Source organism: Tympanuchus pallidicinctus, unplaced genomic scaffold (assembly GCF_026119805.1).
Source record: "Tympanuchus pallidicinctus isolate F22 unplaced genomic scaffold, pur_lepc_1.0 scaffold11, whole genome shotgun sequence".
Taxonomy (NCBI): Eukaryota; Metazoa; Chordata; class Aves; order Galliformes; family Phasianidae; genus Tympanuchus; species Tympanuchus pallidicinctus.
This window is the reverse complement of record NW_026294627.1, coordinates 22,280,690-22,414,451: the sequence shown is the minus strand read 5'-3', so window position 1 is coordinate 22,414,451 and position 133,762 is coordinate 22,280,690. Positions and strand designations below refer to the sequence as shown.

The 133,762-nt window shown below is 42.9% G+C and overlaps 2 protein-coding genes and 1 long non-coding RNA gene across 16 annotated transcripts; all 3 read right to left on the bottom strand.

Moving 5' to 3' along the window:
• Positions 1-14,352: 14,352 nt before the first annotated feature.
• UFM1 (ubiquitin fold modifier 1) lies at positions 14,353-25,444 on the bottom strand. Of its 2 annotated transcripts, XM_052671350.1 has the most exons (6): positions 25,385-25,444; positions 25,238-25,294; positions 24,956-25,013; positions 20,017-20,056; positions 19,576-19,608; positions 14,353-15,678 (listed from the first exon to the last, which is right to left on the bottom strand). In XM_052671350.1, coding segments are annotated over exons 1-6 (258 nt in total). In that variant the 5' UTR covers positions 25,387-25,444; the 3' UTR covers positions 14,353-15,610. The 2 variants fall into 2 exon arrangements, with proteins under 2 accessions (XP_052527310.1, XP_052527311.1); XM_052671351.1 differs by lacking the exons at positions 25,238-25,294; positions 25,385-25,444 and adding an exon at positions 25,114-25,231.
• Positions 25,445-45,376: 19,932 nt separating this feature from the next.
• On the bottom strand, positions 45,377-92,339 carry LOC128074959 (uncharacterized). Its single transcript, XM_052671339.1, has 2 exons — positions 89,489-92,339; positions 45,377-45,665 (listed from the first exon to the last, which is right to left on the bottom strand). Exons 1-2 carry the CDS (start codon positions 92,266-92,268, stop codon positions 45,392-45,394), a joined length of 3,054 nt encoding a protein of 1,017 aa, XP_052527299.1. The 5' UTR covers positions 92,269-92,339; the 3' UTR covers positions 45,377-45,391.
• Positions 54,040-68,549, bottom strand: LOC128074964 (uncharacterized). 13 transcript variants are annotated; one of them, XR_008203549.1, is made up of 3 exons: positions 64,100-64,130; positions 61,946-62,015; positions 54,040-54,075 (listed from the first exon to the last, which is right to left on the bottom strand). It is a non-coding gene; the product is annotated as an uncharacterized LOC128074964 (long non-coding RNA). The 13 variants fall into 13 exon arrangements; XR_008203548.1 differs by lacking the exon at positions 54,040-54,075 and adding an exon at positions 54,655-54,690; XR_008203547.1 differs by lacking the exon at positions 54,040-54,075 and adding an exon at positions 56,493-56,528.
• Positions 92,340-133,762: the final 41,423 nt, after the last annotated feature.

Below are 133,762 nucleotides of genomic sequence, written 5' to 3'. Positions count from 1 at the left end.
TACAGAATCACAGAATATACCAAGCTAGTTATTTCATTAAGGAGTGTTATCAGGACTTCTGAAGACCCTTTGACCATTGTTACTGTTCTGGCACATTTTGCAATCCTCAGTAATCAAAAATGTAAAAATAATCATGCATAATTGAAGAAGACAAATCAAATGGATGTTTTTTAAACAGGAAAGACTTGTAAACACTTAAAGCACTGAGTTAATAAAACATCTGACCAGCATAATGAATGTTTTTCTTTGTGGATTCGTAATTAATTACAATACTTCTGCACTAAATAGATTTCCACGAGGAAACTGATTAATATTTACAATGAAAAAATATAGCATATCAATTTTAGAATTACTGTAGTGCTATAGTGGAAACACTAAAAGTGTGTTGATTTAATAGCTTAAATTACAACCTACAACCAAACCAAAGAGTTATGTCAAGCCAATAGAATTCTACTGTAGTATAAACTAATTCACATCTGCAAACATTTTCAGAACTTTGTAATACTTGACAAGTTTCACTGTGTTCAGTAGACTCTGTGCTGACTTTGTCAGCGAGCAGCCAGTGTCATCTCCCTTGGGATGGGGAAGGACTGCGGCCAGGCCAGGATATAAATGCATCTCGGCAGGACCCAATGGCAGGCAGGGCAGGACCATGGGCAGCAGAGGCCAGACCTGCTTGCAGAGTCTCTGGCACAAGGCCTGATGGGCCCAGGGGCAAATGTGGAAGCCCAGAGTGGCTGGTACCCCCAAAGAAGACTGGGACAATAAGGCCTGGCAGTGGTCAAGGCCCTAGCAGATCTTCTGGTGCAAGGAATCCTTCATCACAAATGAGATTCCATTTTATTATGTCTCATAGGAGTAACTTTATAGAATCACAGAGTTGTTAATATTGGAACAAAACTCTAAGATAATCTAGTGCAACATAAGTGCATCCCCACCATGCACACTAACCATGGCTCTCAGTGCCACAACTGCCCTTTTCTTGAACAAGTGCAGGTGTCTCCACCACCTCCCTGTGCAGATTGTTTCAATGCCTCACCACTCTTTCAGAAAATATTTTTTTTCTAATGTCCAACACGAACCTCCACTAGTACCATGAGGCCATTCTCTCTCATCCTATCACTGTTACCTGGAAGGATGACCTCCTCCACACCACAGTCTCCTTTCAGGCAGTTGTAGAGAGTGATAAAATCTCCCCCAAGCCTCCTCTTCTCCAGACTGAACAATCCCAGTTCCCTCAGCTGCTCCTCATAATACTTGTGTTCTTCACAGATTCTTTGCCCTTCTCTGGACGTGCAACTGGCCCCAGTGTCTTTCTTGTAATGGGGGGCTCAAAGCTGTACATAGTACTCAAAGGGAGGCCTCACCAGTGCTGAGAACAGAGGGACAATCACCTCCCTGCTCCTGCTGAGTTGTAAAGTTTTACAGGATAGGAACTGGCCTTCAAAAGCAGTAATGAAGGAATTAGTTCCCCAAAGATTCTCCAGCATTTAAGATACAAAGCAGGTACTTCTGCATCTGCCCCAGGAAGTGGCATCACTTCATTGATGATACAAGATGGCAAGAGCACTTTAGGGCACTTTAAGAACCAGAATGAGGTTTTTAAGTTTAATTCCTGAAAGTTTATTTTCAAAAGATACATTTAATCTGGAAGTTTTTTAGGCAGCCTATATACACACTGAATGTTTTGTCTGCATTATTACCATCAAAATGTAATGTTTGAAGTTAATATAGTAAATTCAAGTAGGAAATGCCAGAAGAGACTGTGTATGCAACCTCTTTGCTTCTGCTTGCACATTTTATAAGATAGCTCTTAAAGGAAATCACAGAATCACAGAATTGTAGGGGTTGGAAGGGACCTCCAGAGATCATCGAGTCCAACCCCCATTAATAAAATTAAACCATTTTCTTTATATCTGTCTGCTCTGTTCACTGCATGGCTGAAGAATTCAGATTACTGGAAGCCATCTTCAAACTGAGATGGAAATTAAGTTAGAAACATACTCTATCCCAGTTACAGGAAAACATTTCACTAATAAGCCATTACAGCAGTAGCATATAATGGACAGGACTGAGTACGGATATGATAGGCTCCTTCTGAGCTTTAAGCAATTATGTTGGTTTGAGCATTTACTCGGAAACTTTGGAAAGTATCAGTTTCCCTTCTTAATGCCCTACTCCAAAATGCAGTGGGCAAAGACCTCCAGAGTCAGCATGCTCAGTCCTCTCTTTGTATAGGCAACTACATATCATCATCTTCAAAAATTACCTATATTTAACTTGCAGAACCACTTTATTGTTACTTCTTTCAGAGATATGGTGGATGGAATCCATTGTAGCCATGTATTTCTAGTTAAATATTATGTTCCTTTAAATGATGACTAGGAAATTGTGAACTTGGAGTAGGGAAAACTTGCAACTTCCTGGAAGACCTTCTGCTTGGGAAAAAGGAGATGCTCTGGGATGGGACAGGCAAGAGCTGGGAGGCTGCAGAGAGGAACAGGAAGATGCCAGCCAGCCCCAGAAGGGAGTAAAAAACTTCCTGGAGTTTTCTGCAACTTGCTCCAGTTAGTGTCATTATATTTTCAACATTTCGAAAGTAAACTATTTTAGCTTATGGCTTTTGAGTTTAAAGATTTCTCTGACTTACCTGGGAAGCTCCCAGTATAAGAAGATGTAGGAAAATCTATCTCAGAGCCCTAAGTATTTAAGTTGTCCTCTAAATTCTAACCTACATTTACTGATGGAAATTTTCTATCCGTTCTTGCAGCAACACTGAGTGTTAGCTTAAAAAGCTCTTCTCCTCCTTAGCATTTGTCTCTTTGACGTATTTATGAAGAGAAATTATATCCACTCTTTCATTTTGCAAGGATGAGCAAACCCAGCTATTAACATTTCCTTTCATAAAATAAGCTATCAATTTCCCTTATCATTTTAATAGCCGTCTTTACGTTCTTCCCATTAAGATTCATCTCCTACCATTGCAAAAACCTGCAATTCCATGGGAGTGTTCTCAGAGGAGGTCTTACCAGTGTCCTGTATTGATTACAAACTGCCGGATGTTACATTCTGGATGAGGTTTCTTTTCTCGTATTATAGTCCATGATGGAGTTGTTTCATGATGGAATGCTAAATTCATGTTTTTCTCTGTAACATTTTACCTTTCCTTCAATGCATGCCTTGCACAGGAAAGGGGAGTTTAAAATCTACCCTGGGGGCAGACTCTGAGCCTTTCATCAGACTGTATCCTGAGGCATCCTTTTTATTGGTCCCAAGTGACTCAGTAAGTCTCTTGCACTCAAGTCCTTCACATCCAAATGCAGGCATTCGAACAAGAAATACACCATTTTTTGATCTGTACATTTTTGTTCAGCACATTGCAAAGTTGTAACTACGTTTTTGTTTGAGAGGAATGGGTGGAGTCAGAAAAAATGTAGTTTTGTCCAAAAAGATTGAGATTTACATTTTCCAAAGTGGACGTATTTGTATCTGAACCAGTCATTCAGACCCACTCTGTTGACAACGGAGAGGAATAATTCCCATTCATCACTCCTGTTTCTTAAACCACTGCCATTCTGGATGATGTTCCAACACATCTCCATTTCTCTGTTTCTTGTCTGGAGTCCACTACACACCTGGGTAAGATTAGTCTGTTTAGGGCAATACCTTAGAAGGGAAGGACAGTAGGGAGGAATCATTGCCTGTATGAATATAACCTGATTAATCTGACAATAAAGTTTGATATTGCTCTCCTGTTCTACCACATAACAGGCATAAAAGACGAGGCCTTGGCCAAGTAATGATGCTGTCCTGTTACCCGCAGTTGCTGGCTGTAAGCTCTCTCCAGTTTTAAGGGATCTCTTTTCCATATTTAGTGCTTCTGCCAGTAAAGGTCCATAGTGAGCCCCATGCTTTTAACAGCCTCAGGAATTAACTTTTGTAAACAGGAACTCAGATAGAAATCAAATTTCCCATCCAGCTGTTACTAATAATAACATTCTGTATCAGAAAGTTTTGCCTGATCCTTACATATACACATTTTGTAATTTTTGCTATGTCTGTTCTGCTGAGAACTGTCATTTTATATAGTGCCAAACTGTAAAATTTATGTTTTTGAGAGACAAATGAAGCAGTAGAGGTATACTGATTTTGTAGCCATTTAAGGCATTTGCCTTCACAGAAAGTTACAGTATGAAGCATTCGTTTCAACTCTCACCTGCCCTCTGCTACATGAAAAACTGTACTCAGAAAGCAGGCTAAATAAATCAATACAGTTTGATTAATTAAATACTTTTGTCTTTTTTCTTTCTTTCCTTAGGAATGCAGTGAATGCTCTTTTATCTTCTTCTGGAGTCATAGATCTGTATAAATAAATCCTAATATTGCTCAACTACTTTCTAACTTACAATAACACACCATACCTTTCATGGACAAGTACAGACACAGCAGTTTCAAAGCCTTTCATTCAGTGAGTTGGTGAGATTTTTAGAAAAAAGATCTTTCCTTTTCATCCATCTGGGACTTTCTTTACGACGAGAAACAAGACTGCTACCAAACGTTACCTTAAAAATGCAAGAGCCAACAGGAGCTGCTCATTGAGGACTTAGAAACTATTACCACAGTCTTTTTAATTAATATACTTATTGCACTAGAAAGTCAATTTATATTGGCTTTGTAAATCTACCATTCTATTTGCTAGAATAGAATCTATCCTGCTATCATTGCATGCCTTATGTGACTGTATCTCTTGCTGTAACATGTTCCTAGGACTTCCACCACTGGCAATAGACATTGCAACAAAAATATTCTATGCCCCACTTCTGAAACAAAAGGTGTCTGGCTGTAGATGTGTTCAGTTCTTGAAGGGAAACAATACCAAAAAAGAACAGAGGAAATCTTCCAGGTTTACCACAGAGAGCTCTTGTACCACATTTCCCTCATTCCTGGGGTAGCATGTATTCTCCTAGAGGTTGGGAGAATTTTACAGAATTTGCAATGCTTTTCTGTGTGATGTGCAGAAGAGATTGCTGGAGATGGAGGAAGAGAGGTGGAAAAGATCCCATTTTAACATCTCTCTTTCTCTCCTCATCCCACTGAAGATTTATGTATCAGAAAAGGGGCAGGTATCCTGTGAGTGGTAGATGGAAAGCAACTATAACTGAAGAAATTTGTGTATTAATTAAATTTCTTGTAAAGTGACTCAAAATATTAAGTTAGCATTTCTTAGTGGCATAGAGCTTAATTGCTAAGGAATTTCTTACAATGGATCAGGCATTTTAAATATGAGCTAATCAGCCACAAAACAAGAAGTGAACACTTTCACAGTTGCTTTCCAAAGTTCACTAATAACAAAAGTTCTGCCATTCAAAAGACTATGCAGCTTCACAAAGTGTTTTGTTTAACCACAATGGGAGTAACAAGATCAAATCAATCCCATGGCTCACGTGGAATCAGTTGGAAATATTGATGTGAACTCTCTCCATTGGAGAAAGCAGTTTTGTCTACCTCCCAAGTGAAGCACCTCAGATTTTGAGAAGAACTTTCATACAGCTTTCATTAACAGAAAAAAACCAACCAACCAACCAACCAAACAAACAAACAAAACAGAACAAAAAACAAAACAAACAAACAAACAAAAAACCCCAACATGTTATTTAATAGAATAAAGATTACTATTTAGCTGAACTAATTTTCCACAATTTTTAGTCTCTTGCAGCAGTTTGGATAATTTAAAAATGCCTGAAAATGTTTCTCACTCTCTATTTGTTGTGTTTCTCATCAGTCTGCATAAGAGCTGCTGTAGTTAGTGAGGAAGTAATAGAGTATGATACGTAGCACTATTTCTTAAGAAATTATCCAAAACCAAATCAATAAGCAATAAAAGAGACCAAAAAGTTGAAAACAAAGAACCAAAGAAAACTATGGAGGAGAATAAGGCAAAGAAAGCATTTTGGGGCATTCTTAAATTTATTCAGTAGTCAAAAGCAGATTCAAGAATTCACATGAGCACTGGTCAAAATAGACTACTATTCTTTTCTCTCAGCTACCTGCAGTATTCTTAGTCTGTACCATAAAAATGCCTCATCCAAAGCTTACCTAGCTCAGAACTTAGCTGAATTGCTGCATAAATCTTTTTTTTTTTTTTTTAAATAAACTACACTCCAGTACTCATGTGAAAAGAATGAGTATTCCAGACCTATGTTGTACAATAAGCAGCAGATAATCAGTAATTGGAAACAGAAGGATTCTCAAGAAAGCAAGCAGTAACCATCCTGGAAAGGGATGGAAAACTCCCTTTGAGTTAAGCTGTTTGGCAATGTTCTCGGGGAAGCTCTTCTGCCTCGAACTACTTTCCTACTTCAAACAGATGCCTCTCAACACATGGTTTTTTTTGAGTAAAACAAACAGTGCTAATGAAGCAGTGAGGAGAATATAAACATAATCAAGGATTAAAGGAAAAGTTAAAAGCTAATTTCATGATTGAACTGTCCAGACTAATATATTATGCTTCCAGAATACTGAAGCTTGTTTTGTTTTCTGCAGAAACAGGCACCTACAGTTATTGGTCCCAAATGATGTTCCCAATATCTGCTTTGGAAAAGAGGAAGACAAAGCAAGCTTAATTTTCTAGAATTAAAATGGAATCTGGGGGAAAGAAAATAAAAATAAACTACATTATTATAAATGCAGTAAAACTCTGGAACAGAAAACCTCATAAGATTGCAGCAGTTTTTTTATAGGTGCTTTGAAAGAAGAGCATGCTTTCAAGAAGCACCTTCTAATACAGTTGGACTTATTCATGCCTTATTAAACTACTGTAAGGCAAATAGTTAAACTAGATCAGTTATATTGTCACTGGGGAACTACCTAGCTTAGTACAGCCAGCAGACCACAACCCCTTACTGCTTTTCCATATACGGAGAGATGAAGCAGCTACATGTGGGTCAAGGGCTATCAAACGAAATTTCAGGGACTTGGGACAATGGCTAATTGAACTCACAGATCATCTTTTCTTCTCTGCCTCCTATATTGGGAAAGGACACAGAAAAAAGACAAAGGATCTTAGTTTTAAATACCTGGCTTTGTGGCTGGTGACACCATCAGAACTTTGTTTTTTTTGGTGACTAATTAGCCTACATAGTATGGGGTTTGTGGGCACCGGATGGGGTTTGCCTTTCTCAAAGGAGGAGAAGGATCCTTGGGGAAAGCTGGCGGGGCTCACTGGAGAGGCTTTAAACAAGGTGCGAAGGAGGACAGAGAGGATAGTGAGCCTTCCCATGAAAAGGTGTGGGAAGGCATAACTAAATTACAGGGAAAGGGTGCTGGCAGGGACCTTGAAGGACCCACTGCCTGTAGAAGTGCTGGTAACACTGCAGCACATACAAAATTCTATGATGGTGATGTAGTGACTACTGGGGCAACAGGAAAAGGCAATGGGGAAAATAAAGGGAAATACTGGAAAGGAATTAAGGAGTTATCCTTTAAGTAAATTACAAGACCAGCTTGCTGGCAGAAGTGCCTTTACACCAATGCATACAGCTTGGGAAATGAACAGGAAGAGCTGTGCTACTAGAAAACTAGAACATAGTTGTCATCACCAAAACTTGGTGAGATGATTCCCATGACTGGAGTGTGGCTATTGGCAGCTACAAGCTGTTCAGAAGGGCCAAGTGAGGAAGGAGGAGAAGAGGTGCTGCTATCTACATCAGGAAAGGAACAGAATGTAAGAGCTGTCCCTAAAGAACAGTCATGAGTAAGTCAAAAGTCTATGAGTGACAGAGACTGAGCAGCAAAATGAGCTTTGTGATCGGTCTACTATAGGACACCAGATCAAGCAGAGCATGTCAGTGAGGCTTTCTACCTCCAGCTACAGGAAGTGTTGTGATCGCAAGCACTCATCCTTCTGGGGGACTTCAACCACCTGGACATCTGGTGGAAAAGTGTCATGGTGATCTGCAGGCAATCCAAGCTCCTGGAATGCATTGAGGATAATTCCCACAAAAAAATGATGTATGGAATGGAACACCTCTTCTATGGGGACAGGCTGAGAGCGCTGCAGCTCTTCAGCCTAGCTGCAAGGTGACCCGAGAGCAGCCTTTCAGTATCTAAATGGGAGCTGCAGAAAAGAAGGAGACAGATTCTTTGTCAGGGTCTGCAGTGACAGAACAAGGGGAAAAGGTTTCAACCTCAAAAAGGGTAGATTTCGGTTAGATAGAAGGAAAAAATCTTTTTCAGTCAGGGTGGTGAGGCACTGGAACAGTTTGCCCAGAGATGTGATTGATCCCTGTTCATTGCAGGGGAGTGGGACTAGATAGTATAGGTCTCTTCCAACTCCAAGGATTTTGTGATTCTATATTCTGCCTTTTTCACTGCTTAGAACCCTCAGAGTTTTCCAGAACATTTAGATACCTCTGGAAATCCTACATATGCTGATTGCATGTAATTCATGTAAGCCTGTTGACAACGAAAATACTTTAAGAATTATTGTATAAAGAAGTCATGATTCATTGTACTTGCAGTCTTTTGTGTTAAACTGAATAAGATATTACTGACAGTTTTTTAAACCAAAAATTAAGAAGAATTAGTGCATCTTAGTTGTAGGTCTTCCCCATCTAGTTGATAACAATGTTTCATTTTTAATAGTAAAAGTTCACAGGAGCTTAAGAAGACGATCATACATATTATTGAAACCATAACTACTGATTTTAGAGCTCACAGCTGTGCTGTTCTTGGGCAGAATCAATGCTGCAATCACCACTATTGGATAATGGAGGTAATTATTTGTCTTCATATAGCTTTTAGATTAAAATACAATGTGGAACTTTTAAAATGCGTTATTTTTCTCACCTGTAACAGGAAAGGATTTTTAACATTAATTGTTAAGAACAAGCAAGCAGGCATATGCTTTGAATTTACCAGCATGCAGTGTCAACTCATCTTCAGATAAAGGCTGTCAAGAGTTCTGAATTTATTAATGTCATTTCCACTAACAAACATTGAGTTAAGACTTCTTGACAAACATCTTGATTTTGTGTTGAACGCTGGCAAGTATTACAGCCTTTCTGTGTCATTCTAATTTGAGGTCATCACAGCAGCAATATAATAAAGCTTTTTCAAGGTGATCTCACAGTTTAAACTGAAAATAAAATTTGCATTTAAGGCACAGTATGAAACAACGAAGGCGTATTTTGCTTTGATAGCTGCACATTCAGTGTGAAGTGGTAGAGATATGTATTTTCTTCTCATTTTATTTCAGAAACCTAAAAATAACCAATAACTTTAACTCTTTTAAGACCAGTGTCCAAAGCATTTTGTATATTTGCTATGTTTTCTTGAAGGTTTCTCAGTGTAAATTGCATTATTTCAATAGTTTAGATATGAAATAATTTACATTAATTCCAAAAGACATGATGCCTCTTATGGAAGTATCACTGATACCAGTCAGACTGTGTTAAATGGTCACAACTGAAAGAATTAAAGGAATTTTTTTTTTTCAGATATGCCCGGAGACCAATTGCCTCTTTGGTTTGTGCTTGGAAGTGTTTGAAAGCAGAGTAAACAAATAACCACAGGGCAGTTGTCACCAATCAAAGTTTGTAGGGAACTGCAGCAAAGAAATGGGACGTCAAGCCACATCAGTTCCTGAGTGCTCTCAATGCCTGAGTGCTCTCATTTTTAAGATCCTTTACAAGTTTTGCTGTTGCTGTTGCTTTTATTTCAAACCCCACTAACATCTTTTGTGACTGAATTTTTTCTGTCATTAAGTTCGTCTGGTGTGTCAGTAGTACAGAAGAAATTTGAAAGTCACTGGGCAATTCACAAAAATATGTGGCTAAAATTGGTTCCTTCTGTCATTTGCGGACACTGGCCAATAAACCTTCAAGAATTCCTGACCCTTACTGATGGAAACAAATGGATGACCTCTATTCTAATTTTCTCTGGCTGTGAGGTTACAAACAAAAATGAGATGTGCAAACTTCAGACCATTCAGGCCCATTGTTCCTGGGCTTGAGTCCACTTGGCACTGACTGTCGTGCAAAAACTCTCTGGAACAGGTCTGAATAGGTCTGTTTTGGAGACAGATGGGGCTGTCCGAAACAGAACCAAGAAGCGAGAATAATCACCACCTGAGCTTACTCTGACCCACTCTTATTCACTGCTACAGATACATTCACTGAGAACTGTATTTAGTCAAGAAATGAGAATTAAATGAATCTGACATAAATAATTGGACCATTTTGTCACCCATAATGGATATTACAGACTACTGTACAGTTGGAAACACACGCTGTGCACTTGTTCATGTGCTAATGATCTGCTCTGCATGGGTGGTGCTTACTGACATTGAGTGCTTGTACAATCTTTCACTTTTCATGTTGGGGGTGAGGACTCCTAGCTGCTGTTTTTGTTAGCAGGTATTGTTTGTATCCTACTCAAGAGCCCAGAGGAATGGAAGAGAACTCTGTTACGAGTTAATGGGTCTCTACTGCTAAATCGTTACTGCTAACTCAAAATGTCAATGTAAAGCAGAATTGAGATGCTAATTTCTCAAGCAACATGGATCCTCTGACAGCATTTTATTACAGTAATGGTATTTACAGTCCCTCCCCTGCCTGAGTAAAAAAATTGTGATTTAGAAAGTTACAGCAGTAAATATTATCTGATCAGCTACATCAAATGCTGTTTTCAATACAAACATTAAAAATGCAGTTTACAAGATCTCTAATATTAATGTCATAATGATTACAAATTCCTTTATATCAGACTCCAAATTATTCAACTGCTACAGCTTCTACGCAACAGTAGAAGACAGTACGATTTTGGCTAATACCTCTGATAAAACCTTTTGCTTGTTCCAGCAGGAGGTCAAGGACTGTAATCCTCTACAAGTATTCTGAGAAAACACAGGTGTGAGGAGACTAAAAAGGGTTCAAGTAGGAAGAACTGTGGCTGTATCTTACCTTATCTGGGCAAGTATCTAAGGTAAAGTAAGATGTACCTCTTTTTCTACCAACAAAATGCTGGGAAAAGTAATAAGGAAAGAACTGTCCAGGGAGTCGCTTAGGCTGGAAAGACCAACTGGAGTTTATCTGGTTCTAAGCCCTGCTTAGAGATACGTCAGCCTCGAAGTTTCATCAGTTGCTCAGAGCCCTGTCTGATCACGTTCTGAGCATCAGCAAAGAAGGAGGCTCCATAATCTAACTTGGCAACCAGTTCATGTTTGCTCAGAGACAAGTCCTGAATATTTTTTAATGTCCAGACCAACCCAGACTTATTTGTCATCAAGTCTCAAGAACAGTGAAAGCAACTGCAGACACACCTTCCCATTCCCACAACAAAAAGATTAGTTTCAAGTCTGCAGCAGTGATTGACTATAGGACAAATCTGACCTACGTTCAGAATTTAAGAGTGATTTTTTTTTATTTTTATTTTTTCCTCCAGGGAAAGGAAGCCTCTGAAGTTGGTGCACTTCTCACAGACACCATCTGGTACTTCCTAATCAATGAAAGACACTGACAGCTCCCAGTCACAGGCTCAGGACTTTCTTCACAGTAATAAGCAGAAACACATGCACCTGCTCTTTGCGTTAGCAGCTTCTTTTATGCATCCCAAATTCTTTAAAATCTGCTTTTCAGGAACATTTAACCTTCTCAGGGAGATAAGGGAAAACAACTATATGCTCTGAAAAATGAGCAGAATCTTTTGTTTTCTTCTTCAGTAGAGGTTTTCTTCTTTGTTTGTAGACAACTGATTTTAATCTGAGAAAGCTTTCCATAAAGAACAAGTCTCTCATGCTCCCATCATGGGTGCTGAGCCTACTGTAAAAACAGAAAAGATGCATTCAACTAATAATATCACATAAAGAGCATGTTTGTGTCATGCAGTAATTTCAGTTTTGAACAAATCCCTGGGAGCTTTGTGTCATTCGCTAAACATCCCAATCAAACAACAGTAGCTGAGTAGCACAATGCTACACTACACAGTTTTGAAAGGAGGGGAAAGAGCCTGCTGGGGATGTATTCACAAAGGTTAACATTAGCCCATACAGGGCAACATCTATACTTAGTAAAGAGAGAAAGTCTCCTCCAGAGGGCAATTCAGAAGTGAAGATTCATTTAGCTACTCTGAATGTCCCTCCAGAGGAATTCCACTTTCCATTAATTTCAGAAACAGCCTGCAGAGATTAGCCTCAAAAAGATCATACTGGCCTCTGTGTATACTACCACAAATCTACCTTCCATCAGCAGGAACAGGGGCTGAGATGTATAGTTAGCTACACCGTATTTAAATCTGAATGCTATGTATCACATATTAAATGAATTTCACTCAGGGTTCTGCCAGCATTGCTGAAATGCTGTCTCCACTGTGCTACTTGGGAAACCACAGGATTCAGTTTTTTCCACTGCCCTATTCAAGTGCTCCATTTGATGACTACCTGCATGCTAGCATACAAAGGACTGCTGTACTCTCACCATCTTCAGGATCCACTTAACATGCTGCAGCACAGTTCTTTCTCTCGCTCTAACTGCACACTGTACCACTGGAGCAGCAATGGGAAGCGGGTTTTCACCATCAACCTAGAGACAAAAATTCTCAAGTTTTGAGACCTGCTGCCTAAGATTTTAGTGGTTATTAGCAACAAGAGTGGAAAAGTCTTTCAATCTTAAATATGAAAAAAGGCTACATTTTGTGGTTTAATCGGGCACACAGCTAAAGACCACAGAGCCATGAGCTTACTCCCCTATCAGGGGCTAAGGTAAGGACAGTTTAATAAAAAAGGGGTGGGGGGAAAAGGAAAGAAAAACTACCTTAACAAAAAGAATGAACATATCAAGTGATGAACAACGCAATTGTTCACCACCAGCTGACTGATGCTCAGCCAGTCTCCAAAGAATGGCAGCCACCCTGGACAACTACTCCCCCAGCTTTATGGTTGAGCATGATGCCCTATGGTATGAAATATCCACTTTAGGTCAGCTGTCCTGGTTCCATCCCCTCCCAGCTTCTTGTGCACTCTTAGCCCCTTGCTGGCAGGGCAGTGTGAGAAGCTGAAACATTCTTGGCTCTGTGCAAGCGGTGCTCAGCAACAGCTAAAAACATCGCATGTTACCAATGTTATCCTCATCCTAAATCCAAAGAAAAAAGCATTACATGAGCCTCTATGAAGAAAATTAACACAGCAAAAATGAAGACTTGAGTATACAAGGAAAAGAACATAACTGACAGAAATAATGTGAAGACTATTTCCTAATTCTTTCAGTTTTTCTACATTACACTAGGTCACTGCACTTCCCTTCCTCAAAAATGTCCTTAAAATACTGTCAAACTTGAGAAAAAAAAAAAAAAAAAAGTCCACAATATCTTATAAACCAAAACAATCATTACAGCTCTTTTAAGGTCTCACCAAGACTTTCCACATCATCATTCTAGGATTTAGCCCTATCTTTTCAGGGTATCTGCAAAGTAAAACAGCCATTCTTTCACAATACAAGGGAAAAAAAAAAAAAAAAACCCACAAACAAACCCTTTGAATTGCCTTCATGCCTTCAGCAAAGGAGCAACAAAGTTTGACAAAGTAAGGGAAGTTAGGGATTTTTCTCAAAATCTTCTGAAGACTGCCTCAGCCCAGGAAATCTGCTTCTAAATTTACAATTTTTCCTGTACAACATATCCAACCTGACTTAGACATAACAATATGTACTTGCAAACATAACATCAACTTGCAAATGTCTGCTGAGACCATTTTACTACTAACACCAAATAGAAAAGCTACATTCAAATTTCAGAGACCATATTTACACAAAGGTGTCATGAACAGAGAAAGTATTACAAAGATAAGTCATTCTTCCAAATGGACAAATCATTTGCATATTACACAAACTATGCTGCAACACAGCACCTCAAACAAATACTTCACATTGTGCTATTAACACAGTAAAAGTGTAGTAAAAGCTTATTATAAGTAGTAAGCAATCATCTGAAATCACTTTTAACTAGCCTAAGGCACCTTAGTTTCAAAATGCCTTTGAAAAGGCCCTGATGACCTTCTGAAAACTATATTGCATCTTGAGACATGAAAGAAAGCTTCCTATTTTTTTTATTCTTTTACAGGTACTCCATCAACAGATCTGCAGAGAAAGTTAAAAGCCATTGACGTAGCCCTTTCTAATCATCTTGTAGCATTACATTAATAGAAGCTATACACAGTACCTTCAAGTCAGTGTTGGACAGAATTCTGCATATTAAGAATCTTCTGGCTTCAAATTAATCTCACAGTATCTTAATTACAAAGGTCAAAGGGTGGCATTTTTAATTACTGTCAAAATTGAACTGAGAAAATGAGAAAGGAACTTTTTTTTTTTTCATATTGTTTATTAAAACAAAGGAAAAAGTAGAATTTCACAATCCATCTTAGAGGTGGAAAATTTTAAGTCAAATATCACTTTCAGAACGTTTTTTTCTACATACTGAATTCATATCCACTCATTAGGGCATTCTTGTGCACTATTTGAAACCGAATCTGAACACCCTTCTGGAGAATTTTTGCACAGTGAAGTTATATTTGTGATGATGCTCATTAAACCAAGCACTGCTCTGCCCACTGTTTTATTTCCTGTAAACTCAGTAAGAAACACAAAATGCAACAGGGTAAGACTTGGCCAAACAGATTAAATCACAAAGTAGTACAACCAGTTCAAGAAAAGCAGCAATTACTCTAAATAAAATGCACGATTGATAATTTACCTCAGGCAACTGATAAAGAAAAAGCATATTACCTGAACACAAACATTTTGATGAACTATGATTCTCTTGTAATATGCAGAAACAAAACTTTTACAAAGAACCATTATTTATAGAAAAAGGAATGACATATTTGACCAGTACTTATACATTCCCAAATTTTGCCAGGCCTTCCATGGCATTTTGAGATTATGTCTCACAAATTCTCTGAAATTGCATTTGCTTTGAAACTTCATTTGATGTTTTGTGAAGTTAACATATAGGTACCTCTGCATTCTCTGCTATCGAAAATGTTTTCAACAATTAAATATTACAATTACTTTGGAACATTTGGCATTTACTTACTTATTTCAATTATAAATCACTTAACTTTTCAATTCTATTTGGGCTAAATACTCAAATTGTGGTAAAACTTCTTTCAACATGGAATTTTATCAAAAGAAAAAAGAAAGAATGAATAAAGCTAAACCTTCCAACACTCAGTAGAACAGTTTCTCTGGAACAAGATCATGAAGTTCCCCCTTCCACAAACTAAGTTTGACAATATGTAATATTTTAAATAATTACTTATTGTGGTTGAGTTTACTCTTGCATTTTCAGTAATAAACATCTTTAGAGACATCCATCTTTTATTCAATAGGATCACCCCATTGAAAAATATCAGTAAAGAAATAACCAGTGCATTATTTATTATGCTTTAACAAGAAAATGAGACTGTATCTGTGTGACAAAAAAAGACTGGATCTTGGCAAGTCATATAGGGTAGCTTCGAAAAGGCCAATTCTTTAGTCACAATGCAGAGTCCCAAAATAAAAAGAGACCTTAGCTACATGCCAATGTCACTTATTCCAGAAGATTTCAGTAGACATTAAGAGCTTCCAACTCGATCTCTGGGAATAATCCGTAGATCTGAACCGTGCTTTAGAAATACATTTCCTAAACAAACAAACAAGAGAACATTACCAAACAAAATAAGTTTCCTAAGCAAGCATACACATTTAAAGAACAATAATGCCCTTAGATCAGTGTTCAACATCTTTGTAACAATTTCTCTATACGCTACAAAACCATTTTTTGTACTTCCAAAGAATTTAATCTTATCCTTCCTACAGTGCCTCTCTAAAGAGCTCTTGCTTTTAAGTAATAATACCAGACTCAAAGTCATATAAGACTTGCAAGTTGCTTTTTTATGTTTTAAATTTCATATTGGTCCTTTGTGAAGCAGACTGTATGCAGTTCTACAATATCGAGTTTTAATCACATCTACGTGTTCCTATTCATCTCTGTGTTGACTTGTAAAAAGAGTGTAATTCCCTTTCCTTGTAAAGCACTCCATTTCATGGATGTAGAATGAGTGCACTACCAACAAAGATTAAGATACTTAACATTTGTTCATTAACAACATACTGGAAAACTTTCCTTTTTTTAAACTTAATGAATCTACCACATAGATCAGGATTTAAACTGTTCTACCTGTTCAATGTAATAACAGAAACTCCATTCTAAAGAATGGATTATCAAATGTTAAAAAATACTGAAGAAATACATTACAATCACAAAATCATAGGATTTCCTCAGTTGGAAGGGAAAGACAAGGATTGAATACAACTCCTGACTCCACAAAGGACCATCTAAATTTCAAACTCTCTTTCTGAGAGTGCCATTCAAATGCTCCTTAAAATCCAGCAGCTTGGGGCTGTGACTTCCCTCAGGAAGTGATTTTTATGTTGCAATCGTAGTCATAAAACTAAAATTTCACAGCTCATGCAGGCAGTAATTCAACCCATTTCTTAATCTGCTTCTATCATTAGTATCATAGTGGGTTTTATTAAAGTTACAGCATACCATTACCTAAACTTCTGAGGATTTCAAACTGAAATCAGTACAGAAATCAAATGTTAAGCCCAGCTTCTTCAGCTTTCATTTCCCTTGCCATGTGAAATCATGCAGGAAGAATTAAAGCCGCACTTGAGGAGTGCTTTTGTCAGGAAGTCAAAGAAAAAATAGAACAGGACAAAACCTCTAAAATCCCAAGGAACACTAAGATTTTATTCCCAAATCATCTTAACTGGAGAAGTTTTTAAACACTACTGGTTCAACCCATCAGAACTTAATAATATGTAAAAAGGAAAAAAATGTAAGGTTTGCCATATCAAGTTGCTTCTAAAGCATCAATAAGGCTGAATTAAGGCTATAACTGAGTTACTTAGGTTTACTTGTAAACTCAGAAGGGATTTTGTTTTGAATTCTTGATTTGGTGGCTCTTTTTCCAGTCCTTCTTTCAGTTGAAAGCAATGCCACACAACACTGTCATGGCAAATGGCATTTATCTTCTTTGTTAAAGAAATATATAAACCCCTGTGCCTAATCTTACATTTGTAGACAAAATCAAGATCATGAAATATTTTCAATCTAGATGTCTTTAATTTACCTGAACCTTGACTATGAAATGCTGTTATATTATTGCTGAGTAATTGCTCAACATTTATCAAAATTTAGGAGAGTTAATGCAAAGCAACTGGAGATCTGAAATTGATGTGAATAGCTGCAGGCTTGATGAACTGTCATGTGAACATTTTCATTTTCAGGAATAAAGTAGCCCTTAATCCATTTACTTTGCAGGATTAAGCTACATAATACAAAATGCAAGTATACCTCTGAGGAAGAACAGTGTAAATATATCTTATCTTCAACAACTGACTTTACTGTTTCACCTAAATGTTCTTAAGTGGCCGTATGAAAAACTGTCCTCACAGGCTGATGATGATCCAGTAGCTAAACTATATTGTTAGCTGTATCATCTATCTTCATTGTACTTGGTCATATGATGTGTCGGGACTGGTGCTATCTAACATCTTTGTAGGCAACGTGAACAGTGCGACTGAGTGCACTCTCAGCAAGTTTGCAGATGATGCCAAGCTGAGTGGTGGCAGCTGACATGCTAGAGGGAAGGGATGCCACACAGAAGGACCTGGACAGGCTTGAAAGGTGGGCCCCATGCCAACCTCATGAAGTTCCACAAGGCCAAGTGCAAGGTGCTGCACTCGTGTCGGGGCAATCCCAAGTGCAGATACAGGTTGGCTAGAGAATGGCTTGAGAGCAGCCCTGAGAAGAAGGATTTGGGGATGTTGACTGATGAAAGATTCAACATAAGCCAGCAACGTGTGCTTGCAGCCCAGAAGGCCAACTGTGTTCTAGGTCGCATCAAGAGAAATGTGATCAGCAGGTCGAGGGAGGTGATTCTGCTCCTCTACTCTGCTTCCATGAGACCCCACCTGGAGTTTTATGTATGGTTCTGGAGCCTCCAACACAAGAGGGACATGGAGCTGTTGGATTAGGTCCAGAGAGGGGACACAAAGATGATCAGAGGGCTGAAGTACTTTCCCCGTGAGGACAGGATGAGAGTGCTGAGGCCCTTCAGCCTGGAGAAGGCACCAGGGAGACTTGTAACAGCCTTCCAGTACCTGAAGGGGACCTACAGGAAAGCTGGGAAGGGACTTTTTATAAGGGCAGGTAGCAACAGGATAAGGGAACATGGTGTTAAACTGGAATGAGACAGATTTGGACTAGATATTAGGAGAAAATTCTTTACTGTGAGGGTAGTGAGAGGCTGGAACAGGTTGCCCAATGAGGCTGTGAATGCCTCCTCCCTGGAAACATTCAAGGTCAGGCTCAATGGGGCTTTAACTGACCTGGTCTAGAGAGAGATGCCCCTACCTGTAGCAGGGGGGTTGGAACTAAATGATCTTAGCAGTCCCTTCCAGCCCAAACCATTCTGTAATTCTATGGTTCTATGCCTCTATGTTCACGATGAGGACAGCAACAGCTGAGGCGTCTGCCAGAGGCAGCACACTGGCCAAAAAACAAGGATATCCTAAGGCAAGCGCAAGGTTGACAAAAACCTCATGTGGTGTAGAAAACCAAGTGCTCTCTTGATTTTCACTTACAAATGCTGTTGACAGAACTGCAGATATCAAAAGTGGATTGCTGTACTTCTGTGATTCCTTCTACAATTCCAAAAAAATAACGTCAAGCAATTGAGCTTCTAACTGTTGCTTACTGTGAGATGCTCTGCAAGATTTTTTACTTTATACTATTTATCTTAAGAGGGCTAGGTATGCTAATTATATGAATGAGAAAGCGGTATCTAGAAAGCCAAAAAAATGGAACACCCAAAAACCTAGAAGCAAACTGTGCTACTTTTGGCAACACGCAGCAGACAGAGGACGTAAATGAATAAGATCTGGCAAAAAGATCTGGCAAAAACCAGAGAAGCAGCAAGGAACTCTTCACTAACTGTTCATCATGTTTGCAAGCAGGAATAAAATTAGATTCACAGTTTGCACCAGGTGGAATCACCTGGAATTCCTTGAGGGGAACAAGAGGACTATCTGCAAGACCACCCTTTTTGAGAATGTACTTTACAAAGCACCTACAGTTCCTGCTCTAAAACAGAGTGTTACTCTTCTAAACAGATCTTATCAGAATGGCTTCTGAAATACCAAATACTACTGGAGTAGGCACAGTGGTGAAAAAAATACAGCTATCATCTGGTATTTTAGAAATTAGTAATTGCTCTTTTAGACTGCACTAAATAGCTAAGTCCTAAAGATCATCAGTACCTTACGCTTCCACAGTCCTACTGAACAACAGTTCTGTGGATTTAATCTTTCACTCAGAACACTGACTGTAGTTTCAACTACTGGACAACTGTTCTCCCATTTAAGAAATCAAAACTTGATGTATAACAACCAACCTGGAGTGCTATGTGTTAACTTAAAATAACTGAGTTGTTTTTTTTAGAACTACTGGGCTCCATAAATAATAACTTACCTGCTGTCTGTGCAGGGTTTATTCCTATTCCATCTAGGAAGAAATTAAAGCAGAAAAAGAGACAGACAGGACAGTGAAATGGACTTCACAGTTTATTACATTGAACTTACTGCCCAAAAATATAAAACATCAAACAATACATACTTATCACACCAGCCCTTCAAATAGCTATTTCCAATAATCAACATCAGTCACATCAAAGAAACTAACAAGAAATCTACAGCATAGGAAATCCAAACTATGTGTTAGGAGAAAACCACTCCAGTGAATAATAATGGCTTCATACCTTCATCCCATTCGTAAATAATCAGAAAAATGCTACTATATTATTAAATATTACTAAGTTCAGTTTGCACACTGTAGAGTCTGTGATAGAAAAGACGCTTCTGTGTCTACCAATATCCCTCAACTGAAACTACAGTATAAAAGCTACACACTTACCGTTTGTGATAATGGCACTTGTTGCTGCAGGAACTTTGAACTACAGGAAATGAGTACAACAAAACAATGCAAAAGACATAGTTAAAGTAGAAAACATGGATAATACTCAAAGCAATCATTATTTTAGCTTACTCAAGTAGAAAGAATCAAGAGAAAATATTCCCCTGAGATTTAGAGATACAGCAAAACTAAAATCTACACTTAAAGTTGATTAGACATCTCAATACAGAGTAAGAAATTTGCAGTACTAAAATAACTACATCCATTATTCACTGGATAAAATATAAAAGAAATATTAGTTCTAATTATACTAAACTTAAAAAAAAAAAAGAACCAAAAAAATAAACCACCTTAAAAAAGGGGTGGCCAGAAGGAAGAGGGAGGTGATTGACTCCCTCTACTCAGCTCTTGTGAGGCCCCATCTGGAGTACTGCATCCAGGCCTAGGGCCCCCAGTACAGGAAGGATGTGGAAGTTTTGGAGTGGATCCAGAGGAGGGCCACTAAGATGATCAGAGGGCTGGAGCACCTCTCCTATGAGGAAAGGTTGAGGGACCTGGGATTGTTTAGCTTGGAGAAGAGAAGGCTCCAGGGAGACATCACTGCAGCCTTCCAATGTTTACAAGGCTGGACAGTGACAGGACAAGGAGGAATGGTCTTAAATTAAGACAGGGGAGGTTTAGGTTAGATATTAGGAGGAAGTTTTTCACCCAGAGGGTGGTGACGCAATGGAACAGGTTGCCCAAGGAGGTTGTGGATGCCCCATCCCTTGAGGCATTCAAGGCCAGGCTGGATGTGGCTCTGGGCAGCCTGGTCTGGTGGTTGGTGACCCTGCACATAGCAGGGGGTTGAAACTGGATGAGCATTGTGGTCCTTTTCAACCAAGGCCATTCTATGATTCTGTGATTCTATGAAACACATGGAAATGAACTTCGACGAACACATTACGTCATGCCAAATACTGTGAACAAACAATACTTTTCTAAATAAAAAACAATTGACCAAGAATACATATGCTCAAATTTTCCAGAATAAAAATGGTCAACAATCTTAAACATAAAACACACGCACATATTTGTGGGCACACTAACTTCATACTGGTGTGGTCAACAGAAAGAAACACTTACAGGACCAGAACAAGAGCCAATATGAAAACATTATATAGTAGGAAAAAATAGAAGGTTGCATCTGAAATGCATGGAATTTGCACTGAGAGAATATTTTTACCATACAAGTCAACTCTGTGAGTAATGTACCATCAGGTACATTATCACTATTTGAACTTCCCATTGCTGTGACTGAAGATGGTATTTGAAACCCAAATCAACTTTAGTCAATCTTGGTTAATTTTGACCTATTTCCTAGCTTTCTTCTTGGCTCCATTTTGATCTCCAACTGCACTGCTGCAAGAAGAGTTCACTCGAGGATTTGCTTATAAAAGGAGGCACTAAGAGCACTGTATCTGATCCAGCTCTGTCAGAATTCTGACACCAGCCTAAGCAGGCTTTGTACCCTCAATCAGCACCATATGCCCCCACGATACCCGTCCCCACATCCATCCATCATATGTGGTCAATTCCACTATACAAAAATCCACACACAGATGGGGCTGCATCAGACATAGGCTGCATATTATTTCAGAATAACTGAACTTCCGGACAACACAAAAAATAATTATTTCTTAGGACTTATTTTCATGACTATAGGAAGTCACAAAGGACCCAAAGAAATATCCTGTACTGCATAATGTGGTTGGATCACACAGGACGGAAGGGGTAGGCAGTGTGGGTGCACATCAATGAGTGCCACTTGGATGGCTTGAGGACCACAGGTTGCTCCTTTGCCACATTTTACTTAGCTCTATGATCAATCCCTAAGACTGGTGTCCAGGTAATCAGCAACTATCACTTGCTCCTCAGAAAGCACTTCTCTTATGCAAGAAAAAGCACAACTATGAATGCTAATACTACATGCTTTTCTGGTAGAATTAGAGAGCTCTCATTTGCTGAGCAAGTCACTTCAGCTGAACCTTTCAGTGGCATTCATTAATTGTACTTTCCTCATTTTCTAATTGCTCAAATCAAAATTCTGAGGTTCAACTTGCAAGAACTCCACACATTAACAGCAACAGCTAGAACTCATGAATACCATGCTTAAATACAGCACTTAATTATTGGTATACCGAAAAATTGCCTTTCATCTCCAGACACACAAAAGTAGCATTTTTTTATTATTATTAATTTTAAACTTACAATCTCTTAGCTTTGTAACTATTGCAGGTCATTACCTACTCATCTTGCAATGTAACATTAAAAAAGTAACTTTTGCAAAAGACAAATCATATACCAGAGTCACTATGGAAAGGCCATGAGGAAAGTAATAATTTGTCTTCAAAGTCAGGTTTGAGAAATGAGTTCAAAAATTGGGAGCTACATATTTAACACTAACAATGTAAAAGTAATATGTCATCTCATAATAGCTAAGTATTACACATAGTTGCTCTCTCCCTCCTCCTCCTCAGCAGGAAAAAGGGGAGAAAATGAGATGGCAGAAAAAAAAAAACCAAACACTTGCAGGTTTGAGACAGGAGCAGCTTAATGAAAAGACTTCTGAGAAACAGAAGGAGAAAAAAGCTACCCTCCAATTCCCAACAGCAAGTAATGCTTAGTCACTTCTCAGGAAGCAGGGCCTTAGTACGTGTATATGCATGCGCAGTGGTTGCTTGCTTTCTTTATTAATTTTTTCCTTGTCTTTCTTCCTTCAAGTTTCATTGCTGAGTGTGACATCATACAGTACAAAATACTGGGCCATACTCAGCACGTTAAAATCATCACAATATAGAAAAGGAAACTTGTACAGGAAGTTGGTACACTATAATTCAGTATTGAATTTTAATATTTTGTTTGACTTAAAAACAAAACTCCTTCCTTTGTTTGATAAGCTTGTGTTCCCATGTTGAAAATATACAAGCTTTCCATAATACAAAGGCAAATTAATGCTCAAGTAGCAAAGAAATTCTCTGTTCATCAAATAAATCCCAGCTTTCCTTGAAACCCAAGTAGGATATCCTGCATCAAATACACACTTAACAAATCAACTTGTTTGCTTTAAAAACCTTACAAACTGATAACTTGCTGTGAAACAACTACTCAGCTCATACATCATCTTATGCCAGCTTAAACTTCTTGCAGATATTAGTGGTAAAGATGAAGCCAACACAGCCAACAAACTAAACTCACTAACTGATAAAGCAAAGAAACTTCAAAAGACGCAAGTTAATTACCCAGTCTGAAGAATTCAGCATGCAGCTCCATTACACCCTCAACTCTGCATGTATGAGCTGCAATGAATCTATGATAAAGAACAGAGTGAACAGGACAATTCCTTCTGGAAATGAACAGTGGAAACAACACATCAGACTTTGCTGGACTTATCAGTCTAGGCCTCTGTGTGTGGGTTTTGTAGGCACAGCTGCATTCATTCAGATTTTTAAAAAAGGAAGAAAAACAGTTTAAAAAAAAAAAGCCATTACAGTAAGCGTATTTTCAAGTATTTATTATTATGTCTATTATTGCGTTCAAGTAATGTCACACTAAATAATCAACCCCTTTTACTCCCACATCAGCTGTGTCTCTGATATGAACTTCTGTCACACTGTGGTATAAATATAATATTAGAAAAGTTAAGGATACACTTTCCATTATCATTCCTAATTATTTATTAGAATATCAATGCTTTAACAAATAGATCTTAAAGTAGTCTAAGACTCCCCCAGATTTTAGAAAAAATCAGAAGGGGGACTGCAGGAACAGAGACAGTGTCAGCTAAATCTGCTGACTAGACCACAAAAAGCCAATTGGCTTTGGAATGCTGTTTCAAATGAATGTATCTTAACCTTTTGTAGACCCAATCTGAAATAAATAGCATGCACCTCCTCTAATAACTCACACAGATAATTTAGGCACCTATTTCCGGATTTTGGATTCCATGTGAAAGACCAAACACACAAAAGCTAAGAACACAAGTGTCACTTGTGTCTGCTTTTGAATCTAGCCCATATGTGTACCATCAGTACCATCTACAATCAGAAATGAGATGTATTCCAAAATCAAAGACTACTGGAAACAAGCATGAGAAGTGTTACTAATTTCTTCAAAAAAGCTAAAGAGTATCCTGAATATTCTATATCAGTAATTGAAAATATTAAATAGGCAACAGAAGTAATTTGTAATCATGTTTATTACCATTTATTTTTATATTATTGGCATAAAAGTGCAATAGCGAAAAAAACGAGGTCTTATACTTGCTACTGATGCGCAAATTAGAATCCTAGAATCATAGAACCACTGACTCCTTAGAGTTAGAAGGGACCCCTGAAGGCCACCTAGTCCAACTCCCTTGCAGTGAACAGGGACACCACAGCTAGATCAGGTTGCCCAAGGCCTGATCCAGCCTCACCTTGAAAGTTTCCAGGGACAGGGCATCCACCACATCTCTGGGCAAACTGTTCCACTGCCTCACCACCCTCACTGTAGAGTTTTTTTTTCCTTCAATCTAACGTACATCTACCCTCTTTGAGCTTGAAGCCATTTGCCCTTGTTCTGTCACCACAGACCCTGATAAAGAATCTGTCTTCTTTCCTGTAGCTCTAGATACTGGAAGGCTGCTCTCAGGTCATGTTGGAACCTTCTCTTCTCCATGCTGAACAGCCCCAGTTCTCTCAGCCTGTTCCCATACAAAACCTGTAAGAACTGCTGAGTTACAGAATCCAGAAGTTTTGACAGATCTACTGACATCAGTGAAGCCAGGGCTCATGAGTATCTAGCAATAGGATTTTTTTTTTTTTTGGCATGTTGGATTCAGTGTTGTATTTTACAACCAGCAACCTTTTGTTTTCAGGCCCAGTCACAAAATTAAGAGCAGTCACATCTTTCTACTTACTTCCTCAGCAGCAAACTTCAAGACAGCTGTGAAAGGTGTACTTTCGGGCACGCTTAGCCTGAAAAGAGAGTTTAAACGTTGGGTGCGTGACTGCTAACATAAAACAATATCAAGCGACTTTACGAGCAGCAACCCTCCTGCCAAAGACGTGTACGTACAGGATGAGGTAGAACAGAGACACACATGCCATTCATCTTCCACGATAAAATAAAAGCAAAAGAATGCCAAGGGAACCCCGCAGGGCTCAAGGCCCCACCTCACGCAGTACAACCCCGCACTCACACTTTGTAGGGCAGCCGCGGGTCGGAGGTGAGCGTGACTTTAAAGGTGACCTTCGACCTGGGAAGAGCGAGAAGAAAGCGGGGGGTTAGAGGCGGTGTGAGGACCCGACGTGGAGCAGCAGGGCCAGGATCGCACCCGCTCACTCACATACTGCAGCCGCCACCGCCACCGCCGCCCGCCGACACGTCAGCCTCCCGGCGGCCCTCGCCACTTCTCCCGCTCGCAGGGCTGCCCGCGGCGCGCCTGATGGAAAGCTACAAGTACAAAAACGCCCTGCGGGCCGCTGAGGGACAGCGAGTGGGGCGCTCGGTCTCTGTGCTTCGCCGACCCCGAGAAGGGAGGAGTTGAGGGTGGGTGAGGGGAATTGCGGAGGGGTGCGGGGATTTCTAGCGAGGCGGCAGCGGCGGCCGTTCTGTAGCGTGGGTTGGTCTCTGACGCTGGCAGCGCGGCGTTGCACCGGGCGGGACGTGAGGGGAAGGCGGGCGGGGTTGGAGGTAGGTGCTGCGCCGTTTGTATAAATGCGGGTGTGTGGGCGCGTACTCAGAATCCTTCACGTTTTCCTGAGAGTCGTAGAATCGTAAAGGTTAGAAGAGACCTCTGAGATCACCTGGTCCAAGTGTAAGCACGTCACCGCCGTGCCCACTAACCCGGCTGTCGCTGCCACGTCTGTGCAGTTCCTGAACGCCTCCACGGTCTGCGGCCCATCCATAGGCAGCCTGTGCCATGCCTCACCAGCCTTACTGTAAAAAGTTTTTTTCTTATGCCCAATCTAAAACTAATTTGAAACCATATCCCCTTGACTTAGCAGACCCTGCTAAAAGGTTTGCTCCCTTTCTTCTTACAGCCGCTTTTTAGATACTGAAATGCTATTCTGTGATCTCCACGGAGCCCTCTCTAGGCTGAACAGCCCCGGCCCACTCAGCCTGTCCTCGTAGGAGAGGTGTTCCATCCCTTGCATCATTTCTGTGACCCTTCTCTGGACACATTCCAACTGGTCCACATCTCTGCTATCCAGAGGACTCATATCGGGATGCAGTACTCCAGGAGAGGTCTCACCAGTGCAGAGCAGAGGGGCAGGATCACCTCCCTCACTGCTGACTGCACTTCTTTTGATGCAGCCCAGGATACGGTTGGCTGGCACATTGCTGGCTCACGTCCAGCTTTCCATCCACCAGTAGCCCAGGTCCTTTTAGGCAGGGTTATGTCCTGTGTTCAGGATTTTGTTAAAGCTTGTACAGCTGGCCTCAGCCCCATTGATTGAGCCTGTCAAGATCCCTCTGCAGGGTTTTCCTACCCCCAGGTAGTTCAACACTTTCTCCAAACTTGGTGTCATCTGCAAACTTACTTAGAGTGCACTAAATTTTCTCATCCAGATCATCAATAAAGCACAGTCCGAGGTCATCATTACCACACACTTGTATGCCAGACTTGTCAAGGCAAAACACTTTGTTGTGTTCAGAATGGGGTCTCATTAGGATCAAGGTAAGAGAAAAGCTGTGCAAAGAAGGAGTCAGTGTGTTGGCATCACTAATCTCTTACCTGTGGACTGGCTCAGTCCTCAGCTAAGAAAATTCATCTTTTCACAGTTGCACTGCTTCTGAAAACAAGCAAGCAAATAAATAAAAGCTTATGCAATGACATTAATATTTCTCTGTGTTTCATGCATTTAACTTTATGTTACTGTATCTGTCTTCCACAACAATGTCACACTTGTGGCTTTTGCTTATTTTCTCATCTGTTAATGATCATTTTGCTTTTCATTGCCCTGTTTCTAAGAAATCACACCATAAGTTGGAGATAATCAAGTCTACTTTGAGCATGTAACCTTTTGTGTAGGAAAGTGTCATCCTGTATTTTTTCCAGCCCTCTTCAGATTCAGGTCATTATTATCTTATGATGTCGTGGTTTCAATTTATACAACTGTGCCATCTGCCGCTTTCATTAATGCATCACTGTTTCCCATACCAAGGTCATTAATACAGATGTGAAATGAGAGAACCATTCATCTAGAATTTCATTTCTTGCCTTTCCACTGTAAGGACTTTCCTTCTGGTGAAAGAAATACACCCAAATCTTCATGCTGTTGACTGCTTTTAGTGCCCACATTTATTTGGTTGATTTGAGTACACATGTACCATATGTCATTACTTATGACCTGATAAAGAGTCAGTTCAGGAAAGTGATTAGGAAAATGAGTGAATGAATGAATGAATAAATAAATAAAATTTAGGCAAATTTCATCTGGTTTTCTTTCTGAATCAGCACAAAGAAGGATGTGAGGAAGCACACCTGGTTTGTAGTGTTATTGTGTTCCACCTTAAGCCAGGTTTAGATGCTATGGAGGTGTATCCTGTGCAGGAGTGCTTGTAGGTAATTTCAGAGTCAGTGTCTTTAAAAGTAGTATCAGAAATCCAAATGCTTTTATAAAAACAAGACCTCTTTGGTGCTGGAAATTTGTAATTGTATGGGGGAAATTTGTACTTTGCTACCTAAACCTTATTAGAAATATATCAGGATTGGTTGTTTTTTTTTTTTTTCTGAGAATTTACAATGAATAAAGAAAGCATGTATGTGACTTTTTCAGCTAGGAGAATTAATGAACCTTGATGTCCTATCTGAAACTAGCCAAGGATGGGTTGCAGGTGGCCATTTCAGTAATGGGCTTATATACACAAGAATATTCTCCTCAACTCAAGAAAAAGAAATCCATTCCCAATGAAGTCCTCCCTCCTTTACTACATGACTGAAACAAGAAAAGAAGCTGGAATTTTTTGTTCAATTTATTTTCCCTACAGCACTGATTTAGTGTGTGCCTAAAGCCATGTATTTTGTGATTGCAGTGAGGTATAGCTTTTGTTTTTGCAGCTGTGTAGACTGCAACAATTTGAATAATTAAAACCATTGGGGTTTTGACAATTTGCGATCACGTTACTATAATAGAATGCATTTAAGACAGGAAAATGTGAAAAAAGCCCCCCAAAATGACAAAATATATGTCCCTCTGAATACTGAGATGAGGCTGAGGTGAATTAAAATGTCTTTATATGGCACTTTAGATAAATCCTTCTAGTTGATAACAGCGTTGCAAGAGAGATAAGTAGTGCAGTGCAGAGAACTGTTCATCTCACATGCCTGCAAGGGGCAGATAGTCACCTGGCTGGGCCTCCGTTAGTGGTGTGAAAGTGGCACTGAGGAGAACAATAAAAAGGAATTGGAATTTAAATGAACAGAAATTTACCTTACCAGGATCTGTTGACCAATATTTAACTGCCGGAGCAAGATAGTGTTTCTTGTCCTATCAGAGGGTAAAATTATCATAGAAGGGGCAACTATTGAAATGTACAGAGCATGTAAAATTATAAGGAAGTGGAGAGAGGTGTCCATTTCTCAAGAAGTTACATCCTATACCACGGTTGTTTATTATATACTTGTAGTCTGAATCCAACTTCCTTATGAACATTTTTTGAGTTGCCATAATTAATTACCATGATTATTTTACTAATTATTTTACTTATTTATATATTTCTGAAAAAAAAAAAAATACTCTTTGATAGTATTTGCTACTTACTTTCAGTGGAGTTAAGGACACTGTAGAGTAAATATGCCAGAAAGCCTTTTTTTGAAGAAATGGTATTTAGCTTCCTTTTTCCTTCTGCTTCCCATTTTGTCTTATTACAGTCCCTGTTGGCTACAATATATTGGTAGGTATTCAGTTAGAGCAGCTTTGAGGCACAGAACTTGGGTTCATAATTTCCTGCTCATCTTGCAAACAAATAAATGTGGCCACAGCTCAGAGTTTGACCATAAAAATTAAGCTGCCTTGTTTGTGTTTTTGGAAAGACATCTCCCTTTTTTCTGCTGTGTCTTAAAATCTTTTATCTTTCATGTGTATTTATAAGATTTATGAGGTGCACCTGCCATGTGAAGAACATCAGTTTCTGTGCTACAAAACAAGTGTCTGTGAATAGGAAGATTACCACAAAACCTACTATTGTAAGGACTCTATGGAAATATCAAATCTGAAGTTTTAAAAAGTGTAATAAAACCTCTCACATGCAAAATATGCTTTTTGCTTTGTCAGTCCCTGACTGGGTAAGGCACTTAGTGTTTCCAAGAATCTTTGCTTAAAAAGCAGTGGATTAAGCCTTTAAGTAGGTACAGACAATTAAATCTTGGCACTCAGAAAAATTTCCTTCCATGCCCCAATCTTTTTCTCCCCACTTCTACCTCAGTCTTTGTTCTTGGCCTCCTGCCTGCCTGGTGCTCTTTGCTCATGCTTTGTTGCTTGCTGGAGCCTCCTGTGAAGCAATGCAAAGCAGCAGAAGTCATAAATGTGTCCCTGTGGGCTCAGAACATTGAATCATCTCAGACAGAGATCTGAGCTGACACAGCAGAGGAGGAAGAGAGATCTGTCTTTGTCTTTTGTCACAGGGAAGCTTGGGATAACAATTCCCCTTGATAACTGTTTCCTATAACCAGAGCTCTGGGCTGGGATCCCGCTCTGCTTCCCTTTGTTCTGCCCTTCCCAGTACGTTGATACACATCCTCAGCTGTGTGTTCCTATACTGGCAGGGAAACCAGCTTTCTTTCTCAGGTAGATTCTGGTTACAATATGAGTTAGCATGCTTACAAAAATCTGAACCAGCAGAGGTGACTCTCTGACATTGCTGCCACTTCTGAAATGCACCACCTGCTGCCAACTGTGCTTACATCCCCTCTTTGGTCTCCATGAAATTCGGCAAGATTCAGTTAGTGTCAGTGGGTGCAATTTTTTATTTTATTTCTTTTTGCATGGAGGAATTCAGTTCCACACCTTTTCTTCATGCGCACTTCCATGTCAATTGCCATTTTGTCAGATCACCCCTCTGCTGCCATCTGTCAGACAACAACAAAATGTGATGTAGTATTGCTGGAAAGGCTGAACCTCTACTGCCATACCACCAACATTCATCTCTGATGACCTTGGCCAACATAATGAAATAGAGGCATAATTTCTGGAGAAGCCTTCATGTAAATGTACTTATTTCTTATTTTCCAGAATTCATTTGAAATCGCTTCGACTTCGAAAAATTTCTCAACCAAGTAATTTTTTAAGCTTCTTGTCTTAAAAACAATTTAATTCTTGCATCTTTTGTTATGATGAGAATAGCTTTTTTTTTTTTTAAGCAATATCAGTGCTTATGTGAAATTTGTATACTTTGTGTTATTATATGCAAAGAACATTTTTAAAGTATTTTCCATACGATTTGCATGCATGATAATGTTTTTAAATGGAAAGTAAAAAACAAAATTATTTCTTTTAATTGGAGGAGGTGTAACAATCTAATTCATCGGATCTGGAGGGCTCCTGGCTATCCAGTGAGAGACAGATGTTGGGAGAAAATAAATTTAAAGACAGAGTGTCCAATTCTATAGTTTTAAACTTTTTCTGCATTTATGAAGTATGGTACCTTTTTGCTTTCATAGGCAGTAAACACAGGTAGCTTTGAGTTTTATAGAATATTTTATTAACCATGCTTTGTTGCATTGTGAAAGGGATGTTTTGTTTTGTTTTTTTATCAGCATGTCACCAGTTAAGGAGAAATACCTGCTGCAAGCAGTAGATTCTGGCTCTGAGCATGCTGCTCTGAGATGACCCATTATTTATTTTCATCTAATTATGCAGAGTCTTCTTTTCCTTGCTTTCACCATTAGAGTGTGCATTTTTATAGCCTATTTATACTATCATTATATACTGCAGTGGGTTAGCTTGCTACTGGAGATAAAATCACCTTGTTTATACAATGATTCAGAAAATCGGACAATATATGCTGATGTATTGCAAGCTCCTGTAATGAAAAATACAAAGGCTTAAATTTGAACAATTGTTGTATCCTTTTCTTCTAGAGAAGGTTAATAACAATTCTGACAGAGGTGCTTTTCTGATACCAGTGAGGGTAGTTTTGGTGTGTTCTGTTTCACACCTTAAGAAGATTGTGTTGTATGTGCAGAATGAAACTGTAAGTCCATGAAAATTCATGCTTTGTGTGCAGCCATCACAAAAATAAACAAACAAACAAACATCAAGAGTCCTGATTCAGCTACTACTGCAGTGTAATTGGTCATAAAACAACTAGCCTATTAGATTTATTTTATTTTGGTTTTAAACTAGGGGTACATGTTTTTATTCCAAATAGATTGGATTATTCTAGTGATTTCACAGATAGCATTTAACTAAAAAAGTGAACAGATTCTTGCTTAAGAAAGAAGAGATAAAGCAAGGAATAAAGCCAAGCTACATTTCCATTTTTGAATGTAAGGGCTGGCAAGGAGAAAGACACTATTTAAGAGGAAATTAATTTCAGGCCTGGGAAGTTGTGATTCCGACAGGCTTAGTACTAGATGTCAACTGTGATATCCCTCACAGTTCTCTAAACAAGGTCATCTTGTGTATATTTTCTTTATTCAGTCATTTATTATGTTGATAGTTCTCGTATTTTTCCTTCTCTACTTTTTGTTCTCTTTGATGGCAAGCCCAGAAAAGAGTTTATATAGCCTGCAGATATTCCTGTGAGAGGACAGCATACACTGGCATGGAAGAGAGGTTACGCAGATCACTAGTTCACTGTTTGAAGGGATTAGAAGAGGAATTCACCACAATGGGAGAAGGTGCTGCATCTCTGTGGGAATGAAGGAGAAGTGAAAACCACATTGTGTTTGTGAAGTCTGGGCTTTTAAATTGCTGAAGCTTTCTTTAGCAAAAAGATAAACATGGCCTTTAATTTTCTTCATTTAGAACAGGCCTTTCTAACCTGCTCTGGTTCAGGACACCAGACTTCAAATAGTCATTGTTTATCAGGCTTTGACTTCTAATGTCTTTGGGTAGCATGCCAAGAATTTCTCTGCGTGTAGCATAGCTTTCCTGTGGTCTTCTTAATAGATCAGATATTTAGCAGGAGTGTTCTGACCTGGGAAATATGCCTCCTCATTCAGTGCTTATTGTAGCACAACGCTGAAGATTTGTCTGAATATTTAAGATGCTTTTGTGTTGGATGTAGTGAGAATCTTCTTGTTTCTGGACCATTAGCCATGGAGCAAAATTAATTCTAGTAAGTACAAAATTATATTGGCACAATGAATTTTTAAGCTTTAAAGTGTAATGCTGTTAGAAGTAATTAAAAAACAATCACAGAACAGAAAATGACCCTTTAATAGCAGATGAGGTCTTGACCTGTATTGTGCCAGGCAAGTTTCTCAGCAATGTGTGATTCCTACTTTGTTCACTTTCAATGCAGTCTTTTACATAGCTTATGAGCTTGTTAAGATTTTGTTGAGGCATTTTTAAAACATTACTGTTTAGCAAGACATCAGAAAATTTGTGAATACTTTAAGGCCAATTTTAATTACAAATCCAGAACTACGAGCAGAAGGGACAGGGCTCAGCTGATCACAACTTGGTGCCAACTTTGTGCCTATCCTTAAACTACTTCTTTTAGACTCTCCTCATATTCAAAACAAAGAAGTACTTCTAGTAAATTACCCCAATCAGCCTGGAATAGATATCTGAAAAGATGAGCTGTTCCCTGAAGGTGCCTATTTCTTTCAAGTTGACTACAGGGAGAGACAAGTTCACTGACATCTTTTTCTATAAAAGCACAGTTTGAGAGGTGAATCCCACCCTGTAGTCATGTTCCTATGCTATTCTTAAAGCTCATATTTGAGAGTCCCTAATCCACTGTTCCTCTGATATAAATTTAGGCCAGCTAATGTTGAACTCAAGTCAATTTTCTATGGTTCTCTCTTTAGAAAATTAGGAGACACAGGTGACTTTGCATTATAACCCACCTGATGTGCAAATTACTCTTTCAAGTCACTGTGATTTTTGTAAATCCAAAGATGAATTATTCCTAGGACATTCTCTTAATACAGTATTTTTGAAGTCAAAATAATACACAGCATAACAGTTGATACCGATCTTTAATCCTTTTGTTTTTCCTTCAACTAACAATCATGCTATACAAGAATGTGAAATCAAATGAAGATGAATAAGAAGACAAAAGTGGAAATAAGTTTTCAAAGTTAAATATAGTAATTCCTATGCAAGAACAAACTAAGAATAACGCTTTGCATTTCAGAAGCAACATCATTTGAGGCCACTATGGTGTCTTCATGGAAGAGCACATCTTCCATCTATTAAAAAAAAGTGCATAATTAAAATCTTAATGTTTTGCTGCTATGAAAAGGGAAATAAACTGAAACTATTGTTGCATTAAAACACTGATTCAGTTTTGTGTGCTGCCTTCTATCCAGCAGTCCATATCACATGCACTGAGATGATTTGTCTCACCCTGTGGAGTCAGGTTGGGCTATGATACCTCTAACTTCAACAGATAATTCTCTTTTTCTGAAATCTCCATATAAGCATTTCCCTTCAGCAGTTGCTTTGGGAACGCTCCCAAAGAGAAATCAGGATACAGATTATGCAAAACAATGCAGTAAATGCTAGCATAAGGCTGAATAAAATAAATTAAATGGAAAAAAAAAAAAAGAAGACAAAAGAAAAAATGAATAAATTCATTGGAAAGAAGATTTCAGTACACTGATTCAAAAGAAATGAGCTATATAATGAAGTCATGATAGGAAAAAGAAACTGAAGGAAGTTGAAAAAGAATAGAAAAAAGTCATGCATGTCACATGTGTGCTTTTGAAGCAAAGGAACTGGAATGGTAAACCACTAGGATAATTAATGAAGTAACCAGATAATTAAAATCATTTACAGTTGGAGGAGGAGATGGGAAGTATGTGATAACACCAAGGATATTGGTAACTTGCAAAGTCTACCCAAGGCTGAATTTTTTTGTAATTACAGCCTGGCCAAACAAACAAACAAAAAAAAAAAAACCCACCATCTTCTGGCATCACTCATGTGGTTTGTTTGTTTGTTTGTTTGTTTTTCCCCTTCCACTTCAACATGGAATTGAAGGGTTTTTTTATATTTTATAGTTTCACCACTAAGTACGTTTTCTCACTGCTTTCTAATTTCTCTTACTGATCCCTATATGCTGTCACTTTGTATATTTTTTCCTCTAGTATTTCTCAATTGTGTTGTTTGCATTTCAGAAATTACCAGTTCTTTCCCAGGTCTCACCTTCCATTTGTTCTTCCTTGATTTGTATAAGCCAAGAGCTACCTGCTGCAAGATTCTTTTGTAGCCTTACATTGATAATCTATTAAATTAAAATTTTTCAAATGTTTTCTGTTACAGAAAATACGCTCTTGGGTCTGGTATGTGTTCCCATGCATAGGAATAAGTGATGCAATTTCAGTCAGTGTATCCCAAATTAATCACTTGTATGGAAGAACAAATGTAACTGTTGCATAAAAGGAAGATTGGTGTCTGTTATTCGTAAAATACAACATTAAATATATTGTAAAAATAGAGGATTTGCCAACAGAGGTGACCTCATTTAAAATGCAAGAACACCAGATGGAAAATACATTACATAATAAAATATGTATTAGCCAGTTTTCTTATTTTTGTGTGATTCAAAATGGAGCATGTTTCTTTTTTGGAAACTTAGAAACTGAGCTGGTAATACAGCATTTACTATGACAGAATGACCAAGCTTAATACACAAGTTGTAGCGTAGAAGAATAACAGGTAAAGACTTCTCCTCAGCCCCAAAAATACATTAATTAATTAATAATAATAAAGTGATTAAACTGATTTTTTGGAGTTGATGATTCTACCAGATCTGTAACATAGCCTGAAAGCCCATCATTTTCAATAAACACGTTGTGGGAAAGCACCTGTACAGAAGCAGTTTTTGTCTGTACTAGGAAATAATTCTACTCGAAGGTCCTATAACATGTAATTCTTAGGTTATGGGACAGACAAAATGAGAAAGCCTTCTGAGGAAAGCTATGTTTCCAACATAGCAGATTATTTTTTCAGGGATTCAGGAAATGCTTTTTTCTAAAAAAAAATATTTTTAGTTTTAGTTAGAAATGCTCATCTTGAAAGGGAGAATGTCAGAGATGTATTAGCTTAATTTTTTGAACAGAATTTGCAGGTAGTAAGTAAAGCCTACACTGTATTCTATAGACTAAAATTAGCCAAAAAAAAAAAAAAAAAAAAAAAAAAAAAAAGTAAGATCAGATAAGAGTATATTTGCTCTGGATTGCCTGTTTTGTCTTGTGCTGTATTAAAGTATTCACTATATTAAAACATGAGGTAGAATACATAATTTTGGGTAAGGCTTCTATTGACTTCTTATGGACAGAACACTGTAGAAATGGATGTTCCGATGTAGAAGTTCCCCCATCTGTGTTTTTTTTCAGGGGCTTGTCACCTAGTACAAAACTGTCCTGCTTGCTATTGATGTGTTAACGGACTAAAGCAGCCTTTTTCCCTTCAGAGAGACTCATATTAACTCCATTTCAAGGCCCATGAAAGTCTGTTTTATGGTGTTCTATCAGCACTGTGGAAGTGAATTTTCTGAGACATCCAATTGACTTCTTGACTCACTTATTCTATTGAAGTAACTTGTATGACTTTTAGCATATCAGTGTTGTAGAAAAAGTAATCTTTCAATTTTCTGGCATGCTGAAGATTTCTGTATTGTTAACTGTGTCACTCTTTCCAGAATTCCTGAACAGTTCAGGCTGGAAGGCTGCAGACTTTACAACTTTTCAGAGAAACTTGTGCAAGTATTTAACCATCATTGCAGTAAAAAAAAAATAATCATTTTTCTTACATTTCAGTTGAATGCCTTATATTTAAACTTGTGCCCATTGCCTTGTGTTCTGAAACTGCAATGAGAAGACCTTGGCTCAGAAGAGCCTGGCTCTGTACTCTTTACTCTGCCCATCAAATATTTATGCACATTGATAAGATCTGCCCTGAGCCTTCTCTTCACCAACTTGAACAGTCCATCTCTCTCAGCTTCCTGTCAAACAGTGGAAGCTTCAATCTCTAGATCATCATTGCAGCCCTTCATAGTACTTGCAGCATGTCCAGCTCTGTCTTGTACAGGGAGTCCAGAACAGGACCCAGCACTCTAGCTGTGTCTCACCTTTGCTAAGTAGAGAGTAAGAATCTCCTCCCTAGTCTTAATGGCTATACTTTGCCTAATGAAGCCCAGGATATTGTTGACCTTCTTTGCCAGAGGGGGGATGCTGATAATTCATGTTCAACGTGCTATCCACCAGGTCCTCATGTCCTTTTCTGTGAAATTACAAGCCTGTACTGGTGCATGAATTAACAGAATTTTCTGACAGAAGTGGGTTTGACCCGTTTCTGTGAATGTTCCTTCTATTAGAGATCCCAAAACTGCTAGAATACTCTGGACTTGGTCTCAGGTGCCAAACAGGGAGAAATAACCTCCCTTTATCTGTTGGTCTCTTTCTAATGCAACCCAGTAATGTATTTGGCATTCACTGCTCAGTTCATCCACCAGGCTGTCACTCTCCAGTCAGTTACTGGTATGTGTTATTCCATTCCAGGTGCAGGACTTTGCATGTGTCTTTGTTGAATCTATTCAGGTTGCAGTCAGCCTAGTATCCATCCGCTTGATGTCCCTCTGAATAGCAGCCCTGCCCTTGAGCTTACTGCACTTGCTACTATCCACAGGCTTCCTTATAGTGCATTCTGCCTCATTATGCAGGTTGTTAATAATGATATTTTCCCTAGTGCTGACCTCAAAGGGAATCATTGGCCACAATCCTCTAAGCATAGCAGTACAGTTAATTTTAGAGGATTATCCTTTCAGTAAAATGTTAGAAGATAATAGGGATTAGATTCCTGAACTTTCTGAAGCCAAGGGGATTTTTGCTACTTACTTCCCTTGATACAAAATTGTACTCATGGTATTTATGACTATAAAATCTGAACATAATCTGCATATGAATCAAATATAGGGTTTTCTTTGAAACTTGTTCTAGTGTTTGAGAGAGAAAAAGTAATGAATCAGAAGTGGCAGAAAGAAAACAACTGAAAAGTTACGGTGATCACAATTTCTTCTATAAACCTCATTAGATTGTATTAAAATGTAATTTGACCTTCATGAAATTTCATTTTCACTTTTTGATTGCAGCTGCAGATTTTTTTTTTTTTTTAATTCTTTTAATTGGTTCACAGCTATTCTGTTCATGTGACTCCACACATACAAATTCAGTGCGTAGCATCCTGGCTTGGCCAAGGATGTGTCTATTGCATGTAGTGAGTAAGAAGCTGACCAAAAGAGATTACATCCCTAAAATTGAAATTTCTCCTGGAAGTGGCTTAGAAGTTACAAATGTTTTGGCTAGACACAATCAGAAGTCTACAAAGGCATCACCATTTGGATGACATAATTACTGGCACACATTAAAGAATATAAACACATCTAAACACCAGAATGTTTGTTCTGAGAAACAGTAAGAGAGAAAATACAGCATTTTAGGCCAGGTTTTAAATGTGAGTCTACAGCTGTCTCACTGAAGGTGCAGAAAGTGCAGTTGGTACTGTCCAGCAGATGGGATAGGTTTTGGCCCATTAAAATAGGAAGTCAAATGAGATGTGAATGTTTTCACTGTCTTGGTATAATGAAGATCAGTGGGATAGACAGTGGAAAATCAAGCAAATTGGTGGAAAACCTCATTAAGGAAGATACAGTTTTCTCTCTGGCCTATAATGAGAGTTGTCAGAGCCAAAGACAGTTGAATGAGGAAAAAGTTCATTTAGTTAATATTTAGGCTTGATGCTGTGAAGCATTCACAAAAGGAAAGAAAAAAGTAATGTTCTGAATTATAGTAAACTATAAGACATTGACCAAACAATATGACTTCTACAAACATTTAAAAAAAAGGGAAGGATTGGTTTTGAACCATATGTAAAAGTGAATTCAGCTAAAAAGACATAGAAATTATTACGTTTCAGTAAGTAGACTCTTCCACCAGTTTGTTTAACAGAAACTGAGAATAAACACATCCTACTTTAAACAGTTGCAAATTGCTTAGCTTGCAAGAGTTAATCTTGCTGCTCACAACTGTTCAATTAGGATTTGCTTTTTTTATAACTTCAGTTCTGCAACACAACACATTTGAAACCAATTTGTTAGCATTTGCTCCACTGGATTAACAAGTCTTACTTTACTCCATGTTAATGATGGACTAATCAATGCAGGAAACGTCCCAAGACAATAAAATCCAACCACAATGATGTGACTTTTTCATCACTTTTTCTTCACAAAGTGACAGCTCCTGCTTTGTTACCTCATGTAGAGGAACTTGGCAAGGAGAGTGAGGTGAAGGACTCAAGCGTCTTTTTACCGTGGATCAATATTTAATGTGCCATCTTCATGCTATCTCTCCATACAAAGAGCATGAAAACCACTGAAATATCTGATTTTCCCATGCTGTTCTTTGTTCGTGTAATAGGGTTGTAGCAGAACATTGATATTCAGGTAGGACAGGATTCAGTTTCCTAGAATTGTTTTGCCTAGTGCCATTAAAAAACTCATTGCTGATCTAAGCCAACTACATGGGGCTAGACCACATGGCACACATTAGAGAAGTCTGCATCTTTCTTGCTTCTCAGGATACCCAGAATATCCAGCTGCAGCTCAAATGGCCCTAACAGCCAACATGATGCGTCCAAATAGTGCATCTAGTGTCTGGACTTGCCTAGACTCTGGCACAGTACCTGGATCTTTGAAGAGTACAATAGCTTGGCCTCCAAAATTTAAGTGGTCACACTCTATGACTGAGTCCCACTCTGGTTGCCTGGATTCCTGTTATGGTCAACAAAGAGAAGACAACTCTTCTGTGCACTATTTGAAATCTTTACCTTAAAATAAGTTTAATCCTCACAGTGTTTGTTTCTTATTACTCGCTACAGAGCTATCCTACAGGAAGGTATCTGTATACACCATACCATTTGTGTTCAGTGGATCAGCAACGCAGCTTAGCAATTCAGGCTAGTTTTGACATAGAAATGTTTTTTTGTTGAATTCTCCTTGCTCCATCATAATAATAGAATTCCAATATAATTAGTAAAAGAGAATATGTCACAACCTACCCGCATGTTTTATAGATTAAAAAGCATTCCAAATATTTATATTTAAAGGCTTTCTATTATTAACTACAGCACCTTTATTATGTCTTCTTATATTGTCTTTCCAATTCCTATCTCTCCAATCATATTATACTATGGGTATTACTGATATGGTACGGCAAAATATAGTAAACAGTGATTGTGTTTCAATAAAACAGTCCTTCCTTCTAGATAAAGAGAACTGAATAAAAAATAAAAAGAATGGGAATTGAAAATTGAAATACCCTTTCTCAAGCAGCAGACATTAAGATCTTCACTGTTAAATTTCTGCATCCATTTAACTGATTGTAATTTGCCTGCATTTAATTTTTATCTTTTATCATTTTAATCTTTAATTATTGAAGATTTACTTTTGTAATGTAGAACAAAATGAGAGGAATTATGTTCCCATTTTTTCTTTTCCTTATGTGGCAATGTTAAAAACCCATATGTAATTAAGACTATATTTTCTATTAGGATTTATAAGTCTGTTCATATGCAAGTAGATTTTGATATAATTTTATACATTTTAGTAATCTTCCTCTGAAACAGAAACTTTTCTTTCTTTTTCTTACTAAGATTTTATATTCTCCATCTAGAAAGCCTAATTGAGGTTATTTTGTTTTATTAACTCCATTTTCTATGAAGCCAAATTATATTAATCAATCTTCGAGTATTCTCAGTATGTGGAAAACTTTTTAAAATAGGTAAACACCCTGTGATATGAAATTTGTTCACCAGTTTTGAGTTTGCAACTTCTCAGTAGTCGGAGGAGCAGAACACAGGTGTAAAGCATAACAACTGAAGGTAAAAAAGCCACATAAAGACATGCATCTGACTCTATAAGAATGGAGAACAAATGAGAATGAAGACAAAGTAACATTTGGGCCTAATTCGTTATCATACTACAAACTACCAGTGCTAAAGACTGTACGTGCTTGAACACTCAGAGCAGTCACATCAGCTAGCTGTTGCATAAGAACTTTGTGGCAGAATTCTACTTGAATGCTGTGGGCTTTGCTTCTTTTTTTTCCTTAAAATTTCTAATGGAAAACAGTATCTTGCTGAATGAAACAGACTTACGGTACATAATGTCCTATATCTGCTATGGGAATTGTTATGGCACATCCTGGACTTTCTGAGTGGAAGGTGATGCATTGCAATTATTGATGGAGAAAACAAGCAAAAACCTCATTTGCTGAGTATTTTAGAAAACAAACAAAAACCTCATTTGCTGAGTATTTTAGAAATGTAATCAAGCTTTTCCTTCTAAGATAGAGTTTTGAACTGCTCTGCTTCTACCTTTTTGTTCTGTAGATGTAGCTGGGAAAGTAGTCTCCAACTTTCTGGGCCTTGTTTCACTGGCTTATTTCCCAAGGACTCACTGACCTTGGCGAGAATGATAAGATTTTTCTTTAACTGCAAAGGAATGGAACCATTGGATTGTTGGAGCCACACAGAACGTTTATTTTATTCTTGACATCTAAATTATCTAGTAAACTAACACTAAAATTCAAATTCTTTCTACGATGAGAGATTGAAAGTCATACATGTAAAATACTCAAATTTTCTCAGACAGAAAATAACTGCTATACTGGGAGGGGGCAAGGTGAGAAATCAGTGCCTTAAAGGTAATGCAACTGGAAGTGTTGGGGTACAGTTTTCAGTGTATTTCACCAGGGAAGATAGGTTGAACATAGATGGAAAACAGGCTGTTTTTGACTATGAATCTTGTGAGTGGATGCTAGAAATGAGGAAACCAAAGAGGACATTTGGACCATGGACAAATGTAAAAACCTTTCCAGCTTTCCATTCACCAGAAAGCTGGACATGAGCCAGCAATGTGCCCTCGCAAACCAGAATACCAACTGTATCCTGAGCTGCATCAATGAGTTAGGAAGGTGATCCTGCCCCTCTACTCTGTGCTGGTGAGACCTCACCTGGAGTACTGCATCCAGATATGGAGTCCTCATTAGAGAAGATGTGGACCTATTGGAGTGCATTTAGAAAAGAGCCACAAGAATGATCCAAGGGATAGAATCTCCCCTATAAGGACAAGCTGAGCAAGCTGGGGCTGTTCAGCCTGGAGATGGCTCTGGAGAGATCAGAGAACGATGTTGCAGTGTCTAAATGGAGGCTATAAGAGGAAAGAGGACAAAGCTCTTGTGAGCCGCATCTAGAGTACTGTGTCCAGACTGGGGCCCCCAGTACAGGAAGGACATGGAGCTCTTGGAGCAGGTCCAGAGGAGGGCTTTAAGATGATCAGAAGGCTGGAGCACCTCTCCTATGAGGAAAGGTTGAGGGAACTGGGATTGTTTAGCTGGGAGAAGAGAAGGCTCCGGGGAGACCTCATTGTGGCCATCCAACACGTGAAGGGAGCATATAAACAAGAGGGGGGAAAGACTGTTTACAAGGGTGGATAGTGATAGGGCAAGGGGGAATGGTTTTAAACTGAGATGGGGGAAGGGGGAAAGGTTAGGTTAAATATTAGGAGGAAGTTTTTCACTCAGAGGGTGGTGACAGACTGGAACAGGTTGCCCAAGGAGGTTGTGGATGCCCCATCCCTCGAGGCATTCAAGGCCAGGCTGGATGTGGCTCTGGACAGCCTGGTCTGGTGGCTGGTGATCCTGCACATAGCAGGGAGTTGAAACTGGATGATCATTGTGGTCCTTTTCAACCCAGGCCATTCTATGGTTCTACGATTTTATGATTGTATGAAACTTTTTAGCAGGGTCTGCTATTTAATCAAGAGGAAACACTTTCAAACTAAAAGAGGAGAGATTTAGATTGGATATATGTATTTTTTACAGTAAAGGTGGTGGGGTGCTGAAACAGGTAGCCCAGAGAGGTGGTGGATGCCCCATCACTGGAGACATTCAAGATCAATCTGTACAGGGCTCTGAGCAGCCTGATCAGCTGTAGATGTCTGTGTTCACTGCAGAGAAGTTGGGCTACTTGGCTTTGAAGGTCCCTTTCAATTCAAGTAATTCTATGATTCTATGATGATTCTGTGACTAATTTTTTTACCCAAGCTACTTTTCTTTAATTTTAAACTAAGAGAAAAACATTATGAGTATTCATAGAAGCAGTTAGAAAACAAGAGCTTTTTCCTCAACCTTGTATTCTTGCTTCTTTTACTGGTGTGTGACATCTCTGCCTTGTCTGTCTGATGTTTTCTCATTAAGGTTTCTCATAGTTGTGGGCTTCTTCATTCATGTCCAGCTACTTGGCCTTTGAGAAATCTGGAAACATCTCGTAATCTTTCTTTGCACATAGAAGGTTAAATAGCAGTATTCTTATTTTCATGGCCAATCATCGATAAAGAAAATGTCAAGACAGAACAAGCTATGGCATTTTGGTATAAAAAAGAATCAATAATTCTTTTTAGTGATATTTCCCTGAGCTGGGGAATGCTAACATGGAATGAAAGTAGGTAGAGAAGGGAAACTGTAGTATAACAAATCCACAGGAGGGATTTAGTTTTATTAAAATTCATGTGTAATTTTATAACTGTGGTTGTTCTAAGGAAAGACATCTACGGAATGAAATTGACACAACCACCATACCTGCTGAGAATCAGAATTTGAGCAGCACCAGATAAGTACTCACAGTCAAGGGACTGAGAGATTGGCAATCCTGATTGTGCAGGTTGTGTTTGGTCTTTATTTATTTATTTTAAATGGCAGAGAAATTTGAAGTGCCTTTGGATTCAACTTCTTAGTCCAGCCTGACATATAAAGCCAGTGTTTGCCATGCACCTGTCTTTCTCCTGAGTGGGACTGTATGACGTGATGACCTACTGTATCCATTGCAGTGATATCTGATGTTCTGCATTCTCTGGGTACCTGTTCAGCGGCAGTGCAAAGTGTGTTCAGATAATTAAGCATATCTCTATTGAACTTCTTAAAGTTGAAGTTGTGAAGCTCTGATGAGGGCCTCCAGGTGCTCTTGCAATGTATTAAAAGCAAGAAAAGGCAGGCTTCCAGCTTCTCTTTATATTAACCTGTTTAAACATAGCTAGTTCCAAGGAAAATTCTGTGCTGTGCAGTAAATCATTCTCTGCATAGCCTTTAAAAATAAACAAATAGGAATATCTACAATTGCAAATTGCAGAGACTGCTTGCTCAGTTTTTATTTCTTCATTCCCACTGGTAATGCTGAATTTGTTAGGATAAATGAAAAACCTCGCTTTTTTTGTGGTGGTTTATTTTTCCAAATTCTTTGCATAAATCAATTATCATTTCTTTCAAACCCATTTCTTTCAAACTTGTGTGACAGTATATAAATGCATATTTATTCAGCTGACTGAAATGAATTCCTGTTTTCCTATTGAAGCATTTGTTGAAATGTAAGTGAAGATAATTCAGAGGCCATTCAAGCTAGAAATGTTATTTGTTCATCATCTGAGCTGCAATCAACAGGGCTAGAAGCAGGGAACAAAGGTGATAAATTATGAAAATGAAATTAAAATAGCGTTATTAACATTGGTAATGCCACATCTGAAACTACATGTAAGATGCTATACTGTGAATCTAATTGGGCTGTACAGTACAGAATCTCTGGTTTTGGTAGTTATTTATGAATGTAAAAGGTCAAACTTGTTACAAATCAGATATTTACAAGCAAATTAAATATGTACCAAATGATTGATTATAGCACAGATTATTATTTTGTTGCATTGTGGAGAATGTACATAAACACAGGCTCTTGCAATGCCGTGAAACAGTAATTTGTGTAACAACCATTGTCTCTTGGTTATTTCATTTTCACACATTATTTTACATTAAAAGTCACCTTCCTGAAAAAACTAAGCATTAAAGATGTGTTATACAAGATCACACTGTTTCCTGCACTTCATTCACAACCTTTCTTGTTTCTTTTTCATTTTTATGTAGGAGTAATAAAGATGCTGAGAAATAGAATGTATTTGCAGTTTAATTTATGCAATTAAATTCAGAAATGGAGATTGTAAATCAATTTTACTTATCCCTTGAACAATTCTCATATATATATCACTGGATGTAACAAGTTAAAAGATTTTATATTTGTTATTGTTTTTTTCCTAACATTATTTCTTACATCAAAGCCGTTCCTTCCAATTTTTTTACTCATTCATTTGATGATTCTTCCAGTGAAACTCCAATTTCAAATCTTCTACTATTACAGAATAAAAGTCACAACAAATACTTTTCCATTTGGTGTATCTACCAGAGCTCTCTTCAGCCGGCGCGCTAACTTGGCCTGCCCGCTAGCCTCCGTCGCCACACTAACTTACCTGTACGCTAGCCTCCACCAGCGCGCTATCTTCACCTGCGTGCTAACCTCCGCTGGAGCGCTAACTTGGCCTGCCCGCTATCTTCCACGGCACGCTAACTTAGCCTGCCCGCTAACCTCCGCCGGTGCGCTAACTTAGCCTGCCCGCTAACCTCCGCCGGTGCGCTAACTTACCTACCTGCTACCCTCCACCGGCGCGCTAACTTGGCCTGCCCGCTAACCTCCGCCGGTGTCATGGAGTTGACTAGATCAATCTATGTCCGTGACAGGGGCAACAGGCCTCTGCCCTCCCCCCCACCCCAGTCCCACAAAAAATGGGAAGGAAGGAAGGGAGGAAAAGAGCAGCGGCAACAATCTATGGAGGAAAACTTATTTTACTATAATATCGGAATACAAGATAACACAATATATACAATTTAATTGAAATTGAGATTAATAAATCAGATAAGATGAGAGAGAGAGTTCCCGGGACCGATGCAAACCTGAAAAGCTTGGAACGGCTAGGAAAGCACCTCCAGCACCCACTGCAAGGCAGCAAGAGAACACGCCCCCCCACCCGGAAGGGCCAGATCCTGTGACTTCTGTAATGTACAGGGATAGGTACCTGGAATTGGGGCAGTGACACTTGAATGCCCCGTACACTACATAATGTTTTGATGTGGAATACTGAAATGAGAAAAAAACAAAAACAAAAACAAAAACATAGAACCATGACATTCCACCCCTTATTCTACATTGTTACATCATTCTTAAAATATATATATACAAACAAACAGAAAATGATTAAAATGCATTACTCACACATGGCTATATATATATACATAGACTTACTGACTGCACTCCCCCGGCATCAAGTTTCCTTGTGGTATACATTGGACATCCCCATTCTTCAGCATTACCCACCAAGTCGATCCTGGTCCCTGGGCAAAAACTGTACCATGGAGAGGTTTGCCCTTTCCAGAAGCTGGAAGAACCCAAACTGCCTTTCCTAACATGTTCTTTACATGTACAACAGGGACTTTATCTCCCTCTACGGTATGTAGGGAACTGGATTGGTTAGGACCATCACAACTGATAGATCCTCTGGTATTGACTAACCAGGTGGCTTCTGCCAAATGCTTCTCCCAGTGCTTAAATGTTCCGCCACCCAGTGCTTTTAGCATCGTTTTTAGCAATCCATTGTATCGTTCAATTTTACCAGAGGCTGGTGCATGATAGGGAATATGGTAAATCCACTCAATGCCATGATCTTTGGCCCAAGTATTTACAAGGGAATTTTTGAAATGAGTCCCATTATCTGACTCAATTCTTTCTGGGGTGCCATGTCGCCACAGGACTTGTTTCTCGAGACCCAGTATGGTGTTTCAGGCGGTAGCATGGGGTACTGCATATGTTTCGAGCCACCCAGTGATTGCCTCCACCATAGTAAGCACATAATGCTTACCATTGCGAGATCGTGGCAAGGTGATATAATCAACCCACCATGCCTCCCCATATTTGTACTTTTGCCATCACCCTTCCTCCCAGAGAGGTTTCATCCTCTTGGCTTGTTTGATGATGGCACATGTTTCACAGTTATGAATAACCTGTGCAATGGCATCCATAGTTAAGTCCACCCCTCGGTCTCTAGCCCATCTGTATGTTGCATCTCTCCCTTGATGACCTGAGGTCTCATGGGCTCACCGAGCTAGGAATAGTTCACCCTCGTTCTGCCAGTCCAGGTCTATTTGGGCCACCTCAATTCTGGCAGCTCGGTCTACCTGATGGTTATTTTGCTGTTCTTCAGTAGCTCGACTCTTGGGCACATGAGCATCTACATCGCGCACCTTTACAACTATAGTCTTTGTTCGGGCAGCAATGTCTTTCCACAGTTCAGCAGCCCAAATAGGTTTACCCCTTCTTTGCCAGTTATTTTGCTCCCACTGCTGTAACCACCCCCATAAGGCATTCGCTACCATCCATGAGTCAGTGTAAAGATAGAGCATTGGCCACCTCTCCCGTTCAGCAACATCTAAGGCCAGTTGGACAGCCTTTACCTCTGCAAATTGGCTTGATTCGCCTTTCCCTTCAGTGGCCTCTGCAACTTGTCGTGTGGGGCTGCACACAGCAGATTTCCATCTGCGATGCTTTCCTACAATACGACACAATCCATCTGTGAACAGGGCATATTTCTTTTCATTCTCTGGTAGTTCATTGTATGGTGGGGCCTCTTTAGCACGTGAGAAGGAAGGTTCATCGTCTTTAATTAGGTGGGCTCGCATCATCTCCTTCATCTTCTTCATCTCCTTCATTAGACTCTCTTGATTATCTGATCTTCATCAAGCATCTCTGATACTGCTATAGGTTTGTCACGGTTAATCAGTTGAGACATTTGCTGCCGCATTTCATTCAGTTGGTCCGTCACTTTTGAGATAGCGGCTACAGCAGCATGAATGGGGGATAGCAACTGTTGATAGTTTTGGAGTGTAAGAATTAATTCATAAATTTAGAGTGTTCTCTGTTGTTCGTTGTATCTGTCACACGCTGACAGTGTAGCGGCATATTTGTCTGGTGCTGTTGTCATGAGTTTCTGCCATATCTCAGGTGTCGTCCTCACTTTTTCAGGGTCGTGGTCTTGGCATGGATGGTTAGGAACAAAGTTAGGGTCATACAACATTTCTGCCACGCCTATTTCCCTCAAATACTGGATACCCTTTTCAACTGTATCCCGTTTTTAAATCGCAATCTTCAAACCGTTTTTGAAGGGATACTTTTCCTTCACGGCTATTAACACTCGTTCCCAAAGGCTGGTAGCCTCATCCGAACATCGACTAATTCCTCTATCAATAGCTGGATCTCTGGCAATGGCACCTAGTTGGCGAGCTTCATTACTATCCAGAGATAAGCTATGGGCCCCACTGTCCCAGCAAACCAACCAGGAAACAAGAGTTTCATTCGGGTGCCGTGTAAACTCCTTTCTTGAACCTTGGATTTCAGTCATCTTTAGAGGCCGGCGAGTAGTAATAGAGATTTCCTCTTCATCACTCTCTTCTGCATGTCTCTTAGTTTTCCCTTTTGCCTTTCGCGATGGTGGTGGTTCTGAGGAGGGCCCCTCGCCTGGATCTTCCTCCATCTCCTCCTCCTCTTCTCTTTTTCGTTCAAGACGCAAAGACACTCGTTTCCATTTCTTGCCCTCCACAGGAGCAACTGGTATTGTTACTGGTGTCTCCTGTGATTGATTAGATTTGACTTGGGGATTTTCCCCTTTGGCTTGAACCTCAGCTCGGAAACTCTCTCTCTCCAGAATGGTATTATATAGGGCACGGTAAGCACAAGCCAAACCCCAAATAAGTTGTACCTCCTTAGGTTTATGTAAGCCACATAGTCCCTGACTCAAATACTGGCTTAGTTTCTCAGGATCCCACAGGTGTTCAAGACTAAAATCCCATGACACTGAGGGTCCCCATGCTTCTAAGACCTTTCCTAAACCTCTCCATATTCCCTGCCAGTCATCATTCTCTAGTTTTGCAGCAGACTCCTTCCCCTTATTACGAATGAATTGGAATACATTCAGGAGAATTGATGACACGAACAACAACAACAACATGACTATTAATTCAGGATTCAAAAAACGTTTGACAAACTGCGAAGAAAACCCGGAGACTGGTCTGAACATCGTGTTGTTTATAAAATTAGCTATTCCATTTGGGATGTAGATGTTTGTGAAATTAGCCATTCCTTCTGGGATGTAGTTGTTTGTGAAATTAGCCATTCCTTCTGGGATATAAATGTCAAAATTCAAATCATACCACATTGCAAATAGGTAAAACATAGGTGTCTCCATCAGTGCCCTCAGGTAGTTATATATGAATGCAATTCCACAACACATAACTGTGAGATGGATTATTGGCCAGTAGGTTGTGAGTAACACCATTGCTTTTAATCCTTTACCCAGCACCCCCAGGATAACTAGTGGGTTCATTGCTGGTGCTTGCTAAAAAGGGGTTAATGATTGAAGCTAACAAGAGGAGGGGAAAAAAAAAGAAAAAAAAGGCAATACCCGGACTAAGTAGTGCTCAAAGTTTACAGATATCCCAGAACACTGGCAGTACACCTAATCTTTCAAGGTCAGGTTTTCCAGCAGAGAAACTTGAACTACTGATAATGCTCCCTAACGAAGCTCTCTAAGAGCAATGAGAAAAAGAGATTTGTTCTAAAAACTAAAAAGCAGAGAGCCCCATGTTGGGCGCCAAAAATCTTGTCACGGAGTAGACTAGATCAATCTATGTCCGTGACAGGGGCAACAGGCCTCTGCCCTCCCCCCCACCCCAGTCCCACAAAAAATGGGAAGGAAGGAAGGGAGGAAAAGAGCAGTGGCAACAATCTATGGAGGAAAAATTATTTTACTATAATACTGGCGAGCTAACTTGGCCTGCCCACTAAACTCCTGGAATACAAGATAACACAATATATACAATTTAATTGAAATTGAGATTAAAAAATCAGACAAGATGAGAGAGAGAGAGAGTTCCCGGGACCGATTCAAACCTGAAAAGCTTGGAACGGCTAGGAAAGCACCCTCCAGCACCCACTGCAAGGCAGCAAGAGAATGCCCCCCCACACCCGGAAGGGTTAGATCCCGTGACTTCTGTAATGAACAGGGATAGGTACCTGGGATTGGGGCAGTGACTAATACCCCGTACACTACATGATGTTTTGATGTGGAATACTGAAATAAGAAAAAAACAAAAACAAAAACAAAAACAAAAACATAGGACCATGACAGCTGGCGCGCTAACTTGCCCTGCCCACCAGCCTCAACCGGTGCGCTGACTTGGCCTGCCTGCTAACCTCCGCCAGCGCGCTAACTTGGCCTACCCGCTAGCCTTCGCCGGCATGCTAACTTACCTACCCGCTAGCCTCCGCCGGCACGCTAACTTGGCCTGTCCGCTAAACTCCACCGGCGCGCTAACTTAACTACCTGCTAGCCTCCTCCGGCGCGCTAGCTTATCTGTATGCTAGCCTCCACGGGCGCGCTAACTTGGCCTGCCCACTAACCTTCACCGGCGCGCTAACTTGGCCTGCCTGCTAACCTCCGCCGGCTCGCTAACTTGCTTTGCCCACTATCTTTCACCGGCGCGCTAACTTAGCCTGCCCGCTAGCCTCCACTGGCGCGCTAACTTGGCCTGTCCGCTAAACTCCACCGGCGCACTACGTTGGCCTGCTCACTAACCTCTGCTGGCGCACTAACTTGGCCGACCCGCTAGCCTTCGCCGGCACACTAACTTACCTACCCGCTAGCCTCCACTGACACTTAATAATTAAAGCCACATCCTACAATACTAGTAAAGTTATAGACAGAGAGATTAGAGATTAGAGTGATTGCTGATAGCTCTAGTGGCACTATCTATGCCCAATATATACCAACATTGTCTCAGGTACCTGTTCGAGTGTACCTCAAGAATAACAAATATTTGTTCAATATCAAGGCAGATGTCTCAAGCCTTGAGAGCATTGCTCTCACAAACCAGCCGTATGGAATTGCTTGTTCTCCAGGCCTCAATCTGGCCACCTGTCCATGAAGGGAACCCATTCTGATGCCCACAATGTATACTGCACTGGCTTAAGCACCACGCACATCAGATTTGTTACATGCAGAAAGAGAAGGCCTAATGCTGTCAGGACTTCTAATGCATTTAAAGCGAGGAGTGATTTCAATTCCCATTTCTCTGCACAATCTATCAGGTGTGTGATGCCTTTCGGATCAAGGGGTACACTTTCCGGGCCTCTGTTATCATTCTCTACTATCAGGAAGATCTCTAGTGCTCTTCCTTCCTTTACCAGGCTAGATCTAAACTTGCCACAATCTGTTAGTGCATCTCTCTTAACTCCCAAATGCAAATTCACCTCTCTCCTTTCGCTACCCTTTTCAGTCACAGCTGGAAGCTGCAGGCTCCGCACTGCTCCCACTGTGCCCATCTCCCTTTGATCATGCACTGACTGTTGTAGAGGCTTCTGATTGGTTGCATGCGCACTCAATCTTGTAAAAGGATGTGTGGGTTGAGTCAATGGGTCTGAACACTGTGGCAAAGAGTGGGTCCGGAGACTATCGTTATTTCTTTCTCCGTCAGGTGCAACCTGAGCAGAGGGCACCGGCCGGATGCCACCTACACCTTCGGGTGCAGTCAGGGTGGACAGTGCTGGCCGGACACTATCATCCCAGCGCCTGTAACTTACATCGCTTCCCTTTCTCTCTGCTGTTTTTTCTTCTACCACCTCCTTAACTTTTGACCAATCCGTACCCGAGCCTTGCCCACAGTCCCCACCCCCCTGGGTGTTACTGCATTCCACCTCCTGAGAGGAGACAGCAAGTGTCCCATTCCAGCTCACTTCTCCCCCTGCCCCCTTGGGTAGTGTTAGATTATACAGAGACAGTGGTTGTTGTGGATACAGCAGAGGGGTTTCAATGACCTTGCATTCCTGCACTTTAGCTGTTTTGCAAGATAAAAGCGCAGACAGTTGAACACCTTCTTCTACTTGTTTATGCGAAGCTGAAGCCAAGGGGGGAGTGAAGGGGGATGCCAAAGGTGCGGAAGGTGGGGACGAGATGTTAGTCGCTATAGCTGAGGGCATATTTACGGTGTTCTCTTCCTCAGGGGACCTGCAAGAAAGTACGCTCCCCGCACAAGTAAGCATGATCCTGCCCAAGGGGCGCTCTCCCATTCCCATGGTTAACGCCACTGTGGGCGAGGGGCTCACTGAGGTATGGGGCCCCGACCTTGGGTAGGCAGTTGCATTGTCTGGCCCATTTGGTGTTCCAGGGGAGGGGCCCTGGGCCTACGGCACCATCCCATCCTTGTTTCCCTGTGGCACTATGACAAACTTCCAACATTGGCGTACAGTGTGGCCTAGTTTCCCACAGGCCTGACAGATCTGGCCTGGCGCCGCTTCTCCCTTCTGCCTCTCAGGGCCTCGGCATTGGGCTCTGAAGTGACCAAACTGTCCACACTTAAAACACGGTCCCCCACTCTGATCCTCTCTCATGGCCCTTGCCACTACTAACGCTGCTGCTAATCCCTCATTGGTGAGGTGCGTTGTTCTCCGTTTCTCTAGTACATACCTAATGATATCTCCTGGAGTATTGAGGTCATCGGGAGCGGCTCAAATAAAATTCTTAACATTTTTGTGTGATTTCTGTTTAAGACAATCCATGATTACTGCATTATGGGCAATCTTTGGCAGATCTGAGCCTTCTACTGCCAGAATTAATCGATTGGCAAAATCCGAGAATGACTCAAATGGACCCTGGGCCAGGAGCAGAAGGTTCAGCTGTCCTTGAGAACCTTCTGAAGGCTGTCAGAGCTGCTTCTGTGGCTGCCATCAGCTCTCCTGGGCGAAGACGTCTGAACTGGCCTTCAGGGGACCCTATCATCCTTTCCCCATACCCTAACAACTGTGTCAGATTGGTTACCTCTCCCAGTTCCCAACCATTTGCTGGGTGTTGTGGGTCACGTGCCATGAGCTGTGCCAACCGCTCTTCCTTTCACAACATTTACTGAGCTGGCTCAAGTATAACCTGCATGAGGCTCTCCATATCGTACGCTAACCTCCACCAGCGCGCTAACTTGCCCTGCATGATAGCCTCCACCGGCGCGCTAACATGGCCTGCCCACTAACCTCCACCGGGGCGCTAACTTGGCCTGCACTCTAACCTCTGCCGGAGCGCTAACATGCCCTGCCATCTAGCGTCAGCCGGCGCTCTAACTTGACCTTCCCGCTAGCCTCCACCGGCGTGCTAAATTCATCGGCCCGCTAACATCCTCCCTTGGCGCGCCAACTTGCCCTGCCATCTAGCGTCAGCCGGCGCTCTAACTTGACCTGTCCGCTATCCTCCACTGGCGCGCTAACATAACCTTCCCGCTAGCCTCCACCAGCGAGCTACCCTGCCCTGTCTGCTATCCTCTGCTGGTGCGCTAACTAACCTGCCTACTATCCTCCACCGGCACGCTGTCTTAGCCTGCCAGATCACCTACACGGGCTCGCTAATTTTACCTGCCCACTAACCGCCACCAGCGCGCCAACTCTGCCTGCCCGCTAACCTCCACCGGCGCGCTAACGTACCCTGCCCACTAACCGCGTCCGGCGCGCTAACTACACCTGCCCGCTAACCTCCACCGGCGCGCTAAGTTCCTGTGCCCGCTAACCTCATCTGGCGCGCTAACTTCACCTGCATGCTATTCTGCACCGGCGCACTAACTTGACCTGCCCACTAGCCTCCTCCGGCGCACTAACTTCACCTGCACGCTATCCTCCACCGGCTTGCTAACTTCACCTGTCCGATATCCTCCACCAGCGCTAACTTCACCTGCCCACTAACCTCGTCTGGCGCGCTAACTTCACCTGCCCGCTATCCTCCACCGGCGCGCTAACTTCACCTGACCTCCATCCTCCACCGGCCCACTAACTACACTTGCCCGCTATCCTCTACCGGTGCGCTAAGTTGACCTGCCCACGTACCTCCTCCGTCGCGCTAACTTCACCTACCTGCTCTCCTCCACTGGCGTGCCAAATTAGCCTGCCCGCTAACCTGCTCCGGCGCGCTAACTTCACCTGCCCGCTATCCTCTACCGGTGCGCTAGCTTCACCTGCCCCCTATCCTCTAACCGCGCGCTAAATTCATCTGCCTGCAAACCTCGTCCAACGCGCTAACTTCACCTGCCCACTATCCTCCACCGGCGCGCTAACTTCACCTGCTCTCAATCCTCCACCGGCGCGCTAACTTCACCTGCCCGCTATCCTCTACTGGTGCGATAACTTGACCTGCCCACTATCATCCTCCGTCACGCTAACTTCACCTGACGGCTATCCTCTACCGGCGCGCTAACTTGACCTGCCCGTTTACCTCCTCCGGCACGCTAACTTACCCTGCCCACTAGCCTCCACAGGCGCGCTAACTTCACCTGACCGCTCTTCCCTACCGGCGCGCTAATATGACCTGCACACTTACCTCCTCCGGTACGCTAACTTACCGTGCACGGTAGCCTCCACAGGCACGCTTGACTTCACCTGCACGCTATGCGCCACCGGCGCGCTATCTTCACCTGCCTGCTAACCTCCAACAGCGCGCTAAATTCCTCTGCCCGCTAACCTCGCCTGGCGACTACCTTCACCTACCTGCTATCCTCTACCGGTGCACTAACTTGACCAGCCCACTTACCTCCACCCGCGCGCTAACGTACCCTGCCCGCTAACCTCCACCGGCGTGCTAAATTCATCTGCCCGCAAACCTCGTCCAACGCGCTAACTTCACCTGACCGCTATCCTCCACCGGCGCGCTAACTAACCCTGACTGCTAGCCTCCACAGGCGCGCTAACTTCACCTGTCCTATATCCTCCACCGGCGCGCTAACTTCACCTGCCTGCTATCCTCCACCGGCGCGCTAACTAACCCTGTCTGCTAGCCTCCACAGGCGCGCTAACTTCACCTGTCCTGTATCCTCCACCGGCGCGCTAACTTAGCCTGCTTGCTAACCTCCACGATCGCTCTTAGTTGTCCGCTAACCTCTTCCAGAATGCTAACTTGGCCACCTCTCTACCCTCTGCCAGCGCGCTACCTTCACCTGCAGGCTGTCCTCCACCGGCGCTCTAACTTAGCCTGCCTGCTATCCTTTACCGGCAGGCTAACTTCCCTGCCCACTTAGCTCCTGCAGCGCACTTACCCTGCCCGCTAGCCTCCACAGGCACGCTAACTTCACCTGTCCGCTGTCCTCCACCGGTGCGCTAAGTTAGCCTGCTTGCTAAACTCCACCGCCGCGCCTAGTTGCCCGCTAACATCTTCCAGAATGCTAACTTGGCCAGCTCTCTACCCTCTGTCTGGGTGAAAGCTTCACCTGCCCGCTATCCTCCAACAGCACGCTAACTTAGGCTGCCCTCTAACCTCCACCGGCGCGCTAACTTCGCCTGCTAGCTATCCTCCACCGGCGCGCTAACTTCACCTGTCCTCTATCCTCCACCGGCGCGCTAACTTCACCTGCCTGCTATCCTCCACCGGCGCGCTAACTAACCCTGACTGCTAGCCTCCACAGGCGCGCTAACTTCACCTGTCCTGTATCCTCCACCGGCGCGCTAACTTAGCCTGCTTGCTAACCTCCACGATCGCTCTTAGTTGTCCGCTAACCTCTTCCAGAATGCTAACTTGGCCACCTCTCTACCCTCTGCCAGCGCGCTACCTTCACCTGCAGGCTGTCCTCCACCGGCGCTCTAACTTAGCCTGCCTGCTATCCTCTACTGGCGGGCTAACTTCCCTGCCCACTTAGCTCCTGCAGCGCACTTACCCTGCCCGCTAGCCTCCACAGGCACGCTAACTTCACCTGTCCGCTGTCCTCCACCGGTGCGCTAAGTTAGCCTGCTTGCTAAACTCCACCGCCGCGCCTAGTTGCCCGCTAACATCTTCCAGAATGCTAACTTGGCCAGCTCTCTACCCTCTGTCTGGGTGAAAGCTTCACCTGCCCGCTATCCTCCAACAGCACGCTAACTTAGGCTGCCCTCTAACCTCCACCGGCGCGCTAACTTCGCCTGCTAGCTATCCTCCACCGGCGCGCTAACTTCACCTGTCCTCTATCCTCCACCGGCGCGCTAACTTCACCTGCCCGCTATCTTCCACCGGCGCGCTAACTTCACCTGCCCGCTATCCTCTACCGGCGCGCTAACTTGACCTGCCCACTTACCTCCTCCGTCACGCTAACTTACCCTGCACGGTAGCCTCCACAGGCACGTTTGACTTCACCTGCACGCTATCCTCCACAGGCACGCTTACTTAGCCTGCCAGATCACCTCCACAGGCTCGCTAATTTTACCTGCCCGCTAACCTCCACCAGCGCGTTAACGGACCCTGCCCACAAACCTCGTCCGGCGCGTTTACTTCACCTGCCCGCTAACCTCCACCGGCGCGCTAAGTTCCTATGCCCGCTAACCTCGTCCGGCGCGCTAACTTCACCTGCCCGCTATCCTCCACCGGAGCGCTAACTTCTGCCCGCTCACCTCCACCGGCGCGCTAAATTCCTCTGCCCGCTACCCTCGCCTGGCGCGCTACCTTCACCTACCCGCTATCCTCTACCGGCGCACTAACTTGACCTGCCCACTTACCTCCACCGGCGCGCTAACTTACCGTGCACGGTAGCCTCCACAGGCACGCTTGACTTCACCTGCACGCTATGCGCCACCGGCGCGCTATCTTCACCTGCCTGCTAACCTCCAACAGCGCGCTAAATTCCTCTGCCCGCTAACCTCGCCTGGCGACTACCTTCACCTACCTGCTATCCTCTACCGGCGCACTAACTTGACCAGCCCACTTACCTCCACCCGCGCGCTAACGTACCCTGCCGGCTAACCTCCACCGGCGCGCTAAATTCATCTGCCCGCAAACCTCGTCCAACGCGCTAACTTCACCTGACCGCTATCCTCCACCGACGCGTTCACTTCGCCTGCCTGCTATCCTCCTCCGGCGCGCTAACTTCACCTGCCCGCTATCCTCCACCGGCGCGCTAACTTCACCTGCCCTCCATCCTCCACCGGCGCGCTAACTTCACCTGCCCTCCATCCTCCACCGGCGCGCTAACTTCTACTGCCCGCTATCCTTCTCCGGCGCGCTAACTTCACCTGCCCGCTATCCTCCACCAGCGTGCTAACATCACCTACCTGCAATCCTCCACCGGCGCGCTAACTTCACCTGCTCGCTAACCTCCACCGGCTCGCTAACTTCACCTGCCCGCTTAACTCCACTGGCGCGCTAAATTCATCTGCCCGCAAACCTCGTCCAACGCGCTAACTGCAGATGACAGCTATCCTCCACCGGCGCGCTAACTTCACCTGCCTGCTATCCTCCACCGGCGCGCTAACTAACCCTGACTGCTAGCCTCCACAGGCGCGCTAACTTCACCTGTCCTGTATCCTCCACCGGCGCGCTAACTTAGCCTGCTTGCTAATCTCCACGATCGCTCTTAGTTGTCCGCTAACCTCTTCCAGAATGCAAACTTGGCCAGCTCTCTACCCTCTGCCAGCGCGCTACCTTCACCTGATGGCTGTCCTCCACCGGCGCGCTAACTTAGCCTGCCTGCTATCCTCTACCGGCGCGCTAACTTCCCTGCCCACTTACCTCCTGCAGCTCGCTTACCCTGCCCGCTAGCCTCCACAGGCGCGCTAACTTCACCTGTCCGCTGTCCTCCACCAGCGCGCTAACTTAGCCTGCTTGCTAAACTCCACAGGCGCGCCTAGTTGCCCGCTAACCTCTTCCAGAATGCTCACTTGGCCAGCTCTCTCCCCTCTGTCTGCACGCTATCTTCACCTGCCCGCTATCCTCCACCAGCGCGCCAACTTCACCAGCCAGCTAACCTCCACCAGCGCGCTAACGTACCCTGCCCACTAACCTCGTCCGGCGCGCTAAATTCACCTGTCCGCTGTCCTCCACCCGCGCGCTAACGTACCCTGCCCACTAACCTCGTCCGACGCGCTAACTTCACCTGCCCGCTATCCTCCACCGGAGCGCTAACTTCTGCCCGCTCACCTCCACCGGCCCGCTAAATTCCTCTGCCCACTAACCTCGCCTGGCGCGCTACCTTCACCTACCCGCTATCCTCTACCGGCGCACTAACTTGACCTGCCCACTTACCTCCACCGGCGCGCTAACTTGACCTGACCGTTATCCTCTACCGGCGCGCTAATATGACCTGCACACTTACCTCCTCCGGCACGCTAACTTACCGTGCACGGTAGCCTCCACAGGCACGCTTGACTTCACCTGCACGCTATGCGCCACCGGCGCGCTATCTTCACCTGCCTGCTAACCTCCAACAGCGCGCTAAATTCCTCTGCCCGCTAACCTCGCCTGGCGACTACCTTCACCTACCTGCTATCCTCTACCGGCGCACTAACTTGACCAGCCCACTTACCTCCACTCGCGCGCTAACGTACCCTGCCCGCTAACCTCCACCGGCGCGCTAAATTCATCTGCCCGCAAACCTCGTCCAACGCACTAACTTCACCTGACCGCTATCCTCCACCGACACGTTCACTTCGCCTGCCTGCTATCCTTCTCCGGCGCGCTAACTTCACCTGCCCGCTATCCTCCACCGGCGCGCTAACTTCACCTACCCTCCATCCTCCACCGGCGCGCTAACTTCACCTGCCCTCCATCCTCCACCGGCGCGCTAACTTCTACTGCCCGCTATCCTTCTCCGGCGCGCTAACTTCACCTGCCCGCTATCCTCCACCAGCGTGCTAACATCATCTACCTGCAATCCTCCACCGGCGCGCTAACTTCACCTGCTTGCTAACCTCCACCGGCTCGCTAACTTCACCTGCCCGCTTAACTCCACTGGCGCGCTAAATTCATCTGCCCGCAAACCTCGTCCAACGCGCTAACTTCAGATGACAGCTATCCTCCACCAGCGCGCTAACTTCAACTGCCTGCTATCCTCCACCGGCGCGCTAACTAACCCTGACTGCTAGCCTCCACAGGCGCGCTAACTTCACCTGTCCTCTATCCTCCACCGGCGTGCTAACTTACCCTGCTTGCTAATCTCCACGATCGCTCTTAGTTGTCCGCTAACCTCTTCCAGAATGCTAACTTGGCCACCTCTCTACCCTCTGCCAGCGCGCTACCTTCACCTGCAGGCTGTCCTCCACCGGCGCGCTAACTTAGCCTGCCTGCTATCCTTTACCGGCGGGCTAACTTCCCTGCCCACTTAGCTCCTGCAGCGCGCTTACCCTGCCCGCTAGCCTCCACAGGCACGCTAACTTCACCTGTCCGCTGTCCTCCACCGGTGCGCTAAGTTAGCCTGCTTGCTAAACTCCACCGCCGCGCCTAGTTGCCCGCTAACATCTTCCAGAATGCTAACTTGGCCAGCTCTCTACCCTCTGTCTGGGTGAAAGCTTCACCTGCCCGCTATCCTCCAACAGCACGCTAACTTAGGCTGCCCTCTAACCTCCACTGGCGCGCTAACTTCGCCTGCTAGCTATCCTCCACCTACGCGCTAACTTCACCTGCCCGCTATCCTCCACCGGCGCGCTAACTTCACCTGCTCTCCATCTTCCACCGGCGCGCTAACTTCACCTGCCCGCTATCCTCTACCGGCGCGCTAACTTGACCTGCCCACTTACCTCCTCCGGCACGCTAACTTACCCTGCACGGTAGCCTCCACAGGCACGTTTGACTTCACCTGCACGCTATCCTCCACAGGCACGCTTACTTAGCCTGCCAGATCACCTCCACAGGCTCGCTAATTTTACCTGCCCGCTAACCTCCACCGGCGCGCTAACGGACCCTGCCCACTAACCTCGTCTGGCGCGCTAACTTCACCTGCCCGCTATCCTCCACAGGCGCGCTAACTTGACCTGCCCACTTACCTCATCCGTAGCGCTAACTTCACCTGACCGCTATCCTCTACCGGTGGGCTAATATGACCTGCACACTTACCTCCTCCAGCACGCTAACTTACCCTGCACGCTAGCCTCCACAGTCGAGCTTGAGTTCACCAGTCCGCTATCCTCCACCGGCGCGCTAACTTAGCCTGCTTGCTAACCTACACCGTCGCGCTTAGTTGTCCGCTAACCTCTTCCAGAATGCAAACTTGGCCAGCTCTCTACCCTCTGCCAGCGCGCTACCTTCACCTGCAGGCTGTCCTCCACCGGCGCGCTAACTTAGCCTGCATGCTATCCTCTACCGGCGCGCTAACTTCCCTGCCCACTTACCTCCTGCAGCTCGCTTACCCTGCCCGCTAGCCTCCACAGGCGCGCTAACTTCACCTGTCCGCTGTCCTCCACCAGCACGCTAACTTAGCCTGCTTGCTAAACTCCACAGGCGCGCCTAGTTGCCCGCTAACCTCTTCCAGAATGCTCACTTGGCCAGCTCTCTACCCTCTGTCTGCGCGCTATCTTCACCTGCCCGATATCCACCACCAGCGCGCCAACTTCACCAGCCAGCTAACCTCCACCAGCGCGCTAACGTACCCTGCCCACTAACCTCGTCCGGCGCGCTAAATTCACCTGTCCGCTGTCCTCCACCCGCGCGCTAACGTACCCTGCCCACTAACCTCGTCCGACGCGCTAACTTCACCTGCCCGCTATCCTCCACCGGAGCGCTAACTTCTGCCCGCTCACCTCCACCGGGGCGCTAAATTCCTCTGCCCGCTAACCTCGCCTGGCGCGCTACCTTCACCTACCCGCTATCCTCTACCGGCGCACTAACTTGACCTGCCCCCTTACCTCCACCGGCGCGCTAACTTGACCTGACCGTTATCCTCTACCGGCGCGCTAATATGACCTGCACACTTAACTCCTCTGGCACGCTAACTTACCGTGCACGGTAGCCTCCACAGGCACGCTTGACTTCACCTGCACGCTATGCGCCACCGGCGCGCTATCTTCACCTGCCTGCTAACCTCCAACAGCGCGCTAAATTCCTCTGCCCGCTAACCTCGCCTGGCGACTACCTTCACCTACCTGCTATCCTCTACCGGCGCACTAACTTGACCAGCCCACTTACCTCCACCCGCGTGCTAACGTACCCTGCCGGCTAACCTCCACCGGCGCGCTAAATTCATCTGCCCGCAAACCTCGTCCAACGCGCTAACTTCACCTGACCGCTATCCTCCACCGGCGCGCTAACTTCACCTGCCCTCCTTCCTCCACCGGCACGCTAACTTCACCTGCCCTCCATCCTCCACCGGCGCGCTAACTTCTACTGCCCGCTATCCTTCTCCGGCGCGCTAACTTCACCTGCCCGCTATCCTCCACCAGCGTGCTAACATCACCTACCTGCAATCCTCCACCGGCGCGCTAACTTCACCTGCTCGCTAACCTCCACCGGCTCGCTAACTTCACCTGCCCGCTTAACTCCACCGGCGCGCTAAATTCATCTGCCCGCAAACCTCGTCCAACGCGCTAACTTCAGATGACAGCTATCCTCCACCGGCGCGCTAACTTCACCTGCCTGCTATCCTCCACCGGCGCGCTAACTAACCCTGACTGCTAGCCTCCACAGGCGCGCTAACTTCACCTGTCCTCTATCCTCCACCGGCGCGCTAACTTAGCCTGCTTGCTAACCTCCACGATCGCTCTTAGTTGTCCGCTAACCTCTTCCAGAATGCTAACTTGGCCACCTCTCTACCCTCTGCCAGCGCGCTACCTTCACCTGCAGGCTGTCCTCCACGGGCGCGCTAACTTAGCCTGCCTGCTATCCTCTACCGGCGGGCTAACTTCCCTGCCCACTTAGCTCCTGCAGCGCGCTTACCCTGCCCGCTAGCCTCCACAGGCACGCTAACTTCACCTGTCCGCTGTCCTCCACCGGTGCGCTAAGTTAGCCTGCTTGCTAAACTCCACCGCCGCGCCTAGTTGCCTGCTAACATCTTCCAGAATGCTAACTTGGCCAGCTCTCTACCCTCTGTCTGGGTGAAAGCTTCACCTGCCCGCTATCCTCCAACAGCACGCTAACTTAGGCTGCCCGCTAATCTCCACCAGCGCGCTAACTTCGCCTGCTAGCTATCCTCCATCGGCGCGCAATCTTCACCTGCCCGCTGTCCTCCACCAGCGCGCCAACTCTGCCTGCCCGCTAACCTCCACCGGCGCGCTAACGTACCCTGCTCACAAACCTCGTCCGGCGCGCTAACTTCACCTGCCCGCTATCCTCTACCGGCGCACTAACTTGACCTGCCCACTTACCTCATCCGTAGCGCTAACTTCACCTCACCGCTATCCTCTACCGGTGCGCTAATATGACCTGCACACTTACCTCAACCAGCATGCTAACTTACCCTGTACGCTAGCCTCCACAGTCGTGCTTGAGTTCACCAGTCCGCTATCCTCCACCGGCGCGCTAACTTAGCCTGCTTGCTAACATACACCGTCGCGCTTAGTTGTCCGCTAACCTCTTCCAGAATGCAAACTTGGCCAGCTCTCTACCCTCTGCCAGCGCGCTACCTTCACCTGATGGCTGTCCTCCACCGGCGCGCTAACTTAGCCTGCCTGCTATCCTCTACCGGCGCGCTAACTTCCCTGCCCACTTACCTCCTGCAGCTCGCTTACCCTGCCCGCTAGCCTCCACAGGCGCGCTAACTTCAACTCTCCGCTGTCCTCCACTGGCGCGCTAACTTAGCCTGCTTGCTAAACTCCACCGGTGCGCCTATTTGCCCGCTAACCTCTTCCAGAATGCTCACTTGGCCAGCTCTCTCCCCTCTGTCTGCACGCTATCTTCACCTGCCCGCTATCCTCCACCAGCGCGCCAACTTCACCAGCCAGCTAACCTCCACCAGCGCGCTAACGTGCCCTGCCCACTAACCTCGTCCGGCGCGCTAAATTCACCTGTCCGCTGTCCTCCACCCGCGCGCTAACGTACCCTGCGAACTAACCGCTTCCGGCGCGCTAACTTCACCTGCCCGCTATCCTCCACCGGAGCGCTAACTTCTCCTGCCCGCTCACCTCCACAGGCGCGCTAAATTCCTCTGCCCGCTAACCTCGCCTGGCGCGCTACCTTCACCTACCCGCTATCCTCTACCGGCGCACTAACTTGACCTGCCCACTTACCTCCACCCGCGCGTTAACGTACCCTGCCCGCTAGCCTCCACAGGCACGCTAACTTCACCTGAACGCTATCCTCCAACAGCGCACCAACTTCACCTGCCCGCTAACCACCACCGGCGCGCTAACTTCACCTGCACGCTATTCTCCACCGGAGCGCTAACTTCACCTGCACGCTATTCTCCACCGGAGCGCTAACTTCTCCTGCCCGCTAACCTCCACCGGCGTGCTAAATTCCTCTGCGCGCTAACCTCGACAGGCGCGCTACCTTCACCACCCTGCTATCCTCTACCGGCGAACTAACTTGACCTGCCCACTTACCTCCACCGGCGCTAACGTACCCTGCCCGCTAACCTCCACCGGCGCACTAAATTCATCTGCCCGCAAACCTCGACCAATGCGCTAACTTCACCTGCCAGCTGTTCTCCAAAGGCGCGCTAACTTAGCCTGCCCGCTATCCTCCACCGGCGCGTTCACTTCACCTGCCTGCTATCCTCCACCGGCGCGCTAACTAACACTGCCCGCTAGCCTCCACAGACGCGCTAAATTCACCTGTCCTCTATCCTCCACCGGCGCGCTAACTTCACCGGCTCTCCATCCTCCACCTGCGCGCTAACTTCACCTGCACGCTATCCTCCACCGGCGCGCTAACTTCACCTGCTCTCCATCTTCCACCGGCGCGCTAACTTCACCTGCCCGCTATCCTCTACCGGCGCGCTAAGTTGACCTGCCCACTTACCTCCTCCGTCGCGCTAACTTCTCCTGACCGCTATCCTCTACCGGCACGCTAATATGACCTGCACACTTACCTCCTCCAGCACGCTAACTTACCCTGCACGGTAGCCTCCACAGGCACGCTTGACTTCACCTGCACGCTATCCGCCACCGGCGCACTAACTGCGCCTGCCCGCTAACCTCCACCAGCGCGCTAAATTCCTCTGCCCGCTAACCTCACCTGGCACACTACCTTCACCTACCTGCTATCCTCGACCGGCGCACTAACTTGACCTGCCCACTTACCTCCACTCGCGCGCTAACGTACCCTGCCCGCTAGCCCCCACAGGCACGCTAACTTGACCTGCACGCTATCCTTCACAGGCACGCTTACTTAGCCTGCCAGATCACCTCCGCAGGCTCGCTAATTTTACCTGCACGCTAACCTCCACCAGCGCGCTAACGGACCCTGCCCACTAACCTCGTCCGGCGCGCTAACTTCATCTGCCCACTATCCTCCACCGACGTGCTAACATCACCTACCTGCTAGCGTCCACCGGCGCGCTAACTTCACCTGCTCGCTAACCTCCACCGGCTCGCTAACTTCACCTGCCCGCTTAACTCCACCGGCGCGCTAAATTCATCTGCCCGCAAACCTCGTCCAACGCGCTATCTTCAGATGACAGCTATCCTCCACCGGCGCGCTAACTTAGCCTGCCCGCTATCCTCCACCGGCGCGTTCACTTCACCTGCCTGTTATCCTCCACCGGCGCGCTAACTAACCCTGACTGCTAGCCTCCACAGGCGCGCTAACTTCACCTGTCCTCTATCCTCCACCGGCGCGCTAACTTAGCCTGCTTCCTAACCTCCACGATCGCTCTTAGTTGTCCGCTAACCTCTTCCAGAATGCTACCTTGGCCAGCTCTCTACACTCTGCCAGCGCGCTACCTTCACCTGCAGGCTGTCCTCCACCGGCGCGCTAACTTAGCCTGCCTGCTATCCTCTACCGGCGGGCTAACTTCCCTGCCCACTTAGCTCCTGCAGCGCGCTTACCCTGCCCGCTAGCCTCCACAGGCACGCTAACTTCACCTGTCCGCTGTCCTCCACCAGCGTGCTAACTTAGCCTGCTTGCTAAACTCCACTGGCGCGCCTAGTTGCCTGCTAACATCTTCCAGAATGCTAACTTGCCCAGCTCTCTACCCTCTGTCTGGGTGAATGCTTCACCTGCCCGCTATCCTCCAACAGCACGCTAACTTAGGCTGCCCTCTAACCTCCACCGGTACGCTAACTTCGCCTGCCCGCTATCCTCCACAGGCGCGCTAACTTCACTTGTTCTCTATCCTCAACCGGCGCGCTTACTTCACCTGCCCACTAACCTCGTCTGGCGCGCTAACTTCACCTGCCCACTAACCTCTACCGGCGAGCTAACTTGACCTGCCCACTTACCTCCTCCGTCGCGCTAGCTTCACCTGACCGCTATCCTCCACCGGCGCGCTAATATGACCTGCACACTTACCTACTCCGGCACGCTAACTTACCCTGCACGGTAGCCTCCACAGGCACGCTTGACTTCACCTGCACGCTATCCTTCACAGGCACGCTTACTTAGCCTGCCAGATCACCTCCACAGGCTCGCTAATTTTACCTGCCCGCTATCCTCCACCGGCGCGCTATCATCACCTGCCCGCTATCCTCCAACAGCGCACCAACTTCACCTGCCCGCTATCCTAAACCGGAGCGCTAACGGACCCTGCCCACTAACCTCGTCCGGCGCGCTAACTTCACGTGCCCTCCATCCTCTACCAGCGTGCTAACTTCACCTGCCCGCTATCCTCCAACAGCACGCTAACTTAGGCTGCCCTCTAACCTCCACCGGTACGCTAACTTCGCCTGCCCGCTATCCTCCACAGGCGCGCTAACTTCACCTGTCCTCTATCCTCAACCGGCGCGCTTACTTCACCTGCCCACTAACCTCGTCTGGCGCGCTAACTTCACCTGCCCGCTAACCTCTACCGGCGAGCTAACTTGACCTGCCCACTTACCTCCTCCGTCGCGCTAGCTTCACCTGACCGCTATCCTCCACCGGCGCGCTAATATGACCTGCACACTTACCTTCTCCGGCACGCTAATTACCCTGCACGGTAGCCTCCACAGGCACGCTTGACTTCACCTGCACGCTATCCTTCACAGGCACGGTTACTTAGCCTGCCAGATCACCTCCACAGGCTCGCTAATTTTACCTGCCCGCTAACCTCCACCGGCGCGCTATCTTCACCTGCCCGCTATCCTCCAACAGCGCACCAACTTCACCTGCCCGCTATCCAAAACCGGAGCGCTAACGGACCCTGCCCACTAACCTCGTCCGGCGCGCTAACTTCACGTGCCCTCCATCCTCTACCAGCGCGCTAACTTCACCTGCCCGCTATCCTCCACCGGCGTGCTAACATCACCTACCTGCTAGCGTCCACCGGCGCGCTAACTTCACCTGCTCGCTAACCTCCACCGGCTCGCTAACTTCACCTGCCCGCTTAACTCCACCGGCGCGCTAAATTCATCTGCCCGCAAACCTCGTCCAACGCGCTATCTTCAGATGACAGCTATCCTCCACCGGCGCGCTAACTTAGCCTGCCCGCTATCCTCCACCGGCGCGTTCACTTCACCTGCCTGCTATCCTCCACCGGCGCGCTAACTAACCCTGACTGCTAGCCTCCACAGGCGCGCTAACTTCACCTGTCCTCTATCCTCCACCGGCGCGCTAACTTAGCCTGCTTCCTAACCTCCACGATCGCTCTTAGTTGTCCACTAACCTCTTCCAGAATGCTAACTTGGCCAGCTCTCTACACTCTGCCAGCGCGCTACCTTCACCTGCAGGCTGTCCTCCACCGGCGCGCTAACTTAGCCTGCCTGCTATCCTCTACCGGCGGGCTAACTTCCCTGCCCACTTAGCTCCTGCAGCGCGCTTACCCTGCCCGCTAGCCTCCACAGGCACGCTAACTTCACCTGTCCGCTGTCCTCCACCAGCGTGCTAACTTAGCCTGCTTGCTAAACTCCACTGGCGCGCCTAGTTGCCTGCTAACATCTTCCAGAATGCTAACTTGCCCAGCTCTCTACCCTCTGTCTGGGTGAATGCTTCACCTGCCCGCTATCCTCCAACAGCACACTAACTTAGGCTGCCCTCTAACCTCCACCGGTACGCTAACTTCGCCTGCCCGCTATCCTCCACAGGCGCGCTAACTTCACCTGTTCTCTATCCTCAACCGGCGCGCTTACTTCACCTGCCCACTAACCTCGTCTGGCGCGCTAACTTCACCTGCCCGCTAACCTCTACCGGCGAGCTAACTTGACCTGCCCGCTTACCTCCTCCGTCGCGCTAGCTTCACCTGACCGCTATCCTCCACCGGCGCGCTAATATGACCTGCACACTTACCTACTCCGGCACGCTAACTTACCCTGCACGGTAGCCTCCACAGGCACGCTTGACTTCACCTGCACGCTATCCTTCACAGGCACGCTTACTTAGCCTGCCAGATCACCTCCACAGGCTCGCTAATTTTACCTGCCCGCTAACCTCCACCGGCGCGCTATCATCACCTGCCCGCTATCCTCCAACAGCGCACCAACTTCACCTGCCCGCTATCCTAAACCGGAGCGCTAACGGACCCTGCCCACTAACCTCGTCCGGCGCGCTAACTTCACGTGCCCTCCATCCTCTACCAGCGCGCTAACTTCACCTGCCCGCTATCCTCCAACAGCACGCTAACTTAGGCTGCCCTCTAACCTCCACCGGTACGCTAACTTCGCCTGCCCGCTATCCTCCACAGGCGCGCTAACTTCACCTGTCCTCTATCCTCAACCGGCGCGCTTACTTCACCTGCCCACTAACCTCGTCTGGCGCGCTAACTTCACCTGCCCGCTAACCTCTACCGGCGAGCTAACTTGACCTGCCCACTTACCTCCTCCGTCGCGCTAGCTTCACCTGACCGCTATCCTCCACCGGCGCGCTAATATGACCTGCACACTTACCTTCTCCGGCACGCTAACTTACCCTGCACGGTAGCCTCCACAGGCACGCTTGACTTCACCTGCACGCTATCCTTCACAGGCACGCTTACTTAGCCTGCCAGATCACCTCCACAGGCTCGCTAATTTTACCTGCCCGCTAACCTCCACCGGCGCGCTATCTTCACCTGCCCGCTATCCTCCAACAGCGCACCAACTTCACCTGCCCGCTATCCTAAACCGGAGCGCTAACGGACCCTGCCCACTAACCTCGTCCGGCGCGCTAACTTCACGTGCCCTCCATCCTCTACCAGCGCGCTAACTTCACCTGCCCGCTATCCTCCACCGGCGTGCTAACATCACCTACCTGCTAGCGTCCACCGGCGCGCTAACTTCACCTGCTCGCTAACCTCCACCGGCTCGCTAACTTCACCTGCCCGCTTAACTCCACCGGCGCGCTAAATTCATCTGCCCGCAAACCTCGTCCAACGCGCTATCTTCAGATGACAGCTATCCTCCACCGGCGCGCTAACTTAGCCTGCCCGCTATCCTCCACCGGCGCGTTCACTTCACCTGCCTGCTATCCTCCACCGGCGCGCTAACTAACCCTGACTGCTAGCCTCCACAGGCGCGCTAACTTCACCTGTCCTCTATCCTCCACCGGCGCGCTAACTTAGCCTGCTTCCTAACCTCCACGATCGCTCTTAGTTGTCCGCTAACCTCTTCCAGAATGCTAACTTGGCCAGCTCTCTACACTCTGCCAGCGCGCTACCTTCACCTGCAGGCTGTCCTCCACCGGCGCGCTAACTTAGCCTGCCTGCTATCCTCTACCGGCGGGCTAACTTCCCTGCCCACTTAGCTCCTGCAGCGCGCTTACCCTGCCCGCTAGCCTCCACAGGCACGCTAACTTCACCTGTCCGCTGTCCTCCACCAGCGTGCTAACTTAGCCTGCTTGCTAAACTCCACTGGCGCGCCTAGTTGCCTGCTAACATCTTCCAGAATGCTAACTTGCCCAGCTCTCTACCCTCTGTCTGGGTGAATGCTTCACCTGCCCGCTATCCTCCAACAGCACGCTAACTTAGGCTGCCCTCTAACCTCCACCGGTACGCTAACTTCGCCTGCCCGCTATCCTCCACAGGCGCGCTAACTTCACCTGTTCTCTATCCTCAACCGGCGCGCTTACTTCACCTGCCCACTAACCTCGTCTGGCGCGCTAACTTCACCTGCCCGCTAACCTCTACCGGCGAGCTAACTTGACCTGCCCACTTACCTCCTCCGTCGCGCTAGCTTCACCTGACCGCTATCCTCCACCGGCGCGCTAATATGACCTGCACACTTACCTTCTCCGGCACGCTAACTTACCCTGCACGGTAGCCTCCACAGGCACGCTTGACTTCACCTGCACGCTATCCTTCACAGGCATGCTTACTTAGCCTGCCAGATCACCTCCACAGGCTCGCTAATTTTACCTGCCCGCTAACCTCCACCGGCGCGCTATCATCACCTGCCCGCTATCCTCCAACAGCGCACCAACTTCACCTGCCCGCTATCCTAAACCGGAGCGCTAACGGACCCTGCCCACTAACCTCGTCCGGCGCGCTAACTTCACGTGCCCTCCATCCTCTACCAGCGCGCTAACTTCACCTGCCCGCTATCCTCCAACAGCACGCTAACTTAGGCTGCCCTCTAACCTCCACCGGTACGCTAACTTCGCCTGCCCGCTATCCTCCACAGGTGCGCTAACTTCACCTGTCCTCTATCCTCAACAGGCGCGCTTACTTCACCTGCCCACTAACCTCGTCTGGCGCGCTAACTTCACCTGCCCGCTAACCTCTACCGGCGAGCTAACTTGACCTGCCCACTTACCTCCTCCGTCGCGCTAGCTTCACCTGACCGCTATCCTCCACCGGCGCGCTAATATGACCTGCACACTTACCTTCTCCGGCACGCTAACTTACCCTGCACGGTAGCCTCCACAGGCACGCTTGACTTCACCTGCACGCTATCCTTCACAGGCACGCTTACTTAGCCTGCCAGATCACCTCCACAGGCTCGCTAATTTTACCTGCCCGCTAACCTCCACCGGCGCGCTATCTTCACCTGCCCGCTATCCTCCAACAGCGCACCAACTTCACCTGCCCGCTATCCTAAACCGGAGCGCTAACGGACCCTGCCCACTAACCTCGTCCGGCGCGCTAACTTCACGTGCCCTCCATCCTCTACCAGCGCGCTAACTTCACCTGCCCGCTATCCTCCACCGGCGTGCTAACATCACCTACCTGCTAGCGTCCACCGGCGCGCTAACTTCACCTGCTCGCTAACCTCCACCGGCTCGCTAACTTCACCTGCCCGCTTAACTCCACCGGCGCGCTAAATTCATCTGCCCGCAAACCTCGTCCAACGTGCTAACTTCAAATGACGGCTATCCTCCACCGGCGCGCTAACTTAGCCTGCCCGCTATCCTCCACCGGCGCGTTCACTTCACCTGCCTGCTATCCTCCACCGGCGCACTAGCTAACCCTGACTGCGAGCCTCCACAGGCGCGCTAACTTCACTTGTCCTCTATCCTCCACCGGCGCGCTAACTTAGCCTGCCTGCTATCCTCTACCGGCGGGCTAACTTCCCTGCCCACTTACCTCCTGCAGCGTGCTTACCCTGCCCGCTATCCTCCAACAGCACGCTAACTTAGGCTGCCCTCTAACCTCCACCGGCGAGCTAACTTCACCTGTCCTCTATCCTAAACCGGAGCGCTAACTTCACCTGCATACTAACCTCGTCTGGCGCGCTAACTTCACCTGCCCGCTATCCTCCACCGGCGCGCTAACTTGACCTGCCCGCTATCCTCCTCCATCGCGCTAACTTCACCTGACCGCTATCCTCTACCGGCGCGCTAGCTTGACCTGCCCACTTACCTCCTCCATCGCGCTAACTACACCTCACCGCTATCCTCTACCGGCACGCTAATATGACCTGCACACTTACCTTCTCCGGCACGCTAACTTACCCTGCACGGTAGCCTCCACAGGCACGCTTGACTTCACCTGCACGCTATCCGCCACCGGCGCGCTAACTTCTCCTGCCCGCTCACCTCCACCGGCGCGCTAAATTCCTCTGCCCGCTAACCTCTCCTGGCGCGCTACCTTCACCAACCTGCTATCCTCTACCGGCGCGCTAACTTGACCTACCCACTTACTTCCACCCGCGCGCTAACGTACCCTGCCCGCTAGCCTCCACAGGCACGCTAACTTCACCTGCACGCTATCCTCCACCGGCACGCTAACTTAGCCTGCCAGATCACCTCCACGGGCTCGCTAATTTTACCTGCCCGCTAACCTCCACCGGCGTGCTAAATTCATCTGCCCGTTATCCTCCAACAGCGCGCCAACTTCACCTGTCCGCTAATCTCCACCGGCGCGCTAACTTCACCTGCTCGCTATCCTCCACCGGCGTGCTAACTTAGCCTGCCCGCTAACCTCCTCCGACGCGCTAACTTCACCTGCCCTCCATCCTCCACCGGTGCACTAACTTCACTTGCCTGCTATCCTCTACCGGAGCGCTAAGTTGACCTGCCCACTTACCTCCTCCGTCGCGCTAACTTCACCTGCCCGCTGTCCTCTAGCGGTGCGCTAGCTTCACCTGCCCCCTATCCTCCAACTGCACACTAACTTTGCCTGCCCGCTAACCTCCACCGGCGCACTAGATTCATCTGCCCGCAAACCTCGTCCAACGCGCTAACTTCACCTGAAAGCTATCCTTCACCGGCGCGCTAACTTAGCCTGCCCGCTATCCTCCACCTGCGCGTTCACTTCACCTGCCTGCGATCCTCCACCGGCACGCTAACTAACCCTGCCCTCTAGCCTCCACAGGTGCTCTAACTTCACCTGCACGCTATCCTCCACTGGCATGCTAACTTCACCTGACTGCGATCCTCTACCGGCGCCCTAATATGACCTGCACACTTACCTCCTCCGGCACTCTAATTTACCCTGCAAGCTAGCCTCCACAGGCGCGCTTGACTTCACCTGCACGCTATCTACCACCGGAGCGCTGACTTGGCCTGCCCGCTCACCACCACCGGCGCGCTAAATTCATCTGTCCAGGAATATCCTCCCTTGGCGCGCTAACATGGCCTGCCAGCTAACCTCCACAGGCGCGCTAAATTCATCTGCCCGCTAACATCCTCCGGCGCGCTAACTTACCCTGCCTGCTATCCTCCACCAGCGCGCTAACTTAGCCTGCCCGCTAACCTCCACCGGCGTGCTAAATTCATCGGCCCGCTAACATCCTCCCTTGGCGCGCCAGCTTGACCTGCCATCTAGCATCTGCCGGCGCTCTAACTTGACCTGCCCGCTATCCTCCACCGGCGCGCTAACATAACCTTCCCGCTAGCCTCCACCGGCGTGCTACCCTGCCCTGCAAGCTATCCTCTGCTGGTGCGCTAACTTACCTGCCCGATATCCTCCACCGGCGTGCTAAATTCATCGGCCCGCTAACATCCTCCCTAGGCGCGCCAGCTTGCCCTGCCATCTAGCATCTGCCGGCGCTCTAACTTGACCTGCCCGCTATCCTCCACCGGCGCGCTAACATAACCTTCCCGCTAGCCTCCACCGGCGCACTACCTTGCCCTGCCCGCTATCTTCTGCCGGTGTGCTAACTTATCTGCCTACTATCCTCCACTGGCACGATAATTTAGCCTGCCAGCTCACCTCCACGGGCTCGCTAATTATACCTGCCCGCTAACCTCCACCAGCGCGCTATCTTCACCAGCCCGCTATCCTCCACCAGCGCGCTAACTTCGCCTGCCCGCTAACCTCCCCTGGCGCGCTAACGTACCCTGCCCACTAACCTCGTCCAGGGCGGTAACTTCACCTGCCCGCTATCCTCCACTGGCGCGCTAACGTACCCTGCCAACTAACCTCGTCCAACGCGCTAACTTCACCTGCCCGCTATCCTCCACCGGCGCGCTAACTTCACCTGCCCACTAACCGCGTCCGGCGCGCTAACGTACCCTGCCCGCTAGCCTCCACAGGCGCGCTAACTTCACCTGACCGCTAACCTCCACCGGCGCGCTAACATACCCTGCCCACTAACCTCGTCCGGGGCGCTAACTTCACCTGCCCGCTATCCTCCACCGGAGCGCTAACTTCTCCTGCCTGCTAACCTCCACCGGCGCGCTAACTTCCTCTAACCGCTAACCTCGCCTGGCGCGCTACCTTCACCTACCTGCTATCCCCTACCGGCGCACTAACTTGACCTGCCCAATTACCTCCACCGGCGCGCTAACGAACCCTGCCCACTAGCCACAACACAGCACGCTAACTTCACCTGCACACTTACCTCCACCAGCGCGGTAAGTTAGCCTGCCCGCTAACCTCCACCAGCACGCTAAATTCATCTGCCCGCAAACCTCGTCCAACGCGCTAACTTCAAATGACCGCTATCCTCCACCGGCGCGCTAACTTAGCCTGCCTGCTATCCTCCACCAGCGCGGTAACTTCACCTGCTCTCCATCCTCCACCGGCGTGCTAACTAACCCGGCCCGCTAGCCTCCACAGGCGCGCTAACTTCACCTGCCCTCCATCCTCCACCGGCGCACTAACTTCACCTGCTCTCCATCCTCCACCGGCACGCTAACTTCACCTGTCTTCTATCCTCCACCGGCGCGCTAACTTCACCTGCCAACTAACCTCGTCTGGCGCGCTAACTTCACCTGCCCGCTATCCTCCACCGGCGCGCTAACGTTACCTGCTCTCCATCCTCCACCGGCGCGCTAACTTCACCTGCCCGCTATCCTCTACCGGCGCGCTAACTTGACCTGCCCACTTACCTCCTCCATCGCGCTAACTTCACCTGACCGCTATCCTCTACCGGTGCGCTAATATGACCTACACACTTACCTCCTCCGGCACGCTAACTTACCTTGCACGCTAGCCACCAAAGGCGCGCTTGTCTTCACCTGCACGCTATCCGCCACTGGCACGCTAACTTCACCTGCCTGCTATCCTCCACCGGCGCACTAACTTAGCCTGCCCGCTAACCTCCACTGGCGTGCTAAATTCATCGGCCGGCTAACATCCTCCCTTGGCGCGCCAACTTGCCCTGCCATCTAGCGTCTGCCGGCGCTCTAACTTGACCTGCCCGCTATCCTCCACCGGCGCGCTAACATAACCTTCCCGCTAGCCTCCACCGGCGGGCTACCCTACCCTGCCAGCTATCCTCTGCCGGTGCGCTAACTTACCTGCCTACTATCCTCCACCGGCGTGCTAAATTCATCTGCCCGCAAACCTCGTCCAACGCGCTAGCTTCACCTGACCACTATCCTCCACCGGCGCGCTAACTTAGCCTGCCCGCTATCCTCCACCGGCGCGTTCACTTCACCTGCCTGCTATCCTCCACCGGCGTGCTAACTAACCCTGCCCGCTATCCTCCACCAGCGCGGTAACTTCACCTGCTCTCCATCCTCCACCGGCGCGCTAACTTCACCTGCCCGCTATCCTCTACCGGCGCGCTAAATTCATCAACGCGCTTACATCCTCCATTGGCACGCTAACGTGCCCTGCCCGCTAACCTCCACCAGCGCACTAAATTCCTCTGCCCGCTAACCTCCATCGGCGCGCTAAATTCCTCTGCCCGCTAACCTCGTCTGGCGCGCTACCTTCACCTGCCTGCTATCCTCTACCGGCGCACTATCTTGACCTGCCCACTTACCTCCACTGGTGCGCTAATGTACCCTGCCCGCTAGCCTCCTCCGGCACGCTAACTTCACCTGCACGCAATCCTCCACCGGCTTGCTAACTTCACCTGCCTGCTATCCTCCACCGGTGTGCTAACTTCACCTGCCTGCTATCCTCTACCGGTGCGCTAACTTCACCTGCCCTCCATCCTCCACCGGCCTCCTCAGACCTCTGCATATGCTTCCCATCCTCCCCCGTCACCCTCCATCCAGCCTCCTTGGCACACTGCCTCCTGCCTCCACAGTTGCTTCCTCTGTCCTCCCCTGATGCTAACTGTAGGCGCACTCCCTTGGACCTCCGCAGGTGCTCCCCATCCTCCCCCAGGCGAACTCTCTCCATTCTCCCCCAGCATGTTAACTTGGATCTCCACCAGCACTCGCTCCAGCCTTCCCCAGCACGCTCCCTCAGATTGCTGCTGGCGCTCTCCATCTTCCCCCATCGTTCTCCATCTGGCCTCCACCAGCAAGCTCCCTCCGGCCTCCACAGATTCATTCTTTGTCCTCCCCCGGCGCTCTCCCTCAGACCTCTGCTTGTGCTCTGCTCTCCGCATCCTCACCAGGCACGCTCCTTCCAGCCTCCCCTGGTGCGCTCCCTCAGACTTCTGCAGCCATTCCCCATCCTCCCCCAGCATGATCCCTTGGTGCTCTGCAGGTCCTCCCCATCATCCCCCTGCACGCTTCCTCAGGCCTCCACAGGTGTTACCTCTGTCCTCCCCCCACGTGCTCCCTTGGACCCCTGCAGATGCTCCCCATCCTCGACCGGCGCGCTCCCTCTGGCCTCCCCCCATTGCTCCCCATTCAGCCACCACTGGCGCGCTACCTCAGACCTCTGCCGGCACGCTACATCTGTCCTCCAGTGGCACGCTACATGTGTCGTCCAGTGGTACGTTGTTCCTGTAAGATTGGTGTTTGATTATTGATTGCATTATACCAGTTTAGATGTGAAATAAAAGTGTATAGTACAAGTTATTGAGGGATTGCATTTTTGGGCATATATTTGAGGTTCAGGGATTTGACTACTCCATGGACCAGAACCACCATGCCCATTTTTTAACAAGCATGTAAATTATGATTGTAACCACCAGGAAGATCAACACAATTTAACGGTAATCTGAGAGGAGTAATGAAAAAGGGACTAGCACAATAGTAAGGTGTCATTAAGGAACATTTAAAATGACTGCCTAAGCATCACTAAAGATCTAGACTCACAGGGAAAAAAAATCCACAAATAGTGTATCTCCAGGGAGAGATTCTTCTACAGTGGCAGTCAGCCCTGAAATGGGATCTACGAGAGGTGGAGCCAGGCTCCACCCCTTCTGGTTTCACAGTTGAATTGCCTTCCCCTGTGCTCCTAGAGCTGACTGGGACCTTTCCCTAGGTGTTTAAACAGTGGTTCAGGCACTGAGACACAGACTCAACAGTTACCACACAATGACTCAGGGAACTACTTACCTGTCTGCACCTCAATGCTGGGGAATATCATAGAGCAAATCCTCCTAGAAGCTGTGCTAAAGCACATAGAGTGAGGAAGATGGTATGGGATAACCAGCATGACTTCACAAAGGGTAGGCCCTGCTTGTCACTTTATGATGTAACTGCATCACTGGGCAAGGAAAGCACCACCAGTGTCACACATTTGGACTTCAATAAGGCCTTTGACATAGTCCCTCCTAACATCTTTCTCTCTAATTTGGTAACATTTGATGTTATTTGATAGGTGAGGAATTGGTTATGAGATCACACACAGAGGATGGTGGTTAATGACTCCTTTTTGAAACGGATTTTAGTGAAAAGTTGTGTCCATCAGGGGTCAGTGCACTTTAATATCATCATCAGTAACATCAACAAAGGAACTGAGTGCAACCTCAGCAAGTGTGCTGATTACACCAAGCTGTGTAGTGAGATATACATACCCAAAGGACAGGACACCATTCAGAAAGACCTGGGCAGGCTCAAACAGTGGGCCCAGGAGAACCCCAGTGCAAGGTCTTGCATCCGAGTCATGGTAACCTCCATTACAAGTACAAGCTTGGGGGAGCAAGGATGGAGCACAGCCCTGACAAACAGGACCTAGGACTACTGGTGGATGGCAAGCTAGACATGAGCCAGCAACATGCCCTCTCAGCCCAGAAAGCCAACTATATCCTAGGCTGCTTCCAAAGAAGTGTGGCCAGCAAGATGAGGGAGGTGATCCTGCCTCTCTGCTCTGCACTGGTGAGACTTCACTGGCGTACTGCATCCAGATGTACTCCTGAGACACAGACTTGCTGGAGCATGCCCAGATGACAACCACCAAAATGATCCAACAGATGCAACATCTTCCCTACGAGGATAGGCTGAGAGATCTGAGGCAGTTCCACCCAAAGAAGAGAAGGTGTCCCGATAGCAGCCTTTCAGTACTAAATGGGAGCCACAGGAAAGAAAGGGACAGTCTCTTTAGCAGGGTCTGTGGTGATCAAACAAGGAGAAACTGTTTCAAGCTTCAAGAGGGTAGATTTAGGTTGGATATAAAGAAAAAGCCTTTTACATTGTGGGTGGTGAAACAGGGCAACAGGTTAGTGGTGGATGCCCCAGCCCTGAACATATTCAAGGCCAGGCTGGACCATGCTCTGAGCAATGTGACTGAGCTGCAGATGTCCTCGTTCATTGCAGGGGAGCTGGACTAGATAGCCCCTAAAGGTCCCTTCCAACTCTAAGGACTCCATGATTCTGGGTTGGGTCCCACTGGGCTTCATGCTGCAGAGCAGCCCTGCAGCTGCCCAGCATCACAGTCATTTACTCAGTCCCCCCAGGGTGGGATTAGGGGAAAAACAGCCAACTACCAAGACAGAAGAGGAAAACAGACACCAAAATGTTACAGTAACTGCACGCATAGTTAAAAAGCAATTACTCACCGTTCACCAACGAAAACACAGCACCAAACACATGCTGATGCCGCTGATGCCGCCGATGCCGCAGCCACCACACCACAGCTCACACAGCTACCGAACAACGACAGCCCTGCCCGTAGCATTATGGCGTTCACCTGACGTCACGCGGTACGGAAAAGCCCCCGCTCGGGCCCAGCCCCGACCCGGCCCCGGCCCCGGCCCCGCCCCCCCCCGCTCCCCCCTCCGCTCCCCCCCCCCCGCTCCCCCCCCCCGCTCCCCCCCCCCGCTGCTGCTGCCCGTCACGGCGGCGGTTCCGCTCCGCTCAGCGGCCCGGCCTGGCACCGGGAGCGGTCTTACGACTCAGCAGCAGTTCTCCTGCAGTAGCTGGCAGCACGTGGCTTGGACAGGTACGCTCTTGGCTGGGTAAGGAACTGGCTGGAGGAGAGGGCCCAGAGAGAGGTGGTGAATGGAGCTAAATCCAGCTGGCGACCTGTCACAAGTGGTGTTCCCTGGGGGTCGGTGCTGGGCCTTCAGTATTTTTATTGATGACCTGGCAGCAAAGCTGGTGAGGGGTCTGGAGCACAGGCCTTAAGAGGAGCGGCTGAAGGAGCTGGGATTGTTCAGTCTGGAGAAGAGGAGGCTCAGGGAGACCTCATTGCTCTCTATAACTGCCTGAAGGGAGGTTGTAGTGAGCTGGGGGTCAACCTCTTCTGTCATGTAACTGATGATAGAACTAGAGGGAATGGCTTCAAGCTGTGCCAGGGGAGATTCAGGCTGGATGTTAGGAAATACTACTTCTCTGAAAGAGTGGTCAGGCACCGGAATGGGCTGCCCAGGGAGGGGGTGGAGTCACCGACCCTGGCTAAGCATATATTGCTAATTAACTTCTCACATTTGCTCATTCAGCACTGGGCCGTTATTCCTGGACACCTGCTGTCCTGGGATAGAGGTAAGTTTGAAGGAAAAAAGTAGCATCACTTGCATTCCTCCTAATCCAAAAGAGGGACAGTTTGACTTCATGTCAGAGGCCCCTTAAGTTGTTCTTTTGCTGAGTGCCTCTTGGCAAAACAGAATAGTCTATAATACAAAAGTTACAATTTTGGTACTTATTAAGTATTTCATCTTATCTACTAAGTGTGCATAAATGTGGAATAATAAGCCACTTTCTTCCAGAGAGGCTGTGGATGCCCCGTCCCTGGAGGTGTTCAAGGCCAGGTTGGATGGGGCCCTGGTCTGGCATTAAATGTGGAGGTTCACAGAATCACCCAGAATCACAGAATTGTAGGGGTTGGAAGGGACCTCCAGAGATCATCAAGTCCAACGCCCCTGGAGGTGTTCAAGGAACGTTTGGATTTTGTGTTGAGGGACATGGTTAATGAGAACTATTAATGAGAACTATTGGTGACAGTTGGGTGGTTGGACTGGATGATCTTGTAGGTCTTTTCCAACCTTGGTGGTTCTATGAGACTGTGAACTGAACCTAGGTGTGCTACTAACTCTTTTTTTACTGAAACTGGGACATTCTCCTTGTAGAGATGTGCAGAGATGTGTTGAAAGATTTTGAAGTTTATAGACAAAGTAGTGTATGGTTTTCCTTGAGTAAATAACTGGACCATCAGAGAACAATCAGTCCCTAATTCTTGATGTGCTTTCTGTGGGTGTTGGCAACTCAGCGTGTAATAACCAAAGTGAAACAGAGAAACGAAAGTGTGGGATATAGTTCCTCAGATACACTAAAATGAATTTTCCTTCATGTAATTATATTCCTACAAAAGTAGTATTTATTGGATTATATATTTTAATCAACACTGTCATTCTGGACTTTGTAGTTATAGGATGTGTCTTATTTCATAGAATCACAGAATCATTTGAGTTGGAATGGACTGCTAAGACCATGTGGTCCAACTGCCCTGCAGTGAACAGGGACACCTACAGCTCCATCAGGTGCTCAGAGCCCCTCCAGCCTGACCTTGGGTGTCTGCAGTGATGGGGGATCCACCACCTCTTTGGGCAGTCTGTGCCACTGCCTCACCACCCTTATTGTAAAAAACTTCTTTTAAAAAAAAACCACTGGCTTGGGTTAGTACAGTTAAGGTAGATTGTTTAAATACAGCGCAGTGATAGCCTCCAGGTTCTCCTGCAACTCCACTGATGCTTCTTAATATTTCCACTACAGCTGTACTGGAATTTTTGATACCCACATATAGTGACCAGAGTCCAAAGTTCCAAGTGTACAAATTACTTCTTTGAATTAATCCATTTGAAAGAAAACATCTTCCCTTAATTTGCCAGAAAACTTAGCTGTTTTGAAGCATCTGAAATGTTTAGTGCTAATTTCTGCTATGTAATTCTTAAATCCTTCCTCTCCTGCCCTGCAGGATGTCATGAGAACACCTGCTTTGTTAGCTAGGATCACCTGTTTCACTGTCTCAGCTGTCAAAATGATGAAAAGTAAATCCTTCTGCTGAGGTTCCTAAGAAAAACATAGTGTTTCAGGCTCAGGAAGAGCTTTTTGATTTACATCAGGTTTTTAATTATTGCAACATTTAAAAAAGATAGAGATGGTAAGCAAACAAAATCAGTCTGTCCAGAAGTTATGGGAAAAAAAAATACTCTGCTTTGGATGTTGTATACTCTGTTCATTTAAGCAATAGTGTAACTGAGTCTCTACAAATAAATAAATAAATAAATTTTGGTGGTTTGTTGGGTGTTTTATTTATTTCTTTATTTGTTTAATCTAATGAAAAATACTGTTGCTGACCTGTGATATCTTTTTACTGTCAATTGCACATGATAGCACTGGATGGATAATCACAAAGAAATTAGCGTACAGTAGAAAAGAATGCACCCAAAGATTTCAAATCATAAAAATATATTGTTCCAAAGGCTTAAATAATACTGCTACTTTTCTTTGAGTAAATATAATGGTGCTTTAATTGTACTATTTGCAAAAATGTTTTGTGGTACCTTGTGCCTTTCTAATATCTGACTGTATTCATGTACTGCCTGAGCAATTCTAAGTAATGTCTTCAAACAGTTCACAGTTCTATGTTTCCACTGATTTGAGTATCCCCATTATCATGAGCTGCAGTTGCAGAGGTTTCTAATGTTTGTGTTACTGTGCATGTTCTTTCTGGCTATGCCATCTCTGTTCTAGGGCTCTATATGATCTTCTGCGTTGCACAAAAACCCTCTGAGGTCACCAGGATTTACGAGTAGGAATTAACAAGCTCTCAAGTGTTCCTGAATTGAGAAAGACTGATATAGGGAGATCATTTTCTGAGGCAAGGAAACTTATTCTGGTGGACAAGAGGACTGCACACCTGGATGTTTTTCTTTGTATATGCCAGCACATGTGTTTCATATGACCAAAATGGCAATTATCCCTGTCACAGAATGAGACTTTGCATGTGTGACAAGATGATCCCATCGCATGTGTGATGAGATGATCCCATTGCCTGTACTGTGGGTGACAGATGTTGTGCTTTGGTTGCATCAGAGAGTACTTCTGGTCACATAATGAGGAAGGACTGTGATTTGTTTTGGTGGGTCAGAACACAGATACTCCATCACCAGTTTATGCACTGTTGGAGTATGCTAAGAATATACCATTTGTTATTTAAATGAGCTCATTTTAATATGCAATGAAGCATGATTCATGTTTGCTTACACAATTTTGTTAGCCTTTTCAGTTTTTGTATTTATCTGTTGTTTTTCCTTTTCAGTGTATCTGCCATTAGTCATGAGGATGAAGGGCTGTGATTCTTGTCTAATAGGAAGAAAAATAAGAAGAAAAATAAACTTGTTTCAATGCCAGGAGCATTTTTGTTTTGAGCAAAACCAAACCAAACAATAATGGGACATGTAACAAGAACAGCATTTCATACTACATAGCATAAAATGAATTGTAATTACTTTTACACTAAAGTTACATGTATCAACTGGGCTTTTACTCTTCTGAAATGTAGCACTGTTCCATGCAAACAGCTGACCCTTAAACCTGCAGATCAGTGGATTTAAAGCTACGACTGTAAATCTTTGGACCACCAAAGCATAAATTGATAAATTTGGCCATAATTGTAATTTGTGTGTTGGAAAATTGTAAAATGAAACATAATCATAAGTGGAATCATTTCTGTCTTTTAAACAACCTTTATTTAGCAATGAATCATGCTTCTTTCTAAACCTTGGTTCAACTGCTCCAAGTAAAATTTAGTTGCTGATTTCAAGTTTGTGTAGCAGAGGAGAAAGGGATAAATTCCACAGCTGAAGGTGGACAAAGGGAGCATTTCTTTGGCAGCAGAAACTAATTTTTGTTTGGCAAAAAGGAATGCTTGCATTTGTACAGACATTTGGATTATTGGAAGCAGCCCTAACAGAAGTGAATGAACGGACAACATGCAGGTGAGGTTTGAATGCATATCAAATGGCTCTGAAATGTGTAAAATGATTGGCCTCCGATAGGATGCAGTCCCATATTGCATCTATTTAGCTTTCTGTAGTGATGAGTCGTTTGGACCCATGTGTGTAAAATTAAGATTTGAGTATTTACAATGATAACACTACAACAGTTTAGAGTAATCCAGTGTTTTAAACTGAGACTTTTTCTCTTTCTTTTTCTTTTTCTTTTTCTTTTCTTTTTTCTTTTTTTCTTTTTTCTTTCTCCTTTTTTCTTTTTTCTTCTTTCTTTTTTCTTTTCTCCTGGCAGATATCAGGAAGGTTTAAAAATGCTGGCAAGCCTGGAGGGAAAATATTTAATCCTTAAGCAAATGAGATTTTAGTACCATCAGCTACTGACAAAGAAACCCCAAATTAGTATATATTTTATTTATAATGATATCATATATAATTGGTTTGTAAAGACAGATAGTATATCACAAATGTGTGTGAGCAACAACAGAAAGTTTTAAGTATTTAATATGTATAAATTACTGCATTATTTTTATTCCAAACCAATGTCATTTTAAAACATTATTCAGGCCCATTCAAGAATTTCAGTTTGGGGCATTTTGAAGTACGTCAGAAAAACGTTATTAAGTGGAAGTTCATGGAAGTCCATTGAACTCAAGTTAGTTTCACCTCTCCATTATCTCCTCTTCTATTGGAAAGGTAAGGTATGTTAAATCAGTTCAATTTCATCTTGAAAATATCAGCTCTAATATGTGTTTTCTCCCATTCTGCTTCTTCTCCCTCTTCTATGAGCTTTAATTTTGAATGGTATCTTTTTATCACAGAGACTCAAGTTTGAATATTACTTGTAAGAATTTATTTTTTTTCTTCTGGTCTCACGTGAGTCAGTTATCACAGACAAGTGTTGCAATATAAAAGTAAATCCCATTCTTCAAGTCCTGAGAGAGTTGTTACTTAGAACATTTCCTTGGAATTTGAAAAGGATCAGCGTTAAGGTGAGAAGGTGAAGGGAAGATCTTGTTGCTTTCTGCAGCTACTCATGGGAGGATGTCAGGGAGATGGAGGCTGCAATAAGGGAAATCCTGACCAGATATTGTAGAAGATCTTTTAATCACGAGGGGGATCAAAGAGTGACACAGATAATCTGAAGAAGCTGAGGATGCTCAAAGCATGGAGCAAGGCCCCTGGGCTCATTGAATCGGCTGACCCTGCTCGAAGAGGGCTGTATACAGAATCACAGAATCATCAGGGTTGGAAGAGGCCTCCAGAGACTATCGAGTCCAACTCCCCTGCCAGCAGGTTCCCTAAACCAGGTCGCACAGGTAGATATCCAGGTGGGTCTTGAATGTCTCCAGAGAAGGAGACTCCACCACCTCCCTGGGCAGCCTGTTCCAGTGCTCCATCACCTCACCAGAATGAAGTTCTTGTGCACATTTGTGCAGAAGTTCCTATGCTGCAGCTTACGTCCGTTTCCCCTTGTCCTGTCTCCACACACTGCTGAAAGGACACTGGCCTCACCACTCTGCCCCCCCACACCTCAGATATTTATAGACATGGATCAGGTCCCCTCTCAGTCTTCTTTTCTCAAGGTTGAATAGACCCATTTCACTCAGCCTTTCTTCATAGGAGAGATGCTCCAGGCCCTTCACCATCTTTGTGGCCCTCCGCTGGACTCTTTCCAAGAGATCCCTGTCTTTTTTGTACTGCAGAGCCCAGAACTGGACACAGTACTCCAGATGAGGCCTCACCACGGCAGAGTAGAGGGGGAGGATCACCTCCCTCAACCTGCTGGCCATGCTTTTTTTGGTGTACCCCAGAATGCCATTGACTTTTTTGGCCACAAGGGCACACTGCTGGCTCATGGCCAACCTGTCGTCCACCAGGACACCCAGGTCCCTCTCCGCAGAGCTCCTCTCCAGCAGGTCATCCCTCGACCTGTACCGGTGCATGCAATTATTCCTCTCAAGATGCAAGACTCTACACTTGCTTTTGTTAAATCTCATTTGGTTTCTTACTGCCCAGCTCTCCAGCCTGTCCAGGTCTTGCTGAACGGCAGCACAGCCTTCAGGTATGTCAGCCAATCCTCCCAAGTTCATATCATCAGCAAACTTGCTGAGGGTGGCCACTATCCCCTCATCAAGGTCATTGATGAAGATGTTGAACAAGTCAGGACCCAGCACCGACCCCTGAGGAACACCGGTAGTTACAGGCCTCCAACCGGACTCTGCACCACCAATGACGATCCTATGTGCTCTGTACCATTGACCTCTGAGCATCCTGTCCAATTTCAACCCTTCTGGGATTCACTGAGGTGACTTGTCCAAAGCAAAGCTAAATTGATAAGCTCTTTTTACTGATTTATCTATCTTCTTTTTTCTTTTCAGTAAGGACAATACAATGTAACAATACAGTTTATACACAGCTGTAGCTCCTTTTCCAGCCTGAAATTCAAGCTTCTTTTCTCCATTGTTAAATATATCCAAGTTATTACCCTGTTTGTATCATAGTCTCTGTCAAGAATTCGTGTGGTACAGTTCTCTCTGACATAATCCACTAGATTTATCCCACATAAAGTACAACAGGAACAAAAAAAAAATTCTCTCTGTTCAAAGGAATGAAGCGTTCTTTCTTTTAGTTCAGAGGAAGCCTTTGATCTAATGAACTGAATTATTTGAAAATGTTTGCATAGGACAGAAACTTCCAAGTAGGAGTGGAATAGTTTGGTTTTACTGCAGATAACTGAGTTGTCCTGAAGAAATGGCAGTGGAGAGAACCAGAGACTATTTTTGCCATTGCCGTTAATTACACAAGGATTGTATAAGGTTACTGATACAAAAGGAGTGTTTTCTAAATGAACATCACAATATTTGTGACAATCATAGACAACCAATTCTAGGAATCATGAAAATTTAGCATATTTTTTTGTAAAATATAAAATGTAAGGTTCTTTGCAGTAAATTCACACTGCTACCTCTAATAACATGATAACATAAAACACATTATGTAGACTGGAATTATAGAGGAGCGGCAGAATGAAATAAAAGGCTGGAGGATTAGAATGAATAAGGAAGAAAACAAAATAGCTGGTATAGCAAAATGGGTTCTTCAGATTCTGCTTGGCTCCCTGGAAACTACTGCAAAAAAAAATATATATATATATACATATATGTATACATATGGACTTAGGAAGAGCAGCAAGAATGCGTGTGTTTCAGGCATACGTATCTTAGCAACTGTGAATTTTAGGGGAGAAATATTTGGCTGGATCAAAGGAGCAGTGAGTTTTGAATATTTAAAATATTTTTTTTTCACGATAGAAGATTTAAATTATTCATTTCAAAAAAGCCATACCATACTGGTAAACTGTGATGGGCTGAATCAGTAATGAAAGAAAAGTAATTTTCTTTGCTCGAATGTCATCGTCTAAAATATGTTGTTGAAGGTAATAAGCACAAACCTATTAAGAACTGAGGGAATACATGAAAAGCTTTATTTCAGGGCAGAGGAAATTCCCTCTCTTATCTGCTAATCTTGCTGTGTTGTTACAACCTGGGAAGACACTTAGCCCCTCTGAATATATTCTGTGGGGGAATATTACTTAAGTAACAGATACTAGACTTGTTTATTCCAGTGAAAGTGAGCATGTGCAAGGTAGCTAGCTCTGAGAGTAAGAATAACAACACCTAGAATAATTGTTGTAATATTACTGCTTGTAGAGCAAAACTATTGCTAGAAATGTAACCATTTTCTATAAGGGGAATGCTTTGGTTTCATTCTCTTGTAGACTGCTACATTAAAAATTATTTTAAGGGGCTGAGTTGGAGGGGGGGGAGGAAAGAGCAGGAGAATAATCAACCTTGCAGATAGCTGAGGGAGAGTAGCCTATACTCAAACAACAGCAGGAATTTCAGCAGACCTTCTTATAAAAGCTGTGCATCTTGAAGGATGCTACTGAGGTCCTGTAATAATATAAATCTTAAAGAAAAAGCTCATGTATGTGTACGTGTGGGTCATCCTAAACCAAGTTACTATTCATAGGAGAATACAGCACCACTCTTGCAGCCGAACCTTGAAAATAATTTCATCTGCTCTTTTTTTTTCCTCCTACATTTTAATTCTGATGTATTACGTTTTATAGACCTCATAGAATCCCCAACAGCGTCTTTAGTTGAGCAATTTTATGTTCAACTTTGTTACTGCTGTTAAGCGTGATAGCGGGACTTCAGCTAGCAATTAATTACTCAGTACCTGAAGTGTGTGCAAGTAGAGTGTGTTTTAGAAAGCCATTTACAGTGGTCAGTTCAATTTTGATTCTGTAAGCAGATACCAGGTTCCAGAAGATTCCAATTGCATTTTATATCTTTGCAAGAGGCTGGAGGGAGAAGAGAGGGTAGCTGAATCCTCGTCTATCATGTCAGATCTGTGAAGGATTTGCTTTCTTGTGTCTCAGACAGCTGCTACTTCCAGTCTTTGGAAAATTCCAAATTGCAGGATATGACCTTTCTTGTTAGAGGATTTATTGAAGACATTCTGACATGCCATTGTTCACAAAATTGTGATGCCTTTGATAACAAAATGTATACCACCGTGTGGCCCTTCCAACTCTGCAGTTGTGCAATGGGAGAGTACTTTAAGGCAAATTTTCTAACAGATCCCCCAAAAGAATTTTACTGCCTGGACAGCACTGTACGTTGGATATTTTTCAGTTGTAATATTTTTATCCTTCTCAGATCTGATCTTAAGTCTCCACTATACAACAGTCCTTTGAAAAAGGAAGGAATACGTCCAGGACATGACCAGACATTTTCTTTGTTAAATGATTTTGCTACTGTCAAGAGCAGATTACCTAAAACAGATAGCTGCCTCACTGAGAAACACTATAGTGACGAGCTGCTTTAATTGTGTTTTGGAAGACAAATATAGAGTCTGTCAACCTGTTTTGAAGAGCTTCCTAGAGAGATATTTCGAACAGTTGGTTGTGGGAATTTAATCTCTGTTTTTACATCTAAAAGCTGTAAATCCCGGACACAAAGCCACAGAGGATGAGACATGAAGTATGAATAACACTTCAAATTATGAAGTTGAATTTTCTACATTACTCAGAAAATAATAATTTTCTTTCATGGTCATTTCAAGGAACATATGTAAATATTGTTTAATCCTTCAGTTTCTGCTTTGATTATTGGTAAAATGAACATTAAAAGAGTCTTTCAAATGTTAGTCCTACTTTCTTCCCTACACATTTTACAGGTCGTCTCAAGTTATAGTCAGGATAACACTTTGAGAAGAGATTTCCAATTTCTTAGCCTTATAGAATCATCAAATCATAGAATCACTCAGGTTGAAAAAGACCTTAAAGATCATCGAGTCAAACCATGACCTAACCATACTACCCTAACTAACAACCCTCTGCTAAATCATGTCCCTGAGCACCACACTGAAATAGAATTTAAACACATTCAGGGATGGTGATTCAACCACCTCCCTGGGAAGTCTATTCCAGTGTTTAACAACCCTTTCTGTAAAGAAGTGTTTCCTAATATTCAACCTAAACTTACCATGGCACAACTTGAGGCCATTTCCCCTCATTCTGTCACCGGTATATATAAAAATACATTATAAGAATATATACTCTCTGTAGCTTACATCTTTAGCTGCTTCTTCAAGAAAGCCTCATCAGGAATGCTCTCACTGAGTCTACTTAAAGCTTATATGGATGTGTCAAAGTAAGGTGTAGCTCCTCTAGAAGAAATGTTGTCCCTCTGTAATGGGACAGGCAGATGATCTGAGTAGGCTATATGTATTTGGACTGACATGTTACTCTCCCAGAAGAGGATCTCCATGTCTTTGTAGTTTGCTTGCAGTTAAGTACTACCTTTAGCTTCTTCAGTTTCCTCATAAATATAAGCAAACTGTAGAAAAGAAGTTCATCTGCATTTCTAGGAAAGCTTTTCGTTCAACTGACATTTGAATTCAGTCACAGTCTGCCCTGAGAAGCTGTGGGCATCCCATTCCTGGAGGTTTGAAGGCCAGGTTGGATGGAGCCCTGGGTGGCCTGAACTGGTGATTTCACTGCCCATGGCAGGGGGTTGGAACTGGGTAAGCTTTAAGGTCCCTTCCAGACCAAACTATTTTGTGATTCTCTCTATTGTATGATTCTCTGGAGGTCTTCAAAAGCTACCTGATGTCCTGAGCACCCTGCATGAACGTCCCTTCTTTAGCAGGGGTTGAACGAGGGGATCTCCAAAGGTTCCTTCCCACCTCATCACTTCTGTGTTTCTCTGAAATTACTATTTCTCATTTTGGTCAGGAAGACCAGAAAAGGGTCCTAAACTCTTTCTTGATTCTGCATACAGTCAACTGGAAGAGACACACTGTCTGGCAAGGAAAGGGTAGTAGCAGCACTGTGTAGGATGTGGGAGAATGGCACCTGTTGTTTTGAGTAGGTTGGGCTGTTTCACAGCTAGAGCCACAGCTGTGTTCAACAGGAGAAAGTCCTAAATGCATCAGTGAGCCCTTTGGTTTGGAGAGAATAAAAGTTGTGAAGAAACCAAAAGAAAAAACCACACCCCCTTCTTTCATATTTGAACACACTGGATTTTCAATGTAATCCATTAACCTGCACATAGCCTTTTATTACAGCCCCTGGGAGACTAAAATATTTTTGGCAATGTACTGTTATGAAAAATACAAGTGAAAAACCCACGTAACTGCCCCCCTACCCTCCTGGAATTGAAGGTTCAGAGGGAAATTCATTTCTTTTCTTCAAACATACCAAAAAAGGTGTGAAAATGCATTCACGTCAGATATATTTCACTTTGATTTATGTAATTTTGTCAAGAAAAAAAAAGCTCCCGTAATTGTACCATAATTTATATACTTAACACCCAGTACATAAGGCATACTCAAAGTCTTTTAACTGTGTATTATCAGGAGAAAAAAATGCTCATGGAGCGAGAGAAGTGATGGCATTCTAGTATGGAGGGCAGCTGGAATCACTGACAGAATTGAGCAGTGTTTGAAGTGGAAAGTTGTTCTGATTCATCTCAGAAGGATCCCACCAGTTTCACTGGAGCCACCAGGGTGTATCACAAGAGCTTGGTCATTCTAGCAGGCATGATAGCACATCATTTCCTTATCTCAGCCTGAGTCACTGCCATGATGCTCTATATCATTTGCCTTAGTGTCATTTAGAGACCCTGAGAGATGTCCATTTTGTTACTTTAGCTATAGTGTTCTTGACTCCTGTCTAGAATGACATTCAGGTGTGTTTCTGAGTAACCAAATGACAAGCAGTACCATCAATTTATTTTAAACAATTTTTGAAATATCAAGCTGTATTCCTTATGTCTTGGAAAAAGACTTGCTTAAAAGTTAGAGAATAGAATAAGTTTTTTATGATTTCTTTTCCTGAACTTTTTAAATGTCATCACTATCTCACAGGCCTTTTAAAATTAAGAAATGATATTAACTATCTCAGTTCTTATTTTTGTGCATTAATCCACACGAAGAAGAAAGCATAATAATCTGACTGGTTTGTTTCTTTTCTCAAAATATTCTTTTCCAGATCCTTTCTCTCTTGAAGCATATACAGTTCTCTTGGAGAATGTGTAACAAATTTATGGAGAAAGTAAAACTGAAAATATTTTCAATTTTGTATATAATAGGTGAGATTTTGATTTTGCTGAAATCATTCTGATTTTTTCCTGTGAAACCTGGGTTTTCATTCAGTGAATATTTTTTAAATAATACTGAGATCTGCTGTCGATTAATGTGTTGTCAACGGTTTATGGGCTGGTCCGGCCCAGTTCCGTGACCAGCAGGGCGGAGGGATCTGCGGATCCGCGCCTCTGGAAAAGGGGAAGCAGGGGACCCCAAAATACTTGAAAAAAACAACAGCACTGATCTGAGGTGGAACAAATGATTTTACTAAATATAGTATTAGTAAACTACAAAGAGAGAGAGAGAGAGTCTGTTTGAATTGTATAGACCTCACCACAATCCTGGGGTGAGAAGTGCAGTCCGGTTGAGTGACTGAAGTACAGACGGCGAAGTGCAGATGGCGAAACGCAGGCGGCGAAGCGCAGGCGGCGAAGCGCAGATAGCGAAGCGCAGACAGCGAAGCGCAGACAGCGAAGCGCAGGCGAAGAAGAAGGCTCAGGTGACCTTGCATGGAGTTATATCCCCTTGCTGACCGCAAAGCCTCCTGGGGAAATGTAGTTCTTCTCCGACGGACGAACATTCGGCAGATATCAAACCCCACCCCCAGTGCATTACATGATGTTATGGTGTGGAATACTGATGACCAAAAATCATAAAACCATGACATTCCACCCCTTATTCTACATCACTACATCATGCTTAACACATGGGATTACAGACTGCACTCCCCCAACATCAAATTCCCTTGTGGTACACACTGAACATCCCCGTTTTTCTGCATCACCCACCAGGTGGACCCAGGTCCCTGGGCAAAGACAGTTCCGCGAAGAGGTTTGCCCTTCCCAGAAGGAGGAAAAACCCAAACTGCTTTTCCTAACATGTTCTTTACATGTACTACAGGGACCTTATCTCCCTCTACAATATGTAGGGAGCTGGATTGGGTAGGACCATCTCGACTGATTGATCCTCTGGTGTTAACCAGCCAGGTGGCTTCTGCCAAGTGCTTCTCCCAGTGTTTAAATGTTCCGCCACCCATTGCTTTCAACATGGTTTTTAACAACCCGTTGTAGCGTTCGATCTTACCAGAGGCTGGTGCATGATAGGGGATATGATAAATCCACTCGATGCCATGTTCTCTGGCCCAAGTATCCACAAGTGAATTTTTAAAATGAGTCCCATTATCTGACTCAATCCTTTCTGGGGTGCCATGTCGCCACAGGATTTGCCTCTCCAGACCTAATATGGTGTTTCGGGCGGTAGCATGGGGTACTGCATATGTTTCAAGCCACCCGGTTGTTGCCTCCACCATGGTGAGCACATAATGCTTACCATTGCGAGATCGTGGCAAGGTGATATAATCAACCTGCCATGCCTCCCCATATTTGTACTTTTGCCATCGCCCTTCCTCCCAGAGAGGTTTCATCCTCTTAGCTTGTTTAATTGTGGCGCATGTATCACAGTCATGAATGATTTGTACAATGGCATCCATAGTTAAGTCCACCCCTCGGTCTCTGGCCCATTTGTATGTTGCGTCTCTTCCTTGATGACCTGAGGTCTCATGGGCCCACCGAGCTAGAAATAATTCACCCTTGTTCTGCCAGTCCAGGTCTATTTGAGCCACCTCAATTCTGGCAGCTTGGTCTACCTGATGGTTATTTCGCTGATCTTCTGTAGCTCTACTCTTGGGCACATGAGCATCTACATGACGCACCTTTATAACCATATTTTTTGTTCGGGTAGCAATATCTTTCCATAGGTCAGCAGCCCAAATAGGCTTGCCCTTTCTTTGCCAGTTATTTTGCTCCCACTGCTGTAACCACCCCCATAAGGCATTTGCTACCATCCATGAGTCAGTGTAGAGATAGAGCATTGGCCACCTCTCCCGTTCAGCAACATCTAAGGCCAGTTGGACAGCCTTTACCTCTGCAAATTGGCTTGATTCTCCTTTCCCTTCAGTGGCCTCTGCAACTTGTCGTGTGGGGCTCCACACAGCAGATTTCCATCTGCGATGCTTTCCCACAATACGACATGATCCATCTGTGAATAGGGCATATTTCTTTTCATTCTCTGGTAGTTCATTGTATGGTGGGGCTTCTTTAGCACGTGATACTTCTTCTGCTGGTGGTGTTCCAAACTTTTTACCTTCAGGCCAGTCCATGATGACCTCTAGGATTCCTGGACGGCTGAGGTTCCCTATCCGTGCTCGTTGTGTAATCAGTGCAATCCACTTACTCCAAGTGGCATCAGTGGCATGATGGGTGGAAGGAACCTTTCCCTTGAACATCCAGTTCAACACTGGCAGTCGAGGTGCCAGAAGGAGCTGTGTTTCAGTACCGACTACTTCGGAAGCAGCCCGAACCCCCTCATATGCAGCTAAGATCTCCTTCTCAGTTGGAGTGTAGCCCTCCTCCGACCCCCTGTAGGCTCGACTCCAGAATCCCAAGGGTCGGCCTCGGGTCTCTCCTGATGCTCTTTGCCACAAACTCCAAGTGGGGCCTTTCTCTCCAGCAGCAGTGTAGAGGATGTTCTTCACATTCTGTTCTATCCGTACTGGCCCCAGGGCCACAGCACGGGCTATCTCCTGTTTAATCTGCTCAAAAGCCTGCTGCTGCTCAGGACCCCACACAAAATCATTCTTCTTCCTTGTCACCTGATAAAGTGGGCTTACAATGAGGCTGTAGTTTGGAACATGCATTCTCCAAAAACCCACTACGCCCAGAAACGATTGTGTCTCTTTCTTATTAGTGGGGGAAGACATGGCAGTGATTTTGTCAATCACATCTGTTGGGATGTGACGACGGCCATCTTGCCACTTTATGCCTAGGAACTGAATTTCCTGGGCAGGTCCTTTCACTTTGCTTCGCTTAATAGCAAAACCAGCACGGAGAAGGATCTGGATTATTTGCTCTCCTTTCTCAAAAACTTCCTTTGCTGTGTTGCCCCACACAATGATGTCATCAATGTACTGCAGGTGCTCAGGAGCACCTCCCTGTTCCAGTGCAGCTTGGATCAACCCATGGCAAATGGTCGGGCTGTGTTTCCACCCCTGGGGCAAACGGTTCCAGGTATACTGAATGCCCCTCCATGTGAAAGCAAACTGTGGCCTACATTCTTTGGCCAAAGGAATGGAGAAAAAGGCATTAGCGATGTCAATGGTGGCATACCACTTAGCTGCTTTTGACTCCAGTTCGTATTGGAGTTCTAACATATCTGGCACAGCAGCACTCCATGAGGGTGTGACTTCATTCAGGCCACGGTAGTCCACCGTCAGCCTCCATTCTCCACTGGCTTTACGCACTGGCCATATGGGGCTGTTAAAAGGCGAGTGAGTTTTGCTGATCACTCCCTGGTTCTCTAATTGATGAATTAACTTCTGAATGGGGAGCAAGGAATCCCTGTTGGTGCGGTACTGCCGTCTGTGCACCGTTTTTGTAGCTATCGGTACCTGTTGCTCTTCTACTCGTAGCAACCCCACAACAGACGGATCTTCTGATAGGCCAGGCAAAGCAGATAACTGCTTAGCACCTTCTGTGTCTACAGCAGCTATTCCAAAGGCCCATCGATACCCTTTGGGATCCTTAAAATATCCCCTTTTGAGGTAATCAATACCAAGTATACATGGAGCCCCTGGGCCAGTCACAATAGGGTGCTTTTGCCAGTCTTCACCAGTGAGGCTGATTTCGGCCTCCAACACAGTCAGTTCTTGGGAACCTCCTGTCACCCCATGAATATAAATTGATTTTGTCCCTTGGTGACTCGAGGGCATTAGAGTGCACTGTGCACCAGTATCAACTAGGGCCTTATATTTCTGTGGTTCTGATGTACCAGGCCATCTAATCCACACAGTCCAATAAACTCTATTATCCCTTTCCCCCCCCTGGCTGGGGGCAGGGCCCCTCTATTTGTTACCTCTGTTGTCTGCAGCAACTGGAGCAATTACCTTTCTGGAGAAGTTCACCTTGGTGGCTGATTTGTCTTGTAGCTCTTTTACCCATGCTTGAAGTGCAGGAGTGGGTTGCTTATGCCACTTCTTCATATCTTCTCCATGGTCGCGTAGGTAATGCCACAAGACAAAACGTGACGTGGTCTTACTGTTGTCACTTGTTCGAGCAGGAGGACGTCTTCTTTTGATAGCTGAGATGTTGGATGACACCAGCTGGGAGGAAACCAAGTTGATCAGCCCCTCAAGTAGGCTGTTTTGGGAATTCTGTTCCTCATTAGATGTATCTGTGACCACCATGTATTCATCGGCATCAGGCACAATTGATAGTTTATCTATTATATCTTCTTGTTTGTTTTCCATTCTGTCCAGCTTTTCAGCTACTTTTTCAATGGCTGAAACACAAGCTCGTAGAGGGCTTAAATGTAACTCAAAGTCTTGAAGCTTATTAACCAATTCATTTATAAGGGGTCTTCTTTCCCCTCTGCCATACATTGCTGCCAATGTACTGGCGTACCTTTCTGGTGCAGTCTTCGTGAACGTACGCCACATATTTGGTGTACACCTGGCCCTCTCAGGATCATGCTCTTGATTTGGCTCATCAGGAATGAAATCAGGGCTATGTAGTGTTTCCACCACAGCACATTCTCTCAAATAACGGATGCCTTCCTCCATATCAGCCCATTTCTTCTTCTCGGGCATCAGATCGTCTTTGAAGGGGTAACTTTCTCTTACAGCTAACAGCATCCTCTTCCAGAGGGTGAAAGCCTGGTTCTGGCATGTACTAATACCTCTGTCAATGGCGGAGTCCCTAGCAATGCCACCCAGTTGGCGAGCTTCTCTACTATCTAGCCACACACTGTTGGCCCCATTGTCCCAGCATCGAAGTAACCAAGTAGCAATAGGCTCATTTGGGTGGCGTGAGAAGTCTTTTCTCAGACTTCGAATTTCATTCATTTTCAGAGATCGATCCACAAAAGTAACAATATCTTGCTCACCTCTTGCTCTTCCAGGACTTCTTGCCCTTGTAGGTGTTGGTGACCGTGGTCTTACTGAGGGTCCCTCCCCTGGACTCAGAGGTGCTTCTCTTGGACCTCGGAGCCACTCCTCTGGACCTCTTTCCTCCTCTTTCTTCTCTTCTAACTGAGTCGAGATTCGCTTTGTTTTTCGTCCTCTTACAGGGGCAACTGACATCGATTGTGGTGCCTCTTGTGGTTGATCAAGTTGGTCGGTTCCAATGCTCTCATCCTCCAGTTCAGCTTGGAGCTTGTTTCGTTCGATTATGACAGTATCTAGCTCAGATTGGAGGGTGTGTTGTTGAGATTTAAGATTGTCGAGTTTGGACTGCAGGGAGTCTCTTTCAATTCGGAGGGCATCTCTCTCAGATTGGAGGTTTTTCCTCTGGAGCAGGAGACTCTCTCGCTCATTTTGAACTTTTTCCCTGAGGCTCTCCCTTTCAATTTCAGAAGCTCTTTCTCTCTCCAGGATAGTATTGAATAAGGCCCGATAAGCATTAGCCAGGCCCCAAATCATATGTGCCTCCTCAGAACTGCCCAAACCGCAACATTCCTGCCTTAAATAGCTGTTTAGAATCTCAGGGTCTTTCAGGTGTTCTGGAGTAAAGTTCCATGAGACTGAAGATTTCCATCTGTCTAAAGTCTTTCCCAGACCTCTCCACACTCCCTGCCACTCAGTATTCTCTGGTTTTGGGGAGGATATCCTCAAAATATAATAAATACTAATACTGAGCGAAATGATGAGCAATACATTCAGGGAGATTAGTAATGCGACTAGGTGTTCATTCAGAAACTGCATTACAGGCTGAAAGGTGAGACTGGAAACCTTAAAAAATCCCAGTCCTGTAAAATTGGCAGCTGTCTCCGGAATTGTAAGCCACATTGTACGAACGTGCCAGGTCCATATTTCCACCCATGTTTTCATTTGATTGTATATGCTGATTGCTCCATAGAGCAAGGTGGCAAGCTTAATTAATGCCCAGTATGTTTTGAGCATTAGGAAAGAAGAGGCAGCAGCGTGCAGCCCTTTAAAAGTAAGTTTCACTACAGAAAGCATTTTTTTTTTTTTTTTACAGAGGCGAGATAGTAAAGCTCTGAGTTTACAAATATCCTACGATACTGGCAGTCCGCCTGGAGTTTTCAAGGTCACGTTTTTTAGAGAGTACCAGTGAAACAGATAAGCTTTACCAACGGAACTCTCCGAGAGCAGAGAGTCTAAACAGCTAGAAAGCAACTGTTGCCCGCATTCTCCACCAAAAATGTCAACGGTTTATGGGCTGGTCCGGCCCAGTTCCGTGACCAGCAGGGCGGAGGGATCTGCGGATCCGCGCCTCTGGAAAAGGGGAAGCAGGGGACCCCAAAATACTTGAAAAAAACAACAGCACTGATCTGAGGTGGAACAAATGATTTTACTAAATATAGTATTAGTAAACTACAAAGAGAGAGAGAGAGAGTCTGTTTGAATTGTATAGACCTCACCACAATCCTGGGGTGAGAAGTGCAGTCCGGTTGAGTGACTGAAGTACAGACGGCGAAGTGCAGATGGCGAAACGCAGGCGGCGAAGCGCAGGCGGCGAAGCGCAGATAGCGAAGCGCAGACAGCGAAGCGCAGACAGCGAAGCGCAGGCGAAGAAGAAGGCTCAGGTGACCTTGCATGGAGTTATATCCCCTTGCTGACCGCAAAGCCTCCTGGGGAAATGTAGTTCTTCTCCAACGGACGAACATTCGGCAGATATCAAACCCCACCCCCAGTGCATTACATGATGTTATGGTGTGGAATACTGATGACCAAAAATCATAAAACCATGACATTTGTGAAGTACTCATGTTTGATCAGCCACTGTGGTGAAGTTATGCAAACATAATAAAAGACAACTGAGTAACATGAAAACATAATTAAATCATAATTATGATTTTTAACACTGCATTCAAAGCTTTCTTTTTGTTTGAAAATCACCTCTTATCAATTGGATTTACACATTTTCTTCTACTGCCACTGGTTAAGTGTGACACCTCATAACTGTTTCATCTCTGTGTTGTGTTTTGACCTCATTTAAAGAAATCCGTGGTGAAAACATGCTGTGAGATAGAGTCAGACAGAAATATGTGAGACATATGCATTTAATTTGGTTCTTGTTGTTGTTACTAGATGTCATGCAGCAGCTGTATTGTCAGCAGCTGTACCTTGGTAGCAATATTTTATCCTTCTTACTCAGCTGTTTTTGTAACTCCCAGTGGTTCTTTATGAGTTCAGAAGTTCCAGCATCTGCTACTGGATAAGAAAATGTCATGGATTTTCCACAAGGTGGCATATACAAATCAGTCTGGCTATATTTTAATTAACATAATTCAATTAATATTAAGAATTTCTTAATGTCAAATGACAATGCGTACCAAAAAAAGATGGTGTACATTCAAAGGGCAGAGTATACTCTGACTATGTAATGTTCTGCCACTTGAGATAATGCAGAGGAACATTATATATAATGTACAGAGCTACTTAACAAAATCAAATCTAACCTGAACATCTCACAGTTACTTGGTAATACTTTTCTGTTCAGTAACTGATTGTTACTGAAAATAATCCTTCCTTTACTAAACTGCTCCCATAACCTGTGACAGAGAATTTGAGCATCAGTTCAATTTTTTCTCATGGGACATCTGTTCTGACCTCCCCACTGTGCTCCTTTGCACTTCTGATGGAAGAAACTTGCTGGAGTGTACCAGCTCATAGAAGATAGCAATAGATTTTCTTTTGAGCTACCAGCTCATTTAGTAACTGCCTGAGGATGACTGAAACTTTAAAAATCTGAATGACTGAAACTTTAAAAAGAACAATTTTTAGGACATTACAAGGATTATGAACCAGATTCAGATGCAAATACTGCAAGGATGGGCTGAGACAGCTGAGGATGTTCCACTTTAAGGAGAAAAGTCTCTGGGGAGACCTGAGAATGGCCTTTCAGTATCTAAAGCGGGGCTGTAAGTTAGAAGGGGACAGACTCTTTAGCAGAACCTGCTGCGACAGGACAAAAAGAAATCGTTTACAACTAAAAGAACGGAGATTTAGACTGGATATAAGATGTTTTTTTGCAGTTATTGTGTTCAGGCACTGACACAGCTTGCCAGAGAGGTGGTGGATGCCCCATCCCTAGAGACACCCAAGGTGAGGCTGGACAGACTCTGAGCACCCAGTGGAGCTGTAGGTGTCTCTGTTCACTGCAGGGGAGTTGGACCAGATGGCTTTTAAGGGTCCATTCCATTACCAAAATGACAAATAGGAACAAGAGGACTTCTCTTTCTTATCCTTGTGTAATAGTTGTTGCCAAACCTGATTGTGTTGATTTGTGAACACAAAGGTCAGAAGTGCTCAGTGTTGCAGTGCATTACGTATTGTTTGTCAGGAGCTGTGGTTTTTAACCCTCTGTTTTCTCCCTTTCTCTGTGCATAAGAGACTGAAGCTGAGGCAGCAGAGATGATACAGCAAAGCATGACCAGGCTGAATTTTATTTAAAGATCTTTGTCATCCATCCACTAGAGATTGTATGTGACCCAATGAAATGTTTTTATACAATAACCATGTACTTTTCTTGATGCAAAGTTTGTTGATGCAATGTTGCTTTCCTGTAACTATTTCTAAAACAACTGCCAACAACTGATGGCCGGTGTGCAGAGCAGCTCACTGTCTTTGTGAAAGTTGAATATATCAGTAATTAAGTAATGAATCCACCTGAATTTCTTAAGCCTCTCCAGTGGCTGTGCATCATACATTTTCTAAGAGCATCAACCTTGTTCTTCAATCTTGTGTTAAGGACTTTCTTCCATATTGTGTTTATCCCAATCACTACTAAATATGAAAGTGCAGAATATTATTCCCTCAAAATCTGTTATCGTTCTTATAGTATCTTTATGGCAAATATTGCAAATATTATTATCCATTTATATGATGAAAAGATAATCTGGAATTTCAATTTAATTGACTAACTTTTTTGTAATTAAATCAAGTTACAGTGTGGTGAAGAAAAATTAGGTTAAAAAAATGTGACTAAAAGAACCTTTTCAATTTTCTCTCTCCATGGAAAAGGGAAAATTCTTTATTCTTAACAGCAGTTGTCATTCAGTAAATGTAAGAGTGTAACAAGTTGACCATTTTGTACCACTGTGTTGAATCCACAGCAGGTTGATACACTCCCCTGTATCTATTCATCAAAAAAGCTGATTTGTTTCTCCTCCTTTGTAAAGACTGAAATGTGTCTCTCATTTTAAGCCTGTGACATAGTCAGCATGGGTAATGTTCATAATATCACAGCATTATGTTATTGTTAACTCACTGAAACATCAGTAGAAAAGTAAGACTTCTGATTTTTTTTTCTTCCTGCCTTTTCAGTATCATTAATCTTCTTACTATCTCCATAGCTGATTATTAACCTCCCTCAGACTATACCTGAGAATACTCTCAAAACAAAATTTCCCTCTCTCGTAGTGGAAAGTGATTAAATTTATTCTTAGTAAGACAGCTTTTTGCTGACATGCAGCGTATTTTTAAATGAATGGTAAATTTTCTATCTTCACTTGCTATCCTCCAACATTGTCATCTGTGCTCCACTTCAAAATGCTTTAAGCTTTATTTCACATTTCATCACACTTCAGCACAAACCTGGGATAGGTCTAGGTCTTAGGTCTTGGATAGTCTGACCCTTTAGCTTCATTTGCTAGACATGGCATTCAAATTTTATTTATATACAACTGATATTGAAATGAAACATTTAGATGTTGTAGTAAGGGACATGGTTTAGTGGGATATATTGGTGGTAGTTGGATGGTTGGACTGGATGGTCTTGAAGGTCTTTTCCAACCTTGGTGGTTCTATGATTCTGTGATTCTATGATTCTATGAATGCAGGTCACTTCATGAGATCCATCCATACTTGTTTTATTCTCTCTGTGTCATCCTGTAAACACTTTCTCATATTTAAGCAAACTAAAATAATTGTTTAGGTACAATTGTACTGGGTCAGATCACATTCTTGGATTTCTCATTCTATCCAGGAAATGATAGTAAAATGCTGCTCAACTTGATGTCAGGAATCTAAAGCTGGTTGTTATCCCTTTTGGGCTCCTCTTAAAAGTTAGTCTATCCATTGTTACAGCTTTAGAATGGGTTGATTTAAGACACTGCTGTTGATATGGATTGAATAGTTTCTCGCAGTTCCATGTCATTCATTTACTGACTACACTTATTGAGTTTTTAATAAAGATTGCTGTGTTCCTTATGGCAAAGGCTGTAAAACTCATATATTGCACCAAACCTTATTTTGACAGATTGGCTATGGGGATTATTAAAGGCAGAGACATCTGTTTTCCAAAAATTGTGAAAGAGAAACTATCCTGTTCAGTAACTGCACATTATTGCCTTATGTTATTTAATTCAGTGCTATTTTTCTTAATTTTGTACACATTAACATCATGGTCACTGGAAGTTACACATCATGTCATTCTCTGAATTTCATCTGGAGGAAAATGCTTAATTAGAAGAAGGACGTACTAAAAGAATTAAGTCAGCAGCACTTTTTTTTTTTTTTTTTTTTTTTTTTTTTTTTTAAATTCTCTTTTTATCAAATCTTTATCCTCTAACACTTATCTCTCTTCTCTGCTGCTTGTTAAAACTTATGACTTCATTGACAATTTTCACTCGAATTTGGTATGGAAATCTATCTGATCCAATTATATCTACAGAATGGAGACCAAATCTTATTCTAGTTATTGATTATCAAAGCAGAATAGAAACAGTGTTCTAGGCCTAATTTTGTTTAATTTAGAAGATGATAGTAGTAAGAGTCAAATGCCCTGAAAATGCTGATTTATCTCTCTTGCCTATAGAAGATTCTTTGTGGTATTTCAGGTATGCAGGTGTACAAGATGTCTCATACCTTGTGTTACTACATTACTGCTATGCCTTTTCTATTTGAAGAAGGACAATTCCACTGTCTTTGGCAACAATATAACTTTGACTTCATCATTTCTTTTTTGGTCTGAAATTAAATCTCAACATTGTTGCAAAAACCCAACAGCAGATGCATCATCAGGTGGAGCTGCAATTTACCAGCTTACTTTGTCTCCTGGATAGAATTCTGATGTGTGTCAGTACTCTTAGGCTGGACAAATTCAGTGTTGTTTTTTTTTCTTGTCTTGATGGAAATATTACTCTGAACCAGGAATCCTCATTGATAGAGATAAAATTGGTGTTTTTTGGGACATAGTACAGCAGACTTAGTTAAGTGTTTACCTTAGGATGACGCAAATTCCCCATAAGCACCTGCATGTTTCCATACAGAAAATGTGTCTCATTTCCAGCAGTTCAGCTGGAATCCTGCATTCCAAATTTCTGTAGGCAGTGGAGGCAAATACATCTTCTGCAGTCTATACAACACAATGAGCTAAATGTCACCTTGACTTCAGCTTCATTGAAATTTTATTTTCCTCAGTCTTTGCCTCATTCTTTTAATACATCTTTGCTTTACCTTCTATATGTCCAGTGAGTCTTGATTCTCTGACGTTGCTTATATTCTCCAGGATACCCAGCTCCCGTGTAAAAGACCAGTGAGTAGTGATAATCCTTCTACGGGATCTTTTGCAGCATCCCTATGATGGTTAAAGGTCAACTTACTTGAAACCTCACCTCTAAGATGCAGACATTTGAGTGAAGCAATAATGTATGGTAATGTTGTTCGTATACGGATGCCCCACTTACTGGAAATGGGGAGGCTTCTGACTGCACAAGTATCCTTAGATGTTGTCTGCAAGCCTTAATCTTAAATTCAGCTAAGACATAAAATTTTCCTTAGATTGTTAATGAGAAGCTATCTGTGACACTATAAGCTTTTTAAACAACTTTAAATTCTACTCCCTGCTTGTTTGGCAGCTCTTGGAAGATTCATTCCTTTGGTTGCTGGAAAAAATTGAACATGATAAAAGATGACTACTCCTTTAAAAGCTTCATCAAGTATAAAAACCTCCAAATTGTCAGTGTTTCCCTTTAGTTCATAATCCTTCAAAATACATAATGGAGAGTCAGTTATAAGATCCATACTGTTGAAGGAGTGCAACTTATAATGAGTTCTGAACGGAGTTAATGGAAAGTTTGGTATTGGTAAGATATTTTGGACTAAACAGTAACTCAGTCTCAATGGGGTACATATACAGGACGCCTCTTTCACAGGTCAGGTGACTATTTTGCATTGTGTGATCTCAAAAAGTTTTGAAGGTGAAGCAGTCTAAATTTCCCACTACTACGACAACAAAGAATCTCTATGCCAGATAAATTTGATCACTTCTAAATTCACATATTGTTCTTCATAATTCCTGTTCAACTGAAATCAATAGTGAAAGTGTAGGTACAGTTTATTTCTCAATTGCAATTACTCCATATACACAAACAAGATACTTATTTTTGAGCTTGCCAGTAACTTCAGCTATGATAAATGATTAATTCATTAGTACCGAACATGCCAATACAGTAGTATTTTTCTTTGATTTAATGTATTAAAACTAAGCTATTTGTTTTTTTTGTGCCTTTCATCCCAAATGACACTGACTTCTGTGAAGACAAATAGCATTGAAGAGCATGCTTTAGAAGTTCCATCATGACATGAAAGATGTGATCAGTACTGTGGTAATTATGTTACCACATTATAATTCTTAAAAGCTTTTCCATCGCAGTATCAATTAAGAATATTGTGGCTTTTTTCGTCTTTCTCATAACACTTACCCAGAGGGTGGTTTGTCTTCTTAATGCTTTCTGTTGTGAATGAGATGTGAATTTATGATTACATGATCAAACTCTAAGAATGATCTGGACTCTCATGAATGCTTGAAAATGTATATAGTAATATAGTTGTTATATTACTGTGTGTTTGAATTACCGTGTAAGTATGGAGACATCACCCATTGTACCTCTCATCTCCCTGGCATTTTTTATTTTCAAAGGTTAAATTTCTAATTTATGAACATTGTAATTTTATTTTATTTTATTTTATTTGGTAAATAAACAAAAGACTGCTGTGAAAATGCGTGTATTTCCAAAGTCAGAAATTTGGAAACAGAGTTAATCAGGGAACCAGATGAAGATCAGTCTGGGCCAGGAGATGGAAAGTTGAGTACACTATACAGATGTCAGTACTGTTTGTTACAGGAGGGTCCTCTGATCTGCGTGTGGGTCTATAATGACTAGAGTTGAGGGTGCTTGCCCTCACAATCATTTCTGTGTACTGAATTCCTGTCATTGCTTATCATTTCTAGACACGCTTGAGCAGTGGGCCCAGGTGAACCTTATGAGATTCAACACAGGCAAGTGCAAAGTCTTGCACCTGGATCATGGCAACCCCCACAACCAATATGAGCCGAGGGATGTAAAGATACATAAAGATGTAAAGAGACAGCCCTGCTGAAAAGGTATTGGGGTTGATGGATCATAGGCTACACACAAGCTTATGTCCTCATTGCCCAGAAAGCCAACCATATCCTGAGCTGCATCAAAAGAAGAGTAGTCAGCAGGTTAAGGGAGGTTATCCTGGCCCTCTACTCTATGCAAGTGAAACCTTACCTGGAGTACTGCATCCAAATGTGGAGTCTTCAGTACAGGAGAGCAACTGTTGCAGTGCATCCAGAGGAGGGCCACAAAAAAGATCCAAGGGATGGAACACATACTCTACAAGGACAGGCTAAGGGAGTTAGGGCTTTTCAGCCTGGAGAAGAGAAGGCTCTGAGAACACCTGAAAGCTACCTTTCAGTATCTGAAGGGTAAGGTAGAAAGGAACAGACTCTTTAGCAGAGTCTACTGTGACAGGACAAGGGGAATTGTTTCCAACCAAAAGAGAAGAGATTTAGATTGGTTATAAGAAAATAGTTTTTTGTGATAAAGGTGGTGGGGCCCTAGAGCAGGTTGACCAGAGAGGTGGTAGATGCCCCATCCCTGGACTAACATAAGGTCAGGCTGGATGGGGCTCTGAGCACTTGATCGAGCTGTAGGTGTCCCTGTTCATTGCAGAGGGAGTTTGACTGGATGTCCTTTAAGGTTCACTTCCAACCAGAACAATTCCATGACTTTTTCTATCCCCTTAGCAAAGATGAGGGGAAAATCCTACCTATTTCTGATACTAATGTTCTTTCATGGCTGCTTCTTCATTAGTTGATGTTGATAGCATTGAGGAAGTGGGGAAGATCTGTTGGAGCAGCACAGCATAGTAGCAGTACAGATCATCAGCTCAGAGAGCCCTGTGAACAATGGGCCATAGATGCAACAGATGTGCTCAGCCTTACATGGACCTCTTCTGCACATAGCATACATCAAATATATGGAAGTGTAAAGGCAGAGGGACAATGCAGATAAAAGTTTTAGAGAGCCTTTAATTTCAGCAGCTCAGAATAGTGAACCATTACCAGTGAAAATCTGGATAATACACAGTGCTTATATACATCTTCAAGCACGAGTTTCAGATAATGCCATCAAGCACCATTTAGTTACTACCATCAACGGAGAAAGCTGAATTGCCTGCTGTTGAAATTGGACATTTTAAACAGTAATATGTGTGTGAGCAGTAATATGTGTACGTGCCTTAAAACTTGAATTCTTCTGGTGAATTATGTGGAAAGCTTTATCCTCATATGACACATTTTTGGAACAATGTCTGATTATCAAACATCGTCAGATCTGCTTTCATGATAGAAGCAGGCCTAGATACACTGGTACACTGAACAGAATATGTGTACCTATGCTGAAGCACTACAACAGGTTGCCCAGAGAGGCTATGGAGATCTTCAAAAGCTGCTGGGACATAGCCATAAGCACCCTGCTCTGGGTGTCCGTGCTGGAGCAGATGTTGGGTCAGGTAACCTCCAGAGGTCTCTTCCAGCCATTCTGTGATTCTGTGAAAGGCACCTAAAACAGATGTCTGTACCCAATATGTCAACTATCACTGGGGCAGGGGTAAACATGTATGAGGTGATCACTCAGCTAAGAAACAATCAAGGATTTGTAGAGGTATGAATTGTGGCAACTGGACAACATTTCTGATTTTTAGCAGTAGTTTTTTCCAGAATTTGGAAGAAATGTAGTGAGGACAGGCTATGAGAATGTATTTAGAATTAAGACATTCATAGAAAGTATGAAAGCCTCATGTAACAGGGTCAGACTCATGAAGTAATGATGGAGATGTAAGGCAGCCTCCTTGTCCATAACACCTACGTAAGCGTATAAGGAAAGACCATTTGTAAGTTGCACTATAAATTAGGAATGATTTATTAGAGTGAGAGCATGGTTTCTTGTGTACTTTGTCTTGCTTGAGCTGAATTTCACTTTTTATTTGGTTTCACCCATATATCTAATTAGGTCAGAGTCATTATCTTTTTAGGCTACTCCACTACAGAATAAATAATTCCACTACATTTCAGTGATGGACACATGCTTCAAACACTCTAGAGTGAGATACTTGAAAGTACTTAATTATTCAGGGAAGTAATTTATCCATGTTTAATTAAAATGTCAAACTGTCCCAAGTAAAATGGATCACATTTCTGGTTTGTCTAAATTCTTTAAACATCCTGCTATTTTTAAAGGTGTAATCCTATCTTTTTTACTGTTTGTATTTGCATGTACACTCAGCCTTTGTGAAAGGCCAGTCTAGGGTTTGATGAATCAGTGATGATTAGAAACCTCAGTGCACTTGCTATTGACACTGCTCAAAACCCGAGCTCCAGGTTTGAATACTCCCACAGTAAGGCTTCAAAAACTGTAATTCCCATTGTGACCTGAGCTTCCCAGCTGAGCCTACTATACAGGAATACATACAGGAAATTCCAATGTGGTGTCTCTAGGCTAGTTTTCATCGTCATGCTTTGGGACACCTTTTAGTCTGTTTTGACTGTAAATTTCCTTAGCTCTCCTTCTAACATGTTTAAAGGTAGTCCTGAATCTCAGCCTCCTCCATGCTCACCTACCATCTCGCAAGCTGTCAAGTAGTTACTCAAGTGCAAAAAAAAATGAATACAGATCTGACATAATGAAGTTATGATACACTAATAGGTTACTTATATCTATACTTATAGATATAGGAATTGTTTTCCACTTAGGCTTTGCTTGGAATTAGCTTCTTGTACCTTAGGCCTGAAATATAGCCTGAAGATAGGCCATGCTTTCCTGAAAGCTAATCTGTTTATCCACAGATACAATTCAGTATAACGCTGTTTCTCCACAACACATAGTCTACTTAAGAGCAACACTGAAGAGTTTTATTTGAAGCTGAATATTAACCATTTCTTTAGTGTCAGGAGTCCTGGACACTCTGCTGTCAGTCTTGTTCTTCATAGTGTTACATCTGAAGAGATGCATTTTGTGTTACTCAGATATTAAAAACAGGCAATTGGGAAATGCACTACCTAGAGTAGTACTAGAGTAAGTGGCAGATCTGGATTTCTTCATAGTTAAACACAATAAGCACTTTTTATACCAATATGAAACTATATGTAATTTCATGGATGTTTTCATAGTATTTATTGATTTATTTCAGAAGGCAGAACAAGCTTCTGATCTTATTTGAAAATTAATTAACTCATGGGGATCTCATCACAATTTATAAACATCTGAAGTGTGGGAGTTAATTTTATGGGGGCAGATTCTTTTCAGTGGGGTACAGCACATGAATAAGGGGCAATGGGCAGAAACTGGAAGACAGAAAGTTCCACACTAACACAAGGAAGAACTTTTTTACTATCAGAGTGATAGACCACTGGAGCAGGCTGCCCGGGGAGACTGTGGAGTCTCCTTCTGTACTGATATTCAAGATCCATCTGGGCGCGTTCCTATGTGACCTGTTGTAGAGCACCAGCTTTAGCAGGGGATTGGAATCAATGAAGTCTACAGGTCTCTTCCAACACCTAGAATTCTGTGATTTTGTGATTCTATGAACTGTTAAACAAACAAAACAAAACACAAAAAAAAAAAGAAACAAAGAAGAAAAAAACACACTCTTACTTTAACTCTGCATACATAAGAACTTCCCATAAACAAAAAGAAGGTGATGTGTTGATTAGGTACAGCAAATTTATTCCTCTACCTGAAAATTTGAAATGAGTGAACACAGCGTGAAACACAGTACTGTACAACAGAGAGCAGACGAAGTCGGGATAATTTGCTGCATTGAAAATCATTTTACTTAGCAATATATACAAATATTCCACATAATCTAATTTTTTTTAAATATGGTCTTAATAACTCTCCTGATTTCCATGTACTGCTTGAGCAGAAACCAAAAAACAAAGTGTCTGTATTATGCTGGGGGGGACAGGATGTCAAAAGTATAGCTTCTTGCTCTTTATCTGAGCACATTATAGAGAACACCTTTTCTTCCTTAAGACTTCTGGATATATGTGTTCCATGCTTCTAAAATTAAAACCTATTTTTAAATAATTTCAGAAAACTTGAGTTGACCCTTGCTTTCATGTTCTAATGAAATGTCAAAAGTTAGCACATCTAGTTGCTCAGCTAGAGCTGACAACTTTCTGCACCGAAGGTGTACAAAGCAGCATATGACTAATATCAGAGCAGGAAGCCTTTCATTCCTCTATTAAAAAGAATGGGGTCAACTGGAAAAGTATTTATTTTGACCTTAGTTTGACTAGTTGTGGACTTTCATTTTTAAATATGAAGCAACCTGTTGAGCAAGAATAATGTGCCTCAGTAAAGTCTTTCAATATTTTACATACGACTTTTTGTTCTAGCATTACCCAATTCCATAACATTGATAGAGGCTTTTTTTTTTCCCCACTTTTGAGGAGATCTTCAGAACTTTTCAGAGTGAATAAAATGATTTGTTTTAGAACAGTGTGATTGAGTTGACGACATGCAAAATATACAATGCTGAAATGGAGGGGGAAAAAAAAAGCAGAAGAAAAGAGGAGCAAACAATGACTATATCCAGGGAGAAGTACTCATAACCTTAAGACAGGTATTTCAGACTGAATTTAGCAATGCATATTTTTTTCCTCTGGCTTATATAAAAAATAGTTTCTAGAACTCATCTTTTCTCCTTTGCATCATTTGCTATCTTTATTTATGTACAGCATGAGTATGGAGTCTTACAAGAGATACTGAGGTCAAAAAAAGGGCATGCTTGACCATTTACTACCTGTCAAAACCACTTCTATTTATAAGAAAATCTAAGAATTTTGAAAAGGAGGATCCATATGTAGTCCAGCCCCAGGGTACAAAGTACTTATATATTTCTTCATACACTAGTCTTGTGTGTACTGGCTTTATGTAATTGCACCCTGAGGCTTCCACTGAAAAAATGGCTTGTAAAATACATTAAACATGACACACATACCATCTGTAAGGTACCAGGCGTGTTAGGAACATGTGGATCTATTATAAGAAAGGAAACAAACCTTCTTTGATAGTTTTCAGCATTGTTCAATGCTAGATCTTTCAGGGGAACATTCATTTGCCTAACAGTGATTGTACTAAGTAGGTCAGCTAAATAGACCTTGTGTCTCACAGCAGCATCGGTTTCTGCCCTGAAGTATTTAAAGGTCTTTGGAAACAAGATGTAATGTGAAATAAACAAGAAAATGGGAAGAGGGGAGAAAGTTACAACAGGCAACCCAGTGGCAGCATGATTAATCATGCCATTTGAAAAGATTGATTTAATTAACTGATGAAATTGTCAATCTAAAAACTGTGGTTTATCCTTAATTCAGGATAGATGCATGTTTATTCATATTTCCTTTCTGTTTTGAGGCCATTGCCTGGAGGAGATTGCAGTCTGCACTCATCTTCTTTAATGACAGAATCATGAAATACTGCAATTGCAGTTGGATACCCTCTACCAGTATTTTTTACATATGGGGAATTGGTGGCAATCTTCTCATAGCATACTATTATTTCTTTAGCTAGCAGAAGAGCGCAGGGATGGTAAAACAAAGGTTTAATAATAACCTCTTTTATTGCTTTGGAGTGACATCTTGAAAAGTAAATTCTGAGCAGCTATTCTTATGAGAATGAGAGAAAGGGGACAACCTTCTGAAAATGTGCCACGTGTCACACTGGGAAGAAGAGGGATGGATATGTAAGTCTATGCATAGTGTTCAAATAATGATATGCACATTATCTCAGCGTGTGAAGGTTGCAGTAGGTCTATTTTTCATATTCCAGTATGAATTTAATTTTCATCAGGAAAAATAGTTTTCATGCTTTGTTTACAATATCTTTGAACAACATTCCTGCGGTTACAAAACAAATCTGGCACCTGCTCATCCTCCAAAAAGAGTTTCACTTCTATTGCTGTTTCAATGGTCTTATTAAGAACAGATTTCAAATATATTTTTTCTTAATTTACAGAGTATGTCATCCTCTGCATAAGAAATCATTTGAAGTGAGATATTTGTGTTAGGTATTACATCATGAAAAAAAATGATTTTCAAAAAGCTCATCGAAAATCAAGTCTGCTTTTGGGATTGCATTTTGTCTAATGCTCTGGCATGCCAATGAGCTTTCTGGAGTTCAAGAAGTGTCTGGACACCACACTCGGATGTACGGTTTAATTTCTGAATTGCCATCTGTGGAGCCAGGAGGGTCCTTGTGGGTCCTTTCCAACTCAGGATTTATTCTATGATTCTATGATTTTATAATTCTGTGATTGACGGCTTTTCTGTGACAGTCCACCAAAATCTCTTCATCATTTCATATCCTCTGGTCAGGTTTCCTCAAATCCTGACTGCCTCTCCACAATACCTTGATTGAAAAGTACAGCTTCAAGCCAAAAAGAGCTAGAGCAGCAGGGCTGGCTCAGAAGAGATCCTGTCTGGGTAAACTATTCAGAAGGGCTTTTAGGGAGAATGGAAGTTCTTCTAAGCAGACTACTTGAAGTCTTACTTGACTCGAGTACCAAGTCCCAGTCCTGGATGAAATCTGTTAAAAGCTTTTCCCCACATATGGTTTCCCCACATAAGATTAATGATGGGCATACTTTTGGGGACTGAACCCCCAGAGTTTTACTTACATTTGTTTTTATAATAGTTTGTGTTTTTATATCAGTTTCTTTGTTTACAAAATGTGTCTCAGTCCTTTTCTTTCACCAGTGCTACTTGCCATCATATAGCACTTTTTTCTTCCTGGTAATTACAGAAAGCACCTTTGGTATCATGGCAACCTGTTCCTTTAAGATTTGCTGGAGATAACTTGAACTGGCTTGAAATAGCATCAGATCAAAGTTTCAAAACTAAAAATCTGGAAGCTTAGCTATTGCTTACAAATCACAACTTCATCAAGGTAGAAGATGCTACAGAAGCAGTGCTATTTTTTTTTCCTTTGCTTTCTTTCCCTAAAGCCTTCTTTTTCCAGGTCAGCTGTAAATATTCTTAGCATCAATATTGAAAAGTTGTTTCCATGCAACCTTTTAAAGTCTCAGTTATGCTTTGAAATGCATACCTGAAAAAGTGGCAAAGAATCAGAAAATTTCCCTTTTCATCCCTGCCTAAATATACAGAGTGGAAGAAAATAACAAGTAGTTATTTCCAAATCATTTTTATTTTATTCAGAGGGGATATGCTCCTAGGAACATTATCTGTGACAGCTTTTTATCCTGCACAATGACCTCTTCCATTTACTACTGTAGTCTTTTCCTCTGTTTCCTGCATTTATATTTTTGTATCCCTTATTTCCCCTTTACTATCATTATGCCATAAAGAAAGATTAAATTTGATGGCAATGGTTTGAGGCAGAACACCATAGTGTTGGATTAATTAGACAGTTAAATTTAGTGAGAAGAGTCCCTCACTAAAAATCTTCACAGGCACTTCATATTCTGGTTCTCCATGAACATGGGAATTAAAGTTAAGAAGATGAGGAAGTCAGATGCAAGTCTGGAGTTTGAATTATGAAGAGGATTTTACAGAGTAGGATGACTAATAGGATTTATATTTGCTTAGCAAAGATGTCTCCAGAATGAAATGGTGTTGCATAAGAATGAAAGGAACTGCTACGTTAGGTGTGTTTAAATGCTTTTGAACAACTAATCAGCAAAGACATTGAGCATGCATGAAATGAAGCTCATTCTTTTCATCTAATACTTACTACAGAATTTGAAGGAGAGAGTTAATAAAACTGCCATAGATCAGTTTGATTTTTTTCTCAAAATATTATGACTGCAAAGAATTTCCAGACACCTCAGTTTGCCCTTTCAGGGAATTATTGTGTTTGGATCCTGTAAAAATTAGAATTTCCAAATAAAAATGAGAGGGCAGATATGTTTTTGCAGATTATTTCAGTAATGTCTGAGAGGGTATCTTCGGTGTCTTTGGTCAGAAGGTCCCTGAAGATGTGCTGCATTGTCGACCCATTGTTGTGTTCCATTTACCTCCTTGGAGCATCAGTCCATCCCAGTGCCTTCCTGGTTTGCTAATATTTTATTCCCCACTGTCTCTCTTACCCTACACTTTTTTCCACTGCATATCCCTTCCTTGTCCACTTTTGCTGTAATGTTTTGCCTTTTCTTGCCTGGCCTGCTGGAGACCTCGTGTACATTGATCAGCTGCCCCAGAGTCAGGGAAACAGCTTAAGGTACAGTGTAAAGACATATTTTAGACATATATTTATTAAGCATGTATAAATTAGCCATTCATCATTTTTAATTTCTAACCACTAAAGAGAAAGAGACATCCATAGAGTACAAATTGTCTCATTTAGAACTGTCTAAATGGACACACTGAACTGCTTTGATCATATTCATAGAATCATAGAATTATAGAATGGCCTGGGTTGAAAAAGACCACAATGATCATCGAGTTTCAATCCCCCTGCTATGTGCAGGGTTGCCAACCACTAGATCCAGGGACAGGGCATCCACAACCTCCTTGGGCAACCTGTTCCAGTGCGTCACCACCCTCTGTGTGAAAAACTTCCTCCTAATATCGACCCTAAACCTCCCCTGTCTCAGTTTAAGGCCATTCCCCCTTGTCCTATCAAAATCCACTCTCATAAACAGCTGTTCTCCCTCCTGTTTATGTGCTCCCTTCAAGTATTGGAAGGCCACAATGAGATCTCCTCAGAGCCTTCTCTTCTCTGATCTGAACAAGCCCAGTTCCCTCAGCCTTTCCTCATAGGAGAGGTGCTGCATCCCTCTGATCATCTCAGTGCCCTCCTCTGGATCCGCTCCAAGAACTCCACGTCCTTCCTGTACTGGGGATCCCAGGCCTGGATGCAGTGCTGCAGATGGGGCCTCACAAGAGCCGAGTAGAGGGGGACAAGCACCTCCCTCTCCCTGCTGGCCACCCCTTCTTTAATGCAGCCCAGAACACAGTTGGCCTTCTGGGCTGCGAGCGCACACTGCTGGCTCATGTCCAGCTTCTCGTCCACCAGGACCCTCAGCTCCTTCTCTGGAAGAGCTGCTCTCAAGGAGATCTTCCCCCAGTTTATGTAAATACTGGGATTGCTCCAACCCAAGTACAGCACCCTGCACTTGGCCTTATTGAACCTCATCAGGTTTTCATTGATCCACTTCTCCATCCTGTTCAGATCCCTCTGTATGGCTTCCCTTCCTTCCAATGTATCGACTTCACCGCTCAGCTTGGTGTCATGTGCAACCTTGCTGAGGGTGCACTCGATGCCATTGTCTGTATCATTTGTGAGGATACTGAAGAGCACCGATCTCAAGACCGACTCCTGAGAGACACGGAACCATTGATCACAACCCTTTGGCTGCATCCAGCCCACCAATCCCTATTCCATCAACTTCCTCATCCATGTGCCTGTCTTACCTACGGACCAAAGAGGAATACAGAAGTACCAGTGATAATGCACTGGTTTTAGGGTAGCTTTTCCATAATGTTCAAACTAATCTCAGAACTTCTGTGTCAAAGCTCACAGGCAACCTTGGACACTTCAGACCATTTGCTTTGGTTTTCTTTATTCATCTATCACCACTCCTGGGTGATAGATGTCCAGTATATGTTCTTAGGGAAAAAAAAAGAAAAAAAAAACAACCAAAAACTCACAGCATTATTCCTTATTGCTCAATTACTCACTGAAAACTTGTAAGTTGCTTGAAGCTATGATGTAATATGAGGCATCTCCAATATCTCATTATGTTTCTTAGGTCAAATTAGTTGAATGTGCAGAAGGAGATGAAAAAAATCTGAATATATTTTGACAATTCGAATTTCAGTTAAAAATATTTTCATACAGCTTCGTAACTAGCCCTGGAGTCAATTTGTTTGCAATTAAATTTCTAATGTTGCAAACTGAGTCTATCACAGCAAATAATTTAAGGACACTGAAGTTGACCTTCTCTGTTTAATCACAGATAATTACTTTGTTAGATGCTTACTTTGGCAAATGTGTCTGAGGAAAAATTGGTAGCTGTTAGCTTGATAACACTTTCAAACACCACAATGATTCCTACTCTTATTCATGTATGGCTTTCCTTGATTGCTATTTTGTATCTTAGCCTTTTTTAATTCAAGCCTATTTCTGTCATTGAGCATCAGTGATAAACAGCTGAAAAGAATAGATGGATGCCACTTGAAATATTTTCTGCTAGATTCCTCACCTAAACTGATCATGCTTTCTCTTGTCAGTAGAGACATCATCTACAGAAACAAAATCATCACAAAGCATTGCTGACATGAGATGTCAAGTATCAAGCTGTGTGCTTACTTTTTTATTAATGATCTGCAAATCAATATAAAATTACTCTTGATGAAATCTGTAGGTTATAGGAATTTTCAGAGTGGTAAGCATTGAAGAAACCAGGAAACCATGTCACATAAAACTGGAATCACTTTTTATGTTAGAATATTTTACACAACAAGTATTTTATCTAAATGCATACGTTCATTAGAAAAGATAGATTATAGCTTGTACCATTGGTACAGACGTTGTATATTAAATTGAAAGAACTAAGAAAGATCCAGGGCTTATGGCTGGGTCTACATTAGCAAGTGGGGTGAAATAAAAAAGGACCTGTGAAGCAACATAACTGGGGATCTGGAGGATCTGACACCGACGCTTCACTTATTCAATGTGTTTATTGTTTTTGTTTCCCTTCAAACCATCTTAAACTTTGTTTCAAAGACTGAGTGTTTATTTATGCCTAAAAAGCATAAGCTGTTCACCTAGAATTCCTTCTTGTTACTTTCTACTGCTTCCATCTTCCAGTTTGGTTTCATTAGAAAGGAATCCCATTCATGCACTCCATGGCCACACTTTGATGCAAGTAAATGGGGAAAAAGTAGTGTATGTCAAAAGTACATACCTGATCTGAATTAAGACACTAAAATAAGAAAAAAAGAACCTGATCTGAATTAAGACACTGAAATAAGAATAAAAGAAAAAAAAAAGAAAAAAAAAGGAAACAAGCGAATAAAATAAAGGAACAAAAAAGAAAACGAGGAACTTGTAACTAAGTGAATAATGAGTAGAGAGTAGAAATATGTACTGTATTTTTAGGTCCCAAACTGAAATACTCTAATACTTGTATACACATAAAACGGAAGATACTTAAGAAAATGAATAAATGAAAACAAATGAAGTAGCTCTTGTCATCAGAGCTTAAGCTGGGAAAGTTTTGAATGTAACAATTGCAATTAACCTAATTACCAAGAATAACTAACTTCAGTGAAAAAATACTGGATGTTAAATAATAAGTTACTGTAGTCAAGAGCTGATATTGCTGCAGCTAGTGCCTAAAAGTAGAAGGTAAATGAATTTATATTTTACATTAAAAATACTTCTCAAACAATAATTAAGCAGTGAAAAAGTTAATATATTACAGTGGTGGAGAATCTTTTAATAGCTTCCAAATAGGAGATACTATACTTTCCTATCAGACATTATTTTATCAGCTTTGAGTTTTGGGGCTCATTATGAGACCAAATGAGTTAACTTTCATAATGTGATATACATAACATCGGACTAGCTGATGTGATGGTCCACACTCTAAGGACTCTCTGCATTTTATATTTCTCAATACATTTATTTTATTTCCTTGAATAATCTTACTATCGTAGTTTTATGAGTGATCTGAATATGAAATTGTTTACATTTTATACTGTTCTATCTAAATGAGCTTAAAGCTGTTGAGCTCTTAGATACTTCATATATTTTCATATTTATTTTTGCATGCCTTGTCTGCTAAGCAAGTTGCAGCTCTGTGTAACAAGATAGAAGTATTTCTTCTTATCCACAACAAAAATATGGAGACAAAAACTCCTAGTGACTGAAAAGTCCAAATAATCAGAGAAATGTGTTAACTTCTATCTTGTTTCTGAATCACATTATATAATTTTAGAAAAATAACTTTGTAACTAGAAATATTTTTTACAACCTTATTTATTCAGATTCTGCAGATTTCCAGCATTATTTTCAAGCTTCTTATTCTGCTTTTTATTGAATTTCCACAGTTTACATTTACCATTATATCTTTTTCTTCATAATACTTTGTTGAGGCCGGTGAAACTTGAATATTGTCATTCTACCATTTGTCTAGGCAAAATACTAAAATGAATCAGACAGTTTAAAATGAGATAGCTCTTATTAAACATGAAGAGAAATGGATAGTTACGAAATGCACTTTGAAGTAGAGGAGAATCAGGTCTTGAATTTGTTAGCATTTTAATAGAGTTGAGAAACCTCTGGTATTCATAAAGTCCAGATAATGTCTTTGTTGATTGAGTGAATAGTTCAAAACCATTTAAAACTTGCTTTCCCTCAGGACAGAAAAAGGCCCAACCAAAGGGATTCAAGTAAGGGTGAAGATATCAAAAGAGGACAGCTTAAGAGACTTTGAACAAAAAGCAAAGCATTTATTTTCCATCAAAGTATTATTATTATAATTTTAAACATCATATTCAGTGTTTTCCATTTAGGATTCTATATGATCTTCATCAGGTAATTGCAATTTTTTATGTGTGTGATGTTGAACATATTTGGTCCAAGTGAAAAAAAAAGAAAAAATGAAACTTAAAAATGAAAATTCTGGAACCATGTACTGAATGAAATTCCGTGCTTTACTGCATATTTACTCTTCAGTGTTTTGTTAGCAGATGACATAAGATGTGATTTGGTGCTTTACTGTTTGTTTCCTCTTCACAAATGCTCTCCACAGAAGTCCTGACTCATCTGGTTCATTTTGTAATTTTCTAATTGGGTGGATGAAAATTAAGAAAAAATCAATAGATGTCCAAATGTATCCATATTTAATTAGCCTGATGTAAAATAAATTACAAATATCTCTCCAATAGGGTTTGTAATTGTTGATCTTTTTATAGTACTAATGGAATATTAAATACTGTCTGTTTTAATGTACTAGATGTCCATTTTTTTTCTGTTCTCATTTCTGAGATAGTTCTCTAAGATATACTGATTATTTTGCCTTATAATTTGGTCCATTTATGAACAGATTTTCTAGAACACATTCTGCCTTCAGAAAAATGTGGTGATTTTTTTCTAAACTGAACAAAAAATGATTCTTAAGAACTCAACTATCTGAATAAAACAAACAAATGGATAAAAAGACAAATTATTGTGTCTTCCATCTTATTGTTTGTTAGGATCTTGGCTTCTTTTGACACCAGACAGTGCCTCTTTCAGCTTAGGACTCTCAGCACATATTCACTCCTTGAAGCAGGCATCTAAAGCCTTGTTTTGTTCTGATAAGACTTACAAATGGGCAACAACAGGGTTTAGTTTTAAAAATGTTTATGTAGCCAAAGCAACTACGTACTTTTCCTACAAAAGCTGATTTGTTAAAGAAGTCACAGAATCACAGAACTGTATGGGTTGGAAGGGACATCATCTAGTCCAATCATTGAGCATGATAGAAACCTGAGTTCTCCTCTCTGCTTGGAGGAATTCAACATCATACCAGCTGCAACAGTGCCTTGAGTATCAAGCTAAGAGAAAATCAACAGGAGCACATGAGTGCCGAAGGCACATACTTCTACATCACACCTGCATGCTCCTAGCTCTTTTCTCATTTTGCCTCCTTCAGTATTCACTGGAAAGAACTGAGACCGCATCTCTGCCCCAGGGTAATTGCTAGCCTGGCAGTACTTCATACTTAACAGAGCTAAAAACATGCTCTGCTACAAAAATTTTTGCTTAGATTTATTAATCATAATTATGTACTATTTAAGTAAATGCAATAAGGATTTTATACTTAGGAAAATACACTAATGTAAGAGATATCTATCAAAAGTAACATTTACAAGAACAGGTGTTTTTTTTTTTTGTGTAAATTGAACAGAGATCATTTTGTTACAGTTTGTATGAGAGCTGCTCCAAAAGTAATGCCTGCAGTTTTATAATGTTGGCCCACAACATCAGAGGCAGATGTTGGTGGCATGGCAGTCGAGATTGAATCTTCCCACAAATAATCCTTCACATTTTGTTTTCATGAAATAGAAGCAGTACTGAGCAGGTAAAGTGATGTGCACTGCTGTTGGGATAGGAAAGGGGTGATCTTCTGGATTTCCTGAAACCCGGGCAAACCACCAACTCTGACCAATTCATCACGGCACTGACTGAGCTGAAGGCTCAAACTTCCTGACTCAGGTGAGAGAGGAAGGCAGCCTTTTTCTTGCAACACTAACACCAGGCCCAGTACCAGCTGGAAGACCACGAAGCACGCGGTGTATCTTGGCAGGACTGTCCTGCCACAGCCACTGCGTAGCCTGAGTGTGGCACCTTCTGACTTCCATCTGCTCAGGCTGTTGAAAGATGGACTGCATGAGCAACATTCTCCTAGCAATGATACTTGTCACAGCTGCTGTGAAACAGTGGTCATCTATGTTGGTGCAGCTTTTTACATGCCTGGCTTGCAGGCTCTTGTTCATCACTACCAAAAATGCACAGCTGATGTTGGTGACTGTGTAAGTAGTGCTTTGTAGCTGAGAATTTGCACTATCAAATAGTGTTATCAAGCTGTTCATATTTGCTGTAGTTTCTATGGAAATAAATCAGAGACACTTCTTTTGGTAAGACCTAAGAACAAGAAAAAATTAAAAGAAAATATTTTAGCAAGGCATGGCCTGATGTCATCTCAGGGAATTGAAATGAACACTGCTCTTAACCACCCGGATGAGTAAATAAGGAAAAAAGGCCCACCCACATCCACCCAGATGAGAAAGTCTCCAATAACATCCTTTATTCTAAGAGGAGGCACTAAGACTGTGCTGGACAGTGGAGTGTGGGGAAAGTAGATATGAGAACTCTAAGGAGAGTCTAAAGCAGCTTAGGAACCCTCCTAACTGAGACTTAAATCTAATTTAAGCTATGCCTTAATTCCTTAGCCCAAAGGAATTTGCTCAGGATGAAGCAGTTCAAAGTTTTATGGTTCATAACCTCCTTGTCTGAGTAAAAAGACTACAGTATGTGCTTTAGGTAAGCTCATTTCTTTGTGTGCGATCAAGATTAAGAGGTCCTTGCTTGCCCACGGATGCAAGAAATATGCTATGGATAGCATCACTGTTTCAAGCCAGTGGCCAGCAGAAACTTCTGGTATCTATTGGAAGGCGTTGTAGACAGCAAGGAACCCTTGAGCTATACACTGAAGATTGGTGTCATGGATAGATTCTATAAATTTATGTGCAGGAATGGCTGGGTGTAGTGTTATGATTTCTCCTTTGCCACAGTCAGACTGGTTAATCAAAGTGATCCTTTCTGCTCACTAAGTATTCAGCCTTTTAGCTGCCTTTACAAGGAAAAATGTCAAGAATTTATTTTCTACCTGATTTCCCAGATGAAAAATAAAGCAGTTTACTGACATTTTTTAATGTTTGCAAATAGATAATGTGTTATAAAAATTGATGAGGCAATGAAGGACTTATTCCACATATTAAACAATTCATACAAATGGTCAAGGATTAAAAAATGGAGAAGAAAATTTTTCTTAAATTACATGGTAAGTAGGAAACGGTAAAGAAAGTTTAAGTATTTTTATTTAACTCTTTGAGAGCGCACTGAATTATTTATTAAAAATAATAAGAAAAGCAAAAGCAAAAGCAAATTCAATGCAGTTTTCAGAACACACCACTGGAATTTGTACTGCATTTGTACAAAGCATATGGTTCTGTTCTATCAGATTCTCCAAGGAAAGTGGGGAAAGGACATTGGTACAGAAGGTAAGTACCAGCCTTGGTCAATGCAACTGTCACTTCATGCTTTAATTCACATGGTGGAGAACATTCACGGCACTTGACACGTTCCTCCCCTTGCCGTTTGTTCAGCCACTTTGCAAGTGAATTCACTACCCAAAACTGAAAATCTAGATAGAGAGTGATGATGTCCCATTTTAGAATCAGACTTTTTCAATGACTATCTCCAGATGCCAGTCAAACAAAAACAATGCATGTCATTCTGACACCTAGAAAATCAGTATCATAACTACTCTGTGTCTGCTGTTAGCAGGCTCCGAGAGATGCAATAAACTTGAATCTGTTCTGTCAAGGCAGAAATAACCTGTGGCTGGGAAGTTAACCTGTGGTTATTAGAAACTCTGGCTTTCAAAACAAGTAGCAACCTGTCAAGTTGGAAGTGCTTTTTGGGGATCAGATTTTCATATCTTCTCTTTTTCATTTTGTGGAGAAAAAATATGAAATAGTAATCCCATAACATGTATCAGACAAATAGGTACTGTCAGAGGAAAAACATCCAAATTTTGAAAAGCTTGCTAACTTTGAGGATTTAGATAACCTCTGTTGATTGACCATGCAGTAATCCCTGAAAAACTATTTTCTGTAATTTTTGTGTCTTTTAAGCATACATTTTGCACAGTATTCTGATTGTGCTAAAAATGCATACACAATTCAGTGTGTACGTTTCTCTGCAGTTCCTCAGACTGTTTTCCCTTGGTGCCTTCAGTCTGTCAATTTTGAGTTCTCTCCCAGTATATTTTCAATAATCTCTCCTTCTGTGTTTTAATACACGTATCCATTGCTGGCAATTAATACAGAATGTTGCTATGACAATTTCAGAGTGAGTCTATTATATGATGCAATGATTCAGTAATGTAACAGCAGAATGTCAATTTAAAATGCATTCTTGTTTCCCAGTCTCTTTTTATCAACATAAAAAATAACCTGCCCCCAATATGAAGTCACTTGAAAAAATTTTAATAGATTTTCTTCATTACAAACAATTAAGAAAATTATTTTTAACTGGTACTTTTATAATGACCATGATTTATTTTTAAGGGCAAAGCCTAGGAGAGAAGAAAAATGTTCTCATATTTTTAAAGCAGAGGCTTCCAAGTTTGTAAGTATCATCAAAACTTAAATCCAACTTATTGATAGAAAGTTACGTTTTGAACATTAACAGGATCAGAGAGGTGGATTTAGTTAGAATTGTTTTGTCAGAAATCAAAAGGCTGCATTAAGCTATTATACCCTCAGGTACTTTTCAAGAGAAATTCATTAGGAAGAAATATATTAATTGATGAATTGCAGTGGTTAATTCAGACAGCAAGTAAGTAGAGAAATGACCCAGCATTGCTTCTAGAGTGAATTATCTCTACTGTAGATTAAAATTAAAAAGTCATATTAAAAAGGGGCCTCATTCAAAATGGAGTAGAGGCTTATAAACATCAGAACTGATCTGCTGTCAGTTTATTCAATTTTGTATGAAAAACATTTAGATAAAAGTCACTTCAGAATGACCTGGTCCTTTCTGTTGAGCTACAGATATGAATATCTTTCTCCATCACAATTTTCTTGGCTGTCTTTAACTTCTCATGTTTGGAGGCAAACTCAGAATACAGCTCCTGCAAATTTATAAAATTTGATCTATAAAACAGCAAAACTAAAATGATCTCTGCATTAATTGCCCAACTAGACTCAGTGACACAGTATATCTGTGCATACTCCCCCTAGCATATGTTCAGCACGTCTCAGCCATGTCCTTTCATCACATTTTCGGGATCAGATGTAATTTCTCTTTCTCTTTGAATGTATGTGTGAATGTGAGGTTAAAAGCATTGTTCCACAGGTGTTGTTTTATCTATTTTCTAATAAACAACATAATTCAGATTTAAAGGCCCTCACTTGAAAAGGAGAATGCAACACTTACCTACAGGCAGGAGCATTGCTATTACTGAGGAATGAACAGCCCCACAGCCACAGGAGCCAGGATCCCACCTTGAATAAAGGTATTTTTCCATTTTGTAATGTGTTACTCCAGTCTAGATCTTGATCAAATGTCAGTTAAGAACTATGGCTGTATCTGGATTGTCTGTCAGTAACAACTTCTCATTCTTTAAAATGCTTAAATAGCCCTGGATTCCCCTCCATAGTGATGACTTGTCTGGTTGAGAGGTATAGAGATGCTGAACTTTATGGTGTGTGGTTATTTTTGGTCCAAGACAGACTTTATCAGTATCAGAGTTTCACTTTGCAAAGTACAGACTTAATGAGAACTTTATTTTTTAATGTAAAATAACTAATGATGTTATTACTAATTGAACAGAAATACCTGCATATGTGATATTGATTCAGAAGAGTGATGCATCAAAGCAGAGTAAACCCATCTTGAAAAGTATTCCAGGACAGAATGTCAGTAACTACTATGAGTGTTTTTATTTTTATTTACTTTTTTTTCTGGACTTTCTCCAATTTTCTCAAATAATTAATCATGAATATTTAAGAAACATTTGGAAGGCACCATAGGAACTGCTTTGGGAAGAACAACAAAATTAGAAATATTGCACATACTTTCTAAAATGTTCTGTATTTTCCCCAACATTCTTCATGTAGCTACTGACCAGGTACATTCTTGCTATGAACTTTTAATCCACTGGTTAATGAACTTTTAATCCACTGAGTGATAAAGGAGCATTTCACTTTCTCCCTTGTAAATGAAAATGTAATGCAGAGCGTGTATCCTTGTAAAATAACGTTTCTCCTCCGTTCTCTCCTGTGTTTTACTTCTTGTCCATGATGCCCTGAGATCTCATCACATACAGGTTCTCTCTTGGATTAAGTTTGCACTTCAGTATAAAGCAGCTTCTCTCTAAAGCAATATGATTTATACACGGACAGATCACTCCAGTGACTGTTGGCAGTTGTCATCATGGACATGGTTTGGCTTTCTTTATCCTCTACAGTCCTCTAGTATTATCCCTAGTGACTTTTTCCTCAGACATCTCATGCCCATGTCCAATTCATGCCACACAGATCCTGAGAATCACACTGTACAGAAAGCATTTCAAATACTTTGAAGCAAAAATATTCAAATGCAAAATTTGGCATAGAAGTACCAAGGTCAAAGGCTGCAGACCACATGCTGTCATGCTGTCTGGTCAAGCTATTTTAGAGAGGATCCATTCATTGCAGTGTAGGCAAGAGCAATTCTGCACTGCCTGAGCTGTTGTGCTAGGATAGATGGCTGTATCTTCACGAAGAAGTATCTTGATACCAAGATTGTGGTTTGCAGCTGACATCATTTTTGTACAACAGTGTCTGTTCTGTAGCCCTAAATCCACTTGGACCAGATAAGCATTCCCATTCCTAAATTCCTTTAATCCCCTGTGCCTTAATCTCCTTAATCCCTTATGCCTGAATTCCCACTAATGCAACAACCTGGCACCTGATGGCTACTTTCACTCTGTAAGCAGTGCTAAATACATACTCTCCAGCTTGCCAACTGCTGGTAAAAGTCAAGGGGTAATGTGAATATTGCTCCTGATTTTGCATCCCATGAGTCAGTCAGGAAGGAAGTGAGAGATTTCTGCTATCAGAGTGAAAGCAGGCATAAGCACAGCCCTGCAGATCAGACAGCATTCTGGGGACACAAGGGGCTCTGGGATGTTTACTGTAAGAGGAATAAAGTGTCTGGAGAGCAGGACTCCGCTTCCACATCTCCATCCATGCTTACTTGTGCAGTCTTTTACAAATGTCCTTTGGCTTCGCTGTGCCACAACTTTCAGCAGAGGGAATATTTTCAATTTGCATTGTCTAAGGTCATTTCTAGTGAAGGTTAATGGGTTTTCTGTGACTCAGTTTGTGCACTGTATGACCTCACTTTCTCCTATTTTTCAGGAAATTGTTCTCTGCCAGAAGACACATTTATCGAGAGAGATGGGGAAAACAACTGCACGTAAAAGCTTCGTTATCTGCCATAATACCAGTCTCATGCAACATGTGCTCTTGTATCTTTTCATTTTGCACATGGTCCATCATCCTCTCTTAGGTGATGTAAGGCACATACATGAGCATTAGTAGTGGATGAGTACTCTACCCTCAAGGGATAACTTAGATATTAAAAATGTTTTATTATTTGGAGTTTTATTTTACCACATAAAGATGTCCAGATGGGGAAAAAAAGCCTTGCAGAGAAGGACTTGGGTGTACTGGTAGATTCACTGAACAAGAGGCAGAAGTGTGCCCTTATTGCAGAAAAGGACAACAGCCTCCTGAGTTGCATTAAAAAAGAGATTTGCTAGTATATCATCCTTCCCCTCTACTCAGCACTGGAGAGATCATACTTGTAGCACTGTTCTTGACTCCAAATTACATGAGAGATATGGAATATGGGAGCAAGTCAAGAGAACAGCCATGGAGATGATCATGGGACAGCGGCAGCTATCCTATAAGGAAAGGCTGAGAGAGCTGGGACTGTTTAGCTTGGGCAAGAGAAATTTAGGGGGGAGTTATACCAACAAAAATAAATACCTGAAGGTGGTGATCAGTGAGAGGACTCAAGGAAAATGGCATCAATCTATATCAGGGAAGTACTAGGAAAAGTTTATTTACTGAGGTGATTGGGCTCTGGAACAGGCTCCCAACCTGACATAGCTCCAAGCCTCTCAGAGTTCAAGGAGTGTTTGAATTATGCTCTTAGAGATATGGTTTGAATTCTGCGTGGTCCTGTGTGGAGTCAGGAGTAGGATTCCATGATCATTGTGGAACCCTTTCATCTCAGGATTCTATTATGATAATACCTTTCTTCAGTATGTGATCTCAGCATATCTTTAAAAAAATAGAACTGATAATACATTCTGGTACTCATTATATTGAATAGGCAGAACAGTTTTAATCCTGATGCCTATGACAGAAAAGTGAAGCTCAAAAAAGAATGATCCTTGTGGAACGATCCTGATTCTTTGACTATGACTGAACACTGGCACAGGTTGCCCAAAGAATATATGGAGTTTGCCTACTTAGAGATATTCAAAAGTTGGCTGAACATGGTCCTGGGCAACCTTTTCTAGGTGTCCCTGATCAAGAAGGTGGGTTGAAACAGATAATCACCAGATAATCTTCAGAGGTCCCTGCCAACCTCAACTACTCAAATGTTCTGTGGAATTCAAGTATCTGAGGCTATGAAATCCAGTCTCATATAAATGAGGCTTCAGAAGTCCCCTATGGTAAGAAAACTTGGATTTCGGTTGTAGTCCTTCTCTTTGTATTTTTAGTGATGGTGAGCTCAAGTGTTTATCACGTCATGATGCTCTCCTGGTTACTTATGAATAGAAGTTTCTTCTTTCATCCAGGCAAAATAGTGCCATTGTATGATGGGGCACTACTGCATGGTGTCTTCTGCTGAGAAATTCCTAGTGTTTGAGACCATCTCTGAGCCCAGTCTGGTGTATAAGTATATATATCGTATTACTGCCAGGGCAGACACATGTTCTTTACTACTCTGTTTTTCTCTGCTGAGTAAGAAACCACATAATCTGACCACAGTGATAACTAAAAGTATTTTGAAATGAATTTCTTCTCATGTAGCAAAGTCCACGCTTCCCATTCAGCATGAAATGAATCTCATTATGATGTTTCAAAATAAAGAATATATTTTCCTTGCAGTCCACTCCTTGTCTGTTAACTTCAAAGCAAATTATGTAAGCACTAAACACCCTGAAATAATTCAGCTATATAACATCATTTTATAGCATGACTCAGCATAGCTGCAGCCCCGTGCATAAAGAATACTGGAGCTCTAAAGGCTTTCTGCAGCCATAGGGCTTATTTCTTTTGGCTCTCAAGAAAATCCACTCTTGATTAAATCTAGAATAAAAGAATCATAGAATGGTTTGGGTTGGAAAGGACCTCTAAGATCATCTAGTTCCATCTCAACCCCGCCATAGGCAGGGACAACTCGCTCTAGACCAAATTGCTCACAGCCCCATCCAGCCTGGCCTTGAATGCTTCCAGGGAGGGGGCACCCACAGCCTGTCTGGGCAACCTGTTACAGTGTCTCACCACCCTCACAGTAAAGAATTTCTTCCCAATACTTAGCCTTAATCTACCCTCTTCCATTTTGAGGGCATTTCCCCTTGTCTACCCATCCTTATAAAAAATCCCTCCGCAGCTTTCCTGTAGGCCCACTTTAGGTACTGGAAGGCTGCTATAAGGTCTCCCCAGTGCCTTTTCTTCTGCAGACTGAATAGCCCCCACTGGAGAGTCTACTGGACTCTCTTACTGCTTTACTTATATTATAAATGAATATGGTTAGAGGAATTTGGGTGATTTAATCTATAAGTGGGTTTGATTTAGAATCTGAAAAACAGGCTGTTTAAAATTTGTATGCTGGGAGAGTACAGGAAAAAGCCATTGTTCTGCCTGGAACACATCTGAGTAATCTGTTACCATATGCTGGCCCAAACTAGCTGCCTTTTGAGATCTGAAGAAGGAAAGGTTGTAATAATTATGTTTGTTTTCTTTCTTTTCTTTTTTTTTTTTTTGGTTACTGAATTTTATCTTGAATCTGTTCAAACAGATTGGCTTCAGAACCATTTTAATGATGTACAAAAAGACTAATTAGCACGTAAAATGATATCTCAGTTACTCTTTACATTTCCGGGATATTCTCTGAGAATATGTTTGAGTAATTAGGATGTGGATGCCAAATGGTGGGAAGGAAACTCATTCCCAAGATAATTGACATATGTCTCATTTTCTCTAATCTACTTTTCTGTGCAGTGATGAGAAAGATCAACTTTTTCTTTTACTCCTTCTCATGCAGTAACGGTTTTCCTCTTGGTTGCTCATGCATGCATTGAATGCATCTCTGCAGTGTGACTTCTTTGTCAGGAAAACAAGATAATAAGACTAATTTGAGCCAATAGCCAGCTACTCTATGGATCTTGGAGTCAAATTTGTATTCGAAAAATGTTATCTTTTAAAGTGCAACAAAATGAAATGGTATTACATTTATAATTAGTTTTCGAGTAGTTTGGAAAGTTATTATGACAGAGTGCTTCATTAAAGTCAGTACATTAATTCTCAAAGTGTATATTAGAAAAAATTACCTGCACTGTAACATGGAGAATAAAAACTAAGGAAGATGTAGAGAATCTGCAAAATCAGAAGTGATTTTTAATTTGATTTTCTAAAATATGTGCATTAAAATGAAAATTTTATTTTGGGAGGGTGTTTTTATTTGTTCAATCATAGAATCATAGAATCATAGAATCACCAAGGTTGGAAAAGACCTAAAAGATCATCCAGTCCAACCGTTCACCTATTCCCAATAGCTCCTACTAAACCATGTCCCTCAACACAACATCCAGTCTTTCCTTGAACACCCCCAGGGTCGGTGACTCCACCACCTCCCTGGGCAGTCCATTCCAGTGCCTGACCACCCTTTCACCCTGTTCTTCAAAAGTGGTGAAGAAATCTACTTAATAATTTTAGTTTCTGAAGTAAAGTTATTCAGAAAATAGCATAAAAATCTAATTGTGTATATAGAAAACATTGTAATTTCTATAATAATTTGTAATGATCTGTAAGTCTGCTAGAACACAGACTAAAGATTTGCCAAAATCCATGATCCTAAGTTTCAGCACATGGTCACTTTCTTTCAGCCTTTCTTCTCTATTAAAACAAGTTCTTAGTTTTGTTTCAAACACTTCTACATTTTCTAACGATAGTGCAGTCTGTAAACTGTATTATATAATTCAGACAATACACTTAGTTATTAAATTTGACTTATAAGAAAAATGTTCCAGTCTCTTCTCAATTTTAACATCCTGATATCTGAAAATATCTGAAAATCATCCCAAAAGTGAAGCACAGTGAGATCAAAATGGACTGTGATTACAATTGCTTTTGATAAATTTCCTTGATTTGCCTATTGAACATGGTAGAAGAGTTGGCGTTTATCTATAATCTCACAACGACCTGAGAAGTGTTTCCACTGTATGCATCTTCATAGACAATTTGTACTGTGTACACTCCTGAAGTTCAATTTGACAATGTTGCCTGCCTCCAATAGCGAAATGAATTTGATGAATATGATGTGAAGTTATGGCTACTGCCAATTATGCACACCAGCTTACTCTAGATGTGAGCTCAGGAATAGATGCAACTAAAATCTTGCCTGTAATTGCTTTATTGTATCACTCCCCACCCCCACACAGGACTCAAACAAAATACTTAAATCCAGTCAGCATCTCATTTAAACTGTAAAGAAGTTGGGATATGTGGGATAATGGGTAGGTGATGAAAGCCTCAAGTTCTTTTCCAGGAAATGCCATCCTCTTTTTTTTCATTTTCTTCTCTGTATCTAAAGTTGGTGGAGTGGATAGTCTCTTTGTTTTTTGCTTTATTTTTTGTAGTTCTGACTAAAAGTCTTTCATCTGAAAACATGTGCTAATTAACCTCTAATGACCCATTTGATACAGTGCTGCATGGGCAGTTAGGAAGATAACTGGGGAAGAGTGGATTTAATACAATACATTTTTAGAGGAATAAGAAGGTGACTTATGGAAATAGATGAAATGTTTGCAAGAAATTTCAAACTTAAAGTAGTTTAAGAGTACATTTCATTAATGGATGATAATTAACATTGCAGTAATTTCATTAGTGACAAAGAATAGATATACATTAATAAAATGGAGACACAAATTATTGTCAAAACTGATTATTTTAGGTTGCACCATACTTTGAAAATACCTGTATAAGGATATTATAAAAGTTTATATAACATATGTAGCATATGTACAAAAACACATAAATACACAGTTGTATAAGCATTTGTATAAATGTGATCATAGAATCGTAGAATCACCAAAGTTGGAAAAGACCTCCAAATCGTCCAGTCCAAGTGTCTGCCAATCACCGGTAGTTCTCGCTCGTGTTGCAAAAGAGCAAAACCTTCCTTCCAAGAGAAGCTGCCTCAGGAAGTATGAGGCAGATGATGTAATTGTAATGGACTGCCATGGTGGCCTGAGAAGAGTCCAGGTTCTGTAATCACCAACACCATCTGATATGCACATTACATTTAGGATGCACCTTCTTGCCTAAACCGACAAAGCAGTAAGTCAGCCTAGAAAAATGATCCATAAAACTGGATAAAACTAAAAAGAAAAGGAAAAATAACAACCAAAATACAAAGAGCAGCTTTAGCGCACAACGGAAATTAAGCATTAGGCTGATGTGGCTTCACAGCCTCTGAGATTTGACCTGTGAGAAAGGCTGTACTGGGTCATGTGGACTTGCCTCAGTATTTGGGGCTTTCTCAGGCATCTTTTCGTTGTGCTATGTTGTTGCATGTAGGCCTGCCTTATGACACAGAGTGATGTTGTTAGGATGCAGAACAGTAACCTGCCACATACATGCTTAAATTCACCAGAACTTGACCAGGAAATGATTAGCTGATAGATGAAAAAAAAAAAAAAAGCGGAGAGACAATTTTAACAGGTTCAAGCTCTTGCAAAGCTGTAAAGTCAAATCTCATTAAAGCCTTCTGAGCTCTGAACTTAGAGGTCAGCAGAGTCGCAGTCATGCATCTTGGAGATGGAATTTTTCCCACCCTCTGCTGCATTTACAGTGCCACACTTAGTCTCAATATATAAGAGAAAAACTTTCCTGAAAAAAAAGTAGAATTTAAGAAGAATCTTTGGAAGAAAAGAAGTTAGAAAGTGATCAGTCTCCAGATCTTTCATTCACTAATAAAGACTGTACTGGAATAAAATGCACAATATGTGAATAACCACAGGGTGCCTAATCATAGCCATAAGAACTAGGGTTTATATTCTGTTTTAATTTTTCCTGGTAATTTGCCTACAAGTATATTTTACTGTCCATAAATTTGTCTGAACACTATCAAGCTCAAATTAGTGGAATGACTCAATTTGTAAATTGATGATTCAGATGCATCAGCAATGGGAGTTCACAAAAGCATTTCAATGAATAAGAAACAACAAACAAATGAAAAAAAGAAAATATGATGTGGAAACTCTAGTTTATATGTTCATTTTGGTTTATTATGCAGAGTGTACCTGGGCATTGGTTTGCTCTTTTCTCTAAGGCATGAATATGATGAAATTAACTAGCTTTTTGTTGTTATTTTTGAATGCTTGACTTTCATTGCAATTATATCCAGCAGTTCTGTACAGAATTTACAGGGATGAAAAATACTGCTGTTGGACAGCTACCCACTAAACCATTGTTATACTATATTTTAATTAGCTTAATCCAAAAGAATTAAAAAATGTATTTCTACTACTGCACAAAGGTATTCTACATTCTAAGTAAGCTCAAATAAGACAGAGAAAAAAAGTGTGACACTGAGTCTAATTCTTCCATGGATAAAAAGAAAATTCCAGAGTTGTAATGCAGTAATCCTATGACTTTAATATTCTGGTTGATATAAGATGATTTCCTTCAGCAGAGTAAGCTTATAGCAATGTGAATGATTAGAAATCACAATAACAATAATTCACATGGATTAATATAAACATTTGGGCAGTTTTAAGGACTTCAATAGGCTAGGCTGTTTGTTTATTTTATAACAATAGTGTTTAGTTATTATGAAATTGACTTTTTCTTCCTCTTAAGGTAAAGTAATATTTGTGTTTGGTAGTTGAAATAAAAGAACTATATTTAATCTCCAAACTGTACAGTTACGATTTACACTCCATTATGCCACTGCATAGCTGTATTCTTGCCACATTCATCTTTCTTTCCATTTTTTTTTTCCCAAGTCATCTGTCATTTCGCACTTATTCAGAAAAGCTGATTTATTACTGTTCCCTGAAGAAAATTCCATTTCACAATTGTATTTTTACTGCAGTTCTGGGAGCCCTAGACATGGGTAAGAGCCACACTGTACTACATAGATTGAATAAACACATAAGAAAAACAAAACCCTTTCTGGAGAATTTTCATTGCAGGAGAAGAAAGGCAGCAGATGGAAATAAAGGGGACTTGTGTCTCCTTATTCAGTAATGTGCAGAAAGAGGACTCATATCAGGACCTGCCGGAGTTGAGCTGCCATATGGAATGGCCACCTTGCACCGAGTCCTGCTCAGAAGCAGGACACAAAGGAAGCTCAAGTCCTTCTGGAGTTGGAGGTGGGGTGCTTCGGAATGGTGCACTGTGCTCACGCAGATGAATTCCACCATGGGTATTTTTTTTAAGATGAACAGGACCCTCTCAGTTCTGTTGATTGTGCTGCCTGTGTCTCCATAACTGTGTCAGTTATAATGGTAGGTTGGACACCTCTAAGGAGGCAACAAATGTCCCTCTTTTATAAGTCAGATCTCTGGGCCCTTCTCACAGCCGTAAAGAGTTACTGACAATCCAGAGCTCCTCAAAGATTGAAACCCTTGTGGAGTGAACCACTGTGGCAGCCATCATTTTCCTCCTTGGCCATGTAAGATAGTCCAGTCTGTCTGGCCTAAATTAGTTGATTTCAGTGGCTAAAATTCAGCATCTTGGTGCTGTTATAGTCAACAATAGTTTCACTGCTTTCTTTCTTTGTTCATAAACAATCTTATTTTCCCCTCAATATGACCTCTTGTCCTAACATATAAAGTCTTTTTCTTCTCTCTTACCTCACTGGTTAGCATTAACTGATTCTTGTTTATCTCACTGATGTACTGTGAAGAATAATTAATGTTTGTGTACTGCTTTGAAAATGAATATCATTTCAAATGCTAGAGTTTGAGGAGATAGATTTTTTTAATGTTCTTATCTTTTTGTGCATGCTTTAATTGACTCTGTATTCGGTATTTAATTGAATGTGTTGCAAGTTCACTTCTTTTATAACCTTAGATCTTTGAGCAGTTTCTCTTAAAAAAAAAAAAAAAAAGAAAAAGAAAAAGAAAAAAGAAAAGAAAGCACAGTAGCTACTCTTCATCTGCCCAATTTCAGATGTCTTTCAGATGTCTGAGTGTCCAAGGTGAAGTCAGAGATGAATATGATATTTTGAGGCACGAGAATGGTATAATGGTCATACAGGTGAGTAAAATTGAGTGAGAAGAAACCTTCCAAGGAGCTGTAAAGCTGGGGAAAAAAAAGATCTATTGCTGAAAGAAGGAGCATAGAAATCTGAGCTGTGTTTGCTCCTACGGTTTTATTTCTAACTTTGGGAAGTCCGTAACTGAACTGTGAAACATGTCACATAGGGAGAGGAGGAAATTCTTTTCCATTCTGTAGGATTTTTTGTTCATGAGTTTGATATTTGTTTCAAAAGATGAAGGGAAATACAAGCAGAAAAAGCAATTGGTTGATAAATTCAAAACCTTATGGAAAAAATAAGGGCCAGCTCTTCTTGAAATTGGATCTGCTTTATTTCTCTTGAGAGGAAGCAGAAGTTTTTCCTTTTACAAACTGAGAAATTTAACTGGACAAAACCATACAGAATATGTGGTACTGCAGATATTAGAAAAATTATGATATAAAATATGTCTTAGAAACATTCATGTTTGTAATTCCAGAACTATAAGATTTTGTGTCTATTCAAGCAGCTAAATTTTCCTTAATGTCTTTCACAAAAATGTATGATAATTTAAGTATAGAAATGCTAGTAATACACAGCAAACGAGCAAAACAAAACAAAACAAAACAAAACAAAACAAAACAAAGCAACCCACCAAATAGTAGACAAAACTTGTTGCTGTGGCCAAACAGCGAATTGATTACCTGAATTTGATTCACTGGCTTGCTATTTTGTGAATGCTTGACCCTGTGAAAGCTAGAAGATATATTAATGATATTATCTTACACTTGACTTACACTGAAACATTCATATTTTGGAAACAAACAAAAATGTTCTACAGTAAGTACATAGAAGTAAGGAAAACAAAGCAGATACCCAGCCCAAATAAGTCCAGAAAGAATTCCTCTGGAAGAGGATAATGTTTCTTTGATTATATATTCAGGCCTGAAGCCTTTTGCTTTGGACTGTGTTTCAATACTGCATTTTCCAAAATTCAGTCACTGTTTTTAAATAACAGAAATTTTGTACATATACTTGGTAATGGTAAGTGAATATTTGGCCCATGTCAACTCCATTTAATCATGAAGAAGAAAACTCTCTTTTTTAGTATCAAATTCAGTTTGGCTGCAAGCAGTTTTATATGATTAAATTTTTGACTGGATACTGCAAGCAGTGCCATGAGATTTAGCTAACCATCTGTGCAGCTTGAGTATTGATAATGACTACCTCAATCTCACTACAGTATTTTAGTCATGTTGCTTATGAAACAGTGATAAACTAAGATCTCATTCATTCTCACTAGGCCATTCATATTTTAACAAATTTTTAGTATCAAACAAACTGTTAAAACTCACAATCTATTTGAGGGCAAATATTATCAGTAAAAATAGTGAATTACATATTATGGTTTTTGTCTTTGATGATCTGGAATATACTATAGCCTGTTTTAGGGAAGTTTTCTTGTTAGAAGTAATCTTGGAAAAGTAATCACCAAAATGCTAGAAGGAATTAAAACTTACACTCTTCTAGCAGCACTATTTTTAAGCAAAGCTAATAACAGAGAATGAATCCTGCAGATTAAGTCTTAAAGACTCTGGAGAAAAGCTACTTTCTATTAAAGACCAAACAGATGAAAAAAGGAAAAAAAAAATTCATTGCCTCTCCTAACCAGTGAGTTCTTGGATTCACATGCTGATAGTGAAATGTTGACAAAGAAAAAGATGGAAAAGGAGGTGGGAAAACTCATTACTTTCACTGGCTTTGTTTCTGTGTTGTTTTTTTTTTTTTTATTATCCATATTGACAGAACTATCATTAGGAAAATATTACATGAAGATAATTTACAAATTTTTCCCCAGAATGTGTTTTAATATAACAGATTAAAACAGATTAACGTTTTTCTCTTGCTTCTGAAAAAAAATAAATAAATAAACAAAAATAAAAATAAAAACACACCGGAAAAAACAGAAACCCCACAACAATATTCACTTAATAGAAAAAGAAAACAAAGACAACATGAGAAGGGAAGGTATTGTTCAATTGGGCCTTTAAATATTACAGGAAAACCAGCAAGCAACTTTAAATCTCTTTCTCAGTAAGAAATGATAGCCAAAAACCTAATCTGGAGGGAACACAGCCAAATGTCTTCAAGTTGTAATTAGCAAAGGACAATATTACATTTTGAAACCCATTTGTTACAAGGGTTTAAAAATTATTCACCAAATGGAACATATTCAAAGTACTCTTGAAAATGCTCATGCTTTATATTTTCAGTATGTTCTACAACCTCCACTCTTACCTAGAAAGGTAAGAGTCTTAGAAACATTTACCCTGTCTTTTTCTCCAAAATCATCGAGACACTCTTGCTTGAGAGAGAACTCAAGTCCCTGAGGAGACTCGGGAATATTTGATACTTTTAGTCATTAAAAAACTTCACCGAGTCCAGCAGCCCGAGAAATTCAATTCAGTACTGCTTTATTATTCTAAATCAAAACAGTGACATGGGCACTAACTTCAGCATAGGTTAATTGCAAAACTGTATTTGGTTGTTTGTGTTTGCTTCCAAAGATTTCAGGAAGTATTGTTGAACAGACTTTACCAGAAACATGTAGTATGAAAGAACAATACATAGAGAATCTATAACTTTTATAGGAAGAAATTGTTGGGTTTGAGAACTAATCTTAATAATATCTTTAAAAAGAATAAATTCTGAGTTCAAGTCAGAACACTAATAATAATTTGCCCTGCAAAAGGATTTCAGGAGAGATAAATTTCTAATTATATTCTAAAACAATTCAGGAGGAAGTAAAATTATTCATAGTTTGGCTACTGTGGAGTGAAAACATATTCTTGAATGTTGTATTTTGCCCACAGTGAGCCAAATGACAAAAATTGTAGAGAAAGAAAAAAATATTTTTTTTCAATTCTTGGACTGGTCCCGGTTGAATCAAATCTTATGAAACATCACTTTTATTAGATGCAGAGGATGATAGTAGGTTTGAGAGGAGGGCTCATGTGAACCTCAGGAGTTTCAACAAAGCCAAAGACACGGTCCTGCTCCTGGCTCAGAGCAATTTCAAACACAAACACAAGCTGGTCAGAGAATGGAATGAGAACACCCCAGAGGATAATGATTTGTGGTTGTCAGTTGATGAGATACTCAATATGAGCTGCCAAAATGTGCTTGCAGCTTAGAAAGCCAATGGCATCCTAGGTTACATCAAAGGAAGCATGACCAGCAGGGCAAGGGAGGGAATAATCCCCTTCTGTTTCTCCTTCTTATAAGGACTCTACCTAGAGCACTGTGTTCAGTTCTGGAATGTACAGCATAAGAAGGATATGGTCGTGTTGGAGTGAGTCTGGAGGAGGCTAAGAATGATCAGAGGACTGGAGGATTTCTCCTGCTAAGACAGGTTGAGGGAGTTAGATTTGTAACATCCTGGAGAAGAGACTTCAGGAAGAACTCATAAGGCCTTCTAGTACTTAAAGGGGGACTATAGGAAAGATAGGGGAGACTCCTTATCAGAGAGTATAGTAATAGGACAAGGGATAATGGTTTTAAACTGAAAGAGAGGAGATTTAGATTAGATATCAGGAAGAAATTCTTATTCAGAAGATGATGAGGTCCTGGCACAGGCTGTCCAGAGAAGCTGTGGGTGCCGCAGCCTTGGAAGCATTCAAGACCAGGTTTGATGGGGCAAGCTGAGCTGCTGGGTGCCTCATCCATGGCAGGGTTTGGAACTAGTTGGTCTTTAAGTTCCCTTACAATCCAAACATTATGTGATTCTATGATTATAAAAGGCTGGAAAGACTAATACAACATAATTTCTTAATCAAGCAATTAATCCTATTATAGGAAGGAGACAAGCCATTATATTGTAGCATATTACATGTTAGTTTCTGAAGTACTTTGTTCTGTAGGTTTTAGCATTATAAAATCTCAACTCTTCTAATGATTTTTAATTAGTGTTTCATGTTACTTTCACAGAGAATTGATGTTTCTGCTTTTGTGAAAAATATGTTAGATTCATTTCTAATGCTTCTGTATGCCTGGTTTTTAGTAGTAATATGTACGTGATCATTGCCTACGGCTACAAG

Bases quoted from the DNA above. Each gene is read 5' to 3' on its own strand.
- UFM1 (XM_052671350.1), bottom strand. The intron at 20,057-24,955 runs GTAAGTAGAAAG...CATTTCCTGTAG, and splicing joins TGAAGTTTGCTGCTGAGGAA to TTCAAAGTTCCTGCAGCAAC. The intron at 15,679-19,575 runs GTAAGTTATTAT...TTGTTTGTTTAG, and splicing joins AAACCCTGCACAGACAGCAG to GAAATGTATTTCTAAAGCAC.
- LOC128074959 (XM_052671339.1), bottom strand. From the start codon at position 92,268: ATGCCCTCGAGTCACCAAGGGACAAAATCAATTTATATTCATGGGGTG. The intron at 45,666-89,488 runs CTGGCTGGTTAA...GGCAGAAGCCAC, and splicing joins AAGCACTTGGCAGAAGCCAC to CTGGTTAGTCAATACCAGAG.